General features: G+C 42.3%; 1 protein-coding gene across 2 annotated transcripts; it reads left to right on the top strand.

Annotated features, from left to right (window-relative positions):
• The first annotated feature begins 57684 nt into the window (after positions 1–57684).
• Positions 57685–136033, top strand: fat1a (FAT atypical cadherin 1a). Of its 2 annotated transcripts, XM_080520408.1 has the most exons (29): positions 57685–57800; positions 59262–62551; positions 75642–75956; positions 88404–88465; positions 94660–94989; positions 95816–96032; positions 97219–97358; positions 104639–104914; positions 105204–105414; positions 105920–109993; positions 110573–110769; positions 110876–111029; positions 112390–112623; positions 117977–118363; positions 118879–119093; positions 120398–120535; positions 120735–120878; positions 122993–123190; positions 123828–124421; positions 124824–125046; positions 125125–125256; positions 125377–125534; positions 127026–127494; positions 128078–128231; positions 128421–128531; positions 128839–129482; positions 130563–130700; positions 132811–132846; positions 134395–136033. In XM_080520408.1, the coding sequence occupies exons 2-29, from the start codon at positions 59290–59292 to the stop codon at positions 135054–135056; spliced, it is 13875 nt and encodes a 4624-aa protein (XP_080376534.1). In that variant the 5' UTR covers positions 57685–57800; positions 59262–59289; the 3' UTR covers positions 135057–136033. The 2 variants fall into 2 exon arrangements, with proteins under 2 accessions (XP_080376534.1, XP_080376535.1); XM_080520409.1 differs by lacking the exon at positions 132811–132846.
• Positions 136034–144179: the final 8146 nt, after the last annotated feature.

The following is a 144179-nucleotide window of genomic DNA, read 5'->3' as shown; positions in this document are numbered from 1 at the left end:
TTTCTTGCTGCTCTATACGTAATATTTATTTATTTATTGATGATGATAATAAGAGGGTGTTACACCAGATGTTTAGGTTCCATGTCATTTTAAAGCTAAGTAACAAACAGAATATTATTTAGGTTCACGTGGTTTGATTCAAATCAACTTGCAACTAAAGTATCAAGGAAGCATCTCACACACACACACACACACACACCGAAGTGCAATTTAGTGTCACCAACTGACCTCACATGTTTTGGGACTATGGGAGGAAACCAGTAGGAAACTCCCCCTTATGAAACAATTAAATATTATCCTGACACTGTAGCTTAAAAGACTTAAAACCACCAACTACTGTTGTATGTAAAAATGTGTCTTTTATATCATCAGGATAATAAAATATTTATTTATGACCCAGCCAATGGCTGGATAGAGGACAGTGTATCAATGTGGTCTAATAGACAAAAGCAAAGAATACAGTTTCTTTAAGATTCTTTAAGACTTTATTCTTGATAAAAAGAATAAATAAAAAATTCATCCATCTTTGTAGTTTTCAGTCTGGCTTTCTGTATTTTCCCCGAGGTTCGTGAGGGTGATGTATGCAGAGCTCAACCACACGCTCTGCTTACAAAGAAAAGCCCAGATAGAAGAGCTTGTACAGTGTTTAAAGGCACAAAAGCACAAACCTATCATTTTCAGACAGCTTGTGAATACAACCACTTTGCTTTTTTTCATGAAGACTATTTTCATACTTTGCAAAAGTATATATGGCTTTTAAAAAAAAAAAAAAAAAACAATCCAAGCGGACATTTGTATATTTGTGAAAGTGAACTTGAGCTTGTATGGTGAACCATTATCGCCTGTGTCGTGTGGCCGACACTGACCAGGTCTCAGTGCCTCGGCCCTCCCTTGTGGGTTGTATTTACATTTTTATACCCATGTGTCACATTCAGAGATGGATGTTTCGAGCAGCATATTCATCTCCACTGAATAAATCCTTCAGATGTCAACACACTCAAGGACAGGGATTCCCTGAAGTTATGAGCCATCCTTCTTCAGAAGCAATGTTTGCAGCTCTCTTGAGAATCGCTGTAAGACGTGTGATTTGGACATAAAAAAGCAATCTGTGCATTCTGAGGAGGGAAACTTCATTATAGACGTCTTTGACTTTGAATATTCGCTTCTTTGTTGGCTGTCACTCAAAGAACTCGGGCGTCCATGTTTGAGTGTTAAATTTTCTACAAGATTTTTTTGCCACTGAGTTTAGATTTCCTGTTAACTCACGTAATCTTACATGTAAGATATAAACAGATGCAGACGTTAAGTGCCGTTTACACTATTGTTTTCTTAACGCTTCGATCAAGCTGCTTAGTCTGGACTGGAAACACTTCGAAGGTTCCCTCAGACACATTTGTGCACCGTGCCGCTTGCCTCTGAGCCCTGGTACCTTGTCAGATTTGTGAGTCCCGACGAGCTGCAGTCAGAACATAATCCAGGTCAAATAAAACAAGGAGGAAGACAAAATGAATCACTGCCATACACGCGGAGGTGCAGCGGGGATCTTTGGTGACATTTCTTCTCGCCTTTAACGATGTAACTATCACCCATGAGGGTCTGGGCTGTCAGGATGCTGAGGACATGTGATGGGCTGCCAGCGAGAGGCGTTTTCATCGCTGAAGGCAAAGTTCCTATTAGCTTACATGCTCGTTGTCCTGCAGAGAGGGAATTATTGGTAAATTTGCTACAGCCAAAGGGAAAGTAGGAATGACAATTACATATTGTGATAGATTATCAAGATGCACTTATTTCTTTTTATTTATTCTCAGAGAGATTTTGGTGGCTACACTTATTTAACTGTTAAAATATGCCAAAAAAAAAAAAAAGGGTTTTGTTTTTCAGACAAAACTATTCAGGGTTGTTTGGCCGTTTCTATAGATTCATCACTTGCAGAGAAGATGCTGCTCGCTCCAAGAATCCTTTCAGTATAAAAGCCACGTCTGACCTTGACGTCACTTAGTGTTGATTCTTTTTTTTTTTTTTTTTTTGTTCTTTCAGCACTGCTGCCTCCATAATGTAGGGCGTTTTTACTTTGGCATGGGCTGCTAGTGGTGACATTCACAGGCTTTATGGCACCATAAACAATTTCCACTTATAACACCTCTCCCTAAAGGATGATCAGAGTTTTTAATCACAGAATAAAACACAGCTCCAGAGTCAGTCAAAACCTCAAAATCTTGTTTTCAGGGAACGTAATAGTACAATTCCTGAATAAATAAAAGTCATTTCATGGATTTCTGTTTCTTAAGAACAATCTGATGCTGAAATAAAATATTTTACTATGTGGCATTCTCGCCCTAGGCTTTTGCCATTTTAAAATAGGTTGTCAATCTCCGTTCAATTCAGGGTCCACATGCCTGAGTGGGATTTTTGACTGGGCCAGACAGAGGGCGCTGATAACATAATGACCTATACACATCCAGATGTTTGTGACAGAGTATGGGTACTTCCGGAAAAAGTCTACATTTAATACATTTTGTTTTGTTTTTTTAAAGGTTTGTTTTCCCTAATGGAAAGTTGAATTTTGTCACAGACACTTTCATTTCATTCACAGCTTCATCACACCTGGCTGGCCAAAGTCCCTGGCACAAAAATCCAAAATGCTGAATTCACTCTCAAGTGGCTCTATATTTGAACCATTATGTTGACCATAATACACTTCTTAGATGGATACTCTGACTGGGGAACGGATGGATGGCCAGAGCAGAAGCCAAATGGACATAGAGCCAAATTGTCTGTAGCGCTTTGGCGAGAGAAAGGCGGTATTGTTGTTCACTCTCACCTCCCCCAGTGTGAGGCTCTGGGTCCTTTCCACGGGTAGCTGCTGTGCTTTTCTCCTCATGCTCAGCCATGGTCAAGAGCTTAAATACAAACACCGGGTTTTGTAGGACGGGGTAAAAAAGTTGTTTCAAGCTACATCTTCTGCTGTAAAAAAATAAAAAAATAAATAAGAATTCTGTTGCCATTCAAACTGTTTTACAGACTGTGGATGAGAATCTTTTGTTGTGAACATGAAAAAAACAGCTACCTGCAACAATAACATTACTGTATTTCAGTGGAACCAACTCAGGGACCCCCTGCTGAATGTCACAGGGACTTTGGAGTTCATTCAGGAGCTGAAATCATTGAGACGAACTGGTGAGAAATAAGAAAGTCCCCTCCTCTCAAGGCAAAGCAATTCTAAGGGTTTTAAGGTTGAGGCATAAAAAAAAAAAAAAAACATAGATCCAAAGTATAATCAATTAATAAAACACAACAATAAAAAAAAAATCACATAAGACGGTTTGTAGCAGACTCAAACAACCCTCAGGCAAACAAAACATGTTTGACCGAAGCTCATCCTGCAAACTGACATTCATTTATTCCTGTAGCTGGACTACCAACTTTTCATTCCAGCCTGAACACGCACACCATTGTCTCAGCTTCATTGTTAAAAAAGACACAAATCAAGCCCAGTTGACCTGATTCAATTGCCTGAAGATTTCAATAATTCTACTCCTTTCACAAAGAGAAAAATGTGGTTATTCAATTCCTATTCTGAGTTTTTACCCCCTGATTTGCTAAATCGGTCAACAGTTGTTACCTTCCTTTCATTTAGCTGGATCCAACTTAGCAGCCGATCCTACCTGAGTAATTCAATCATATTCATGCCCATGGGCAATTCAGGCCCGGCTTATGTGACAGTGTTGTCAAGCGAAAATCAGAATACTTATGTTGCGTTTTGAAAATGGCTGCCATTGTGTAACCTTTTGAAAATGCAAATTCAAAATAACCAACAGCGCCAACTTGTGGCCTGGCATGACAACTACATTATTTTCAGTGTACCTTCCATTTCCGTCTAAATGGACATTGCTTTCAAAACATTGTCATATAATCGCTCAAACTTTAATGAAACGACAAATACAAAAACAATACGTCTCCAATCGAAACGTTGCCGTATAAGTGGGGTCTTCGAGTGACCAGTTTACCTAAAATGCATGCTTTTAACAAATCTTAAAAATAGAAGTGATTAGTCACCATCAGTCATGGCTATCATAGTTTAGTATGTAGGCATGGCAGCTTTTGCTGAATGTCACAAGATATAAAGTCCCGTTGAGATTTTGTCATCATTACTCTGGCACCTTTTTCACTTCATAGATGCACGAAACCAATTGAAATGTTGAGACCATAAAATTGTGATGCCAGCCGCATTCCAAATGGTTTTGACAGATTTCACTTTAAATAAACAGTTAACTGCATCTGATGGTGATGCAACAGACAGATTCTGGCAATCGCTAAGATCCAAATCTACATTCTTCAAAGGAGTGTGTAAATTTTATTTTATTTTTTTTAACAGCAGTCCATGTAATAGCTGATAGGATAGCACCAAACTGGGCCAGAAAAATGACTTTAGAGGTTCACTGCTCAGCTACAGTACAAACAGGATCAGTTCTGCGTCAAGAAAAATAATAATCGCAGTTCGATGTCAAAGAAAACGTTGACATCAAACTTTCATCATTTGGCCTCTCTGTCTTTTCAAAACTGACATTGAAGAGGAACCACAATCCTTCTGAGAGGAAATCAAGTGGAGGGGTTTAAGTGGAAAAAAAAGAATTGGTCATCCACTACTTCAAACAGTGATCTACGACAGCAATCTAATGGTCTGCAGGTGGGTCGAGAGGGGCCGGACATTCTGGGTGCTTTATGAGTCAAACATGTCCCACTGATAAACCGTGGTGGGGCTCTGTTGAGAAATCTGCATTTAGCAGAGGTGAGTGATGCAAGAGAAACGGCATCGCTATCATCGTCCATCACAAATTCACCCCCTGTAGATTAAATCACATTTTAATCTTTTCCACAGATGCAGTTCTCTTAATTTTCTTTGATGAATCGTTCACATTTTGGCCAGCACATATGTGTGACTGCAAAATAGAGGTATCAAGAAAAGGGATTTGAAAGTACAGCTCCCTCTCAACCTTGCTTGGATGAAGTGTACATATGAAAGGTTTGTTTTTCATATCTCTCCATTAAATGTGTACTTCTGTGTTTAGCACTTACCTGTAAGTTTATAATTTCCTCACGTACCATGTTATTCTTGGTACTGTTGACCTTTCCATGTGTACTGAGCATAATTACAGGCTTTTGAAGGACAAATTTGTATTGAATGAAAAATGTTTTCTTTCATGAAAGTTGGCACTTGAAGAGATTTTTTTTTCTTCACATTGCAGACATTTAATGTCTTCGAACTCTTTAAACTTAAGTAAAGATGGTATGACACAGAGAAACAACGTGGATTTAATCCAGTGGGATATTTAGGTATAAACGACCCCATTAATCCCAATTATGGAGACATTGTGAGAGTTTATGCAATCTCAATGAAAACAAATGAAATGTTATGCTTATCTATTACAGCACGTTTTAATCAGTAATTATTCTAAGCTCCATGTTGAATGTTAAACCTGAGACAATGGCATACATTTGAAAATATACAACAATTGTTAAGTTGATTTGAATGACTGAAGAAATATAACATAAAAAGAGAAAGTACATATTCCTTGCTCTTATTTTGACAAATAAAACCCCTATCAGAGGTTTGTTCCCATTCTTGATTGATATACGAACATATATATCAGTGCAATCTTCGACAGTTGATTTTATTATTTTAAAATGTATTCAGACAAGTTTGGAACAAGCTCTGGTGTGATTTTTGCTAAATGTTTTTGTAATCTCTTGCTGACACAGGCAAGGTTGTCCTGAAATGAGAGTAGGGTCAGGCAGTTCTGATTTGGCTGCTTGGGGGTAGAAATAGAGAGAGGCTGGCAGGACAGGTGATATCCTGACTGGGTGGGGCTGTGTTCATGACGTGATCTCAATCAGAAGTTTAGCCTCGACAAAATGTATATTTCCCCCATGGGAATGGTCAGGAATAAAAAAAAAAACACAATACAAGACAATATTGGATTCACTTTGATCCGGTCAGACACATGATAGCAAATGATTATTACTCAGGGTTTTTCTGTGTTTTGTTGACAGCTTCTTACACTGAACCCTCTTAAAAATCACGGAATTACATATAGTCACACTTTAATGACAATAAAGACGTGAAGCAGCTTTATTTATTGTTGTTTACTTGAAATCACATTTAAGTTTTCCACTTTCCAATTTTTCAATGTTTCCCTCTCTGCTTGCAGAGTGGGTTATTTTTTTTCATGGCACGCAAACAGAAAATATACAGACACCGTGCATGAAATCCAGATGCTGAGATCCAGATGTATCTGTGTTGATCCCTTGGGTGCTGATTACTGCATGTATATAGTAACTGACAGTAAACTATCCTCCAGTCTGAGAGACGGGACCTAATTAGGACTAAGCAAGAGTCGGTAGCAGAATGAATAGAACTGCTTCAGCAAAACACGTGAAAACCACAGAAATCCAGCAAGAAACCTGCTTTGACGTCAAACCATGTCACTTCGCGGTTCATTCAATTTATCACAACACACACTGGGTTTCTTTTTCCTGTCTGGACACAGAGCGAGTAATCTCAAAGACGCTGCAGGCCAGAAGAATATGATGAATATTGCATGGCTTGTTTGGAGAAGCCTTTCAGGGGGTAATTGTTCGAGCAAGACAACTAATGCGTCTGCGTAAAATCTGAGACATCCAATGCCTATTTAAGGTATTCGGAGCATGCAAAAGCTAATGTATTAATAATTATCTCACTTCACACAGTGCATACTGTCTCAATTTGCTGTGCAACTTACGTGGACTTGCTATCTCTTAAACAAAGCAAACATTCATTTGGATTTCAGTCCACGAAGCAGCAGATATGTGTGCCGCAGCTGATAAGAAAGCGCTAATAAATAATTGTCCTTTTGAGAAGTAATTGTTAAAGTTGAAAGGAACACACATGTTTAAATCCTATTTTTCCAATGGAAATGTGTCACTAACGGATTATTATATCAGGATTATTTGAGCTGACTGTGAGAAAAACACAACCAACTGACATATGACATGTTGGTTCTTCGGTGTATGCACAGCTAATGAGGTCGGAAATATAACAAATATTGAGGACAACACTGAACTTTTACAGTAACATTTCTCCACAGAGGTAACATTAGATTTGTAGATACTGTATTAAGTCTGACAGGTCTGCTGTGCAAAGATGTAACTGGATCTCTGTGAAGGGCTCTCTTGGTATCAAGTATAAAAACAAACCGGAGTGGGAGTGAGTCATCCATGTTAAGTGCAATACAAATTCCTCCAGAAAACGAGCCACACAGGCACAAATCAGCGGGACCAGCCTACCGAACCGAGCTCCCACTCACCGCCGCTCAAACACTGAGGGGGTCACAGCAGAGAGGTCTCAGTGTGGGATTCACAGATCCACTGCAATGAACCACGAGGGTGCTTACATGGAGATACTTGTAATCACCTCCATGATTCAAAATTAAACCCCACACCTGATACCTGCGAACACTTGATCAATTTTACATCCCAATGAAAAAGTCTGGTTTTATGGCAAACAGCAGTATTAGTATGAGAAAATGTAACTAAACATTAGAGAATGTTTTTAAATTAGTGTTTTAAAGTGTTTGTTTTTTTTTATGTGTAAATCTTGTGAAGTTTGGCTTTTTTTTTTTTTTAAACACACACACACACACACACACACACACACACACACACACACACACACACACACACACACACACACACACACACACACACACACACACACACACACACACACACAGAGTCAAAAACCAATGTGAAGAAAACCTCTGTATATACAGAAAATGCATTGCTTCAGTGACAAATGTCCTCTAATATGTCTCCTGGAGCTGGTTTTGAATGAAAATCTGAAAAAAAAAAAAAAGAACTTTTCCATGATCAGCATCTTACTTTTATTGATGAATGAGCTGATAATGAACTCAGGCTCCAAACTGTAATATGAGATTTTTCTTACGTAAATGGAAGTTTAATCTTACCAAGACAAAATGCTACCATTTCAGCACAAAGGAATATATGATCATGATTCTTAGTGCAAAATAAAGTCATATGTCCCAATACCATGTTTTCTAATTGCAGCTTCCCTTGTACTCCACTTATTTCTGTTCTCATGTATCACCACTGGGTTCCACTTCTTTCCACTATTTGTAATAATAATTTGCAATCCTCAAAAGAGTAAATGAAAAATAGGTTGTACTTTTATTTAGATGTTAAACTTAATGTTTCCTTTGTTATAATATAGACTTTGTAAGGGGCCAGATTACATCTTTCCGGCCATATGTTGGACACCCCCTGATCTAAACATCTATTTGCACCATCTATTTGAACATATCCATCAGCTCTTCTTGGCTCTTTTCTTCTTTTCTTTTTTCGAACATTAACAGATTACAGTAATCAGTCTTGACAAAAAATAAAAACTGTGAAATTGACTTCCACCCACTGACATTCAAATGTCAAAGAAAATTCAGACAAAGCTTATAATGATTTTTAAATCATCCTGATTCAGAAAGAGATACCTCACTTTATTTGGTTGCTTGAAGTGAAACCTAGCATGGTGAATATTTGCATGTTTTCTATGTCGCTCTTATTTATATGACTTGATGATGTCGGTCTCTCTCAAACTGATTTCTTGCACGAGTTGACTTGATGTTTATATTTTATTCATAGCTTAGCGCTGGTTTGATTCGGATAGCCCCTCCCGAGCAGAACGCAGCCAAAAAACCGCCCTCTTTGTACCGTCACCTCCAGGTTAATTAACACACGGAGAAGGAGCCATCTCCCCCGACTGCCACTCTCCGTACAGTCGGCTGCCAAAAGCATCTGCAGGTGGGCCAACCAACCAGCACAAACAAATCCTGCCTTTGTAGGCTACATTAATTGCATCCCACTCGAACAGAACATACCAGCGGCAGGTGCTGCGACCAGATGGGCGTGTGAAGGCCACCTTACAACAGTGGCTTTACACCAAAATTCAGAAGTGGCCCTGTTCGTAAGCATTTGTCGCCCTCTTTGAATCGGGGAGAATTGTCGGCGTATGGACTTGCCAAGCGCCCTGCTAAGGTGAGGCTCAAACAAAAGCAATTACAGCGCTCTTCAGTGCAGCAGCGCTTTGCGCTCGGGCAGATTAGACTGAAACAAAAGTGGCGTTGCAGGTGTAACTCGAAATGTGGGGGTTGTTCTGTCCGCGTTACCTCATCCTGCAATCTACTGAACCTCATCTGTGTCATGTGGGCTTGACCTCAGGTCAAGCTCATTTTTAATGGGATGCCCCCCACACACACACACACACACACACACACACACACACACACACACACACACACACACACACACACACACACACACACACACACACACACACACACACACACACACACACACACACTTCCATTATGAACACAGGTGGAGTTGTTCCCACAACAGAGCCGGAGAGTCTACAGCCAGGAAGGGAGGTGTGCGTCAACAGGACTCGCGATGGAAGGTTTCAATCACTACACATTGGGCCCTTATCATGTCTGCCTTTGATGAGAGGAGAGTTGGGGGGGGGGGGGTGTAATGTCTGAAGGTCAGCTTTCAGCACCTTGATAGAGACTGGGATTTTTACAAAGGGAAGGAAACTCTTCACTGCCTGACAAGCAGAGGTCTAACTATGCCTCTCAACACAGCAGCAGACAGTGTGCGATGTGAACATAACAAGTAAGTGAGAGATCTACAATTTGAAGCAACGCCTTTCAGTGCACGTCACAGGCAATATGCAAATTACATACGACAGCATGTTCTCTTTATTCGGTTTGGTCTGAGAACAGCTGCAGATTTTTCCCACATTCTGACCTTTCTGAGCAATCGTTTGTCCAGTCAGCACTCTGCATTTTGTCTAATTTGATTAGTGTGAATATTAAAGATTGAAACATTTTATTTCAAGGCACTTTTCAAGGCAAAATGCAGTCAAAGTAAAAAAGTGACTTCAGATGTGTTTTGGTGTCAGTTTTGATTTGTGAAATTGAATCTATGCTTATGTGGCGTGGAAGCGATGTCCACAGTTTGGGGAGTTTTGGAGGGAATTTTTAGCAGTTCTGCTGATTAAAAGATCAAAAGTGTCTGTATGGCTTTCTTATCTAAATCTAATTTCATGAGATGATCGGAGACTGGCCATGATTCATTTTGAATGTTAATAGTGGACATAGCATATATATATATATGTGTGTGTGTGTGTGTGTGTGTCTACTTTGATTTGACCACTTATACAATTTCTATGAGTATCATGTTCACATATGTGCACATTCTGTCCTCAGAGTCACTTTAGGTCTCCAAAACCTCAATATTAATGTCACTGCTTTTGTCCAACGAGCCCACAATCTACAGCAAATCACTTAATCTCCTTGCCTGTTCGATTTCAGTGTATTCTGACATCCTGCCTTTCACAGCCCACCTCCTCCACATCAACCCGCTGGGTTAATCGTTCAGCCGTCCACCACCGTGCTCCACCAGCATCACATTCAGGGTCCCAATTGTGATGTCAAAATTCTACAGATTCTTGGACGCCTATCCACTAATACATCCATCCTCTTTCCCATTTAGCCTACATACAGCGGTGATGGCAATATGGAGCAGAAAGCAAATGTCCAAACCCCGTCCGAAGCCCACACAACGTGTTGGGCCTCCTTCCAGCAGGACGAGCCTGGTGGACCTCGGATGGGAGACGAGCGGGGCACATGCTAATCAGATGCCTGGACTCTGAGTTGACTCCTCGAAATATGGAGTACTTTGACACCCATCACATTTTTAAGCATGTAGTGGGTGGCTTTACAGCAGGTCGCTTGGGAGTAATCAAGGTGTTTGGGCAATCTTTATGCACCCAGTGATTGCCATTATGTACAAATTTATGCCGGCTTTATATGGATACATGCTGAGTCTTGGATAGATCCCACACACTCAGGGTGCTATTAGTCTCTCTCGCTCTTGCTCTCTCTCTTGCTCTCTCTCTCTCTCTCTCTCTCTCTCTTCTTTCTTACTGAGCAGTCAAACTAAGTTTAGCTGGCCAGCAATCCATTCGCCTTCCTGTGAGTTACAGGCGTGGATCATTTTAGAGGAATGCAGTAGAGATTTGAGCTTCCTCTCACTGACACTGACTGAGAAGCCTCTTAGACAGTTTGCCAGTCAATCACAGGCTCTGACATACAGAAACAGACAACGGTTCACAACCATGTTTTTACCTACAGTGGCTACTGTTGGGTTGATGCCTTGTAGAAAGTTTTAAAATCTGAACTCTTGCACTGATCATGTTTGGTTTGGAGATGCAAATTGGATTGTAGTTCCCAAGCTGGGGTCAGCAACCTTTTCAACAACCACAGCATTGTTTTATAGGGTCTGTTTACACTCCTCACAATTGATACTGTTAGACAGACCCAAGTAAACCTGTTGTATTAGTTCAACAGAGTTTCTGGAATATGGTAGCTCCCATCTACACCCACGAATGATTCGCAAAAGCAAACAGAATCCACCTAAAAAGTAGGTCATGTACAATTCTGAAAGTGTTACTATATAGTTTGATTATAAGCGAAAAGAAGCCTCAATGTAGCACAGATTTGTAAATAGAATTCAGAGTTGTATCATTGCAATCTATCATAATGCATGCACACATTGGAGGAATTCCTCCTAACTGTAAGATTCTTTCAGACGTCTATTAGGATGTTGGGCAATTATCAACTCGTAACTCTACTCCAGTAATCCAACACGCTGCATTTCACTTGGCACACATCGATGCGGAAGATTTGCAACAGACAAGAGAGTGTATCCAGAAACGATTCACTTTCAACACATTTGTGTTATGTTACAGCCTTATTTCTGAATGGATTACATTCTTTTTTTGTCCTTAGAAATGTCTACATGCAGCACGATACCATAAGGACAATGTCAAAATATATTTTTTTAAATGATTGCAGTTTATTAAAATTAAAAAACAAAATCACATGTAAATAATTTCTCTCATAATGTGGATATTTCGATTGTTGCAGCAGTAAGTGGGCAGTAATAAAAGAGTAGCAAAGTAAAAGAACTCTAAGTATTAAACACAATTAAAATAGTAAGGATAATATAAAGACAAGATGATCATGACAATATCTTAGATTCTTGCATAATAATGTTGGTAGTGAATGAATATATGCCAGAGATTATGTTATTATTGCGCAGAATGAATTAATAACATATATTGCACGCAAGAGAACAGTAATTTAAAGTGCAGTGTGTCAAATTGTCCCGACAATTGTGGAAAACTACCTGATTTAATCAAGTATGTTTGTGAGCTAACTTATTTTGGGTTTCCATAACTTCTAAACTGAAATTTTAAAGAATACATTTAAGAATCAATCTCAATAACAGTTTACTTTTTCATTGCATTCAGATAGTTCGGCATGTCTCCATTACATGTTTTGGTTCAATGCAAAGCAAACCAGCTGTTCATCACTGCCTCCTTTTGATACGTAGAATCAGGTTGAAACGTGACTCACCATTTACATTTTGTTGCAAATAAACTGTTCTAATGAAATTGTATTGTTCATTCCCTTTTCATTTCCCAACACAATACACATCCCAAACCAGTCAGTAACCCGCAAAGTGAGAACAAATATGTGGGAACTGCAGCCACTGGAGCCTGCAGACGAGAAGCAGAGAGGAATAGTTCTGCAATTGTTCAGAGGACCACAATCAGAGAGACCGGAGGTCCTCTGATTCATGCAAGTTTTATCAATTGTCCATTTAGAAATACTTTATCGCATTAACGTCTCTGCCATTGTCAATACTTATGACAAGCGATACAGTTACCGGTGCAGTGTATTGTCCAATAATGCGCAATTAAATTGCTCTTCTTATTAAATCATGTCGAGCCTTCACAATGACAAATCCACCGGAACCAACTGGTTGTTAAAAAGAAAATAAGCCACTTATTCAGTACTTAGTGTATCCATATTCAAAGATGCGGGCTGTTCTCCAGTGATAACAGATAGTGGAGGAATAATATTATCTCCCCTTTTTTGCATTTGAATTTTAATTCATTTGAATCACAATGGAAAGTACGAAAAAGCCATTTTGAAAAGATACAACAAACACAAACCCAAGTGTTATGAAATGTTTGTTAGCTTCATCTAATTCATGCACGCATCTCAAAGAACCCAATTTTTTTTTTTTTTTAAATGGGGTAATGCTTCAAACTGCCTGTCACTCACTTTTTCTATTTGCAATAACGCATTTCTATCAGTCATCCTTTTCTTTTCTTTCAACAGGGCCTCAAATGCTTTTAAGCCAAACAATTGTGAATTTAATTAAGCCTGCGTTATCATATTTCTTTTAATGTCGCCTTTGAGGCTTTGCACTATTTTCTATGTAGCAATAGCGCTCCGAAGTGGGAGCCAATGATCAGTGGACAAAGTTTCCTCACAGAAAAGAAAAAGAAAAAAGAATTACCTAGTTGAGACCGGGAGTGGTGGCCGGCGTTGCGAAAGTAAGAGCAACAACAATAACTAACTTTCACAGCTAGTTTCCCTTTAGGTGCTTCCAGAAGTTGATTCTCTGTCCAGAGACGTGTCCTCAGGTGTCGCATCCCGCCCGGAACATATTTAGCACCAAAGCTCCAGCAAGAATCCTTTCTGTCTCCGATCAGGAGGGGACGGTCCAGCAGGACAACAGCCAAATACACACAAACTCAGGAGTAAAGTACAATGTGGAACAAGACTTATTCAGCATTTTGTCACCCTCCACAGTTTTACAGGTCAGACACAAAGTTTGGGTTTGGGGTTTTGATTTTGGTTTACCTATTAAGAAACTGAGGAAGGGAATAAATCACAAGGGGCAGTCAGGATATTATCGTAGATTGCAGGGCATTAAAAAGGGAAGAATATTCTCGATAATGCTTCGGTCACACTTGTCAGGTTTGGTCTAGTGGGGGAAAAAACTGATCCTTTGTGCATTTTGCAGTGTTAGTGCGGTTTGTTGGTAGAAATGTGACCATAGATTTTTTTCTCTTTTGTGTAAGGTCTGCAAAATGTAAATGCTGTAAATACTTGTTTTTTATGAGTGTAATGACGACTTTCCTTCAGACGGGTAATGACAATATTAGAGATGTACATCAACACACACTAAATCCAGTGATTGACAGTAAGTAGAATATGTTGCACAAAAGTAACAAGTGCTTTTGTAAATAAGGCAAAGTTTTACACCTTGAAAAAATACAAATAAACTTTGGTTATTTTCATAGGGAAATGTATTTACTACGCTGGAAAGACATTGCAAGTGTGCTTCAATGAGTGTTTAAGAGGTCTGATCTCTCAAAATGTAATTTATGTTATAAGGAACTGACTTGTCTTTTATGGGAATCACCTGTTCCATCCATTCATTCATGAAGTCAGCAGGACATTATTATAAGGCCATTATTTATCTTTATATGTCCAAAGATCATTCGCGAGTCATTTTTTTTCAATCTAAATCATTGTCCTGCGACTTTCCTGTAATTGTGTAACAAAGGCAAAATCTGTCATGTCATTCTGTGATGAAAACATTGTACGAGGATTGTATAAGTGGTATAACCCAGGATATGAAACTGATCAAGGTGGATGTCAAAGGACGTCACAAGGTCAAGCTTTTACAATAGTGTTAGAACAAAGAAACCAGTACATAAAAGTGTGTCAAAATATATAATTTCCTCAGACAAATAAGGAAAGTTTAGCAAACCTCAGAGTTTACAATTTGACCCGGGAGGACAACTTCGCTGCGCACAACCCAATAAATGTTGATAGAACTGGATGGTGGTATTTCAACTAGTAACTATCCTAACCATAAAGTCTGGATCGTTACAAATCTGTACACGTACAGCCTTTAAAGGTTGTGCTGCATCTGCTTGTGAATAAAATGTTCACAGTGCACATGCTCACAAAAACACGTCTCGCTGCATGTAGTTATAACACATCATATCTGTCAGCTGTTCCTCGGTCACAAAACTTAATGGTGCTTTACTGTTCACACTGCAGTGTGTGTGTGCGTGTGTGTGTGTGTATTGTACAGTAAACCCCAATGAATTGTATTATCCATCTGTAGTCATTTGACAGTACAGTGTATTTAGACAAGCTTTACTGAATCCAGGTAACTGTGAATCAAATCCACATTGAGCTTTGTTACATGTGTTCCAGATGTGGACATACAATCATAAAATGTTTAGAAAACAATATGGCTGTAACATTCAGAGTTTAAGGGAAATATTTACAATCTATTAAACAAAATGCAAGCCAGGAGACAACCAGTTATCTATCTGCTTTATTTCAATGGAGGACAGAATGGAAAAAAACAACAACTCTGGAGCAGGACAGAGGCTTAAAGTACCAATACTTGGACCGACAGAAGGAAACAAATGATGAAAAAAAAATAGAGCAAATAGGGAAGGGACAGTGAACAGAGAAACCCGTAATATCTTATCGCCCTACAGTCAAGGGTACAAGAGAACACATTCTGTCTCTGTGAAAAATCACAATAAGTAGTTTTTAGAGTTTCAGCTCTTATCTGTGAAACTTTATTATTCAATGTATTTCCTCTAATTTACATGGACATTCATAAAACTGACCTTGCAGATTTTTTGCGGCGTGCAGTGTAATGAAATGAGAATTGATTTTATTGATCTGAGGTCCATATGCGTCGGAGTTTCACACTGTTGCTCTTACGACGGACTAAGTAGCAGTGTCTGATATCAGTCAGCAGAACATTTTTCAGGTAATGATTGCAATATAGATCCACTGATGAGCATGAGGACTCTGGTAATTGAAGACATCACCATTTCAAGACAGAAATGTGCAGTTTATGGTCACATTAAAAACTTTGCCTGCAAAAATTTCATTGCACATCAATGCAGAAGGGGATGAAGGCAACGCAGTGGAACATGTAGGTCGTCCATTATTGCTGGCTGAGTGTTACACTGAGTGCAGCTGCTTCACTAGACTGTCTAAGCAGGATTAGGAAGTTTTTACACCATTGCAGGACATTTTACAAAGACAAGATTTTGACATTAACATCTGTGTTCATAAAGGACATGTGAGACATATTGGAAGATAATGAAAGCTAATCAGGTTTTTGCTTTTCTAAAATCAGCCTTTAGTGCATATAACATATAGGTCAATAACCTACTTATTGGTTAATGTAAAGGACGAGTCCAGATTTTTATACCATACATTGAACTCAACCTTCTACATATCCCTCGATTTTCTCTGTGAGGTCTGTGTGGATGGCGAGGTCAGTGAAACATGATACTTTTCTTATCGTTCATTTTATTTTAATGTATTTAATGTAAGAGTTCTGTTTTTTGGTTGTTTTGGAAAGTCATTGTTTTGAAAAAAATACATAAACATGCATAAATTAAACAAACATAACCACTTTATCACGCATCAGTCTTGTTTTGCCAAATGAGTTTAGAGAAGATATGGTCAGAATGGGGATAGTTGCCATAGCAACATACTCTTAATTTGCGACCTTGGCCTTTTGTTAATTACTTATTTATTTATGTATTTATTTATTGTACCTCTCGACACAGCTGTTAGACAGTTTTTATTGTGCTCATGAAGGGAGATTGGCACTTTTCTCTGAACCTGGAAATTTCAAACTGAGAATTCCATCACATCCTATAGAGGAGAAAAAATAAAAGAGTTGTAGTGTTACACTTGATCATAATGTGGCAGAAAACAAGTTAGAAATCTTCTTCTTTTTTCTTTTTTTTTTGTATGTTTACTAGTGTTTTAGTCAATGTCACAGAATCCAAGACCAAGACATTAAGGGGCTAAGACTGAGTCAAGACCAAGATCCTGACAATGTGGCCAAGACTGGTCTGGAGTACTACAACAGTAATGTTTACTAAAATCTGCTTGTGGGCTAACCCACAGGAAACACTATGTATAAGTAGAAATTTTCAAAATGCTACAAAAACAACACCACCGCACTGTTCTAATTATATGTAAGGTGGAACTTACTAGGATGGAAGGCAATACCACAATCTGGTCTCTCTCTCTCTCTCTCTCTCTCTCTCTCTCTATATATATATATATATATATATATATATATATATATATATATATATATATATATATATATATATATATATATATATATATATATTTATATATATATATATATATATATATATATATATATCTTAACTCACAATCATGTTTGTCTGACATCAAGTAGCAGAGTGCAGTTTAGTTAAAATCCTTATTTCTCATATTTGTATTCATTGTGTCTGCATCACATTACATGCACATATCTCATATTTTCACTACAACGTGAAGCTGTATTTATTCATATATTTAGCCAGGAGAACCACATTGAGATTAATCACCTCTTTTACAAGTATAACTTTGTGTTTGTTCTATTTTATTATTTACATTTGTCACACTTTAGTTTTAGTTTTTACACCATAATTAAATCTCAACTCTGCATACTCAGAGTTATCCAAGTTCAAATTTGAAATCTCAATGTCAGCAAGACGCAGCTTTCACAATTTTTTTGGTGATGATTTTAGAGAAAAAAATATTAATATGATGACTTTTCATTCCTAGATTAAAACTACTTCTATTTTAATCAATCATACCCAAGAGAAAATACTTTACAAGTTCTCTCAAGGCTTTTGTGAGGCACTTAAAAAAAAAAATCATTCTGCCTCTGTCAGGGGTCATATTTTCATTTCTAAATTGACTGCTTATTTCTTGCAATCTTTAGCAGTTGTAACCCTTTTATTTCATCTTTTTTTTCTTGTCTCATGTAATTTGATACTAAGAGAGTTCATAATTACACCATGTAAAAGGAAAGTAAAACATGAAATACCTTTGTGAGCAGATTTTGCAGCTGCTGCTACGTGTGTCTTCTCCGCATTAATCATATCAAATTTGATTTTATGACATGCCTCTTACTTTCACTTGCAATATTTAAACAAAATACGATTGACTGATAAATGTGAGTCAGGCAGTTAATCCCTTTCAAAGTCGTTTCATTACAACAGAAGCAGATTTTCACTCTAAATATGTCTCAATACCTAGCCATTAGCCTTTTAATTGTATTTATTTGTTTATTTTTCAGGAGCACAACAGCAGAGAAATACTGAGGTCTTCTTTGGTTGTAAGGTGTTGCTCTTGTGTGGCGAGACATCATTACAAAAACTTTTCAAAGTGAACTGAAAAAGTTCCACATATGTGCATGAATCATGGACTCATGATTGATAGTTGAATGCACAGACAATCTATACATCATTAATGAGTCCTAAATCAATCATCATTAATGAAGATCCCACGTCACTGAACAGTTGTTGTTCATCTGCAGAGCGCAGCCCCACAGTCAAAGACGCTGCGAAGGAAACTCAGAAGAACTAATATTGCAATTTTAGACTTGAATCAAAATACAACTGAATTTTAGAACACCAGTATTAGAATACTTTTTTTTTTTTCTTTTAAACTGACGATCCACTCTTCACACAACCTTCGTACGTCACCACATCGTTGCTTCGGTGTTGAGGAATCCTTCACAAATCAATTCTGTCCGTCTGTTCATCTGCTCGTCTTCCCCTCCCCGTACCATTCGCCTGTCCTCACACCCACGCACTCGCTTTTTTCCATCAGCAATAAGATTCAAAGATCACATATAAGAGGCTCTCTGCGCCCCCTCATCCCTAATACCAGTCTGCTCTGTATCCACTTGATTGGAGTAGTCGGTGGCTGGCAGCGAGGACATTTTCTCCGAGGCCGGGCTGATGCCAGCGACTCTCCGCAGCGCTTCAGATTTTAGTTGTTTCCTTCTTTCTTTTCTTTTTTTTTCTTTTTTCTTTTAACCACCGTAGCGCATTAGGGCTTACATTTATTACGACTGACAGGCCACATGGAGGAGAGGAGAGAAAGAGGACATTATTAACTTTTGGATGTCTTACCTCTTCCAAAGGAGAAAAGAAGAAGAAGAAAAAACAATAGAAGAAAGAGCAAGACACGCAAGCTTTTTCTCCTGTCAAATGCATTCTCCACATTTCCACGCAAGATTGACCGGTGTCTAATTCATATATGATATAATTATAGATTATATATGATAATATAATAAATAAATATAGATAATAATTATAAATAATATATACAAGTAGAAAATCTCATATTAAATGTTGTGTGTGTCTGCCGCCCACTGCCAACCAGTGAAAGTTAAAAAGTATCATTGCTACCCAAATCCCATCTGCTTTGAATGGGAGATCTTTTGCAAATTTTTGTTTACATTGTCTTTGGGAAATGGTTTGCCAAGTCATTATCAAAAGTCATAGCATACTATTCCTGAATTTTCTGCACGTCATAATGTGCTTTTTGAGTATACCTGCACCCCAACTCATGCCAAAAGTCCGGAGATGCGGAAAAAAGAGATTTAAATTAAACCAGTAATCTTTGCCTTGTACCTTGCCTGTAGAAGAGGCAGACACAGAATTATACATACATACATGGATGCATTTATACTGTACATGCATTCAGTATGTGTATGTGTGCATGTAAACACTCAACATTGAACTGTTAACACGCTCCATGCGGTTCGGCCACGGTTCACCTGAAACAGCTCTGCAGAGGACCAGGGTCGGCCATTGCTGAGCCTGCGGTTAGTTGACATTTGTGAGTTAGCAAACAGTGGATTATTTGTACATCCGGCAAACACAAAGGAGCACTGGCTCTCATTTGAGGCTGTTTATGACCATCTGCTGAAAAGCTGCAGAAAACTGCTCCCCGATGTTGAAAATGACAATGATGAGAGAGTGAATGGGGGAGAGTGACTCCAAACAGGAGAGCAGCCATCCTTAAAAGCAAAACATAACCCAGGAAACATGGAAATCACCCAAAAGAGCTGAAAACCACTGCAGAGTTTCCCCGGTTTCTCTGTTTGCAATTCTTTACAACTAATAAAGCCTCATATTGATGTGACCGTGAAGATCTATGAGCTCACATGAGGGCGGATTCACATTTGTCTCTTTTAACTCCACAGTAAAAGTTTAAAGCTGTAGCCTCTCCTAAGTAAACCTTTCACTGTCTACGTGACTGTTGTCGGAGTGCAGCGTGTGGGTAATGAGGGGTGGCTTTAACGAGGCTGGTGCGTAACCTTAAAATTTTCATAGCGCGCCCCGCATGCCAGCAGAAACAAAATTGGTCACATACCAAGCCACATTATGAGCCAAACACAAGGCGGAGGAAATTAAAGCGTCATTGTTTCAAGACGATGTGGGTCTGACACCCGCACATTTTGCCAGCCCTCCTAAAAGCGGGAGTGCACAGGTCGGCGGTGACGAATGAGCAGTCGCAGAGTAACAGCGCCATTCAAATAAATGGGAATTTTACCCCCAAATTGAACCTGCTCCATTTTAAAAGGATTATTTATGAGCGGGCACGTGAGCTCCATAAACAGGCCACTTCATTTCTCCTTCATCACATCACAACCCCTGTTTTCTTTCTGTTTTCTTCCTTTCTTTAATCAAATGACCCTCCTCACACACACACACTTGCAGGGCCATACTCCCAGCAGGCTGGAACATGTTTCTATTAACGGTGAATTGCATGTGGCGACTGCTCAGGCACACCTCTGGGAAGAACACAGCAGGTCGTATTGATCTGTTCTCATAGAACACATGGAAACGAGCCCCTTATAAAAAAAAAAAAAGCTAATTTAGAGATGGAATAAAGATTTATTTTGTTCTTTTGTGTAATTTGATCTTGCAGCCATACAACTTTTTGTGGTACCTTTGACATGTGTCGACAAAGCACAAGACATGGTTTTAATTTGGGGGTTATTTTTTGGGACGAATGCTTGTTTGGATTTGTCTTGCGGTTTGAACTGCACAGTGAGTTCAGGGACATGCTGAGGGAGCGCTTGCCGGTTTGTTATGCCATTTCGGATCCTCAGCAGTCCAGGATGTTATTGGAGGCCGGGTCGGGGACATCAAGCACTCATTAGGTTTTAAATCCCGGGCAGGCAGCGCGCGGGGAAAGATGAGGAAGAGAGTGGGAGAAAGCTGAGGCAGGAGAGTGGAGGGTGAGACTTTATAGTTTGACTGTGATGGGGGAGGGGGGGGGGGGGGGGGGGGGGATGATCCAAGGGAGAGTCGGAACAGAGAAATAGGCAGGCAGGCTTCCGAGGGGCAGAGAGAGGAAGCGGGATGATTATGGTAAATGATAGACAGCTGCAGGGGTTGGGTGAGCTGAAATGATAAACGATACATAATCTGAGGCACATGAAAATCATGAGGCCAATTGATTGACAGATAGGGCAATTGGTAGCAGACGAGTGGGGGAAGGCGAGCTACAAGTCATGACTAAGTCAGAGTCCATCATTACAGTTCCCGATTTATTTGTCAGAGATAAATCTGTGTGCTCGGTGTGATAGACAGAGAGGGTTGTGTGCAGTGCTCAGAATGGCTGGAGATGGAGAGCTCTGGCTCTGTACCGTCCACACACTACCCCGGTCTGGAAGTCGGAGTGGGAAAACGTCTCAGTAAATTATGATATAACACTTTCTACAGTAGCCTGTGGTTAAACTATTAGCAAAGTTTGGCTGGAAGTCATGTTAAATGAATAAAGTCTGCTTTCAATAAATTACAAAGACAGACCTGTTTCAGTGATGGAACACCTTTTTAGGTTATTTAATACAATAAGTGAACGCTATTACGGTGAATGGATAGATGGCACCGTTACGGGGAAGCGCTCCGGAGTTGATGTGCCCGATTATTAACAGAGTCAACTAACCTGAATCATAAAGTATTCGAATAGAGTTTGAAAGGATATCCTTTGAATGTATTCACAGTAACTTCATATCTAATATAGATAAAGGACATAGCAATAGCTTTATTTTATTCATTTTATTTTGTTTTGGAACAAATAGGCACAAAACAATGTTCCTGTTGAACTTAGATAAAAAATATTGCATTCATAGGTAAATTACTCACAGGGTGTCTGTCACATTGCACAAGTTATACAGCACATACAGTATGTGTGCTACCTAAGTTAAATAAGAGAGTGTTTACTTGGGACTGCCAGAGCAAGTCATTGCATCTTTTATTGTACACTCAGCTGGTTCCTACCCAGACTCCCTTCCTGCCAAACCCGGGAGTCAAACCATAAATATATATATACTGTAAGTTACATATAAATAAGTTAGTATTCATTTTTGGTTTGGGGATTCAAATGGAATTTCCCTGAACTAAACTTGTACTATAAGGACGAAATGTTCCATCAGTATCAGATTGTGTCCATTTTCTTTTTCTGTGTAAGTTCTTTTTTAAGTTTTCTTATATGTTTCTGCAGATCACAATGCATTCTAGTGACATTATGTGTAAAATACAACAGTCTTAGTACCACTAGTTAATTTTTGTCCATTTTTGTATTGCATCTGTTTCACACATGCCTTGTTGCCTAATGCCTAGTTTCTCATTAAATGACTTTTGGCTTCTGCAGTTTGTATGTTCAGCGGGTTCTCACTAACCCATTATTATGAGTCAAATGCACATTAATAACAGTCATTTATTCAGCTGAAGGATAACTCAGGTGTGTTAATTGCTCTTTAATTACAACGTCCAGTTATAGCAAAGATGATTTGACCACAGTTTTTTTTTATGGTAATGCTCAATACACTGTGAGTTAGGCAAACGTTTGTTTCTAAATCCATGTACCAGAAGTCATTCATGATGATTTTATTAAAGTTGTCATGCGCTCCTTCATCTCACAAAGTCAGACTTACCGACACAGCTGTCCAGAAACTATAAACCTTCATGTTTTCCATCTCAGGATGAGACTCAAGAGTTTGTGGAACCTGCTGTCTCAAATGGTCCCATTATGCGAGAATTGTGTGCTTTTTACACCTACAATTAACCTCAGCCACTGCCTGCCAGCTCCAAAGCACTTTGGGAAGAATCATTTGTTCAAGAAATATGCTACCTGTGGACTACAGCCAGCCAGCAATGACATTACTGATATGAATGGAAAAAAGCTATTTGGTTGTACAGAGGCACAATTTGTTGGAGAGGGTAGCAATTTTTATCCATATGCAACATTCAAATACCACTTGAATGATAGGCTTTAATGCATTTTTCCACTTTCATCATAATAAGAGTGCTTGAAGTTCACATATATAAAAAGTTGGAAAATTGTAGTTGATTTGCTGTTGTGAGAAATCTTTTTTTTTTTTCATTATTATTCATCATTCATCATTATTGCCATTACATGTGCAAGGTGTAGTGAAAGATTCCTTGGTGGGGTTTTCACTTTTGTTTTTCTATGAGTGGATCCTGGCTTCAATAATCTGCCAGTAGTCTGCCAGTTATGTCTCTTTTACATTTGTTTTTTAAGACTATGTTATTGTTTTTAAAGTATTAAATGGGTTGGCACCGTCTTATTTAACTGATCTTATAAAGACTCCTGTTTTATCACTGAGGTCAGCACATCAGATGGTCCTTGTGGTACCAAGATCCAGACTAAAAACTAAAGGCTACCAAGCCTTTTCCGTGGCTGCAGCCCGTCTGTGGAATCGTTTGCCTCTCCACATTAGAACCACTCGTCTCTGGAGTCCGTCAAGTGTCGACTCAAGACACCAAGTACTCGTTGGCTTTTAACAGTAATTGAGCACTGTGATACTGTGGCATTGTTTTTACCCTGTTTTTAACTCACTGTTTACAGTGATTTTTACTCATTGTTACCCTGCGTTTTCACTCATTCTCAGAAAAGGGGAAAGAATGAGTAAAAATCACTTTAAACAGTGGTAATGGTTCTGATTTAAAACATTGGATTAGCTTACTTCCTGTCATCTTGATGAGAAGAAACATTGTTACTGTGGTGAAAATAATTGAATACATTAAATAAATGTTACATTACTTGTCGCTCTTTACCAAATAAAAAGTGTATTTTGGACTTTAAATAACAATATCCTGGGTTTGCTCTATCTTCTCCTCCCATGTTTCAACCTCAGCTTTCCCCTGACAAGGACTTCAATGCTCTTTATGCCTACTTTTAGTTTACAATTTCCCTTCCAACCTTAAAATACATTACTACATTCCATGATTACTATAGCTACTAAATGTCCCTATAAGAACATGATCACACTAAAAGCCATATAGGATTTTTCTGTTAGTGCACCTTTCGGGAAGTATTATGTGGGAATATAGATCATAACAGCTGTCTAAACATGCTCTTTGTTTAGTGCCAGGGTGACCGTGAAGTGAACCAGGCGCCCCTCCCCTTGTCCTCGTGGAAATCTCATTGCAAACTCCTCTCATTCTGCCGACATTAAGATGTAACTGAAGGGACAAATATTTCCTACTGGTGTATGAACACCACATTAAAACTATAAATGGACCCAAAATGAAATGACAAGATTCCGCTACTGTTAAACTATTAAAAGCCAAAAGAGTTTGTGCGCTAGACGTCAGCCCATCTTTGCTATTTTCGCTTCAGGAAAAATACCCCGTAAAACTTTAACTCTTTCAAAGTTGTGGAAACAGCTGTGATCACCGCTGTACAAACAAAGCATGCAACTCATTCAGAGTCATTAATCAAGTGAACCCTCCAGTAGCAGGATCATAGATCATCACCCCCGTGCATGTTTCCTGTTTAGCCGCTGAGTCGTGTTCATAGACCTTATATGAACATCTTTTGACATGCACATAATTCATGCATGCGGTCGTCCGGACATGAAATAGAAACATGCAACTGCAGTGTCAATTTTACTTTTCACTGAGTAAGATGTCAACCTGCAAAAGAAGTAAAAAAAAGAAAAGCATTGTATAGCTGACGGGAACTGGCTGCCTGAGTGAGAAATAGGCTCACCTTCTGCAAACGCTCCAGCCCGAAAGGTGAGGCCTGATTCTTATCAAAGAAAAGAGGAAACTCTAAAGCGTTTCTTACGGGTGACTTGTTATTTGATTCCTGTAGAAAGAGTAAATGAGCTGTGAAGGTGAGGCAAGAAAATGGAGGGATTGGCACCCTTCTGACCATGGAAATGTGTTTACACTAAACCCACCTTACATAAGTCAGCAGCTGGGCAGTCCACACAGTACACACACACACACACACACACACACACACACACACGCACACACGCACACACGCACACACGCACACACGCACACACATACACCTTCCCAGCAGATGGAGACTTCATTATTCCAGAGGAGAAACCAGCCTTTGTTTAGAGCACGAGCACAGCCAATTCAGACGATCGTGGAGGACTGGCAGTCTATCTCTTAAGACTAAATTAACTCTGTGTGTGCCAAGGCATCGTTCCTTTGTGACAGTCTTTCGTAGCTTATAGATGCGATCAGACAAAAGATGAATTATTATTTCAAAGGTATTTTTCCCCCCTCGAAGAATATGAAACATAAGCAATTCATAGAGATGTTTCTCAACATTGTGTGTGTGTGTGTGTGCGTGTGTGTGTGTGTGTGTGTGTGTGTGTGTGTGTGTGTGTGTGTGTGTGTGTGTGTGTGTGTGTGTGTGTGTGTGTGTGTGTGTGTGTGTGTGTGTGTGTGTGTGTGTGTTTTTCCGGATTTCCTCGTCTATCTTTCAACAGTGACACTTGTTGTGCAGGGCTGACAGTCCCTTGGCAGGTGGAGCATCATGCTGCTCTAGGATTCTGTTCAGATGTTGTTAACAGTGAATCTGTCCCGACAAGCAAGAAACAACAAGGAAATAGACCCCCCCCCCCCCCGACACACACCACCACCACCTCGTCACACACTGCCATAGAGAGCACACAGATTCTTCTTGCAGTGCTTCATTGTGGACAAATATAAACAATGTATTAATGATGTGACTTAGACTGTCAGGTGATTATCTTGTGCATAGTCAAAAACACATTTGGTGCTGAATAATATTGGATTGCATTACACTTTACAATACACACAGGAGTGTAGAAATTGTTGTAAAGATGAAGATGCATAAGCTGTAACTTCTACAAATGAGAATTAGATCGATTCTTGTCAATTGTCAAGGAGACAAAAATAAATAAGGAAAAAAATAAGATATTTTAAACAAATGATACAAGTGTTATCTGATATAAATATTTGTTTGCTCATTCTTGCCCGTGTCTTTTCGTAGCATGTCCTGGACTGAACAGGTAATCAAAGAAAACTGTTAATAATTAACATATTACTATAATGTCATTTTTTCTAGATACATTTCTAACTGTTCATGCAATAAAAGTTGCAACACAAGCCAACTTTGGAGGTCATAACAATAACTATTTCACTACACTCCTGCTTACCATACAGGAAACGCCTTATTACTGCCTCTTTCATGCTCATAGTAATATAAGCACAGGTAAGCAAGCCACTAGAAAGGAGCACCTCTTCAACTGAAAAGTGGCCATGAAAGGCATATTACATGTAAAATTAAACAGACAGAGAGCTTTGAAAGACATACATCAGCGGTTCTAATATGTAAATTGTGGACTTCTGAGTGTCAGCCAGGGGGGAACATATCTAAATTTAAAGGTAGTTTTATTAGCTGGCAAGTCTTTATGTCTTTTCACACTTTGTTACAGCTTTTCAAGGCTGTAAATAAATGCCCTGTGTTTAGCTTGATCCCTTAGAGCGGTTAACTCCGCAGACCTGGGAGGGGGAGAGAGGTGTGTCGTTGGTGCTAACCCACTGAAGGTCTCTGAGTCAGATAGTTGGTGCAAAATCATCAGTATAGTTTTGACATATTCAGTCTCCCTTTTCTTTGTTGGAATCCTGGAAGCAGGGTTCAGAATGAGCTGGAGGTGCCTGGGAGCTTCTTTGGAAAGACTGAAAGAAAGTAAAATCGTTTGTGGGGCTTTGCAGAAAGAGAACAATGGAAGTCTGCTTGTTAAATAAAAAGAGGCCCGAGGACTAATCCTTTGGGTACTTTGCATGTCACGTTGACAACGGCACGAAACAACAGACATACGAACCGTACAAAACCGCAACCATTGTAAAAGTATTTTTCTATCTTGTTGATTTGTTGACTCATTTTGATTTGACGTCGACGGATCAGAAAGGGCCCACGGGCTTTCGTGTAATTACATTCTATTGACCAAAACCTCTCTTAAACAAGCAATAAATCATAGAAGACAGAAATGTGAACGTCTCTGTGAAACTCCATCAAATGGAGATGTGACATTTTATAAACAGCATCTACAGAACAATGACAGTGAAGGACAGACAGCTGCCATTTCACAGTCCTGTTGCTTTGGTCTGGACAAACTCACAGTGGCCACTGGCTTCTTTTCAACAATTGATATCAGAGGTAAATAGCAGGAAACCTTCAGAGCTAGACGTTCCCCTGAAACCTTCACTTTAAGTCCTTAGTAAGATTGTTTTTGCTCTGAAGATAACTGTGATCCCTCTCCTGGTGTGTTATAAGGTCAGATTGCCAAAGTGAGAAAGTTATACTGAGAATAATCCTCTTTTTTTTTTTTTTTTTTTTTTTTTTTAGCCCTGTGATAAAACACCAACCCAGGATTCACTGCCCTTTACCCAGTGCGCACGTTGAGGTCCCTTCACTCTGTAATCCTTACTGGTAGGCAAGGATGATGAAGCTACAGATGAACAAATTGAAGGACAAACACAAAGAGGGGTGTCTGAGTTGACGAATGAATGGATTTATTAACTGACAGATGAAGAAATGAAAGGATAGTTGCAAGTGGATGAATCTGGGAGACTGAATGGATGGCCGTGTGGGCGGTAGGAAAGATGGATGTGCTCTGATTACTTGGCGAGTTGATGGATGGACGACAAGCATGAGATCTAACATATGAACGGATTGATTGGAGGATCAAATAATTGATCAATTAGTCCTTCATTCATTGAGTGATTCATCAGTGGAGAGATGAGAGAATGGGCAGATGGGTAAATAAAAGGGGGAAGAGCAATAAACAGACAGATGGGTGACTGGATGGATGGGTGACTTGAGGAATGAGTAAGTGAATCTAAGGATGGACTAATAGATGGATGAATGCTTTGATGGATAGTTGGATAGACAGATGCATGATTGGTGGCTGGACGGCCAGATGGATGGGTGAACTGATGTAATCCTCTTTGTCTGAGTGAGAGATGGGCATCGACTGAAACTGAGTCATGCTGAAACCACAAGCGTGTACAACTATTGTAGCTTAATGAACATAAACCTCTCTTTTTTTCTTCAGTGGCACGCAAGCGATTATGCAGCTAACTAAGCTTACAGGCAGGATGAGGAAGAATCTCCGAGGATGTGCATCTCAACACAAACACAACACATAAATGCGAGTGGGCTTTGAGTATAATAAAGCAACCGACCACCTCAGACAAGACAAACACACTGTTTTCCCCCAATCTCATTATTTCAATACAAATGCTTGCACACAGAGTATTGAGATGTTTTATCCTAACAACCTAGCCCACTCTAGAAATGTTTACACTGTGCTGATTAACTAAAGCACGCAGTGTGTCGCTAGGCTTTCTCTCCACTTATATAGTGTTTTTCTTAGGGAGAAACAACATGCCTGTGCACGTTTGTCTAACCCTTTCATGCTAACTAGTGAAGACTGGATGCTGGCGTACTAAATGGGTCTGGTTGAAATAGAGATGGGAAGAGGTCAGTGACTTTGCCCTCTCATTGTTCTCACACTCTTGCTGCATACATATGCCATCATGCCACAATAACAGCTCTCTGCTTCTGGATTATTATCATTCTTTTAAGTGTGTGTGCAATGCATATGTTTTTATATTGGCTATTAAAAGTTCATAGTTGTGTACGACATTTTTTTAGTGAAGAATTGTAACACTAATGGCACACGTTGAATTATGGTGTGCACTATTGTTGTGTGTGCACATATGTGTGTGTATGTGTAAGACAGAGAGATTGTGTACTGGGGCAAAACACTACATAAATCTCAGCATCTTAATTGGCTGCTTAACAAAAAGAAGTTGGGAATTGTTGTCAAAAAAAGCTATTCCAACAAACTTACTGCTAATTTGATGCCACGTAGTAAAACCTACTTATGTCACAGTTTTTGTCTGTGTATGTGTGTTTTTGATCAGAGAAAAAGTAATTATCCTCCAGATGTACAGTTATATATACAGTACGAAGCAGGTTGTTATGCTCTAATAACAGCTCATAATTTTGACCGGGCAGTGGCCGCTGCCCAGTCTTTTGCTCGAATTACAGACGGCGAACTACATTCGTGTATCTCCAAACCGTCAGAGTCGGCTCACGGCTGAGGACAGTCCTTTGATGTTGTGCCCTACAGCTGTGATTCTGTGATCTCTGTGACTCAGCCTGAACCGTATATCACTAAATATCTATCACTGGATCACACACATCACTTTGATTCCCTGAAATTTTAGACTTCTCTGTCAAAACTTTGTTTGACTTGTAAGGCACTAAACATATTTTGTACTGTGTGTCCTCTTTTGGGATTCCCTTGAAAAACGTTAGATAATATTGCGGGGGGGGGGGGGGGGGGGATAAAGGATAAAATGTCAGTCCTGTAACCTCTCTCCAGCTTATTAGAGCCAAGTTTTAGCACCCTGCAGCAAGGAATTCCATTAAAAGTGTGAAGCCAACAATGAACTGACGTTATTAACAAAGAAAATCTGTTTAGACGAACTCTGACACCTCATACTTCCTTCTATCTTGAGGCCAATGAAAGAGACAACACCTGAGTATTATAGTTTATCTTCACTTAGAACCACATGCAACATGTTAGCGGTGTCACAGGGTTAGAATAAAACAGGATGCAAAGTTTTACCATTCTTATAAACACATATTTTATTTATAATCAAATAAATAAACACTCATTCATACTACTATGTGGTATCCGCACTTCAACTGACATCCCCAGTTAAGGTGTGTGTAGTTGAACGCAAGCATCATTAAAGATCACATATGTTCGATGAATAATCAGGGTACAGGCAATAAAGGATGTGTGTTGTTACTGTGTGACAGGTGCGGCCATCAAACACCTCAAGGGCCACATGCATGAACTCCATAAGAAACTATGAATCTCTGAAAATTTGAATGTGCAATAATCCAAATACTGTACTTTGCTTTCATTTTGAACACAGTTCTTCATCATTTCAGGGATTCTGCAGAATGTAGCATTTCACATGAACATCTATGGATGTTTTTGCTAAAGTAATGGGTGGAAGTGTTTTTTTTTTTTCAAGTTTGTCAAGAACAAATCACAGTGTTCAAGGGTTATGATATGAATCATCAATATCAGAAAGAGCACACAAGAAACATGAGAACATGGATGATTCACAACAGTTGTTTATCAACAACCACCTGACATAAGTCATTCAGAAAGATAAAGACTTAGAGTTGAATTGAGTTCAACTCATGACTTGGCAGGATTAGCTTTTCATGTGGTTCATTGGGAAACTGATTTTTGCTTTGTTTCGTTTTGTTGTGTTTGTCATTTGCTCTTCGGTCTGTCAATCCTTGTTTTCCTTCGTATCAAATAAAGCACCACAAACCTTCGGAAATTGGGTTTGTATGTGAACAAAAACCAATATGTTGGACGATAGCAAAACAAAAACAAACGAGATGGTAGAGTGATGGGGACTATTACGCCTACCAGTGAGATATCGTATTCATAAAGAGTGAGTCTTCAGTGGCCCGACAGGTAAATTCGGTTGATTCCCACGTGTTGAAGACTGAAGCCACTTCTCCAGGAATAAAAGCGCTTACGGTGTTTTCAAAATTACATCGTTATTGTTAAGAAATGTGTTTTCTGTTAACATCTGATTCCAATGTGGACTTTAAAAAGAAAAGAAAAAAAAATACAGTAAAAGATGTCTTCTCTGGAGAGTTGCTCTGACCAGTTCTGTCATCACAGTAATGAATTCATTCTCAGGATTGTTCAACCTTGGTTTTTGTTCATGGTCACATTGGTTCAAGTATTCATGTGTTCCCCATTAATATAAGCAATAGAAGAAAAAAAAAGATAGAAAGAAAGTTGGTTATGACTACAAAGTACCACAAAATCCCTTCACTAGACAGAGACTGTCTCTGCATACTTAGCATGCTGTAATCAATGGCCCGGCTTTGCTCTGTACTTGGCAGTTCAGATTTACAATCACTGTTTCTCCCCGTTGTGCCCATCATCCTCTGCCACCACCATCAACACCTTTCACTCTGCAATACCGCTTCCCCGCCTTCAGATATAAAACACCCGGGCTAATTTTCTGCCATGCCATGCTACCTTAAGACCAGACCCATCAAGTTCTCTTGTAAAATAATGGCTTGAGGGGATGTCCAGATATGGAATCAGGTCAAAGGTCGTGAAAGCTCAGCTGATAATAGCTGATAACTGTGGGGTGTGAGATTGTAGTAATCACATACACATGTCGGCAACCCTGGGCAGCACAGTTACAGCTGTAATCAAGTGCAGTAGGGTGTAACAACACTGCCCTTCTCATACCGCAGAGTAATACAGTTTTTTATGTGGGCGGTACCGACGGCCAGTGCTTCATTTTCTCACACGTAGCTCGCAGCGTCAGTGTCACAGCGCTGACCGGTCTGACGGTGACTGATCCCAACACGCACGAATACAGACATCACACATAAATACTGAACAGCTGTTTCACTGTTTCACACTCCTTCAGGCTTGTAGATGATCCATGCGAGCAGAAAGCAACCCTTATTCAGAAAGAAAATATTCTCTCCATGTAAAAATCTGCCATATTCACGACCTGAACCACTGTTTTTTTTTTTTTGTTTTTTTTTTTAATCTTATTTGAAATTATGTCAGCTGTACCCTGAAGAGGAGTGACTGTCTAAACATGATCACAGTTTTGCATAGAGCTTGACATAGTGTTTTTAGCAATCCACTATCATCGCTTCCACTACCTTGTAACCTCTCAAGAGAATCTCATCAGTTTTAATAAATATAGATAAAACAGCCAAAGGTAAAAACACCACTCACTCTGACTTCAGAGGACGTTTGAGGGATGTTCTCCTGCTCTTGTCTGTTTCCCGTCTGCTGTTGAATCAATGCTATTTCACCTTCAGACTAGGCAAAATTACATGCCTCTTGACATGTGCCTTTCACACACCGTGCAAAACTTGCCTGATCAAATCCAAACTTGTATTCACCATATATTTAGTCTCATATTGATTCGTCATAGTCGGCTGTGTGCAAGACTTCCTGTATTTTTACAATAAAGGCACTGTTAACACTGGTTTGAATCTGAAGGGGGAAAAAAAAGCATGGTCCAAATTTTCTAAAGGCCTATCATTATATAAATCCTCTAACCACTGGACTTGCCCTTATGGTTTTTTCCTGCGTCTTCATTACATGAAAATATATATTAGTTTCAACCTCCATCTGTTCCTTTTTCACCATTATTTCTTCCCAGAAATGTCATAATCTATGCAGCGGAAATGGCTTCTAATTAGCACAAGTAATTAGTTCATACCGAGAAACTGCACCTTCATAATAACTCCCTATTTCTGCTGGTAACTGAATCAATTTTTTATTTGCATATTTTCAGAATATGGGAATGGGCTTTTACAAAATCATAACTGAAATATTAATACAGTCAGAAATAGTGAAGCTGGACTTCGAAATTAGTTTTCCCAGTCTTGATTTTATTACAGCATATCTATTATTGATTAGTGCATCCGTATGCTTAATGTAATAAACCAGTGGCTGTGTTTTCTCCACAGGACAAGAAGTAGCTGATCACTGGATCCAGAGAGCAGAGACCACATTACAATGAATTGTTAATTAATTAGGTCTATTTGTCATTGCCATGAATGTGCTTTGGGACTGTACTGAACCTCTACTTGTTGATTCGGGCAGTTGCAGCTGTGGGAGTATCAGATTTCCCGAGAGCGTCCGTGTGGCGCAGGCGGGCTGAGAAAAGAGTGAGTGCCTGGTGGCTGAGGTGCAGACAGACATGGCCTGCTGACCTTTAAGCCAGTTGCTGATTCTGCGGGTGGTGGCATAAGGGTAAATAATGGTGACGTGCCTGTCACCTCAGGGTACAACTGCTCGGAAGTAGGGGGAGGGGAATGGTGGGGGGGCTGTCATAAATTCGCCAGGGGCCAGATTGGGTGGTCTGCTGCCACAACTAAAGAGCGCTTACATCTATGGCAGCGGTGGAAGCCTAATGAGCTAAATGCCGTGGAAGGAAACTGGAAATTTCAGCCTATCTGTGATCATTACACAGGGCTGCAGAGGCGCGAGCAAACAAAGTAGCAGCTTAAAGTGCAATGGCCTGGAGTGGCCCTGGCTGGCCACCTCAAAGAGAAAATTACACATTTCCTCCCATTTGTCTGTCCTCGTTTGACTCTCACTAAAATGATTGTATTCTACGTTAACACCGAGTCACATTAATGAAAAGGGTAAGTAGTGAAAAACAAATATCCCACTACTGTGCGGCTCCATGGGAGGTTTGTTTTTGCCTCTTCAAGCTCATTGTGGTGCTTTAACTGTATGACTGGGTCAAAGTGTCCTCATCAAACTCATTTCCAGCTGCATCAGTCAGTTATTTTCAGGAAACAGGCTCTGATAAACTCACTCTCCTACTGAGCCAAACCACAAGGTGGATAGATAAAGGAAAAGCTGAAAGTCAAGGCAGGCAGGCAGGCAGGCCGGCAGGTAGGTAGGTAGGTAGGTAGGTAGGTAGGTAGGTAGGTAGGTAGGTAGGTAGGTAGGTAGGCAGGCACGTAGGTCGGTAGGTAGGTAGGTCGGTCGGTAGGTAGGTAGGTAGATAGGCAGGTAGGTAGGTAGGTAGGTAGGTAGGCAGGCAGGTAGGTAGGTAGGTAGGTAGGTAGGTAGGTAGGTAGGTAGGTAGGTAGGCAGGCAGGTAGGTAGGTAGGTAGGTAGGTAGGTAGGTAGGTAGGTAGGTAGGTAGGTAGGTAGGTAGGCAGGCAGGTAGGTCGGTAGGTAGGTAGGTAGGTAGGTAGGTAGGTAGGCAGGCAGGTAGGTAGGTAGGTAGGTAGGTAGGCAGACAGGCAGGAAGGTAGGTAGGCAGACAGGCAGGAAGGCAGGTAAGTAGACAGGTAGCTAGGTAGATAGGTAGGTAGGTCGGGAAGCAGGCACGTAGGTAGGTAGGTAGGTAGGTAGGTAGGTAGACAGACAGGCAGGTAGGCAGGTAGGTAGGTAGGTAGGACAAAACGAGACGAATGCACTACAAAGAATAAATACAATGAAAAAAAAAAAAGAAACAAGACATTTCCAGAACAGAAAGCTCTTGTGAAGCTCTTCTTCCTCCCTCCCTACAATTGTGTTGTTGTATAATCCAGTGGCTCTTTGTGGGAGGGACCTCCTGAGTCTGTCTGTGACAGCCGAACCAGCTTCTCGGACGACGACTGGTGCTGTTCATGATGTCTTACAGTTTGTGGAGTGTATTTCTTTTCGTCAGCACCGCCACCAAAGACTCCATCCCCACCACAGAGACGGCACGCCTGACCGGTCTCTCCAGCCTCAGGCGGTCCTTCTGCTCGAGAGAGCCTCCCCAGCACACTGCAACATAGGAGAGATCACTGGTGACCGCCGACTGATGGAGCTTTTGGCAGGAGTTTCCTGCAGGGGTTAAAAGTTGCCACCTCAAGAGACCACACTCCATCATAGAGGTGCCTCGTCTCTGCATCTGGTTGGTATTCTTGTTGCAGAAAAAGTTATTTGTTTGCGCCTGGAACTGTTCCAAGAAGAAATGCTATGCAGGGGGTCTTATCCTATGGTAGTTGAGTACCTTCACTCAGTTCTGGAGTGGGTTCTATTGGCACTATTCCAAAATGTCTCAGAGAGACAGTCAACTGCACTCAACACACTATATAGTTGTATGGGTGAGCATGTGGGATGAGCCCAGTAAAAGCTTTCCAACGCTTCTCCTCTACTGCCAGACACTTTATCCAGCCTGACCAGGCACCTGAAGGTCAGTGCTTGACAAGCAATCTATGAATCATCAATTCATCTTGTCTCTTCAGACTTCAGTCATCTACACTTACCCAAAAAAAAAGAGGAAATAATTGTAGAATAAGCTGTTTGGAGAGTTTCTACGGGGCACAGTTGCATACTAATCTGCTGCTCATCCCACAAATGAAACGTACCTTTTAAAAAGAAAATGGATGAGATTTCCATAAGATGGGATTTCTTGCCCAGTATTCTCACAACAAACATGGATGTTTGCTTAATGAGTGACAAGTTTACGAACTGTTTGATCTTGTGAAAATATAGACTATTTCATTCCATACACTGTGACCAAAACAAAGTGTACATTTAAAGGCTATTATAGCAATATTTTACCAGTCTGGTCCACTCAGGATGAAACTGGACTGTATGTGGTTCCTGAAGTAAATAAAATCTTATTTAATAATTATTTTGTATACATCTTATGTACATGTGTATATGTGTATTTATATTATATACATATTTGCATTGGTTCAGGTATGTGCTTTTATGGTTTGGTTCATTCAATATCAACTGGTCCTGCAATTTGTCCTGGTGACCCGTCCCTCCGAAGAGAGGACACCTGCCTTCAGGAGACACTTGCCCTTGGATTTTAGGGTGTCCCTACATCAGAAGTTTTACTGTACTAAAAATGTATTGTATCAAACTCAAGAAAACACGATATGATCAAATTAAGACCACCAAGGCAGACATTGAACTTTGCAGATATTGTATTTATGCTCTCAAAAGATAAACACCTAATTGTAGTTGACAAAATCAATTCAGTTTATGTGTTCCCTTCTGCTGTTAAAAATGGTCCCAGCATGAAAAGGCTACTTAGCAACCTAAGAGATCAATACAAAAATAAAGCCCGGCAAAGATTTATGGTGGAAGCACCATCTTAAGAATAAATGAGTCGGCAGGGGAAAAAAATGAAGCGCTACCTTTTGTTCACAGATGTGGTCAATATAAAGGTGGTGACAATCTAATTGTGTTGTAGCAATTGTCCACTGCGAGGCAACACCATTTTTACCCGTCTCTGGAAATAGAAAGTTGTAATTTCTGATTCTTATCATTGATAGGACAGAATTGGAGACTCTAATTGTTAGATTTTTTTTCCACATCAGTAGATAAAACTCAGACAGTAGATAAAAGGCAATGTAATCTTGACAAGACAATTCCGTTTTCAAGATAAACAGTTTGTGTGAAAGGGACATTACCGGTACAAAGTACATCAAGATTTCACATTACTACTCATTTAGTAGCCGGCAGGCCGCTTCACTGTATTACTGATAGAACAGCCGATGACCTCATCTTTATAGGTTACTATTATTCCTCATAATAGGGGCACGTTGACAGATAAATGGCAAGAAGCCAATGAGACTAATGGTTTTGGGACATATTCACTTTGGCAGCACATAAATACTAACTCACAAGGAGTTTCTGTGATGTAAAGTTCAACAGGGTTAAGATCTCAAATAAATCAAATCCATCAAATACAGTCTGCAATTTTTAACAACACCCTTGTGTAGTCGCCGCCCCGACAATGATTACTGAAGGACAAGAGGCGTTCACACACACACACACACACACACACACAGACACGAATGAACACATAAATATAATCATTCATTGTTGAGGTAATCTGCTTTATTTAAATGCTCAAATTAGATACTTGTAATAACAAATTAATTTGTCTGCATCCCAAAAACTGACCTGCAGGACCTTACCAGTCTGACCTGACAAAGCGTAACATTACACACCATTAATTGCAAATTTTAATTAAATAACAGGGAGTATTGCGGCATTGAGCTACTTTGTTGTTGGCATCAAACCCATATTAAAAGGACCGGCTTGTTCAAAGATACGTACTGAAGTCTGCAGAAGTCTAATGTTCTGATAAGTGACAGGCTTTATTCTGGAGAGAAACACTGGCAGGGTTTCTCATTCAGGGTTGTTGTTTTCTTTGCACTGCAACCCGAGGAAAAACTTTGAAGTTGGTTTTATTTACTGGTCAATGGAGATCAAACCAAGGTGTATGTGGCCCCTGAATTCAAATGAGTTGGACACCCCTGGCTCAAAGGGGCCGTCAAAGAGGTGAAGCACTGACTGTAAACAACAAAAAGGCTGTTTTACTTCCTTTTTGGTTTGACCACCTTCAAAAACTTCAGTGGATAGCAGAAGTATTTCATCTTATTACTTGGGTTTGTGTGACTAGAAACCAGTCGGGCCTCTGTTGTTCTTCTAACAAGGTTTGCTGCCCAAGAAGAGTTTGTGGTGGGATCATAAAGGTTTCCATGTCCTCTGACAGCTGCAGACTCTAACTCAAAACAATAAACTTCTCATTCCCATTCTGCTCTGCCACTTTGTCAAAGACCTTTAGCTTCTCAGATATGTGCCCTGGTCGCCCTGAGAATCACTTATGTTCGGCCGCCAAGACTTCTGCTTACAAAAACACCATGGCTTGAGTTAAAATATGAACTTTCTTATTAATGAAGTGACACATTCTTACACCTTTCTACTGCCGCACCGTGCAGATTTCTATTTTTACACAACTTGACATGACCTCGGCTTTAATCTTCAAGAGAATGTCTTTCACTTTTAACATAATTGAGAGTGAAGCTGTGTGGAAGCATAATTTTGGAAGTGGCGACTGCTTTTGGACAATGTGGATATGGAAACAGGAACTGGACTTAAAATCCTCACTAGCTGTGACCGAGGTTAACCACAGGTGCTGTTTCCAAATCAGTCCAAATCCTAAACACTGATTTCACTGTAAAGTGCACATGGTATTAAGTACAAACCTTCAGTGGCTGCAGAGGGAAATCTGAAGTTGACTGAAGTCATGCCAGTTGAGTCAGTTTGTGCTGCAGTCTGCAAATATAGCAATAAAGCAACATCTGAGGATTCAAAAATACATTCTAGATATACATTATCCAGCAGTTCTTAAACATAAAATAAATAGCATGTTATGGTTTTTTTCTTATTTTTAACAAAAGAAGCATTATACCATATGGCTGAGCATAATGTCCAGATGTCACTGCAGAAGCAATGTCCCCTTATTGACTTACGGGTCACAACATCAGCATCTGTCAAATGAATGCATGTATAAGTATGTGTGCTCATGAGCCTTTAATGACATGCCTTGATGCCTGAGCTGCAGTCATTCACACAATGAAGAAGAGGGGGGGAAAAAAACACTAAAGGCATAAACATGCCAGGGACTTTAAAAGGTCGAAGATTGGACTGCGTGTCTCACTGGCCAAGGGCAATTTTCAAGCTCGAACTAAATGAATGATGATGATAATAACATCCTGGGTCACCCCTGCAGTTGTATAAAATACTTCTGTCCCATCTAATGTATTTTTGATTCCTTCGTATCCACTCAGGCAATATGAAGTCTGGTCACTGGTGCCCAGTCTAATGTATCTGTATTGTCCAGCCGTGATGAAATCTGCTGAAATGAAAGAATAGAATATGCACTTCATTTTTAACTATTTCTGAAAAGCTGCTGCAATTTTCATGATTTCCTTCCTGCTTAGGATAGAAAAGTCATATTATTTCCCATCAATATTTTAACTTCCATGCTGATGATTTCCAATGCTTCATTTCAAAAAGACATTTCGGTGTGGTGCAAAGGCAGAACTTATTGTCCGTACTAAATTATGTGTTCATGTAATTCTAACAATTTTGCTGCATGTGCCTGCAGGAACTCAGTATCTGACATGCATTCAATTAAAATGCATTGTCACATTTTATCAATAAATACAGATGACTTCCCATCTCCCTCCCCGAGGCCCAGATCGCCTGGATTTGTCTTCAGTCCCGGGGGACTTTGATAACTCAGGACTGATCAAAGAATTTGAATGAATCATTCTGTAGTCTGTGGGCCTTTCGCTCCACGGAGAGTCACCGGCTGATTGGATTTTCCACTTTCAGGAGCAATCCTCTGTAATGTCACTGACGCCTCACTAAAGCAACACTGTCATACTGTGTTATCTGGTTCAATATTCTCCTATTGGCATTTTCCTGTCTGTGAGGAGCGCCGGCCCTACCAAGAAAATGAGACAAGCGATGGAATATTCCCCTTGTTATTTTCGTCTAGGGAAAATGAGAGAAAGAAATATCGGCTTCTTTTTTTTTTTTTACCCCGTTTTACCTTGACAGGAATACCGGGCAGCCTCTCTCTGCACGGAGTCGACTATAACGTTATTCTGATGCAAGGGGGAATTATAGAGCTCCATATCAAACTGTTAAATCCACAAGCACAACAGCAAATCATCAATTATGCTCAGAGACTAAGTGTGCAGACTTATTGACTCTCCTGGGAGAGTTCGCTGTGCTCAGCTAGCATGTGTTTGTGTAGCAGCATGTAACCGCATATTGTTTGTGTTGTGTCATTAAATATCTATGAGAAATTTTGACAAACCCCGTGCACCCTTTCAGGGAGAGAGAACATTACACCCATTGCTGTCTTTTTATGCCCCCCCCCCCCAAAAAGTATAAAAAATGTAATGAAGATAGTTTCTTCTCCTCTTAGATGCTGCAAGTTAAAAAGCAGTGGATGAAAGATTACAGGCAACAGTTTGTCAATTGTACTTATGTTGCTCTATCATTTTCCCCCCCTCCTGAGGTCCCCCTGATCATATTATATAAATATCTGATCCCTTATGAAAATATTGAATTTAGTTATCTCGGAAGGCAAAATCTCCTCTGTGCAGCTGCAAGGCAGAATCTTAGACTCCCATCCTCGCTCAGCTTTGTTTTCCTTTCAAGTGCTCTTCTGCCAGTCTGATATGGTTTTAGGGGAAATGGAGCGTGTTTTTACAGATCCCCGCGAGCATCACCTCGGTTTCAATCAGGCCTCTAAATTTTTTTAAAGTGTCGAAAACAAGGGCAGGGTGACTGTGCAAATCCTCTTCCTATAACGAGCTTCACATTGTCCTACAGGGGGTCATAAGGAATGTGCATGTGTAAGGTAATAAAGAGAATTACAGTTCGTAGAATTTTAAAGTGCAAACTTATGTGCAAGACTATTTTCCATTATTTATTTCTGTCTGGGAAAATGGTTACAGGAAAACCACTCAAACCTATAAGGAATTTATATGTTTTATCTCTTCTGTAATAGATGGAAAGCAGGATGGGTTATTTTTTTTTCATGACAGTGATTTTGCCAGATGTCAACATTAAAGATCTGGTTATAAAACTACTGTAATCATGCTGCAGTGCTGAAACCAGCGCTTTAAAATCATAGTTCTTCCACATAGCTAGACAGATAAGATAGATAGATAGATAGATAGATAGATAGATAGATAGATAGATAGATAGATAGATAGATAGATAGATAGATAGATAGATAGATAGATAGATAGATAGATAGATAGATAGATAGATAGATAGATAGATAGATAGATAGATAGATAGATAGATAGATAGATAGATCTCGATGGTCATCTCAACAAAAGCCAATACATTTAAAGTGGATACCTGCAGAAAAATTGTATCCAGGAATTTTGTTTTGTTTTTCAGGATCAAAATCTTTACAAGTGGGACTGAACAAATTAAGGCTGTAGAGGTTGAAATATAAGTAGATGTCCCATAGTAATTATTTAATGAGTGGGCCCATTAACAACATAGCTTTTGAAAAACTATTGAACAATTCAAGTAGGGAATTTAATAATAATAGTTGTATTTAAAGTGTACTTTATATTTATAATCTCAAAGTGCTACAATATGTCACACTGTATGTATGCATGTCATAGAGTAATCTATATCTATCTGCCCTGAATTGCTGACAAGCATAAAGGCATAAAGAAAATCATCAATAAAGTATCCAAATTGATTTATTTACTATGTTTATTAAATACTATTTACACAGCATTGTGCTGTTTGTACACTAACACCAGCAAGCTTAACACTTTTTTAAAAATATGTAATGATCATAAACCAATAGAATTTGTAAATATTGTGAGTTAACATGAACAGACAACCACACTGTGACAGAAAGATAATCAGTCACGTTAAACAGATCTATAGATACTGAAGAGAATTAGGTCAATATAATAATGTGGAGGCTGAATTTATTCATGAGGAAAGGATATTCTTAGTCTATCGAGAAGGTAAATACATCTGTCTGTAAGTTTGGATTGTTTTAATAAAGAAAAGTGTCAATTAAAGATCAAACCAAATCTCTGTGTATTTGTGCTGTAAGATAAACCTTGGGCAAACTTTTAATTACATTGTTGAGAGAATTTACAGGACCACAAGACAGCAATTTACTTTTTAAAAGCAAAAGTAAGAAGATATGCTTTTTATTATAGTTTGTGTTTCAATTGATTTGCTTTGGTTTAATACTAATGTATAGTTTAATTAACACCCCAGTTTTATGAATACATCCCCCCCCCCATTTTTATGATTGTGAACTTTAATTCAAATTCACAACACTCAACACAACTTTACATTCAAAGATCAGTCAGTCACGTTCTTAAAGCAATTTTTTTTCTTTTTTGCATCAAAAAGAGCTTAAAACAAGTGATGGTATTCAAACATTTCTTGTACATGGAGGCACAAAACATCATTTGTCACAGGATATATATACCGTATCCAAAGTAAAGCGTACAAATTTTCCTTTATGTTAGATATGACGGCCGATAAAACATTCTGCAAGCATATCTTGGAATAAGTGCTACATATACAGAATATCATTATTAAAATGCCTCAACATTTTGATGAAAGAGATGAAAGTGCAAAATTTTCCATTTGTTTCCAGAGCTGATCTCTCAAGCACTCAACAATCAAACAGAAATGATTGGAAATGGTGTGGATGCTTGGAGATGTTAGATTGTAATATTTAAGTAAGGCTGAATAAAAACAGATCATGATTGAACCAGAAATGATGTTGGTTTATTTTTTTCCCCCCAGTTACCGTAAGTGATTTGTACTGCCACCTAAATGGCTCATGATTGGAGAATATTTTTATTACAGTTTCCATTTATTTCACTTGTCTCTGATCAAAGAAGACCACAGTTTTCACATTCTCAACCAATAAGCACCCTCTCCATGACACAGACGTGCAATACACAGTATTTCAACCAGCTGAAGATGTCTCACTACAAAGGCCAGGCTGTTCTCTGGCAATTTCATGAAATGGGCACAATATCTCAAAATGTTAACCTTCCTTGAAGAAGAAAAATGACAGAATTACTTGCAGGATTACAGCGCATGGCACCTGGGAAAAAGGCAATAGTTTGCACTGAATTGGAACAGGAGAACATGACGTTGCAGAGGAATACCACACAAAGACACACACACTCTGTCTCTCTCTCTCTCTCTCTCTCTCTCTCTCTCTCTCTCTCTCTCTCTCTCTCTCTCTCTCTCTCTCTCTCGCTCTATATATATATATATATATATATATATATATATATATATATATATATATATATATACTGTATATATATATATATATCACTGAAAATGCTCCGCTAACTTTATGTGTTGTCGTGGTGACTTGTTATAGTTCCATGTTTGAGTTGTTCTGTTGCTGCTACAGTATATATCTCAATATATATAGATCTCAATATGCAGCCGATACATCTTTTCACATTATTGCTGCTCAACTCACTGTAAGTGAAGTTGTCACGTTCATAAAACCTCAGCGAGCTCTCTTCTCAAATGTCGGAATCTCGGTTGAAATATTTCCTCAAACTCATAAAAACTCATAATCCTGCACACAATGTTGTAAGAGAGTAATGTTGTAACACACTGTGAATACATTTCACAGTTTGAGTTCATTTCACAGACTCTTCTGAGGCTGTTTTGTAGCTGTGACAACCACCGCCGCCGCCGCCACCGCTGCCGCCGCCGCTGCTGCTGATGGACTCTGGGAAAGCGCCACTGTGTGGAACAGCCTGTTCCCAGGTGCAGTCATATCAAGGCTTGCACAGGACAGCAATGTTTGAACGCCCTAATCCTCAGCCTTCATTCTTCACAAACTTCAATCGCTGCCGCCGCTGCCACTTCCCCCACAACAACTGCCTGGGTAGTGTTTTGCACACAAACCCAAAGAGGGCCCGGGCTGCCAGAAACATTCGTTAGACCTTCAAAGGGGAGCCAGGCCTGCTTGATGATAAAACACTGTTTTGACCCATCTCTTTGAAGAATGCTACAATACATGAACTGTACCAAAAAAAAAAAAAAAAAAAAAACCTCGACACACACAGTCCATACAAACACATACACTGACACATGGCCGTACATACAGAACGGCACGGAAAGAAGACGGATGGCCGGAGAGAGTACAGTTCATTTTGCAGGAACCTTCAGATCAATCCGAAAAGGAAAGGGCAGGGTTCTCGCCCTATCAGAATAACAGAGTCTGTTGACCTTTTTAAATGACTGAAAGATACGCTAAGGTAAAGTAAACAGTGGTTTGCTTGCAGCGTCATGGCAAGTTGTATTGATCCCTTTTCTCGGAAAAGGTCACGCACTCGAGAGTTGATTGTTATTAGATAAGCAACAAAAATGAAATAAAAATCCACAAAACACGGCGTGAACTTTTCATTTTTGCAATCGCAATGACAGACAATGACATTTAATTGTATCAGCTCGTTATTATTTCAACCCAGGAGGTTGATTTTGCTTTCATGCACAAGTATTGCCGTGCAGCTTCCTTTACTGTACTTCAGCTCGGCTTTTTGGCAGCACATCTGTGCCGAGTCAGCAGTTGTGTTGTGCGTGGCGGGTCATTAGCTAACGAGGGCCAGCATAATGTCTGCTAAATAGCTAATAACTGCAGTCAGAGGGAAGACAGCCAGAACTGGATGGATCTACTTCTCCAAGCAGTCTTCAGTGTGATGTCTTTAAGTCTGTATCGCCGTATAGTCCCACCGGGTGATCCGATCAGACCGTTATTGACATTTGTTTATCGCAGAAACAATGTCTGTTATATATCAATGTCTGCTTCTTCTTTTATTGCACTTTTTTTTTTTCTTTTATGGGAACCACAGCCCAGAAAACATAAATAATGTATCACACATAACGTGTTCAATAGGCAGGTAACGGTATCTTGTGTTATGCAGCCTCGCTCTTCAATAGACAGCCCTCAGGTCCTGTTCCATGTTTGTACCAAAAGCTTTGAGTGATCCTATCTCGACATAAACAAATGCTTTGGAACCTGTCAGCATAATATGAAAAAATACATTTGAATTTAATTCCATTAAGATCCATTAATATAGTTAATCCGAGCAAACGTCGGGCACAAACATTATGACCAGTCCATCGCAATCGTAGTTTAATCTCCAAACATTTCATTTAAATTTCTCTTTCTAAATCACGGTTTCAAAAAAGGAAATACCCCAGGAGAGGTCCTGGGTTGTATTGGCTTTTGATTGACGCACGTCACACCCTGTCACACTGCCACTCGCTGCTTGCTTGTTCTCATTTGCACGTGTGAATTCCCAGACATTCCCTGCCAAGATGCCAACGAGCAAATTAAACTGAACTCAATCTCTGTTAATAAATTACCCGGCGGCACCGCAAACCAGCACTGTGTGGGCATGACAGATGTGAACAGCTGTCCCACTGAGCTGAATCTAAACATAATATTGATACAAAGTCACGAGAGGGCTTCGCAAGCTGTCATCTTAATCCCGCGACTCATAGATGATACTTTAAGACGACTGCGATAGCACAAGTGAGGACAGGGTGTTCAAATGAAAGGCATTTCATAGGGTGCAAAACTTGTTGAAGAATACATCCTTTTCTCTATTTCTCCATTGGTTGTTTAATAATAAAATATTAGGATTATCTCATCAAATTGCTTATTTTTATCTTCTTGCAAAGCAATGTTAAATATTTTGCACTGGGGGATGTTTTTTCATCCTGCATCTAATAAAACCTCAAAAGCTGCGTCACCTGTGTCTCTTCTGTACCGGCAGCAGTGCCAGCTTAGCCAACTTTAAATACCTACAATCACCTAATGTCAGTCAAATCTGGAAATATAAGTCATAGAATACACCACAGACATTGTCTAAGTCCATAAAAAAAATGGAAATAGAACTGCAGTCAGTAGAGCACAGGCCTTCGCCAATGGCGTATTTGTTTGTGGAACTGCGTTAGCATCACTAGCATGATTGCCATTAACCCATATCGATGCTAACTAGGTAGGTTAGGTTGCTACATCACTGTGTGAAACAGTGAGCAGGGAGCATCTCCATGGCAACAGACGCTGATCTCCTTTGATGTCCTCCATGGGTCTCTCCTATCTGCTTTGTATGGGAATTTTTTTTTCTCCGTTTTCTCGGGTTTATTTGGAAATGGTTCGCTCTTAACATTCCAAAATCTAATCAATTGGTCTTTGGGTGATGACAAATCATCCCTGAAAATTTCATGCGATTTAGGTCGTTCTTGCGAAAAGTTGGTCACATACATACATACATACATACATACATACATACATACATACATACATACATACATACATACATACATACATACATACATACATACATACATACATACATACATACACACACTGAGGTGAAAGTAAGACCTCCTCCACCAACTTCGTTGACAAAGGTAAATATGAATTGGCTCGCTGATAAGAAAGCGTCCAAACTTCTGCCTGAATGGGATTACAATTGCATTACAACTTTGAGCACTGCGAGCAGCCACAATTCCCCCTGTTGCAGTTCATTGACTGACAGACAGAGAAGAAAGGGCTTTCACTCACTGAGCAGCTGACAAGCCTCCGCCGTGATGGGAAGAGTGGATGAAAAATCTCGTGATTTATTTGTTGGGGTGTGATTTCATTATCTTAAATGTTTACTACGTATGGAATATTGATTTAGACAAAATTCACAACATGATAATAACCGTCCGTGCTGCGCCTCGGCTGTGTGAGTTTGCCTCCTGCTAATCTTTCCGCGCTGTTGTGAGTTTGCCAGACTGCTGCTAAGATAGATAGAAGCCCATCAAACATTGATGAATGCCACTCTCGGCCTGCTGCTCCACTGATTTGCATCTCTGTCCTGGCACTGATTTCCAGCTCTGGGTCCTGCAGGAAGGGACTTTAACATGCTGAAGCATGTCAATTAAACTCGGTATCTCTGAGCCAGGTCATCTATATAAAAGTGTGACTCTTTTGAAAGGGGGCAAGAATTCCACACATGCACGGAGACACATTTGCCTCATTGCAGTAGCCGCGATGCTCAGACTCCCCCTGTGTATATCCTGAGGGCAGATTATTTGCCACCGTTTCCCTCCTGCACATCTAATGTCCATCTCACACTGTCAGTTTTACACACATCATAACCCATGAGAATACATTTTTCATCTCTCCTCTGTACAGGAAGAAGCAAGCATGAGAGTCTAGAAATCAGCATGCTAATGTAAAAATAACCAAATCACAGTAGCGCTGATAGTTTCCTAAACTCTGCCCCACTTCTGCGGCGGGATCAGAAAGTTGGAAAAACCATTCCTGTCATGCACAAGCAGGTTGCGGCGCAGTCACGCTGTCAGTATCGGGACACGGATTACACGCCTTTTTTGCAAACACATGGACATGCACATTTGCAATTTTATGCACATATTCGGTGTTAGAGTCTGCAAGACTCTTCATAACAAGACCCCACCTTAATGTCAAAGGACATCGCCCGACAGCGGCGCTCACTGAGGGAGGACACACTGCATCCATATCAATGAGGGTGAGGTGGATCAGGAGTGAACACACATTACTTCCACTGTCCTCGAGGTTATAAGCTCTTAATTTACCTCGTAAATTCATCTTGTTGTATTTGATCTTTGACGCGTTTGCAAAGCTACAGAGGAATTTGTATTTTTAGATCTTTTAAAATAAATGCCTGAGCTGTTGAGTAGAAACAGCAAGAATAGATTCTAACAACCCTGAACAAAATCAATATATCAGTGGATGTTTTTTTGTGGTTGTTTAATTATGAACCATTTGGTACATAAAGCTAAAAGCTGTAGTATTTAAGCAGTGTCATTGGGGACAAACTTGGCTCTTTTGTTCATTATGGCTGCAAACTCTTCTTCCAGGGTCAGACTGATAATGTTTCAGCTGTACTGCAATGTTCTGGATGTGTTCGGGGAAGAACAATGAGCCTGTATAACCTGAACTCTGTTTTAATGGAGCAACCAAACACCTGACTAATAGGTCAGGATTAATGTATTGAACAAGATTTGCAATCACACCAGCCGAGTGCGTCAGAGTCAGGGGCTTTCCTGTGGGGATTGTATGTTCTTCCTCTGCCTGTGCTGCTGTTAAATGAGTTTTGGTGGAACAATACGGTTGGATCCTTTGATTTTTTTTGTGGAAATAATGACAATTGCCACAAGACAATGAATTTTTCCAACTTTCCCATGTGAACTGTACACATAAATGTCGAGACCTCGGTGTGCTACTTAAATGTATTGGTGAAGTTTGCAGGCATCAACTCAATTTAGAAAACAATTTTGGAAAACGTATATCTTCTTCCACAATCCAAGTAAGTGATTGTTAGGTTTATTGTGGACTGGAAATTGGCTGAAGGCTTGATTGCATTCTTGAGTGATTGTATCTCTGGGATGGACTGGCAACTTTACCTTGTCCACAATGAGCTGGGATCAGCTCAATCTTCTGACAACCACAACTTGAAGAACACAAATGGATGTATTGCTTTTGTTTTGTTATAGAAGTTAACACCACACAGTGGTGTCGCAGCTTGGAATTTAGAGGGGGGGGTTTCAGATTCAGGTCCAGTTTGAGCTTGAGGGTCTTTCAGCACCCAGAGTTTGCAGACTCTCCCGTTGTGAGCATGGGCTTTTCCAGAGACTCCAGCTCCTTCATACAGTCCACAAACAAACATTTGAGGCTTTTTGTTGACTCCAAATAGCAGTTAAGACACAATGCGTGTGTCTTTGTGTTGGCCCTCTATTGGACTGATGAACTATCCAGGGTGTACCATGCGTTTGCTTGTTATTAGCTGGGAAAGGCTCCAGTGGTTTGAAGTAGATAAAGTTAGATGGAAGAAAGGATGTCTCAGTTTCTGTTTGGTAGTCTTGGTACAGTTTTCAGATTTTAACACAATGCAAATACATCCCTTTCATGAGATTTTTTTCTCCCAACAATGGCTGGCTAATTTCTGGATACACACTGCATAAATACCAAGTAACACAGAGGTGATGTTTGAAAATTATGCCTCATTGTTTGTATTTTCAAACAGCACACTTCACTTTTAATGTTGCAATAGCACCCATAATTGACAAACACCAACACCGTCGCAGGTAGCAATCTAAATGACAAAGAACCGGCGATTCGCAAACTTTAGCAACAACACACCTATAATTACACATTTAATTTGTACCTGCTGTGAAAAAGGATATGGCCCGAACATGGTGGGTTGCTTGTTTGCCACAGATGTGATTATTCAAAATATTGTCTGCAGGCAAAGACCAAGCACACATCCTCTGCTGTGACTGTGCCAAGGACGAGTACATATTATTCTAGCACTTAGTCACACAAATGTCCTCTGTTTTGTATACAAGATGGGAGAAAACAAGAATGAGAGTAACTTTGTTCCTTGAAGGGCCTTTTATCCATTCCCAGGAGTGATCTGACATCCCCCAAATCTTGGGATTAGGAAGCAGCTTGAGGCCCCCGGGGTATTCTCTAAGCTGTCTAAATCTGAAATGCGATATGGTTCTTATTAGATAAGCAAATGTGCATGTAAATACATAATACATGACTGTGAGAGGACCATGATTGGCTTGTGTTTGTGTAAAGAAGGGGATAGAAAAGTGAGGTCTTGAGGAACACGAGCAAATATCGTAAATAGTTAATGATTTTCTTGTATTTGCAAATTTCGGTTTTGTAAGCAGCAGTTTGTTCAAGAGAAAATGTGAGCAGGGTGACAGTGAAAGGCAACATCATCCTTGGGGGTTCAAAGCACTCCCAATCCTCTGTATCACTGTCTGAAAGCCCTGAGCTGTAACTGAACATACAGCATGTGGCGTCTGTTGTTTTGAGTGGCTTGTTGACGTGTGAAAATGTTCTTGTGAAGCAGAGTTCTTTCTTTTTTTTGAATTGGGCATCTGTTTCTTGCTGATACATACAAATTCCCAACTTTTTTAGAAGTGCGAAATTATCTGGCTTCCCGGGGAGGGCGATGAGTAATGTGTGCTAATACGAAGCCGAGCACGGCATCGTTTTAATGCGGAACAACAAGAAGATGGAGGTTTCTCTGCAAACACGAGCCTCCATTACAAGGCCTTGCTAATCCATCCATGCAAATCCATGTCCAAAATGCGCCTTTTGTGTATAATCCCGACACAATTTCTGTGGGATTAGGATTTAGCTAGGGGGGGAAAATGACTGGAGGAATGCAGTACATCGGAAATATCAGTGTGTGATGTGTTCAATTTGTTGTTTATCCCCCCGCATGCTATTTTTTTTTTACAGTACAGTCCATCTAAGAGATGGCATATGAAAGAAGGCCTGCTTCACAAGTACTTCAGCCGGACTCTGCCGTGTTGATGTGCCGCATGAGTGTGACAATAACATATGGAAGGTTCAACCTGAGAGTTAGTCTGTATGAGAAAGCAGATTAAAGGACTTTTACCTCGTGCCATGACAGTTTATTCTGCCTCCATCAGGTCAGGCACTCGCGCCTATATACAATGCCACCCCGAACACAGTAAGTCGCCATGATTTGTTTCACAGTCTTCAAAGCTATCATCCCTTCAAATAATGTTCTATACTATGCAGTCATATCATACTGCAGTGTGCAGGCTTTGTGGAAGAACAGATGTGAGGCACTTAACGTTTAAAAAAAAAGAAAAAGCTTTAATGCATCACAGCTTTGTGATTAAACAAGCCAAATGGCACAGGTTCCATAAATAAGGTTAATACAACACTGTGATATATTCAATATATCTCTCACTGAAAGTTACATGAAAGGATCATCATTTATCTGGACACAAATGGGGAAATAAAAATGGGGAACAGCAAATCTGGCTTGATAAACATAAACAAATGGAAGAGCACATCGGTTAAGGTTGCTAATGTAAGCAAACTTTTATTTGCGACTAAAAGTGAAAATCATGCAATGATTAGTGTGTTTTGCTCACTTTGGATGAAACATTTAAAATGTGATATTCTCAGGTCAGCAAACTGCAATACTGAACTAAGTGTCTTTGTAGATTTATATATAAATCACTGAATCAACAGAATCTCTGTGTTTTCGGGAAGCATATTGATCAGCTCTGAAATAAAATCATGTATTACTATGTACCAACAGCAAGCGTAATCTTCAATATTAACAGCTGTCCTGGGTGTAACCTGCCTTCACAGCAGCACCCCATGACCCTGAGTTTGATAAAGCCGTATAAAACATAAATAGATGGTATCAACATTTGTGCATTAATAGTCAAAACACTATTTCACAATATTTTGTCCCTTTGTTGTGTTTGCCAAAAGATTCAAAGAACTTCTGAAACTTATCGCTCAGAAATAAAAATGGTAATAACTTGAAACCTCTCTGACACCCTTTGAAAAACATTTGCATTGCTGTTTGTTTGGCATTTATAGCACAGCTGTTATGTTGGATCAAAATATATAGTTCAGTGATGCTGATGAGTGTGTCTGCATGTCTAGTGCTAACCTATTACTGTGACACCAAGGCTACTTCATGGTTTAGTCGTTAGCAATCTTATCTCCCAGCAAGAACATATTGAGCTCAATGGTGGGCTTCACGACCTTCCACTGTGGAGTTTTCACATTCTCCCTTGAATGGATTTGATCTCTGATTTCCACCTACAGTTCAAAATCATGCATTTAAGTTCATTTGGTGTAATTAAATTGCTCTGAGGGGTGAATGTGTGTGTGTTTGTTGTGACCATGTGGTGGACCAGTGGCCTGTGAGGTTGCATTTACCCACAATCAGCTGTGATTGGCCCAATGAAACCAAATTGAAGGTGGATGAAAATGATGTGTGATATCTGTTATTGTGGACTTTGACACAGAGTCACCACATTTCTTCTGTATTGTCTCGGTGTCATAACTCAGTTTCCACCGAGAACAATCTGAGGATGAATTGTATCTAATTGACATAAAGTGATTTTATATATATTGCTATTTTTAATGTAATGAAAGCAGTAACTGCCAAGTGAATTATTGAAAACATAAAGGGTTTTCTTCCCTGGACCATCTAAACTCTTTGCACCAGTACTTTAATTAAAATCAGACTTGTCGTCTTTCATTGATCTCATGAAATGAAAAAAAAAAAATAGACAGACAGGCAGACCGATGAGTTGCTCTGAAAACATACCCTCCCACGTGCGGGCCATAAAATCACCCTCAGTGTCTTTTCTGTTCTTAGGTGACTGGATGGACTTTGTTCTCTGGGCTAATGAGGCAAGTCGTCTGTTTACAATACCTTTTGAATGTGCTCCTGTGATCCACCTGGGGATGTCTCCTGGGACTGACGTCTAATTTGGATTATCAACCAGCGAATAACAAAGAGCTTGAAAATGCAACACTGAGTCAAATGTAGAGTTTATGAGCAGAGAAAAGGGGGGCTTATTGATTTCCCCGAGGGCGTGGTATGGCTCTTTTCAACAGACAAGGAAAGAAGAGCATTAATCTATTTCACACATTTCATTCTTTTTTTTTTTCCTACTTTCATGCTCTCTTAAAGCAACAACGTCAATAAATAATGCAGAAATGTTAACTCTCCAAACCGGTTGTTCCAGACATAGCAAAGTGTATTCTTGTGTCTTTTTTTTTTTTTTTTTTAAAGGTAATTACAGAAGCTTCTACAACCATGGGGCATTGCAAAGATAATCTCCTGGTTTGCTGCTGGCAGCAGAAGTCTATTTTCAGAGCACAGCAGTCTGTCTCCAGCTTCAGGCTAAATGTCAATTGTTTATTAATATTATCCCTTCTAAATGTGTTGTGGTATTTTAAACTCCTCATATGTAACTAGCGGCAGGTACACTGTGTAACCGAATGAAACTCAACATGTAAATCTGTTCTCGAGCTGCGTTCGTTTTGTGATAATGTTGGCTCTTGTTGCACAAAGGGTCATACTGAGAAGACTCGCAGTGGCTCTTGTAGGGTCAGTGTCTTTACTTAAGGACACTTGAGCAGGATGGATATTGAATTATTCTAATCTCTCTTACAGTTAAGCTGTGCCTCAGGATTCAGATTGGACACCGATTGGGTGGTGGTAGAAACAGATACCTGGCTGCTCTATTGCTGCAGGCGCGTTACAAATCATCTGTATCTCTTCTTGATCTCGATCCAGTTTCAGGTTGCATGGAAGCTACAGCTTAAGACATTAGTCATAGGGAGAGGGAGAAGTAACTCACTCGGCAAGCCAGTCAGTGCCCCGTTCCCTTTACTTCTGCAAACAACGTGTGGGCAAGCTGTCCCACTTTTGGTATCATTTCAAAAGGAAATTGAGGGAAAATATCTAACATTCTCTAAACTCATAATGAGCCATTAAAGTTGAAGGCTGAATTATTGTGTTTTCCACACCGGAAGGGGACAGGATGCAGAGACATGAGTCAGTCAGGATGCTGTCCCACTGCATCCAGTGTCTCAGCAGTATTGATGGAGTTGGATTCAGTGTAATGATAGACAGCGCTTTTTTTGATGTGTTATATTCTTGGAGTCTTTCTTGCCATGCAATAATCCTTCTACTACTACATATCTTTCAAGATCAGGTAAAAATGAGATGCTAAGCCTTGCAATCTGTGCTTCAATGACTTCATCATCCATCCGTCCGTCCATCCTCTATGCTGATCAGACTGATCTGAGCTGGCTGTGGGTGGAAGCAGGGCACACTCTGCTCAACACACACACACACACACACACACACACACACACACACACACACACACACACACACACACACACACACACACACACACACACACACACACACACACACACACACACACACACACACACACACACACACACACACACACACACACACACACACACACACACCTAGGGCCAGTTTAAGGAGGCTCTCACAGGAGAACTGTGTGGCCCACTTCAAAAGGAGCAGAGTTCATTCCGTTAGATTGTCCACTTCAGTTGTACATGTGGGAAAGCTTGTGACCAAACAAGCACACTCTTGCTCTGCTTGAAAACTTGGGTCTTGCAAGTGAACTCTTTTACAGGGTATATTGCCTGCTGACTGTCCGGCAGAGCAAATATAGGAAGTGAATCAAAGAGCGTGTGGTGCATTTTAAATAGAAAAACACAAGTCGGTACAGCTAGTCAGAGGAAGCCCAAGAAAACGTTCCAGCAACTTATCAAAAGATAGTCAGATCACTATACAAAATTGTTCTTGATGTTTTGTTGTGTGTGAGTGTTTCTTCTTGGGGGGGGGGGGACATATGAATGAGGGTTGAGTAGGATTTCCATGTTTGGTCCTGACCATTCAGTAGGTTGGATTCTCTTTTTCCTTGTGCCTTTTTCAGTGTCAGTGTTTATTTTGGGGGAGAGCAGCCCAAAAGAGCAGCTGTTGGAACTGCATTGACTAGTAGAAGCAATTTGGTCCGCCTTCAAACAAAGACTTCCGAATAGTTTCCCAGTTGATACAACTGAATCAGAGAGAAATGCAGAGATCAGGCAGAACTTGCAAACTCTCCACAGAAAGGCTCCAAATCCAGATGTAACCCTTGTCACCATGAGATAGCACTGCTGACTTCAAATATAAAATCTTATTTCCAATGAGCACAAATATATATCTTTGTTATTTAGATTAACTTCACTCAAAGTTTGATGGGTTCACCCCTTCACTATACATTTTTACACCAATGTATCAACTGAATCCTATTTCCAATTCGCAAAACTGAGGTGCATTTACAGTGCTGCCTCACAAACAGCTCACATGACTGAAATTATACACTCAATCCTTGAGCATGTCAAGCAGAATGAATACATGTTGTGGTACAATTAGCCTTACAAATAACCAAAGACTTTATTCCACTGAATCAAATTAAATGGTCAATAATGTCTGTATTTTATGCTGATTACAATACACATGTACTAAATATGACCACAAATCAGTTTTTGAAGCAGTATGCATTTGCGTTGTAAAAAAAAAACATGAGTAATGAGTTGGAAATTGACAAAGGATTGAACTCAATGAAAGTGACCTTGATAAGTTGCCCAAAGCTAATCGATTTGAAACTTTAACCCTTCACATGCCTTCAATGTCTGAATGATGAGTATTTTATATATTTTTTTCTTCTTTTTGAACTTGTCCGCCAAGACCCCAATGATCTAATGAGTGTGTTTGACACACAGGTCAAGAGGGATATGCCTGCCGTCTCTGCTGGCAGCCATCTGCAACAACCGGAACACCATTTCCTGCTTGGATTTACAAAGAGATTAGGTAGATCTTCGTCTGGAATAACCCTCCCACCCCACACCACCCCCCCCCCCCCCCCCCGCCCCCCAGTGCCCACTGATTTCCTATTCATCTGTTCATCTTTCAATGCAGCTTAATAAGCTGTTATTTGAAGGGAAAAGAGGAATTCCCAGCGGCTAATGCTATACATCCATACAGTCTATAAGGAACCTTGACCTGACCCGAAGCAGCCAGGACTGCAAACACTTGGTGAGATCAAAGCGGTGGAACCGGCCCTGGGCATCACCTGACCTGAATTCAATTAAAGCTTTACAGGCAGATCAGAAGGGAGGCTAAGCGGGAGAGAGAGTAAAGCAGATACCTAACATGGTCTCGGACAAAACTGTGTGTGTGTGTGTGTGTGTGTGTGTGTGTGTGTGTGTGTGTGTGTGAGGGGGAGAGAGAGAGAGAGAGAGAGAGAGAGAGAGAGAGAGAGAGAGAGAGAGAGAGAGAGAGAGAGAGAGAGAGAGAGAGAGATATGGGGGGCAGTGTGGGGGGGTAAAGCATTGCACCCTTGCTCTTTGACACAGAAGCTCAGTCTCACTCTCAGACCCCCCTCCTCCCTCTGACACACTCCCACATACGCACACCAAGCCCATAGGTCTCATTCGTTTACTCAGCCTTTGGGCATATGTGACTTTAATGAGCCAGTGCTGAATGGACATTAGGCAGGGATTCTCACACTGGTGCACCAGCTCCTGCAGCCCCTCTCTGCACTGACATTTTAAAAAAAAATTTTTTTTGGCATCCACTTCACAGCACAGTGTTGGGTTTAGTTGTTAACCACATGTTAAAGGAGCTGCATGAAGACATTTGCTTGCTCTGGCGTGCATTTGGTGGTTTCACTGAGACGGTGGCTTAATGAAGGTCAAATGAAGTGAATTAATAAGCAGAATGAGTAAAAAAAACAAAAAACGAGGATGGACAAACATGAAGCTTTGAGGTGTTTGTGGGCAGGATAAACATGGCTCAGTGCTATGCATGCAGGGAATGAGCAATGAATCTGTGACATCAGGGAGGTTCTCACCCTGTTGGTGTCATGGTCAGATTCTAGATGCCTTCAAGGAGACATGGTGTCTTTATTTTAAGGCTTTTTCGAGCATTTGATTCATGAAAAATTAGCCATTTGTCAAAAAAAAGTCTGTTGTTTGTCCAAGAAATGCATTTTCAGCCTGCTCTGCGGGCAGTTTTAATTAAGTTATTAAGCTTAAGTGGGATTGATCTGTGTGAAAACTCGCAGGTCAGAATGCATCACTTTCACCATAAGTTGTTGATGGGATTTCTTCTCACTGCGCCGCCCCCTTTAGTAGTCCCATTACTTTTCCGAGCAGGAGAGGAGTAGGCAAGAAAATCACGACGTTGACATTTCTCCCTACTATTCTTATCCTCGCGTTCAGGATTGCGGTATTTCCGATATCACCTGAAGGCAACAACAGTTATGCCACCCCACCTGAACCGCTGTGGAGGAGAGGAGCGAGGCAAAGCGTCGCCTACAGCCCTACTGTACCGAGCCACCATGTGAGAAGCCTGAGCGGATCACAACTGAAGGATCTGACACTGGAGAGAGACTGAAGAGGAATAAAGTGACTGACTAAACCACCAGAAGGATGCTCGAAAAAATTATTGAACACAAACTGCTGGAATTTATGTGATTGGAAGTTTCGGAGCGACAGCCAGCGATCACCCAGCTGATCCGGTGAGTAGTCTTGAATAGTAATACTAATAATAATATCTCTTATTGCTTCGTTTTGGGTTTTTTTTCCCCTTTTGCACGACTGCTAAAACTTTGAGCTCAACTCAGCGCATCATTGAAGACGAAGTGAGCGTTTCTTCGGACTTGTGCCAAACAACCAAACGCGCAAATACGCACGCTTTGCGCTTTCGAACACACACGCGCGCGCGCGCACACACGCACACATATACGCGGGCGCACAACAAGCCGGAGCGCTGCGTGGTGACAAGTTGTCAAGCTGCATGCAGCACAGGCTTTCTGCAGGCGCACCAGCTGGATCACTGCAGTCCGGGAAAGAACAGTGAGACAGCGCCATCAATCGTAGAACAGCCACACTCCCGTGTACGAGAGAGAGAGAGCAAGAGAGCGAGAGAGAGAGAGAGAGAGACAGAGAGAGAGAGAGAAGTGCGGCTTTTAGTCTGAGAAGCAGTCAGGAGAGCTGAGAGATGAGGGGGGTTGGTGGGATCAGAGCCTTCGTGGGGAATGTGCCATTACAACCAGTCACCCCGTTCTAATGCCAAAACATATGCACACCGGGCCAATCTATTTTCAGCTTGATCCGGAACAAATCATAATGATGATAATAATAACAATGATAATATTAATCCGTAAAAGGCACGAGAAGACAATATCAAGAGTTGACGTTGAAGCACATAAAGTGCAACGAGAGATGTTGCATTTGTAAGCATCTTCAGCCTATTCGTCATCATCAGGGTGGCACTGAAATAAAACTGGTTTATACCTATTTTTTTTATAGTGACAATAAAATGATGATGCAAATTCAGGGCTCATGTGCCCGCACCCCCCCCCTCAACAAAGCGACCATAAATTATAGTTCAATTTAAAATTTTATAGTTTGCCTATTGTCAGCCAGGGGAAGAGGTCATGCAAAAAATAACCTGTCAAAGTAGCCTAAATAATATGTGGCAGCGCTGCAGCAGGAAAGGTGAACGTTGGCTTTGTCAAAGCTTTCGTCCTTCGTATCAAGGGTATCACCCTATTGGAGGACGTGGCTGCATTTCTCATAAAACTGGGCTCATTGCAATATTATATGAAATTTGGATTAAATGTGCATGAATAAAATATTTCAACGTGCATTTTGAAGTGGAAACAAAATGTCCAAGTTATTCTTCATGTAGACCTTAATCATAATCAGCATGACCTCAAAAGTGAATCCCTTGTGGTTGGTAACTTTTACTGAGTCTTTTCAGTGTGGAGACGCGCTTAATAAACAGCTGCTGCCCTGAGGCAAAACTAGCTGGTGGATTAAAATAAAGTGATTCAGTAAAGGACAGATCTTACTTTATTTTTTTTATTTTTATTTTTTTAAGAGGGGGAAGTATTTTTTTGTATGCGAAAAATCAGATCGCTCACTGGTCTTGGTGGGTTCACAGCGGAAAGGTTCGATCTTGTCCGTTGCCAGAAGTAGATCCGGACGTGCGCAGCGCGGAGAGATACCGGCCAGCTCCAGTGTGGGAGAGGAAGAGGGAAGCGGCGAGGGCTGGAAAGAGAGAGAGGGGGGGAGAGAGAGAGAGAGACAGAGAGAGAGAGAGAGAGCGAGAGAGCGAGAGAGCGAGCAGGCTGCCTGCGGGTGGCAGATGGAGTAGCGGAGCAGAGAGAAGTCCACGTATTACCATGCCGAGATTTGGACTACTCAAACTACATGCAAAACCTCCCAATCTACAGGATTACTAATACTAGAGGTAGGTGGATTTCTCGGATTCGTGCGCTTTGTGCGCCGCATCGCTGTTCAAAAAGTTCAGCTCTTCTATTGTGGAAGAAACGCGCCGCTTGCTGCTTTGGAGAACTTTAGCTGCAATAAAAATATTTTTTTTCGGTCGAATGTCATTTTTCAAAGTTATATATGTGTTTTTTTGTTGTTGTTTTTTTCCCCCAGTAGGAGTTTGGAATGTGTGTGGGTTTGTTTTTTCCCTCCTCGGAGCGAGTCTTTGCTGCGCTCGGCTGCCATCGTTTAAATAAGTGAATGGCTTTAGTTGGGGGATGGGGTTTGAAATGAAAGAGTCTCGCGGTGCCCAACTTCTTTTCTGTTAACGTTGAAGTTCTTTCAAAGCTAAAGTTTTTGCTGAGAAACGCGATCCGGGACGCGCAGTGAACGTCTGCTCTCAGTACCAGAATGAAACACAAGTTTACGCGTTAGTTTGTAGATATTTTTTTCCCCTTCAGCCAGTCGACAGTCAGCAGATGGTTCTTTTGTACCTGCAGGCGATAGTTTTGGATTTAACCTGATTCCACTCGGTTACTTTTTAACCCTCAATAAAGCATAAATAACTAAACCTTTGCACTGCTCATTTGGACACACCAAAAGTAAATAGCGTAGGTTTTTTTTTTTCTTTCTTTTTTTTTTTTTTTATTGCCAACCGCTCTTGCGCAGACATGGCAACGTCTTGGTTTTTATTTGCCTTTGTACAGACTCCCACACCGAGAAGCTGTAAAGCGGCTGTAAACGAATGAATGTGCAATTTTAAAGCAGTTCTATAGTCATCTACGTGCTGGATTTATCCCTGATTGTATTCAGATGACATTGTAAAGAGCACTTTTTTATTTTGATTTACCACACCGCCGTCATTTTTTTTTTTTGTAATTGTGCAAGTGCTATTATAATTGTATGAATCTTTTATAGCACTAGCAGCAGTGTCAGTCATGGGTTATTCAATTTAATATGGTTTTCAGTGATGCATGCATTCATATAAAGTGTAATAATTTTTTGAATTCTAATCACAAATTATGAATTTTCTGCATTTTTAATTCAAGATGAAACAGTGTTTTTATGTTGGAATAATTTGTAAACGTATTAATGAACTCATCCTGATGATATTAGTGATGTGCATCAAGCTGGCATCTGGTGTTGTGCAGACCTGGGAGCAGCACAGGCTTAGATCTCACCACCTGACTGACTCCTCTGCTTCATCCTATTTCCACACGGAGCCCATTTAGCCATTTATCAGCCGAGCTATCACTTGTCATGACATTTCAAGGAGTCTAGGATTAATTAAGCAGGATTTCACATCATTGTGGCTGGATTTTTGTTCATACGGGGGAGTGATTGTTTTTTGAAATATACCATTATCAGTGTATCGATTACAATTAAAAGTTATAACTGTCATTTATCTGTGATGCTAAATATTCTTTTTATTCTTCGCCAGGTGGTTCTGTGAAGATCACGGTACGATAATGGGGAAGCATTTGTTTCCGCTGCTGGTGCTGCTCCTGCAGCTTTCCTGTATCTGCGCAGAGAACCAAAGGCTGGTGAGGGCTGCCTCCATGCAATTCACGCACTCTGTTTACAATGCCACCATATACGAGAACTCTGCTGCTAAGACTTACTTGGAGAGTCACACCAAGATGGGAATCTATATCATGGACCCTACATGGGAGATACGGTACAAAATCATCTCTGGGGACAATGAGAACTTGTTCAAAGCGGAGGACTACCTGCTGGGAGATTTCAGTTTTTTGCGAATAAGGACCAAAGGAGGCAGCACTGCCATTCTGAACAGGGAGGTTAAAGACCACTACATTCTGACTGTCAAAGCGTCAGAGAGGAGCACCAACTTTGAGTGTCGCACCAGAGTGAAGGTGCAGGTACTGGATACGAATGATCTGAGGCCTCTCTTTTCACCAACGTCCTACAGCATCTCTCTGCCAGAGAACACGGCCATTCGCGCCAGTGTGGCCAAGGTTACGGCAACTGATGCAGACATCGGTACGAATGGCGAGTACTACTATAGTTTCCGAGAGTGGACGGACATGTTTGCGGTTCATCCAACAAGCGGTGTGGTGACACTGACCGGCAAACTGGACTTCTCCGAGACCAAGCTGTACGAGTTGGAGATTCTGGCTGTGGACAGAGGGATGAAGCTGTATGGCAGTAGTGGTTTCAGTAGCATGGCCAAACTCATGGTGAGGGTGGAGCAGGCCAATGAGCATGCGCCTGTGATTACTGCAGTGACCCTGGCCCCCTCTGATGTCGACCACGATCCCACCTATGCCATCATCACAGTCGAGGATCACGACCAGGGACCAAATGGAGAAATAGCATCATTGAGTATTGTGGCCGGTGATCCTCTTCAGCAGTTCAAGGCTCTAAGAATCAGCCCCGGGAGCAAGGAGTATAAAGTTAAAGCAGTCAAAGATGTAGACTGGGATAGCCAGCCATATGGATACAATCTCACTCTGCAGGCAAAGGACAAAGGCAGCCCCCCTCAATTTTCATCTGCCAAATTGGTACATGTCACTTCGGCTCAGTTCAAAGTGGGCCCGCCTATATTTGAGAAAGCCGTTTACAGAGTCAACCTGAGTGAATTTGCTCCTCTGCACACACCTGTCACTATGGTAACAGCTATGCCAAAGTATCCCCAGATAAAGTATGCTTTTAAACACAAATCTGACAAGAACAGGTTCGCCATAAATCCAGATACTGGCTTAATCAGCACCGCAGGACCAATCAATGCTGATATTTCCTCACAATTTGAGCTCGATGTGATCACCAGTGACAAAAAGGCGGCCACAAAAGTGATCATTGGTGTGATTGATGTGAACAACAATGCCCCAGAGTTCCAGCAGACATCGTACAAGGCCAGCGTTGATGAGAATGCACCCATAGGGACCAGTGTGTTAACAGTGAAAGCCACTGATCTAGACAGAGGGGAGAACGGCTATGTGACCTACAGTATTACCAATCTGAACCCCCAGCCGTTTGTTATTGATTACTTTTCTGGTGTGATCAGTACCTCAGAGGTCCTAGATTATGAGCTCATGCCCAGGATTTACAATCTTAAAGTCAGGGCGTCCGACTGGGGATCCCCTTTCCGCAGAGAGGTAGAGGCATCAGTCACAATAACATTAAATAACCTGAATGACAATAAGCCTTTGTTTGAAAATGTGGACTGTGAAGTGACTGTGCCAAGAGATCATGGTGTGGGAGAGCAGATAACAACGGCATCTGCCATAGATGCTGATGAACTGCAGCTTGTACGGTACAATATTAAAGCTGGAAATGATCTGGATTTGTTTGAACTGAACCCAAACTCTGGCATGCTGTCACTGAAGCACACGCTGAGCGAGGGAGAGGCAGCTAAAGTGTCCTTTCATAGTTTACAAATCGTGGCAACTGACGGCGAACATGAGACCCGGCCCATGTTCATGAACATAACTGTCATCACGGCCCGCAAGCCTGTCCAGTTAAAATGTGTGGAAACTGGCGTCGCTACCATGTTGGCTGAAAAGCTTCTTCAGGGCAGCAAAATCCACACGCAAGTTGAACACGACGACAACTTTATGGACATTCACTCAGTCAACCGGTACCCTCCTCAGTTTGCAGAGTCTTTCCCGAGCGTCATTGATGTTAAAGAGGACCTCACTGTTGGGGCTCGCATTGTTCATTTAAGTGCCACTGACTCAGACAGTGGCTTTAATGGAAAACTAGTGTATGTTATTTCAGGTGGAGATACGGAAAGCCGTTTTGTAGTTGATATGGAGACGGGTTGGCTTTTGGTTTATTCCCCTCTCGACAGAGAAACGACCGACCACTACACTCTCAATGTGACAGTTTATGATCTCGGGATACCACAGAAGTCGTCATCGCGTCTCTTGGATGTTAAAATATTAGATGCCAATGACAACAGCCCCCAGTTTTTACAAGCGTCGTACGCAGTTGAAATAAGCGAAAGCACACCTGTCGGGACTGAAATTATCCAGGTGGATTCAACAGACAAGGATCAAGGTGACAATGGAGTCGTTAAGTATTCAATCTTAGGAGGCACAAACCATTTTGCGATCAATGAGATAAGTGGAGTGGTGACTGTGACGAAGCCCTTGGATCGTGAGCTTCATCCATTTTATGCCTTGAAGATTGCTGCACGCGACCAGGCAACAAATGACCCTCAATTAGTGTCCGTGGTGCCACTTAAAATCACCCTTGAAGATGTGAATGATAATCCACCAAAGTTTGTTCCCCCCAATTACCGCGTGAAGGTGAGGGAGGACCTTCCCATCGGTACTGTGATTATGTGGCTGGAGGCTCACGACCCCGATCTTGGACCTTCTAGTCAGGTACGATACAGCCTCATTGATAATGGCGACGGGAAGTTCGAAGTCGACAAACTCAGCGGTGCTCTGCGCATTGTGCAGAATCTTGATTTCGAGATGAAACAGTTATACAACTTGACAGCAAAAGCTAAAGACAAAGGGAAGCCCATCTCTCTGTCGTCGACCTGTTTCATTGAAGTGGACGTGGTGGATGTTAATGAGAACCTCTACCGGCCGCTGTTCCGATCGTTTGTGGGAAAGGGATATATAAAAGAAGATGTGCTTGTTGGGACATCAGTGATGACTGTGACTGCTGAGGATGAAGATCAAGGACGAGATGGAGAGATTCGATACTCCATCCGAGACGGGTCCGGCCTGGGAATATTCTCCATTGATGAGGAAACAGGTGAGTCTCTATTCAGTTGACTAATGTGAAGCTTACACACACGAGAATAAGCATGACAGTTTCTCTGTGAGGCAGGTGGTGTAACCACGACTCGGCTGTGACGCCCAAACGCTTGTGTGGATTTCTGCAATTGGCATACAAACACTTGTGTGAGGAAAGTTTTATGGCGCTAAAGTTTACTCAGACATGTTCCACTCACTGGAACAATGAGGTAATATTGTCTTCTAAGAGATGAGCAAAGTTCCTGATTCCACTCATTTTTCTTCTGGGGAGAATTGACGACAGGAACAGACGGTCCAGCTGTCTCTCGGACCGTTTGTGGACATTCCCGAGTAGTCGCTGTGACACTAAGAAGATTCGGTGTGATTTCCACCACCACTCCCGCCAGCCAAGCTCTCGCCATGTTTATGGACAATCTTTTATAAAACAGATTCAATTTGGAAAATGGTCAAATCTGATTGACCCAAGGTTAAAATATTCTAAAGGAATTTGATAATAGGTTCATATTTTGCAGTGTGGTGCTGAGGGTAAGGATTTGCCGCAGAAAATATGTTAATACACTCTCAGCTGCCCAGAGTCATTTCAGCAGCTGACTCAAATTAGCTGAAATTAAGCAGTCTGGAATTCTAGCACTTCCTGTCCAAAAACCTAACAATCACCTGAGCTGGATGCTTTGGGATCTGGCTCTGTGCCCTCCCTTTTAAACCTGTTACTCACATTGTTGGAGGGCTTAACGTGACTTTCCGCTCATTTGATATGAAAAATTCTCTCTTCTCACCATACATTTTTAATGTCTAAATGAACCAGTGAAGCGTGATGCATAATGCATTAAGTTCTCTTGGCACAACATGTAACCTCAGAGGTGTATATCTACATAACAAAGATAGAATTGTGATTTATAATTCTGTGGCATTTGTTTCTGTTGTGAAAGCAATTTTTTTTGTATAGGTTATTGTTGATTGAGAATCAGATATATGTGAATTATTAAATCAGTTGACAGGAAGTCTCAACAGTGAACCTGTTGGGAAATATTTTTCTCTTGCTTATCCTGGTAAATTTAGCATGAGGAGATGAGTCTTTATGGAGGCTGCATCCTCCAAGGCTGTTTGTCGCTTTTGGTGTGTTTGTGATTGTTTCCGTGGCAGTAGCTGGATTGCTGGTTTGTAATGAGATTTTGCTTTATGAAGAGAGATACTGTGATTGTCTGCTCAAACCAGTGACTGCATTCATATGCAGAGAATCCGTTTTAATTCAGGTTCAGCCTCATTTCACAATAAACTGACTTGAATAAAATCTGAATTTATTATAGCGCAATTGTGAAATAAGTAAGAGGAGCTGGAGTTGTGCTGTAAGCTTGGCTGGCAAGCTGTTCTTTCCTCAACCTTAACATGATTAACAGACCTTTACCAGGATTTGTTGTGTTTCACTGACAGTAGATGGGAAAAAAAAGAATACAAAGGAGAAGTCATTGTCACTCGTGTGAGCCATGGCTGTATGATATTGTCAGATATGCTGTGCTGTCTAATACCAGTGATCTGAGCTTTTCTAGTTGGGATTAAGCACTTGCATATTGTGTTTTTGTATTTCGATTTTCGATTTTCTTTTTAAAGCAAAGTGACCAGCACAAATAGTTCTTGATGTGATGTGACAATGCTCAGTTAAAAAAAAAGTCCTGTTGGTATTTGTGGAAGCAAAAAAAGCTAAATGAAGTCTTTGACCTCCAACTGTAACCTTCCTTGTGGCATCTGAGCATCCTTATAAGTCTCGTGGCCCTAATCATTTAGGTTTAATTTTTTTTTGCCAATGAGACAAGCTTATTTACTTTGCGCGGTTGTCGCCGGGAGCGCTGCGAGGCCGACTGTTCCCCACTGAGCAGAATATTTCTTTAGATGCTGCAGTTGAATTACACTTGAGGAGGTATTTATGGGCCACCCTGGGCAATAAAGGTCTGGCGTGTTACTGCTTCCACCACAACCTTCTGTCAGTAAATAGTGGACACAACTCTGCCTGTGTGAACCGGCTGACATCAGTTCTTAACCCAGAGTAAATAGGAGTCCCAATTCTTTTTGGCTGCTGTCGTAATACAGGATATGTAGCACAATACATGATCCAGAGGGAGGGAGTCTGTTTCAGTTTAATATAGCAAGGAGTGTATTGTCGACTGATCCTGCCTGGATTTTCAAAAATGCAGTGATACCAGCCAATCCTTTACTGCTGTATTAGTCTTGATGGAGTCACATGCAGGCCTGCAACTGGCATCCATGGTTTGACTCCAAATCCTGTGTAGAGCACTCATTCTGAGAGCTTGGTTTGATCTTCTACTTAATCCCAGAGGCCTATATTAAGTGATTATCAGGAGGTGCAATGATAGGATTGTCCTGGGCTGGGTCCTGTTATTATGGATTTCATCTGAGGTCAGTAGACAACTAAATACAGCCAAGGTGGTAATGCCCCTCCTATGATTTCACTAGATGAAGGGTGTGGCGTGTTAGGCGACCATATGCATTTAGAATATCAAGCCTCCAAAAGGAAAACATAAGCACACCCCACCATATGTACGCAGCACTGCAGCTGCATGTTGTGAATCTTAACCAGAGTGTTTTAAAATGGTTCAAAATTAGAAAACAAATGAGAAAGTGGCGTGAGGAAAACTGCCAGGAGCCGCACACCTTCAGATTCGAAATGACTCTTTCAGTGTGGGACAGAGTGAGAAGGGACGACAGAAGTCTTTTTATGTTTTACTCAATGCCTGTAATCCCAAACCCACATTCATTCAGTTTAATCTCTTCACGTTGAATGAAGGATGTATTTTAAATCATGTAAAGTGCTCATGTTTGTTGCCCATTTGACTAATGCGGATGCAAGGAATAAACACATTTTTGGCCAAAGATGCAGTCGGAACTTCTCAAATGTTTTTGAGACATCCGCTGTTCTTATTTACCTCCACCTTAGGTTAAAGAGGGGCTCTTATTCAAGCCACGTCCTCTTCCTTACTTTTGGACCCTCTCTGTCTGACTACTCGGGGAGTCCATGGCAACTGTTTGTGCAGACATTCTCAGTGTTATTAAAAGCTCTGTGGTCACTGGATCGGTGCCATCTCAATTTAAACATACCTCTTATTATCAGGACTCTTTTCCGGGGCCTTTCCCATGCTGGATACTAAAAATGTCCAATCATTGCTGTAATGGGAAAGCCCGCTAATAGCAAAGTTGGACTGATAGGGACCAAAAGAAGCCGGAAAGCTTGAGAACAACAGAACTGAACTTCAGATAAAGCTGCTTAGCGTTACACATTGGGCAACTGAAGAGTTTCAGCTGAAATACAGGATAGAGATATACTTGCCTCCTAATCCAAGGCCAGTATTAGCTTTTTATCCAGGTTTGTGCTACTGAACTTTGAGTAAAATATCCACTATATCAATTTCTAACATTTACCAGCGTACTCTGTTTTTCAGCTATGTTGCTCATAAAGAAACCGACACCTTTCTTGTCGAAGCTTTTAAGTTATTTGTGGCTTTGCATGCTGGAGCACAAGAGGTCAGCTGATACGAGTTTTGAAGCGCTGGTGCCAATTAAAATAAGTAAAACAAAAACAAGTGCCGCAAATGCCTGATAAAGTTGTATATTTTCAAAACACGATTGCTGGCTCTCCTGGGCTGGACATACACACCCTCTAACGTGTTACTCAGCCTGAAGAGTCATTTACTGAAGCTCTACATATTGTATGTAGGTCAGAACTGGAACAAGTTGTATTATTACTCCTCAAATTTCACACTCTCGCAACATACCAATGGAATGATCTTTATGTAACCAAATATTGAGACTCGTTTGTTGTAAACTGCATTTCACTTAGTAAAAAAACAAACAGAAAACAATACAAAAAGACCCAATAAAATTCCACACTACCACTATTAATACTTCATTCATTTCAGAACTTCAAATGAATGCTACAAAGTAGTCGTCAGCCTGACGCACCTTATTTCAGGTAACAGGCCATAAATGTCAAGGTGACTTTTTTTTTTATTGTCAGTGAGTAATCGTCTATTTATTTCCCTCTGTCTGCGATAACTGAAGACGATTGTGCAAATCAGGACGCTGTATCCTTATTGACATGGAAGAGACTTATATGGAAGTGGAAGCAAAGCAGCTTTTCACATAATGTAAAGCACATTTTATTGATCTAGCATTTTTTTTTTTATTAAATAGTTTGGACATTGAGGACTGTGGACAAAGAGTTATTTAAGTCTTTTTTTATTTTTTTGCATTTTTCTTTCAGAAATGTTTCATGTATGCTTTTCTATATTTTGAAAACTCAAAATTACTCAACAAACATTTTCCATTTTCACTTGAAAAACTTATGTAAATGAGGCCTCAGAAGTCACAAAGTATCAACCAGCAAAGTTTCTATTCCTGGCAAACAAGAATGTGTCTCTATAAATCATATGTAGCCATTTATTGCTTAATTCCGGGTGATGTGACCAATCAATAGGAGGTAGAAGTACTTAACTCCTGTTCTCTTCAGTATTAGCTGCAGTGACCGAAAGGCTATTGAACTAAATGACCTGAGGAAGAGCAACAAAAATAGTTGTGGTTATCCAGACGTGTCATTGCAACTGGTGCTTAGATAATGAATTTCTACAATAAAACAAAATGGAGTCAGTTTTGAGCAAAGACTCGCTCCATAAATTTGGCTGTGCAGCTCTTGAACATGATCGTGTCAACATCTAAACAGTCATAGTGGCCCAGAATATGTGTTCTCGACTTTAATAAAAATTTTTAGTGATACATTTTTGTAAAAAACATTTTTTGGGTTTGTTATGTAACGATTCCTATTCAGACCCTGGTTTCAGTTGAAAGGTTTGGTTTTGACCCCGACACTAAACCGACGCCTCTCTGCCAACGAAGCAAAGAGAGACGGAACTCAATTCAAAGGTGTTTCCAAAGCAAATTGTGTTTCGACTTCGCGGTGAAATGATCCCATGTACAAGGTGACCACAGCAGAGAGTGAAGCGTCTACATGAGACGCAGATGCAGATTCTATAATGTATGCATTGCCCTTTCTTGTTGGATAAAATATGCATTGCCCTTTCACTTGAAGCTGTTTGCAGCCCGTGCTGTGAAAGGCTCCATTGTGAAACCAAATGAAACAGTTTGATGCATCATGACAAAGTCTTGTTCCATTTCCAGTAGGGAGGGGGAAAAAAAACATAAAAACCAGCCGGCTATTCACTTCCCTTCTCCACGTCAAAGCAAACAGACTCTTAGCGATATTGAGAAGTCGCATGCTCGTACTTGTTTGTGGTCAGTGTCTTGGCGTGGTCTATATTTTTGAAAGTGGGAGCTGCTGCCCTCTTGTCGTGAATTTTCTGTGCGTCTGGGATAAAAGTTGGACTGCTAAGTGGCGCATGACTCCAAATAGTCTTTGCTTGAGCGCCGTTACTGTGGCGATGGGACCAGGAATGTGTGGAGCGACCCAGTTGATTGTAGGTTGCTAAATGAAAAACACACTTTCCCTCGTTATAGTATGTTGTTCTCTCAGTCCATTGCGTCTTTTTAAAGAAGCCCCGAGTTGTCTTATGCACAGGATGTGCTCCATTGTTTGTTTATTCATGCCATGCGAACCCTCACTCACGGGTTAGATCTGTTGCCTCTTTTCTTTTTGATGCACTACAGTTTTGACGTTTCTAAAGCTTTGTCTTCCAGCGTTTGACTACAAAGAACCTTTGAAAAGCCTGACTGGTGCAAGCCGGCCATTCACTTATTTCAGAAGAAAAACAACAAAATGAGTTCGTAGAAATATTTATTCATTATACAACTTTCATTACTTTGAGTCACTGATACTTCCAATCAGTACAATAGTAAGGCAGAAAGTGTTCGCGTTCTGCTCAATGACACGTCCCACCATCTCTACCGGCGACTCTCTCACTCTCTTTAATTATTGACATGCTTTTATCCTTTTATTCAACTTCCAGCAACTATTTCAAGCATTTACAGGCAATTTCATGCTGTCTGAGAAGTGACAGCCGTGACTGCAAATGCACTCTAGTGCAGTGCTGTGAAAATACGTTTGCCTGTCCGTCAGCCTAAAATTGGGTGATCTTATCGGCCGGTATTAAAATTTCCCCTCTGGAAGTTTAAATCATGGGATTTATTTGAAGGATCCCGTGAACTTGTCCCTTCTCTTTCTTTCGATTAAGTTTTTTCTTTTTTTGCTTGAAGTCTGTTTTCCATCATTCTTTTGTTTTATTTATACTTTGAGGACATTCTCTCATTTAGGAGTGTCTAAATATTCACAAGGAAAATATCAAAAATAGATGAAAATTGAATAAACTTGGAACGTAGAGTCTTTTGACTTATGGCTGTTATTGTTTGATCTCTTAATTTAGCCATTACAGTCAAATACCTAAGTTAGTTGAATCATGTTTTTCCAAATTCACATCTGTTTCCCTTTATAAATGCAAAATGACAAGTCCTGTGGTGAAAGCATGTTGACCAACATGCTGCTCTTAATCTAAAAGATAGCGAAATACCACAGCATGTAGCTGAAGGACATGACCAATGCTATTCAATTCGCGCTGTGCTTTGTGCTTGCTGATCACCTATGGGCTTGTGGCGTGTGACTGTATTTAGAATCGGAGTACATTCTCTATATATAATACCATAAACTGAAAAATGAGACAGTACCACTATATCACCTGCATGTTAATTGCAACGTTCTTACACGATCCAACAGGTGTGAACAAAAGACTCTCAGCAGCACTCATTAACACGTTCTCCTGTTTTTTTCAACTGTTGTTGTGGATTCATAGAAAACCTAAAGTATTAAAAATACCAAGATGTATTCCCAGAGATAGTTATGTGGACTGCTTTCGGCTGCATTCAGGCTCGTCTTGTTGTCGCTACGAGGTTGCCAGCAGAAACTCAGGAGAGGTAATGTTAATTAGCGAGCTGCCGAGCTTCATATTTACTGTACAGTCATGACAGTGGTATTGATCCTCCTGTCTGACTGTCAACAAGAGGAGCATTTGGCATTTTTTTCCTATAATGTTGCTGTAAATAGTAACTATGAAGTGTAAATTTTTTTCTTGTAAGGGTGCACTGGTACCAGTTTGTCTAGATGCTTCGAATGCCGATATGGGAATTTGCAGTTCCTATCTTTCTGGTGGAAACGTGATGAAAGTATAGAATAGCCAGGTGTAAATGAGATAATTCGACATCATTTTCATTGCCAAAAAAGTAAAAGTTGTTCACTGTTTCCTTGGCTAATATTCAGTCCAGTCACCAATCGGCACCGGTGAGCATCTCAGCACGTCTGTTTAAGATTCTGAAATAAAAAACGAAACAAATATTCCCATGGCTGATATTGCTTCTTCGTCACTGATTAGCCAGAATTGATGCAACCCTATTATCTTGTTCTGCGATTGGCCATTGTTCAATATATCCTGCAACCATAAGGGAGTATTGATCCGTTATCATATGACTATGTCTTCATGTATGTGGAACGAGATAACTTTTCTTAGTTATCCACGGCTCCGGAATAGAAAGTACGGCTGTCCACGCATATTCGTCTTTCTCTTCTTCGGTCATTGTTTGCTTTCAGCACAAGGTATACACAGCTTTTATAGATGAAGATATATTGAACACTATCTATACATAGATCAATGCAGATGTAAATGAAGAGGTTTAGACACCCAGAGTGTTACAGAACTAAATGGAGTTGGACTCATTGTTATCGGAGGAGCAGGGTAAGGGCCTTTTAGGGTTGGGATGTCGTATCTGTTCAAATAACACTGTGATATTGAATCAAGGAATATGGCTCCGAGGACTTTTTGAAAAGGCCTTTGAAACAACACTGTTCCCAGCAACAATGGCAGCTTTGTGCCATCAGCTAAATCCCAAAAGCTATCTCGACTGGAATTAATGTGAATTTTTCTCTTTTTAAATAGAGGAAGAAATATCCATTCAGTCATGCATGAAAGATATGGAACAACTGGAATGAAGGATATGTATTTCGAGTCTAAAGATTTTCATGTTTTCTTTGGACGGATGTTTTCTTCTCGTCGCACCGATTGTGCTGCTGTTGCATACACAACAGTGAGATGTTTGTAAAGAAACTTTCTGTAACGCCAGCTGCTGAAAGTGGTTTTTCTGCCTGTGTAATGGGTTCAGTGGTGCAACAAGTGGTTGGAAATGGTTCACAGGCTCAACAGGCTGTAAAAGTGTGTCCAGTGTGTTGAGGGAGATAAGATAAACCTGCTTTTTTTCTGTGGTGCTTTATCATCATTACAATAAGACTTATTCCTCTATTGTGTGAAACAGTGTGAGTCACAGACTGTTAAGTTATGGATGTTTGGACGTACAAGTATTACATGGAAGGAATAGAAAGAGAAGCTGAGTATAGATTTACAATGAAGACCCTTCCCAACTCAAAGCAGGAGGAAAAAAAATGAATCTATGACTAAATAATAGTAAATGTTTACATTAATAGTACTTCAGGGTTTCTCTAGCAACTGTTTTGAATGATTTGACACATTGCAAACGTTTTTAGAGAAGACAATTTGAGTTTGGGGGATATTTTCTACTGATTTATCGTCCCGAGTTAGAATTAAAATCTTTTTACAAGTTTTATATCCCAGAAGCACAGATTGTGCCTTCAGATTATTTACAAACTTGAAAACAACGTTTTTGACCCACATGCATCAAACTGGACAATTTGTAAAATGCAATCTACATGAATATACTTAAAAACCATGTAGTCATCAAATATGTCTGACGTTGGAATTGTACAGGCACATACGTTCCCATCCAGGAGGAGTCTTTGCTGAGGTCGTCCATGGTCGTATCAGCAAGAAGGCCCCCAGGCTCCTTTCTGCACGTGCGCCAGCAGTGTGGCTTCTAACACAAAGAATGTGTGTGCATGGCTGCCCTGCCTGCAGATCTGTGTCCTATTGAAAATGTATCATGAGTAGGGAAGTCAGACAATGGCTCCCTCCAGTCTGCTGAGCAGCTGAGGCCCTGCATCAACTCAGAATGGGCTTAAAAAAGAAAAAAAGAAAAAGAAAAAAGAACATCCAAGTGCAAAACTGTAAAAATCTGAATCATGAAGTTGAAAAAACTGCACTTAAAAGAAAGATGATGCAACACAGACATAAACCCGCTTTCGTCCCAACTTGTTCTCAATGTTCGGTGTTGCAATCAAGTTCAAAATTAGTATGAAAATGCAAATGGAAATAGGGTTAGTCAGTGGAACACACTGGCAGTCTTTTATCTGCACTCTGTAAATTAAGGGTTCAAGAATGGAAGTGGAAGATTCTTGTTTTAATGTCTTTTTTATTTATTTTTTTACAAAGCATCCCAAGTTTTCCGGTATGGCGGTTGGTATATCACACTCGGCTCAACAACTAGGTAGAGGAATTTCAAGCATTTTGCCAGGGCTATGGAAAAGGGGGGGGGGGGGGGGGGGGGGGGGTGCACTGAGAAAGTTTATGCAAGCATGTGAGCTGGAGGCCTGAGACGGCTGAGGAATGTGGGGAAGGGGTGAGCGAAATTAACCGGGATCGTTCAAAGCAAACACGATCCACAAGGAAGTGCTGCCTTATGTTGAGTTAGCTGCGCATAATCACCACTTCTGAGGCTGGCGGCTCGGACGCCTCGGCAAAAACTACCAGATTCGGTGTCAGAACAGGAGACAAACTCCAGTTTAGGTGTTTCCATCCCTATTGACAACACAAAGCTATATTTAGAACTTGACTTAACTTATGGCATGTGGTTAAGAGTTTCACGCGGCTTTTTTCCAGAGATAATTTCAAAGGAATCTTCCTCGTGTTGAGGTTTTTCTAGAATTAAAAGGTATTGTGGTGTCTGCACAGGATGTGGATTTAATGTGCGTTTCTACATAAAACACCTGCTGGTCGTGATAGTTTAAAATCTGTTGGCTGTCTGAAGACTCAACCTCACTGCCACTGTGTGCCTTGAGTAGCTTTGAAGAACAAAGCCAGAGGAAAAAGAAAAAGAGCAAGGAAAGGGAGAAAAAAAAAGAAAAGCGGAAAGAAAATCTGGCTGAGGTCTTTTTTTGCGAGGTCTGTTTTCTTTTTCTTTTTCTTTTTTTTTCCTTGTAGCCCAAGGGCAGGTTTTGCTTCAGCATTACTGGGAAGACGAGGTATATGGTATGGGTGTGGCAACCAAATTCCTCAGATTCACCTTTCAAGTGCTTTGTTAGCAACTATCCCCTCCAAAGCTGTGGCAGGTATCTTATCGTATGTGCTGTTTTACACTTTTAAGGTCAAGCTGTTGTGCAGAAATCTCTAAAGCGTGTTAGAAATGATAAAAAGGAAAGAAAAAAAAAAGTGTGAGCACTAAGACGTTGTTTGCCGAGTGTTTTGACCTCAAAAGATGAAGTTGTCTCGCGCGTTGCGGTGGTTACTTGACGAAACAACCGAGAGCAAAAAAGCGTGACCCTGGTAAAAGTGGGATTGTTCTGCAACACTGATCTCTGCCAGTCCAACCCATGAGCCCTCAAGCAAGGGCATCTTCTTGGCAGACACATGGATGTCTCATACTTTCTGTATCGTCAGCTGTTTTCTCTTATTAGTGCATTTGCATGTGCGTACATGACGGCGCTGCACCTCCTCGCTTCACCTGCTCACAAAGTCTCACTGTTCTCTGTTTTCTGCTCCTATTACCACAGCGCTCTTTCACAGATTTCCGAAACATTTATCCCTCTTTTCATTCCGTGTCTCTGCTCGGGATGCCTTGCATTTGCATTGCTTATTTATGTCCGACGAGTGCAATTTCCTGCAGACAATTCTTTCTCGTAGTGGCCTTTAATATCCACTACAAGCTGTCAGCCTCTGTAAAATCATGAATTAGTCATCATTTTGCTGTTTTATTAAACCGGATTCCGATCTGTTCATCTGATTTTGTGACTCCTAAATGCGTCCTCGTGTGTTTTTCCGTGATTTCAGCATGTAAACGATTACCTTCACTAGACATTGATGTTTAATTTGCATTCTCGATATACTGGCCAGTGTTATGTCAGCAGTGGGACTCCTGGCTTTAGGAAACATTGTGGACCTACCTATTTTTCCCCCCCTCACCTCCTTATTACATGCCTGAAGCTAAGGTGAGAGAGCTGTAATGATGACTAATGACAAGAGAAGATCTCTGGACAAAATTGCAGGGATGGCGAGAGAACAAACAAACTCCGGTCCCATGGCAAATGTGGGAATTCTGGGTAAAATCATTGATTACCCAACGTTTGCTCTCAGTAGCACTCATTCATGGTTGTTTATCAAGTTACGCTGAGCGCACACAAAGGCGGCGGCAACACAAAGGCGGCCTGTGTAAACTTTTCGAAACCTTTGAAACGTGTCGCAACGGTTTTGTGATGGATTCTTATCGGGGCCACCAGCAACTGCGAGTGTCACAGCAGTAAATGGATACTCGGTAATGATAGTGGCAATGAAACACCGTTGGTATGCTCAGGTAATAATAGCATGAAATATAACGATACGTTTCCACTGAGTCATTACTGTTATAAAAGTATTGCAAAATACAGACTTGGTAAATGGCGCCGTGTTTCTTTTTTCTGAGGGACATATTTTCCCTGTTGCTCGCAACACAGGTTTTGTACATGTGGGGATAATTGGACCCCCGAGTGCACGTTTTCTTGACACTGTTGTTTCATCAGTAGCAACTCCTCTTTTTCTTTTTCTTTTTTTTTTTCTTTTTAGCTCCACCGGAAATCCTTGATTTGAGTTTTTGTTCTCATTCTTCTACAAAGCGTTGAACTCTGCTAAAGCGACACACAAAGGAGTGATTGTACCGTGGCAGTTTAGCTTGAATCAGTAGTTTTATCCTCACAGTGAAGCCCAATTTGAATGAAACCACAATCAAAGTATCGGCTCCAGTAGCGGCCCTCTAAGTAAATTGCTTTCTTTGCTGTATGTTTGAGTTTGATTATCGCAAAGGAAGTCATGCAGAAGATGAGTCAGCAGACAAACCCAACAACCCACCTGCAAGCTCCGGGAAGATTTGTTGTCTTAAGCAGGACAGTCACCTCTAAGCTGTTGGCAGACTCACTGTTTGTAGAAACATTGCTCTTTTTTTTTGTAAAGTCACTTTCATGTTGTGTAGAATAAAACACAGCACGTAATTAGCTCCAAGTATCACACGTTACAGTTGACTGACAGGTTTGTAGATTTGGCTCTCTCGAACTACAGCTAATCCATTCAAATTGCATATGAGGGGAGCCGTAAATTAAGGTATCACATGGGCATTAGCGCAAGCGCTCTCTCCCAAACTTAAAAACCCACCTTTGCTAAAAGTTTCTCACACTTATCCCTTCCTTCAGCACAATGGGCCTGCCAAACACCTGGCGAGCGGCTGCAAGTGGGGTCAGACAAAAGGACCTAAAGTAAACGTACTCCTGTGAACTTTGCTGTTAGTTTTTCTTCTAAATGATTATTGAGAAGTCGCCCAGGTATTATTACTGATTTACTGCAGCAGCTTGTTCACCTTACGCCTGTGCAATGGATATAAGTAGAACAATGGAGGCAAGCGGTAGGCAGGAGGTTAAAGACGAGGTCCCTCGATCCTTGACTGCACCTCAGGTGTTGCTCCTCGTATGCGTAGTTGAGGTTAACGACGACTGCGATGTAGCAAACCAGTGGCATATTCTCCCCAAGACAATCAATAGCTCACAACTCAAACTCGCTGAAATGCGTCTCTGTGCACCTCCGCTGTGGAAGACACTGCCGTTGTAAACTTATACAACCCGCATTTGTTTCTGAAAACTTGTTTTGTTTGCTCAGCTGAAGGTTACAGCCCCCAGACGGCAGTGAAATGTAAACAGAGAAGCACTAGCTAGTTGTTGTTGATATACCACCTTGACGTGTTTCAGGCTAAAAGGGCCCTTGAACCTGCCGATAGTGCTCAGGGCCGGCTCAAACCTGCGTTCTCTTCATTGCCAGAAATCGATTCAGAGAGAGATCGCTGATAAAGCAGCCGGTGGCGAATAACTCTGGACATGTATCGCAGTTAAAAATGTTAGTAAGAATTTTTTTTTTTTGTGCCTTTTTCCAATCTCGCAGGTGTTATACGGACGCAGGAGCTGCTGGATCACGAGACGAAGCCTCACTACTGGCTCACCGTCTACGCGATGGATCGCGGCGTGGTGCCCCTCTCCGCCTTCATCGAGGTCTACATCGAAGTGCAGGACGTCAACGACAACGCGCCGCAGACTTCCGAACCTGTCTACTACCCCTCCGTGATGGAGAACTCCCCCAAAGACGTGTCCATCATCCAGATAAACGCGGTCGATCCGGACGCCCGGGCCAGTGATAAACTCACCTACAGGATCACCAGCGGCAATCCCCAGGGCTTCTTCGCCGTTAACGCCAAGACAGGTAGGGCCGCTGTTGCCGTGATTGGGAAATTCATGTTGCTATAAATTGCATCCTTGGACCAGGAAGTCCCTGCTGTCGAGCCATGAGCTTGTATTGGATTACAGGAGAACCTTGACATCTGAAAGAAGCTTTTAGACGACAGCGAAGGAATCCGCTCGTACTGCATAGACAGAAGGCCTTTCTTCTTAATGTCTGTCTACATCTCAATGATTAAATATTAACAACAATATGGTCTTACATCGCTCAGGTTACAGGTAATGCTTTGTATATCATTTGAAATATCCTGGCTGACTGTTGTGTATAAATATATAAATGGTGACAATACAGATCAAATTCTTTGTCAGATATCGTGACGTTTACATCTGATAAAGGTAGCAAGCTTTTGTAGGGCTTCCATTTTTTTTCTCTCTCTCTCTCTCCACCCAGAACAGTAGTGGGTTGAGCCCACTGGGGTTTTTTCCACTCTAACACTCTAAAGTGTCTTCTCATATGCTACTCTGGAAATGGTGTGATGATTAATATTTCATTGGGTTCTTTTAAAGTTGCTGGAGCAGGCTATGTTTAGTTGAATAGCGGGGGGGGGGTTGTAGGTGCAAAGTGAATGTTGGTGTATGGAGAGAGCTTCTCTGTGAATTTACAGGTTGTGCAAAATTCTGAATGTATGTAACAAAGCTGTCCAGAATGAATTTTGCAAGGAAGGTACAGTTGATGAGACGGAAATGTAAACTGGGAGTCTCCTTTCGCTCGCAGTGCAAGTGATCATTGAACTAAAACGAGGAGTGGGCAGCGCAGCAGTTGCCCCAGTTTGTCGTCACTGACGTGTGTGGTCTTGTTTCCCAAGGTAGTCGCATCAACAAACTGGAGTTATTTTGGTTGGAAGTGGCAATGTGAAGTTTTTGACCAAATAAGGCCTCATCATGTAGCATGCCTCCCAAACAAGCCCCGCAGCAGCGCCGGGGCACTCCCCAACAGACAGGACCAGAAAGACAAAATAAATGATGCAGAGGGAGAAATTTCTTTTAAAAAGAAGATAACTTTGGGGAGCCACATGCTGATGTTTTGTCTGCCGACAAGATCGGCCTGCGCGCAGTGATAAGAAAGTCTTTGGATGCTGGAAAGGGAAAGTGGTATGAAATTGAATATTTATCTCACGCCAAAGTCATCATAAATAACACGGCTTTTACACCGTGGGCGGATCTTGAGCAGCGGAGGAAATCTCTCACAATCACTTATGTCTGAGATATATTCTCGCTTTTTGTTCTTTTAACAGATGAGTAACCTGCGATAAATATCCTCCCATAGCTGGGAACGAATATTTACACCGAAGCAGCCGATCTTGAACCAAGTGACATCGCTTTTTTTGGTGTTTCCATCGGCTGGAAGGCAGCATATTTATTCATTTTCAATAAATTATCAGTTCTTTTCCCACTGAAGACGACCTTCAACTGATGAATACCTCTTAAATAATGCCTCGATCTCAGGGTAAACGCTGTTGTTTTGGAATTTTTGCAAAGTTGTGGTGGTAAACTTGTAGTTCATCGCTTAGACAGCAGTTATATAAAGTTCCCTGAGTCCCCGAGTATATTTTAAGTAAACATTTCCTATTCCAGGGATTACAGAGTATTTATGAAGCTTATGGTCAAGTCCAGTGTGGGAAGCTCTTTACAGTAAAAAAAAAAATTGGCTGTATCTCCTTGTGGCTTTTTTTTTTTCTTTATGTGTCTCAGTGAGAAGAGCTCAGCGCTCTGGACAAAACACTGTGGCATAAGGATAAGACCCATTCATGCATATGACAGCATGTTAAAACTTTTATCACTGGGACACCAGAGCCCTCTGCATCAGGTTCAACAAAGAGTGCTTTGGACAAAGAAAACTTCATTGAATCGTAGCTCTATGCTTTGATTTTTTTTTTCTCCCCCCCCCCCCCCCTCATCCTTCTGTTTTTCTTTCTGTGGCTCTGAGTGGAGGCAGGGAGGTTGGTAGGAAGAGAGAACAGAGATCCAGGTGGAGCCGACTACCAGAGAGATGACAAAGAGTTGTACTGTGTACTAAAAAACAAGATTTAAAAGAAAAAGAAAAAAAGGACCTATAACCAAGGCGATTTAAATGCCATTTATTTAGGCCTGTGGCATCAAACAAAGATTGAAATAACCTGATATCGCGCCACAATATCAACTCAATATGACATTTTCACCGCATATTACAGGTTTTTGAAAATGTTTAAATTTACAGCATGCCAGTCTCTGTAATTACACGTTCTAAAATTGCATTGGAAGCATAGGCTCTGTTTTGGCATGACAACAAAGCTCCACAAAGGGGTGGGATACCGGAAAAGACGTTCAGGCCCGCGTTTCTTTTTTTTTCTTGTGTGTGGGTTATGGAACTTCACTGGCTTATGTTCCGAGCTAACTTCTTGCAAGCTGTTCCCCTGCTTGCAAGCTGCCTTTTCAGCATCCAGCATATATGAAGACTTCACGTGACGCCTTGGGTGGCGTTGTTTGCCCCATTTCTTCCAAGCGCAGAACTACAGTGGCTCGGGAAAACCCAGGATGAAAGGCTTAGGTCTTCTTTATTTCTGCCAAGTAAACACGTCCCGCTGTTTAGGATGTTCCCCCGACTTTAGTTTGTCATTAAAGTGCAAGGCCAGCTCCGCTCTCCAGCGGACACTTTTGCAATCCTCACAGCTGAAAGCTCAGAAACGAATGGCTTGATATATACCCTCGCCTTTTTTTTTTTTGGAAGCGGATTGGAAGAAAGAATGTAAGGACCAGGCAGAGCAGCGTGGGGAGGAAATTGTTCCAGTCAGCTAGATATGAATTATGTGTTCTAAATCAGTAGGAGATCAGTGAATTTAAATAACGTCGCTTGGGTCTAACAAAATTTCAAATGTGAACCAAGTGCTCGGTTGTCTGGTGGTACAGATCTCATCCCACCCACAGACACAATCACAGTTTTTTCCAGTGTCCTCGGGCTTCATTTGGCAGCAAAAGAGAATTGAATTTCCTGGATAAGGACTTTCAGGCTTTTTGTCAGCAGATTGCAATACAATGTGCTGCAGATACATGCGCTTATGTGTGTCATTGGCAAAGAAAAAGTCTCATAATTGCTTATTATCTATTGGAAATGATACATTTTAATAGTTTGTCCATACATGTTGCCATATTCAGGTAGTGTACAAACTGTTCCCCTTATAAATGAGTCGTCGGTGCCCTGAGGTAGTTCAGCTAAGGTTGTGGATTTGCGTTGCCCACCTTTTTCAGTGGGGGAGTGAGCAGCGGTGAATCACTCCTCTCTCCTCCCTGAAAGTGTATTTGCCCTGCGATGACTGCCTTAGTGGACTTTAAACACGGGTTTTATGCGGGAACATGCGTGTGTTAGTACTGCGCAACCAAGCAGAACATGTAGTCAGAGCACACACACACACACACACACACGCACACACTTACACCACACACAGGCAGGAAGTTTTCCATTTCTCAGTCAAGGAGAGAGTGTGGGGGCAAAGATCTTTACGATAGCTCTCTTATCTGGCTGAATGCTCATTACTGTACTTCCTGTTGCGTGTATACAATCCTCCTACGTGTAGTATTAGTACTTTCCAAGACGTCCCTAATTGCTCCTGTGTTGTCCATTGGCGTTTTAGAGTGGGGTGTCATTAGTCTATGTAAACCCGACACATGAGATTTCTGTTTCTGGTGTCTAACCTTGTTGAGAACTCCACCCTGTAATAATGGCACCTATCTGTACGTGTCACCGGACAATGATGTGGTTCCAGCTGAAAAGAGCAGGCCTAATAGGATATGGCTGTTTATACATGGTTGTTTTTGCCTTTTAATAAAGTATTCCATTTCGGTGGTTAAATCCAAACCAAGAAAGATTCTTCCAGGCGTAGTATTTTAGTGATTTTCTGTTTTAGCCCATCCCTTTTTCTTCACCTGAAGCCAGTGTTTCATTGTCATCAGTTGAAAGAGAATTTTGTAGGTAATACTTTTTGGCAAGCTTGGATACCTTTGACAGGTTTTATGTTCATTTGTCATCCCGGGGGTTGAGTGAGAAGGTAACGGGAAACAGCCGGTGGGATCTGCAGCCACAAATCATCTACTTCTTTGTGTTGCTCCTATCAACAGGAGCGCCTTCTCTTTTAGGGGGGAAAAAAAAAACCCTCACATGCACGCTCAGTCCTTTAGCATTAATTGATGGGCCAACATAATAATATAATACATTCTCCAGCCCTGCACCCTAAGCTTAAGTGGTTAATCCTAACTTTAAGCTAATTAAACCTTTAACCTGAGGTCAGAATTAATGCACTTACCCTCAAAAGTATGCTAAACATTGTCTCAGCCACTATTTTAATCCTACCATTGTTGTTTGAAGACCACAAATGCATGCATTTCCTCCAGACTTGCTCTAAACTCGGCCATAACTACTACTGGCGTTAGTGATTACCCGTAACATAACCTTAATTTGACCTTGAAATACGTCTTCACTCAAAAACATCAAAAAAGACACCTTCTGTACCTTGACGTGCATTACGTATATCTCTCAACACACACATTATATGGTACAGCATTACCTCTCATCTCCATAAGTCCCATTGCTCCCAGGTCTCTCAAAGACGGTAAATTGAAGGGAATCACATGCCTGCACATGGACAAAACACATGTGTATTCAAGCTATGGCCCGCAGGCCAACTGCAGCCCAATGTTAATGTAGTTCTAAAAATACATATAATATAGCCCACACATAAAGCTTGAACAACAAAAGCTTCAAAAGGTCAGCTCAGAGGTCATTTTTGCAGTTTTAGTTTGAAGCTAACCAGTAATGTGAAATTCTGCTTGACTACAAACCTTCGGAATAATTAGAGCTTCATATAATAATTTTATTTTGCTAACGACTAATTTTAGAGCATGTCTTTGAAAACCTTGAATTAGGTTGATAGTGAGGCCCCGTTTATACAACCACTTTTTGGAGCGCTAAACAGAAAACTTTTGTTGCGTAGTGGGTGTCTGTTTACACGACAACGGCAATCGGAGCACAACTTTTCTGAGACGTTGCTAGTACACGGCTCCAGTAAATAGCTCTTTTGCACATGCAGGAGTTGCTTAAAATGATGGACTTTCGCATGAAACATTGTGTAAACGGAGCCTTAAACAAAAAGAAAGCGGTTGCTGCGTAGATGATTTTAGGGATGTTCATCACCTCTATTAAGTGACCTTGCTGTTTGTATGATTTTCTATTTGTGGCCCACAGTAAAAAAAAAAAAAAAAAAACACATCTGCCCCACAGGGACCTTGCATTGACCATTTCCTATTACCGCTTTCCTGTACTTATTCTCTAAATACCTCAATTATAACTATTCCTCACCTCACCTATAACCTAACCTAACCTTCGTCTCACCTAAAAATAATTGTTTCTCCTTATAGGGACTTTGTTTGGAGACAGAGAGAGTCCCCAAGTCCCAATAATCTAAGTGTGTAAATGGAGCAAACACACACTCACAATGGTGCTATCAGTGGTCTGCCAACGCCACTAGCCCTATCAGGGGAAGTGAGATAGGAAATGGATTCCCCCAACAGCTTCCTGATGTTTCCGGTGATTTGAAGTCAAACAATTGTCACAGCTCTCAAAAGAGATTAGGAGAAATAAAAGTGGAAATGAAGAACTTTCACATTTTCCTCTTTAAACTTCCAATAGCATGTCACGGTGGCTTGGTGTGCCGAGATTCAGTCTAAACACAGTATCTTTGAAACCAATCCCAGCAGGAACCACAGTGGCGATATATATCCTTTGTGGAAATGTGGGACGGCTTCTTATGTTTGAAGAGTAATGAAAGGCACAAGCTCAGTATCATCGGCGGCAGAAAAACTTCTTTGAAACTTTTTAATTTACCCGGACATACCTTTGAAATCAAGATTAAACATCTCTTAAAATTGTGGAGATTTCTTGGGTAAAAAAAAAAAAAAAGACAAAAAAACATCACAGGCGCGGCGTGGTTTATTCCATTCAGGGTGAGACTTCACAAACAGATGACCTGTTCCTGTGACCTCAACGTAGGAACAAAGGAAGACTTGACACAGCAGGCTCCTTTGTGCTCTGTAAATTGAAGCACAGTAACTATGTCAACCATCAAGTGGCGCCTTTTAATTAACCTTGTGATTGATTTGCTGGTCATATTTTGACAGCCAGTGTTTTACAAACGCTATTGTCCTGACAGTGTGTTTGGGAGTCTGTCACAACAGATTGCATTATCATTACTGCCACTATTACAAGGAGGTTGTGGAAAGTAAACAAAAGCTTACCGGCACTGCATAAGAGAGCAGATTGAACAACGTTCCCAGTGTTATTCATGAAAGGATCTCAGATGGGGAAGATGTAATGAAAAATGACGTGTATTGAAAAATAAGCCCAAAACAAAACAAAGCTACAATGAGGAAACAATTGGAAGCAAACTTGTCATTTCTTCATTATTATATGTAAAAGGCCTTTTGTGCCATAAACTCTGTTTATCGTTGCTAAATTATCACCTGAAGAAAGTTGCCATTTCCATTGCAAGCAAAACTCTTTTGAGATTTATAATAAGCAGTTAACACTGATTCTGCGAAACAAATTAAGTTTTGTGAAAGCATGTAAACTTAAAAAGAAAGTGGATTGTGTCTGCAAAACAATCACAATTGCTTCAATTATAATGATACTCATCATGTAGTCCTTTTCAACACAATTCAGCTTGAAATATACTTTCTTTGGTTATATTGCTTATAGTACAATAGTCAGTTTTTACTTGTAGGCCATTGGTTTTATCCAGTATATCATTTAAATACAGGCATGGATTTGATACCAAGCGACCGTCCTTGCAGAGGAATCGACAACATAACATGGCCTCTGACTGTGTGAAAGTATCCGCGAGCTCTCTCGTCACCTCTCGTGATATTCCTGTCTTTATTTGGGGAGGGATTAACAAGTGTCCTAAGTCCTTCCTGCAGGTCTGCGCCACTTCCACAACTCTAAATCATTGACTGCCATTAACTTTCACAAGCACTCGGGAACGTGAGTCCTCCGCAGACCCGAGTCTTCCACGACGGGCTCCACTTTATGCACCACAACAGAGCCCTGCAGCTGTGAGGTGTTGAGATATCTCGATATAAACGGTTTCCTGCTGCGATGCTTTTTTACTCCTGTTGAGTATGAATGTGTTTGTGCGAGCCGATACGCCCTCTGTTGGTTGTTAAATTGTGTCCAAGTCGGACTACACAGACTTTTTAAATGACATCTTGCGCGTCGCTTTAAGTCTGAATAAAAGAGAATTGTCAGTGTCTCTTGTTCTCAGTTTCCACTTTGAAGTCGCAGTCCCTCATTAGAGCTCCCGCCTTTTTTGGGTCGGCTTTGGATTTCAGTGTTATATTATACTCGAGTTAGCGTTTGTGAGCTCTGATGGCATCGTGAGGGGCAAAAGCAGCGGTGTTGTTTTAGGCTCGAGTGGCAGACTCCTCAAAATCATAATGAAGCTGCGAATATTGATATAACTGTCTGGGGGTTGAGCGTCGCGTCTCGAGCAGAGAAACGTTTCTAGTGTTTGTTATTTTCCTCCCCAAGAGAAAACTAGCCGGCGCCAAAATAATGAATCATCAGCGATGCAAAATATCTGGAGGACTTTGAAATATCCTGCCGCTGCAGACGGCGGCACATTCCGGATCGTCTGGAGTCACAGCTAAATGTGTGTCACAAAAATATGCGTGTGACTCTGGAGACTGCTAATCACAGCGGCAGCGCCTGGATCTCAACCACCCCTGGACTCTGTAACTCCCCTCAGGCCTCCATTTTGGAGCGGCGGCTGTAGCACTCAAGGTCATGCTTGAGAGTGCCACTGCTGCTTTGCTGTTGTTTTTCCTCCCCCTCTCAAAACAGCTCGACTGTAATTACTGTCGGCCCGGTCCAGCCCACGCCTCGGGAGGCCGTTTGGGCCCGCGCGTCTGTAGTGTTTGGTCAAAAAAAGCTTTGGTTAGAATGGCAGACTTCCATCAGATCTGACTGGCTACCCAATTATTTCACAGTCCTTTCCAATCGAGATAGGGAATTCGGGCTTCGCACCTTTACGAACAGGAGAGATTCTACGTCAAATAGCCATTCCTTTTACGGCCTTGCCGGCCGGGCTGAAGTACGTTACATTTTTAGGGGGGGAAAACATTGTTATGAGCTATTTTCTGAATGTGATATCAGTGCTTGGATATTAGAGTGGACGGGCGAGTCTTGTGGTCCGAGACCCGGCAGCAAACTGGCAGCGTGTCAACACACAAAATGGAACAAAAGCAAACAAAAGCACTTGAAGCAACAACGAAACGCAGGGTTATAACAAAGAGAGAACTTCATTCACTCATCCACAGCAGAATGATCATTTCTCTTTTGCGTTTCTAGTCTGAAGCTCTTTTTAGACCTCAACATGGATTCTAGTTTCACACTCCACAACAATGATAAAAGTAAAAAAAAAAAAAAAAAAAAAAAAAGAAGAAGAAAATAAGATGTTTGAAAAACTTGAAATGAAATTTGTGGTTTGAACTGTTTTGGAAACGTTGCCCTGAAACGACCTGCCTGACCACTGTAGAGCTAAATTATTGATCCGGTTGCCAGCAGAAACAAATGCGCGATGAGTACTGTGGTATGTCGCTAATTGAGAGAAAATATAGAAAAGTAAGAGCTTCTCTGGTCCAAACATTTGTTTCTTTGTCTTCGCGTACTTTAATCAAATGTCCTTGGATTCTGGACTTGAGGCTAAACTGAGTTATCCTTTTTAAGACTTTAAAAACATCTTTGTCATTTTATAGATTATTCATGGAATTCAAATGCAATATTAACTGGTCATTAGTTATAACCCGAGGCTACTCAGCGCTGCTGAAGGAAAGAGAAATCTGTTGCAAATTTAATGATTTCTAATGATTATGTTGAAAATCGCAGTTATTTAGTGGGCAGCAGCGAGACCACACACGTTCACGTCAGGGTCATTGCATATCTGCGTGGAGTTTGCATGTTCTCCAATTCAGTGACATGCTTCTTATGCTGATGCTTGTGTCTCCACATTAACCCCGTGAGAGTCAGGCCACTTTTTCACAGTTTTACCCACTTCCTGCAAGTCTGACCTTCAGCGCCCTTCCCACTCCTGAGGGGGAAAAAACCCTGAAACTGCAGTACATTTCTCCACTCTATGAATGCATATGAGACTTTCACCACATGACTTGATTAAGTTTCCATAGATGAAAATCGGCCTAATCCTTCTCTATGAAAGAGAGTGGAAGGACTCATCACATTATGATGATTGGGCAAAAGTTTGTCAGGGAATGCGTCCTCTGAGAAAGGAAATGTACCGTATTTTCCGCCCTATAAGGCGCACCTAAATACCTCAAATTTTCTCAAAAGCTGCCAGTGCGCCTTATAGCCCGGTGCGCCTTATATATGGACGATTGTTCTACTCAAGACTGCTATTTGACAGCTGAACAACCAGAAGCTTTTATTTTGACAACTCTAACTTCGCAACCGGATCTTCAGAGCGGACGACACTCCGCACAACACCTTAATCACTCATGGTTGCACACCAACATTCTAACAAACCAAAATAAACTAGATGAAATAATTACTCCCTAAACTGGGGAACAAAAACACAGCATAAACACAATCAACACAACACCAAGCCCAACAACGAGCCACAATAACCTCCAACAACACAAAACATGAATTTGTCGCTGCAAGGCATGATGGGACATCATGCCTTGCAGCGACAAATTCAACCTGAGCTCCTCAGTGCAGCCGATAGAAACTCCCATAATGCATTGCAGCTGTTTGTGGTGTTTTAAATGCAATTATTGGGGGTTATATTTGGTTTGTGGTGTCGGTAATAATTGTGTTGTGTTGTGTTTTTGTTGCTTAGTTCATGTAGTTTAGTTTATTATTATTATTATTATTACCGGTAGTTGTAAGTTGTCAACCAGTAGTGAAGAAGGTTTTGTGTGTAGTGTCGTCCTGGCATAGGCTGCAGGTAGACTATTAAAATAAAGCGTGTGCACCTCTCTGGGTGTTAGAATCAGTGGAAAATGTAACCTAATGGCTTTGAGCTATAGATGTTGCTGACCACTGGTCTATTCCATGCGCCTTATAGGGCGGTGCGCCTTATATATGAATGAAGTTGTAAATTATGTCAATCATTGTAGGTGCGCCTTATAACCCGGTGCGCCTTATAGGGCAGAAAATACGGTAGTCAAACAGACTCACTTTGAACTGATCTACAGGATCTCATCTTCACTCGCGGCTTGGTAACACGCACATAAAATCCCGAGTTGACATGTTGAGTGGACGTAGAAAAGTTTTCGAATCTGTGTTTGCTCATTACTGGGGGCTAGTTGTTATTTTACTCCAGACAGAAAGCATATTAAATAACCACCAACAAGAGACGCGTCCCAGTGTTTTTCTTGCCCGCTAATTAAATTGTCCAAACCTTCCAAGTCAGTTTTTCAAACAATTTCCCATCTTTTGTTTTTAAAGTGGACGTGGCAGTGGTGTCTGTTGTAGAAACGTTGGTACTAGAATAGGCAAATAGCGACAGTTGCTTTTGAATGTGCTCTGACAATCAAAATAAAGGAAACCACTAATATCCTGTGCCATTAACTCATCTTCCAGGGCGCCCGCTGCTGCAGCATTGAGGTGTAAATTGTGTTTGTGAAATAGGAGTTCCCTGCAGTCACTGCAAGACGGAACTCAAAAACCACATTTCTATTTTTCCACAGTGGTCTCGGGGGGGGCAGTCATTTAGCCAATGTCATCGGTTTTCCTAATGTTGTGTTTGTGGCTGTATAAAAAGTGCAGCATGGGGAGTACATGGTGTACATTACAAATGGTGTATGTGTTGTGCTCTCTCACGCCGTTGTGATTAGGCAGATGATTTGTACAGAAGTCCTAAATGGAGACACCGACACCGGGTTCGGCTAATGTTGTTATCTGTATTCTGCTGTACGATGCATGTTTGCGGGAAGAGTTGCCGAAACGCGGCACACGGGGGAGCTTAGAAACATTATCATCCATCATCTCCGGCCTCACCAAGGCACATGAATAATTAGTCAGCGTGGTCTGTTCTGATGTGGCGCTGTGCAACTATTAGATTTGACATCATCTGAAATCAGTTGATAGAAGCTGCTTGTTTCTTTCTGTTCTTTAGTCGCCGGTTGTTTGTGTGAAATTCAAATTGGGTCTCCCATCAGGGTGGAGCCAGGAGAGAAAAACAAAGGAGTTGTGTCTTCAGCAAAGGTGTTGTTGCTCCTCACTAAATATCAGCGGAGCCGCGTCTTTGCAGCTTTGCTGCGAAGATTAAATAAAGCCCCTAGAAGGTGAGGAGAACAAGCAAGGAGCAAAAACAGAAAAGAAAAGCGTCTTGCTCGTATGCCTCCATGGCAGTGTGCTTGGGAGAGAATGGCTATTTCAGGCTGTGTAAGTTGTGGCCCGCTATTCTTGTTGCAGGCATATGTGCCATTGATGGGTTTGGGTTTCGGAAATCCTTTTGCTTTATGCTAATCAGGCGCAGTGTGGCAAGCAGACAGCTCTGGTGCGGTTGAAGTTGGCAATGCCTCCCCTACACTCAGTGTCTCTGCAACGTTGCAATTACACTGGGAGTGAGAACAGAATGCAGCCTATAATGTCACAATGTAGCAGTACCCTTCCTGTCCCCCCCCCCCCATTTTCATTTCTTTTCTTCGCTTGTTTATGAATTTGATTCTGAGTGGATCGGCTCACAACCACCAGGCTCAAGCTCAAGTTATTTTTTACTCTTTGTCAAGAGTAAGGCTTATGAAGTTTCCCGTGCGTAATCAATCAGTCCACTCAAACTGGACAGTAGAGCTCAATAAGACCTTTGAAACACTTGATTGAGCGCCGGGAACTCTTTTTTTTTTTCCACCGGAAAGTTTCTTTTTCCTTCCGTTGTACAAAGTGCTCAGACCTGGAGGTGATGTCTGACCGTCCGTCTATTTATTCAGCTTGTGGAGAACCTAAAAGTAGGGTGTGAAGGCTGTGCTGCTGTTTGGGCACTCTTTGCAGGCCTTTGTGATATTTTGCGGAGCGTAATAGGCTGTGTGGTAACAGGGTCAAGCAGAAAGCAGGGAGACCACAGGGAGAGTGTTCCTGCAGACACACACTCTTCACTCATGGGTGACTGATGACAGAACCAGCAGGGTTCAGAATACGACACCAAACCGTTAGTTTCTGGATTGTTTGCGGCCGTTTCTTGTTAGTAGAAGATGGGTGTTCCTTTCAACAGACAGACAGAGTTTAGAGAAAAACAAGGATGCAGTCCGTCCATCCATCTCAAATAGTTTGATCGCGTTCTCTCAAAATGGAAAAAATACAATTCATGTGAAATTGACTGTTTCTTTAAATGTAATTCTAATGTTGTTATTCTTCTTTGTGTTCCAACAGGTCTGGTTACAACCACCTCAAGGAGACTCGACCGAGAGCAGCAGGATGAGCACATTCTTGAGGTAAGGCCTTGACTTAGACAGCCGTCTTTTATTCGTGTGAACATTCATTTGTAAAAGTGGTGACCAAAAGCTTACGAGGTTCGCATATTCTGCTCTCAGGCTTTAAGAAAGAGAGAGCGAGAGAGAGAGAGACAGAGGAAGAAAAAAGTTAATAGATTTCAAAGCAGGGGTTGTCTGTCTCTTGAGTTTCAGCACTTCCAACCGTCTTTGGCGACGTGCCGACAGAAAGGAGCCTTCTTGTATGTGCAAGAAAGATCCTCTCGGAATCATTTCTCCCTGTGCCTCATTTCCGGACGGGGTGGGAGTGGGGGGGGGGGGGGGGGGGGCATGTAGGAGATCCCGGTGACTGTTCCTTTGTTCTTTCCCACTGTTCCATCTCATGGACTGAACAAGCCGGGACAGGAAACTGCTGTCAAACCAACGGGCCAACGTCTAAACTTGCGGAGTTTTAATTGAGCTCTCTTCTGATGCCCTCCTCCCTGCTTGTGTTCCTCCCTTCTCCCCTTTTCCACAGAGCCTAAGATTGATAATAGCTGTTTTAATTGTGTTTCCGGTGCTGACGGGGAGCAGATTGGACGCCTTTTAATTATTGTTAGAAGTTACACAATTCACTGATCTCTGGCCGACAGTTAATGCCGGTGCATCTGGTGCCAGTGCAGTGTTGTATTTCATATTCTGATTGTACATTTAGCGGCACTAATTGCATTACAGGACTGAGAGTAAATGATCGGGATAAAAGTGGGAGTTGTAATCCTTTAGGGGAATACATGATTGATGATGGAAATTGGACAACAAACAACTGAATATTTTGCACAATATTTGTTGAATTTACACAAACTTACAGGGTAAGAAAAATTATATATTTTTTTTTCCACAAAGGGATGTGCTGGGGAAGATAGAGCAGCTTCTTTCCACATGTGGGGTGAAAGCTGTTGAAATACAAACATTTAATAACCACATTAAACACTGAAGTTGAACTATTGAATGCGTTCGTGCTCAGCCAGATTAAACATCCAAATCCTTCCAATATTAGTATTTCTTCTTTTCTTTTGTAAAGTTCATTACTACACTTTAATCAGTCTTGAGAAAATGACAACTACACAAAAGTATAAAAGCAGAGGGACGGTATAGAGCGAGTAACTTGTGAGGCTAACCATGGCAACTTAAGAGGCCTGTGAGCGCCGGTCGCAGGTTATTGGGGATTCAGCAGTTCTTTATTGGCCTGCATGTTCGCGGAGCGGCACAGGCCCTTAAAGCCTGTAATTTGCTGGCCGAGTGTGAGCAGGACAAATCAGACTGAAGTCCAAAGCGCCGCTCAAGTATTTTTTTCTGCTGGCTCGTTGTAGGAGAAGAAGAAGCAAAACATGTGGGGCCATGTGGAACATGTGGAGCAATTAGGGTGGGGGCTGTGTCAGCATTGTTTGTGCCAAATGCCAAGAAGAAGTGCATTGGGGGGGGGGCTTTAGCTTTTATGACGAGATGGATGGGGGTTGGTTGCTGTCGTGTGCCTGTGAGAGAAATGGAGAGAGAATGGGAGCTCAAAGCAGAAAAGGCAGTGGGGGGGGTTGAGAGAAGGCAAAGCTGCTCTTGATGGTCTGAGCGTGAGCTCTAGCGGCAGGATCAGAGGCCTTCGTCGGCGGAAGGAGGAGGAGGAGGAAGAGGAGGAGGGGGTGGGTAAATAGCAAAAGTGGGACATGCCAGAACATGCTCAGGATCCAGGCCTGGGCCTTCAGGAAAGGCATTATGAAGGCAGAGGTGAATGGGCTATTTGTGTCTATTCCCTGAACCCTATCCCAGCATGCACTCTGGCCTTTGTACCGTATTAGGTGAAGCTCAGTTCACTTTTTCGGATTAATCTGTCAGACGTGGAGAAATAGCCATACGTTTTGAGAGCCAATCAGGAATAATGGTACACACATGTAGACATTTTCTTCTTCACAGCTGCGCAATCACAGCATGAGGGAGATGGAATCTAGCTCATGATTTGGACCATTAGAGGGGGTCCGGGCGCTATTGACTCGAGGAGGTTGATTCGTTATCAGGACTGGTCGCAAATTCACCAACCGACGCAACAATTACCGTTGATTTTTCTCAAGAGCATGTGGCAGAAAGCCATCCACTTGTTCTTTGTATTTGCTGGCACATTCATGCGTGTTGCCATGCAGACTCCACCCCGAGAGCCTGCTCTGCTGAGTCGGGCCGCTTCTGTACCAGGGACTTCTCGCCCCGCTCACTGCTGGTGTTCTTTTCACGTGTGGCGCTAGGTACTCCTCTGGACTTGTGTATTCTTCTGCAGATAGTATCCACTCTGTTTAGCTGGTTGTCATGGCGATGCCTCGGGGAAAAACTACCATGACATTGCTTTCAATTCGGCGCTCACAGGAACAGTGAAGCACAAAACACCTCCTCAGTCCACCACAACATGGTTTTTTTCAGGTTGGCGTTTTTTTTTTGGCCTCTTTTTTGCTGTTTGCTGGGACACAGTGATCACTTAAAGCACTTTCAGGTGAATATTTCTGTATTTTCATTTCAGAAAAGTTTAGTATTTACACAGCAACGTTTTGCAAAGAACATCTCGTTAAATGGAAACTGCAGAAACACTGAAAACAATGTAGTTACGGTGCTGTTATTTGTTTTTGTAATGAAACCACACGCGAATGCAGAGAACAATACGCCACAAATGTTAGCAATGGTGAGTGCACAGACATTCGCATTGACATACGATAAGGTTGGGTTGTTATTACGTGTCCCCAAAGTTGTCACAATTTACATCGGAAACTCCAAGGTCGGAGGACGGCTGGAAAACGACATCACACTTAACGGCTCACATCTGTTGGGTTCGTCTCTGTAGAAAGCAGGTAGAAATGACTGTGTTGTATTTGGTGCTATATAAATAAAGTTGAGTTGAATTGAGCTCAAAAGTCTTAGTTCTCAATAGCCCGAGCATTATGAGACATCTCAGTGTCTCTGCAGCTGAACTGATGCAGTGAGAGTCCTGTCACTGCAACATCCTTAGTGTGCCTTTTCTAATTATCCAACAAAGGCTTTTGATGAAATTTCCAAAGAGGCGCACAGAATAATGAGCAACCAGGCGTCTCGAGTGTTCATACATCCAGTTACACACTAATATGACGTACAATTTGAATGCTTCATTTCAGTACATGAAATGACTCCTACAGTCTTTTTTTTTTTCTTCTCGTTGATATCAGGTACTTAGCTGCCGCCAATTACCTCACGTGATGATAATGGAAATCTCAATTACACGGCACAGTGTAGGCATCAACAAATCATTGTTTGGAGAGGCCTTCACCTTCAGGTTTGTTGTCATCTCATTTGATTAATTCTGCTCACATGATCAACTCGAGCAGCTGCAGACACGACGAGGAAAACAACAACACATTACTTTGGTAATTGAAACTTCGGTACCAAATGGCGTGCGCCTGGCCTCGGACTCCTGACTGTTTTCAGTGAAGTGCTTAGCAGATGGTTTTAAATTACTCTGACATTTGCTCTACAATATTTTGCTGTTTAGATTTTTTTTTAGAAATGCTCTCATTTCTGCCAACGCTCAGACTTATAACCCCCTGGTTTTTTTCCCAAGGCCTCCATAATAAAAAATAAATAAATTGTTTGTTTAGGTCAAGCTGTGGTTCTCTGCTTTCAATTTCGCCTCTGCAATCTAATGTCCAAAGTCACATTTATGTGCTAAATTTGTGGCAGGAAATAAAAGCCTTTGTTGGCCACCAGTAACACTTGAAGCTGTGACTTAAATTAAAGCACCGTTAATGATGCCGTTGCTCAACACCGTCTTTTACACCGAGGACTTCTGGGGCTTTAAGAAAAGCTGCCGGCCTTCAGCTCACAGCATTACGACTTGATGTTTATTGGCAGTTCAAAATCTTTTTGCGTAAGCTGGACACATGGCAGCGGAGTCAGTGCGGTTGCTGCGAACAGACCGAATAGGTGCTGCTAATTAAAGATAATTAACTGCTGTGTTATTCATATCTCGGCCATACAAGCTACTGTTATTGTAATCACAGGGAAACATACTGACATTTGTGATATTTTTTTTCCTCCTCCTGCTTCAGATCAAGAACATTTTGAGATTTAACAAATTGTGCTCTCACATTTGCTAACTATGGAAGGGCAGTGAATTCATAGGTACAGAGACAGAGCTGCTATTCTCTTATTGCAGGGCTGTTGAGGCGCTGTTTGCTCTTAATGGAGGCTGGATCAGTAAAAAAAAAAAAAAAAAGCAGCAGCACGATATCTTTTTTTTTTCTTTTATGGAATTTAAGATGAACAACTCACATTTTTGAATACACCATACATGACTCGAACATTAATGTTATTTTACGAGCAAGGTTTCACTTGTTCATGACTGTGGGCATTGCAGCCATCTGCTACCGGTTGTCAGTGTTTCGCTTGTTGAAATAAGAATATCAACTACAGCAATTGGCCACTTCTATTTTTTTTTAATATCATTTTCATCCCATGCAAAGCTTATTGACAGGCCCGAATGAACACGACGACGTTTCAAGTGAAAATGATTTTTTTTCCCAGAAAAGCAGCAACCTTTTGAAAACGATGTATGCAAACACGGACATGGCAGAAATGCTTACAACTATGTAGTTAGCATGCCGGGCCATTAGCAGGGGCTGCTTGTTGTTTTTGTAATGAAACCACACACACATGTGCACAGAGCACAATGCACTACGAACACTAATAATGGCGAGTACACGGGCATTCGTATGAATAGATGACAAAGTTGGATTTCTATTACGGTGAGTCTCAACTAAAAAAAACTACCAAGTTCTAGAGTCCTGACATCGACTCGCGCATGTGCAGAAGAACTATTCACTACGACCGTGGTGGACACGTTTTCCCCCCCGTTTACATGGAGAGAGTGCCGGGGCGGGCAGGATCAATCTTGGGAGGTTTTTTCCCCCCTAAAAGTTCAATGGTTCCAAGCACCAGAATGAGATAATCCAGGTTCCAGTGCGGTTCAGCCCTTCTGTTCGGAGTGTGCAAGTCCTTCTTGTGTGTACATGGATTTTTTTCCCCCAGGTACCCCCAGTTTTACCCCCCAAAATTCCCAAAACCTCTATTTGACGTTAATTGCTAGCAGAAAATTGTTGGCTGTGAGTGACTGGTGACCTCTCCAGGATGCACCTCGCCTTCACCCATTGCTAGACGCCTCTGTCCCAAATGGTAACAGTCAAGAAGGATGTAAGATTTTTTTTTTTTCCAGTTCGAATATAATTGAAGTACTTTCATCCTCCTATCTCTGCCTGCAAGTTACTCATTTCTACATGATCTACATTTGTGCTTCCCAACCTGGGATCTGAGACCTCTTTTCGGAGGGCGCCAGAGATCACTGGGCGGCTCCAGCGTTTCCTGCTCTAATCTAAAAACTCACCGGAAAAACTTGTCTTCACTTCTTTTTTTTGAAAGCTCAAATTTTTTTTGGCATTAATTTCGAGGATGTATATCCTTGTGTTTTGCTTCGCTTAAGTGTTTTGCAAAATCAAGAGATGGTTTGGGGAAAAAGGAGCCTGCAGCTTTTATTAGAGGGAATTTGCACTGAGACAGGTTGGGAATTTACATTATAAAAACAATATATTTTGCTTTTGTTCTTCAGGCTGATTTTCTTTTCACTCCTCCCACTAAATGTCTACGTTGTGGAATAGGCAGCCTCTTCAGTTTACTTTATGAATGCTCGAATTGGTTATCAGACATCTGCCTCTGTTGCACATTTGCTTTTTTTTTGGTTTAAGTGAAAAATGTGTTCTTGAAAAGACCCTTGACAGCCAATCAAAGAGGGAACTGCCTTTGTTTTTTTTCCTCCTTTGCTTCTAGTTAGCTAAATGAAAAAGGAGACATAAAGGAACGACGATGGAATAAAACATGCTTCCCTTTTTTCATTGTTTCTTTTTCTTTTTTTCTTTTGGCTTGATGGATTTTTAAGTGGCTTGATGTTTACAAATCCCTGCAATGGTTGTACTTAATATTCAGTTACTCTGCTGATACTCACGGCCTCCGGTTCCCAAACTTTCAACGTGAAAGAAAACAAATGGAAATTGATAATAGTTATTTAAAGTTTGTGGTTGGTGTTTGCTCCCCGGTTCTAAACCGTGGGTTTTCTCACGTTGATGCACGTCGATGGACTGAATGTCTTTCTTCTTTGTCGTCAGATCACCATCACCGACCAAGGCGTTCCCGCTAAATCCACCACGGTCCGCGTCATCGTCCAGGTCTTGGACGAGAATGACAACAGGCCGCTGTTCTTGGAGAAGATCTATAAGATCCAGCTCCCGGAGCGCGAGAGGCCAGAGAGGGAGCGGGCCACCAAGAGAGATCCCGTGTATCGCGTGATCGCGTCAGACCGCGACGAGGGACCCAACGCCGAGATCTCTTACAGCATCGAGGAGGGAGACGAGCACGGAAAGTTCTTCATCGAGCCCAAGACGGGTCTGGTGTCGTCCAAGAAGTTCTCCTCGGCGGGAGAATACGACATCCTGACTGTAAGTATCTCACTCAGACTCTTTATAATAGATCCTTGCGTTTAATTTTTATGCCGCTTATTGTCCCAGTCGCTTCAAATGTAAAAAAAAAAAAATACATTGAAACTGTCTCAACACTAATTGGTTCAAAAGTATTATTTGGCTTTGGTTGCATGATTCAAACACTCGCCAAAAATGTCCAATTAGAACAAAGCGAGTTTAAATGATGTATATTTCCCTCATTAGTGGGGAAAAAAGCGCCACGTCTGTCATTGATGTGAGGTCATTGTCCCTGTCGTGTTGACGTTGTTTTCATCTTTAAAATCTCAGGATTCCTGGGAACTTGATGTGCGAAGTCTGTGAGAATAAATATCGTCTGTCAATCATCCACCTGTGAGGCAAGAGAGAGGAATTGCAAATGTCTGCACAGTTGACAAGGGAAAAAAAAAAAAAAAAAAGCACTGCGAGCCATTACTTGGTGATGCCTAAACATTCATTTTGTTGAGTTTTAGTGAAGTGCAGAGTTTTCCAAAGCGGTGTTTCCGGCCGCAAGAAGCCTCTGCACACCACAGTTTATAGTACAGTACACTGAAGTCCTCACAAAGAGGATGAGTCACAAAGAGACCCACACAAAAGGTGTTTTGTTATCCCCAATCCCTGCGAGTGCCTGCGGCTCCAGAGCACGGAAATGCCGTTACAATTTACTTTTGAAGAGTTTCAGGCAGAGAATTTCATGGCGGGCCGCACGTGAAAACTCATATGTGGCAAAAAAAAAAAAAGAAAGAAAGAAAAGAAACGCTGCCTAACACCGACTCTGCTTCCCCCCCCCCCCCTTGCCTCTCTTCAGATAAAAGCCGTTGACAACGGACGGCCTCAGAAATCCTCCACTTGCCGCCTTCACATCGAGTGGATCAACAAACCGACCGTTTCGCCCGACGCGGCTCCGCTGCTCTTCGAGGAGTCGCCCTTCACCTTCTCGGTGATGGAGAGCGACCCGGTGGCACACATGGTGGGCGTCGTCGCCACCGAATCCTCAGACGTCCCTGTGTGGTTTGAAATCACAGGTACCGCCCCCTTTTTTTATGTGCACGTTTGTTGGCGCGCGCACGGCCGCCAGTTAAACGCTCAGTGTTTCTTTATGAGCAGAAAAACGTACGCACTAATGTAGGGCGTATGGGTGTGCAGTCATGACTTATGGAAGAACACCCATAAAAAATAAATTGGAAGGAAAAACAGCATTTTCTTGTGCTTCGAATCACACGTGCGTGTGTTGTTAGACAACTGTTGACTCCAAATGAGTTTTAAAAATGCAGTTTCTGCTTTATTGGCCGAATTGTACTTGAATTTTTTCCAGAAAAAAATGAATAATTGTCTGTGGAATGTATAGCTACCGTCTCATTTTCTTGCAGTTTTAGAATTACCATTCGTGTTTTAGTGAGTTGAAGCGTCATTTCTTAGAATGACAGTCGGCATTGTGTGCACGAGAAGATTAAAAATAACACTTTCAGTATTGCTTTGCCTCTTCTCCCTTTTTTCCTCCCAGCCTGCCTTCCCTCTAATCAATGTCTGACTGACACTTCTCTTTTCTTCTCTTCCTTGTCTGCTCTCTCGCCGCTTTCCTCTTTTCCTCTGGAATGTTCTGTTTGGTTGGATTTTTGCAAGACGGCATAGAGGATACTGAGATGTTTTACATCCTTCAGATGGCTTGTGACCACAACTGTACAGCAGAAGGTAGCTGCTGGGATCTCTTAATAGGCTGTGCTGTATTAAGAGATCATCCCCCCATTGTCTGTTGATGCCGCCTGTTGGCTGTGGTTGACTTGTGTTTGTGCCACGGGATTGATGTCGTGCCACATTCTTTCTCCCCGTAAACCTGTGACCTGATTAGACGCCTCACGAGGGTCGGAAAAATCCTTCTCTCTTCACTTTGTGGAAATCGCAACTTGAAGTCCGACCCACCTTCACGAGGCTTATCCTTGTGATTCTCGATTTATTCTGTCCCGTAATTGTGCTGTCTATTACTTTGTTTTTATTAAATGCATGAAACAGATGAAAAATGCTGAGATAAACCAAAAAAAAAAAAAAAAAATGGTTATTGTGACATTATTATCTTCAAAATTCATGTTCACGCGTTCATCCCATTTAGTGTTTGCGTAACCTTTCTGCACACACACACAGCTGAGACACGATATGCATCTAATTTCTCTTGTCTCCCCTTGTTTGTTTGTCTCCAAACAAACATTTCCACAGGTGGTAATTATGACAGCCGTTTTGACGTGGGCAAGGCCAGTGGAACCTTGATCGTGGCGCGGCCCCTGAACGCCGAGCAGAAATCAAATTACAACCTGACGGTGGAAGCTACAGACGGGACGCGGACTGTCAGCACCCAGGTAATTGAAACACTAATGACACGGTTGGAGGCTGATGAGGCGAGCGGGCGCAGCGGTTCTGGAGAGACAGAGAGAGAGAGAGAGAGAGAGAGAGAGAGAGAGAGAGAGAGAGAGAGAGAGAGAGAGAGAGAGAGAGAGAACCGGGGAGGGTGACGAGTGAAGCAGTGGTCAAACTGCTCCGCTTGTTTCGAGCGTCGTGAAGCCGCCACCGTTCAAAGTGACGGCGGAAAACAACACTTGATGGGTTTGAGTCTAATTTACGGAGCCGCATGACCTGACTTCTAACTGCGCAATGATGCTTTGCAAACGAATGCATGGCACGATAATATGAGAAGGAATATGTATAGGGTTGACTTGTGTTTGAATATTCACGTATCAACACAAACAGGGGAAGATGTTTAGCATTTTGGGATTTTTTTTTTTTAATGACATGTGATTCTACCTGGGATGTGTGTGGGATCACTTATCAGCTAAACTGCAGTGATTCTTTTTTTTTTTAAGAAGTCTTAGTTGCTGTTGAGCTTCAGGATCGTCTTGACTGTTGCGGAGCTCACACGACTTCTTCCTCTCTGAAAGACCAGATGTTAGCAAAGCACACTGACTGAGACGGATATGCCACAGATGCAGTTGCCACCCTTCGTGTTTCTAATCCGTGGCAATAGAAAGAGTCCTCTGTCGAAAATAATGAAAATGTTTGCGGTAATTCAGGCGTCATCGCACTCCCTCAACACTATCATTCACAATAATCAGCACCATATGTGGCACATGTGGCAAACTGCACATTACAGCTAAGCCGGCGGGCGAGCCGCGTCTCCACGTTAAGCTGCTCGCTAGTCAGTCGAGTGGATTGCCGAGACTTTATTAGAGGGTCAAACGACAGAATGATTTGGCAAAATGCCTCAAAATTGAAGGTCTGTGCAACTTGTTGAAGCTCACGTCGGCAAGGTGTGTTAAACCACCGTGTTTGATTTTCACGTAAGTTGATATCTGAGGGAGTACAGCGATAAAATAGCGCACAAACTTCACATAGTTTGCATTCAGTTGATTTGCACGGGGATGGGTGAATAATATAAAAAGCGCCATCATACGGATGCCGAGGAAACTCAAGAGAGAAAAGCACCTGATTAGCTTTAATCACATACAGAAGTCTACAGAACTTTATTACAATAACACATATTGTTAATGGTTATTATAAACCTCAGAGAGGAAATAATATGTTGGAAGTCTCATAAGAAGTTTTTACTGTGAAAAGTGAAATATGTATTCAATACATTTATATGAATGTCAGCTTTTGATACTCCTGTAACTTTTTTTTATTCGGATTTGACGCTTGCTGGAAAACAGCCATTGCACATCTTTCGACTGTGCTTCAGCTCGGTACACTCAGTATTTCTGCAAAGTCAAAATGTCGGATGATTCCTCTCACTTATTGTGGGTGCAGTTTAAATGGATAGATTCTGGAAGAGCATTCATGCTGCGTTCAGCATTAGTTATATAAATATTTTATTTATATCAGCCTGTGTGCATTCATTAACCTTTACTCTTACTAGTATCTACAACCGACTATCTTGTCTCGTATTTATATCCTTTATGATACAATATTATATTATATTTGTTGTTTCACATATAAAATGAAAGAGTGCAGTCAACCTTCTGATATACCTGATGTTAGTAAGCAAATACATGCATCCCCACAAGGAGCGAAGGGAGACCGCATCCTTTATTGCTGTAAGAAAGAATAACATTTGCTTAAACTGTGCGCTCAAGCCATCATGCGGGCAAGCAGCTGTCTTCCTCCTCAGTAGAGCTCTGGGAATCTTCCATTGTCTCATTTCTTGATGCCAAGCTGTTGTGATGATGGTGCTGTCTGGCCAAGGTTTTTTTTTTTTTCTCTTCTTTAAAGTATGCATTCTGCCCTCCTCCCCTGTGCTGCCCCGTCTCTCTCTGAACATGTGAAGCCTCTCTCACTTTTCCCAGAGAGAAACACACACACACCGGCTTGGCCTTTTCCTGAATGAGCTGAATAACTCAATATTGAATAGATAATGTTGCACGCAGGCAGATGCCATAGCTGAACTGCTCTGGTCGAGGCTTCTTTTTTTTTTTAATTTAAGATGGTCATGCCTTGTCGATGAGATTTTGGAAGTTTTTACATGGTCGTTTGGATCATACGGGATGGCCCACATTCAAAATGTTTTGTCCTTTGTCCTCAAAGAGGAGCTTCAGAGAACTGTAGCTGGAAAAGAATCTATTTGTTGTCACTCAGTATGAATAAAGCCTTTCATCATCTGGCTGCTGTGCTCCACTGAGCCTTGGATGAAGTGCCGCCTTCGCTGGCATTTCGCTGCTCATCTGCGGAAGCAGCACGTCCTTTAGTTTAGCTCAGAGCCTCGGAAAAAAACCCCCCAAAAAACAGCCAGAGTTCCTATTTTCTCACTCATGAAGTTTTTTTTTTTTTTAATGCTCCCTCCCTCCCTTTAAAGCACTTTCTTAAACGCCTCGGCAACAGACACTTATTTAAAAGCCTCTCTGCAATACGGCATGCAGTGACATTTTAAGTCAAATTAATCACATTCAAAGGTTAACCCATTCAAAAGGTCTGATTCCACGGAGCTGCTTGATTTTCAGTGGGACCCGTTGTATTAGCACAGCGCGGCAGATAACGCCCCTCGCAATACCCCCATTTTTTTGGTGTAATTGTTCCATATAATTGTGTTATTCCAAAAGAAAGCGAACAACTTGGAAGTGGCATGCGACAGTTTGCTTTGTAAGATTGTGTGGTTGAAAAAAGAAGAATGTTAGTAAAGTAGTTATGTCCTAAACTGACGAGAGACTCATCTCATGTCTTTAGATTTGACTGCAGCAGCATTGTCTTTCTGGACTCCCGCAGCTATTTACTGTGCATGGTTTTGTACGTACCATTTAAGCTGTGACTGATCTGCCCTTTTGGCAGACGAGTGCCCGTGAATATGATACTGTACGCTCAGCTGACCACTGCAGGTCAGTTGTATTCTGCAGCGTGACTGGATTTACTGAATCCGTATGCTCCACGAAGTGAGCGTCGCAATGTAGGCCAGCTGCTTGGGATGTGCTGACAGCCAAATGGTGACCGGCGGATAGAAGCAGAATTGATTGGCTACTTGAACGGAAAGAGAGCCGGTGTATTCTCGATGGAAAAGCAGAATAAAATCCCCAGAAGGAGCGTGTGTTATTTGCAGGTTTGACACATCATATAGCATTCATCGGCTGGACTTGGGTTTTATTTTCGAATCGAGCCTTAAATGTCCCGAGAATTCAGAGCGCGGTGTGTCTCAACACATTTCAGCGTGTGCTGTTTTGGCTACAAGCTTGTTTATTCGATAATATAGCGTTGAGTGTATTTACTCTGCTGGCAGGAGGTTTAACAGAGACTGTCAACTTACCTCCTGCTGGGAGACGTAGGTTTTTATAGCTGTTTTGTAACTGTGTCTAATGGTTTTAAAATGATGTATGATATGACACTGAGTATATATTGGTATACGTTTCATGAAGGGAGGGGGGGGGGGGGGCATTTGTCAGTTTGTCTGTTTGTTGTGTTTCTCTGTGCGGGTGAAGATCTTAAAAACAACCAGGTAATCCACTTGAGTAATCAGATATTTCAAAGCACGGCATTAAAGCCTGTAAATGTGAAAGTCAAGAAGATTACGCTGACTAATCAGTTTCTGAATCGCAGCCACATCTAATGAATCCAAAAACTTCAATACATGGTACATGGTAATGAGCTGCTCACTCCTTCCTATTGTGAATGATTCCTTTTTGATGTTTGGAGACAGTGTGTCGTTTTGTTTTTTGTTTTTTTTCTGTGAGACAATTCGTACAGATCTTTACTGCAAATTCAAATTTACATACACACACACACACACACACACACACACACACACACACACATACATGCACGGACACGCACACCCTCTTGGTGCACCTCGTGAAAACTCGGAGTCGGGCTTATCTATTCCTCAAATCAAAGTCATGTGGAAGCCGTGCTGCCAGACGGGCTGGCCTATTTTCTCTCTCCCAGGAATGCTTTTTTTCCTCCTCCTTCTTTTGTTCTCTCTTTCTCTTTATCCCCCTTTTGTCTTTCTTTCTGAGATTCTTCCTCTCACTTTTTAGTTTTTTTTTTTTTTTTTTTTGAAAAGGCGGAACCAGGGCCCGGCTTGCCCGGGAAGATGATTGTTCTGTTTTGGGTAGAATTAAGTGCAAACAAGAGTGCTGGACCTCTGTGGCGAGTGGCCAGTGCTAATCCTGTTTTGGGAACATGTTGGAAGCGCTGGATGCCAGTGCCCTTCTTTTGCCCAAAACCTGCCACCTGGCAGGGGGGCTTCCTCGCCTGCACATGGCACAGGGGGACAACGAGCACAACCAAAGTCCCCTCATTCCCTGCTCTGGAAACCACATGAAAGGTCTTTCATTATTCAGGAGGAACCCGTTCAAAACATGCCCCTTTTTTTCTTCTTCTAACGTTGAAGTTAAAATGAAAAATTTTTGAGCTCAGAGTCAAAGCTGACTTCTGATTCAACCCACCAGGGGCCGCAGTGGCCAGTGTCAGTGCGAAGGATTTAGTTCTGTGGGAGGTCCGTGGAAAACAAGTCAGCCACTCTGTCGCCTACTTTCCATCTGACCGTTGTAGTTCTCTGAAGGATCAGCTGATGTAGATGAGGGGTGCCGCATTCCAGCCCGGGCACCTCATAGCCCGGAGCCGTGCCAAGAAGGCAGCCTCAGCTCACAGACCCCCCCCCCCCCCCCCCCCCCCCCCTCCCTCCCAAGCTATATGACATCCTCCTTTGGCTGTGCAGAAGTACCTCAAGCTGTTCTGCTCACAATCTGTTCTTGTGGTCTCCTGTTTCTCATGTTATCTCAGTCTGCAACACAAAGGCTGTCTTTATGCCTCCTTCACAGGTTCGGTTTATTCACTCAAACTTGCAGGTTTTGCTTTAGTATCAAAGCGGACTATTGTACACCCCCCCCCCCCCCCCCAAAATCTCGTCTCTTTGCAAGTGTACTGTTCTCAGTCACACCTTTGGTTTGTGTTTCTTTTGATTTTCCGAAACAAGTCATGTTTTCTAAATTTGACCACATCCCTTTTTCTTCTTTTTACTGTCATTTGCCTCAGTCTCTCTCATCTCACCCTCACAGCATGTTTTTTTTTAATATATTTTTGGTTTTTTCCCTTTAGCATCTCCATCTGTCACGTCTGTGTCTCAGTCCAAGTCTCGTTTCTGCTCAGCATTCCCAGAGGAAACTATATACCAGAGAATACAGATTTTTTTCATCCACACCAGCGTTTCTGCTGCAGTCGGCCTGTATCGTGCAGCTTTGTGGTGTTTGGGGCAAAGCTCCTTTGAAGTGGAGCGCCTGCTTGCAAGGCGGAACGGCAAGTTTGCATATGCGAGGTATATGGTGGCGATAGGAAAGGCCTTTGTGTCGCCTTTTAAAGCCAATGAGATGCTACATTGTGGCTGGATGTAGATGTTAGTGACCAGGCTGCATTCCTCTTTGCTTCTTGACAGCGGTATCAGCTCTCGCCACCTTACTCACTATTCACAAGATGTGTTATCTGACGCTGGCCAGATTGAGATGCATTGGGCAGCCTGTGTGTGTGTGTGTGTGTGTGTGTGTGTGTGGATGGATGGGTGCATGCGCGTGCATCTGGGTGTGTAAAGAGGTGAATTGTGAGGCATCACAGATCTGCTGCTGTATGATGTCTGGCATGACTTGAGACGATTCTGCTTGGAATGAGATAGATTGTCACGTCGCCGAGGGTGCGCCGTGCACCAGAGGCCGCGGTGTTACAGACTCTTCCAGGTTTGTCACATTAGACATTATTTTATTTTACATTAAGCCACGATTAGCCACGTGACATGCGTCACTCGTGACACACCGCCCGTGGCGAACTGCCAGATCGCGGCGCGGACAGACATCACGCGGCCCGATGCTCCCCCCAGCAAGATGACATCTGTGAGCCTCAGCAGCTTTGCCAAAATCGCAGCACACAGCAGATTGTAAATGTTATCAGTCCTGTCAGGTTGAGTCTATATTTGTCTCTGATATAGGCTCATCATGCTCAACAAACAGCATTACGGCAAAAACAACAGCGGGCCGTTGTTTTGACCAGAGATGTGACAAAAACCTGGTCAGCTACTGAGCCATCACCTCGTCACAGCTTTTGTGACCAGAGCCCTTCAGCCCTCAAGCACCCAGCAAGCTCGGTTTCCACAGTTTCCTTACGGGACATCACCCCCTGGTGTCTGGTATGCAGGTGTCTAATCTGGACTGATCCCTTTGTTCCCCATGTTTGGCAACGGTAGAAGCCCCTCGCTGCTCTGGGAAGCAGAGATGGCATTCCAGCAGCTCTCCATAATCCTCTGTCGGAAGTCCAGTAGACGAGTGGCTGGTGTTGATAAAACAAGCTCCCAATGGCATTTTACAGTTTGGGGATGTTCAACTGTTTGTTCTGTATGTGAATGACAAAAAAAAAAAGAAAAAAAAAGCCTCACATTTTTTGCTGTCCAAAGCAAAAAGCGTGTTGGTGTGGAAAAAGTGGTTGCATGGATTTCATCTGGGCTTTTGTTTGTGAATACACCAGAAAACAACAACACTACAACATGTGTAGTCAACTTGCTTTAATACATCAGTGAACCTCTCTGACTTTGACAACTGACAACTTCTGTCTTCTAAGTTTTGCGATTGCTTTGTGGTTATACAGCATTGATTTCATGTTTTCACGTTTAGCCGTGTCGTGGGGCCATTCAGTTAAGTCATATGTATCGATCTAGACTGGGTTAAGGCAGCGCGGCTTGTTGTGGAGCTCAGGAAATAGTTTTGCGTGTGTGTGTGTGTGTGTGTCTGTGTCTGTGTGTGTTCGTGCGTGTTGCATATTGTGGTAATCTTGTCATTATCGCGTTTAAAACCCAACAATTGGATTTATGTTCACAATCCTTGAGTTCTGTATTGATGAGGCTTTTGTCCTTCTCAGTGATTTCACACTTACTGTGACCGTTTATTTGCTGGTTGGGGGTCTTGAATAAAAAGTTGCAGCCATTTTTAGAACTGAATTTTTTGCAAACATCACAAATTTATGAAATAACGTCAACTGCAGAGCTTCAAAGTCCAAACTATGCATAAATGTTCCGCAATTATTTCAAGTTCAATACATCTATCTCCTACTGCAAAAGTGAACAAATCTGCTTCTTATTGCCGATGGCATTGAGCAGTGACGTCCTATATTTCACTTCCTCATTTAGGTGCTGATCAGAGTCATCGACACCAACAACCACCGGCCGCAGTTCTCTCAGCAAGTGTACACGGTGAACGTCCCCGAGGATAAACCAGCCGGCTCCGAGGTCCTGCAGATCAACGCAGTGGACAGGGACGAGAAGAACAAGCTGACCTTCACACTCCTGAGCAGCACAGATCCCTTCAGCCTGAGGAAGTTTCGCCTGGACCCTGGAACTGGAATCCTCTACACCATGGAGAGACTGGACCATGAGACGATGCATCGTCACGTCCTCACCGTCATGGTACTGAACACGTGAACACCAACCAACGAGCAATTCTTCCATAGATTACGAGAAGCTCCTAAATAATACTCATTAGGAAACTTAATTTTTTTTTTTTGCTGCTTTCAAAAGAGAAATTCCCAGGGAATTAAGATACGCCTGTTTGTTTATGTGCTTTCTAAAACGTGAATAGTTTTCTGTTCAATTACGCCACTGTTGAAGAATGAATTATCCCTCGAGGGGCCCCTCACACTGCTTCTTCAGTTTTTTGTTCTCTTTTCTTCCTTTCTTCATATTTCCTCATTTTCAGGTTCGAGATCAGGACATTCCAGTGAAGAGGAACCTTGTGCGCGTTATTGTGGATGTGGATGACACCAATGACAACGCGCCCTGGTTTATAGGCACACCGTACTCCGGCCGTGTGTTCGAATCTGCCGCTATCGGCTCTGCGGTTCTTCAAGTGACGGCCCTCGACAAGGACAAGGGCTCCAATGCAGAGGTCATCTACAGCATTGAATCGGGTAAATGACTGCTTTCTTAGTGTGGCTCACAGATTACGGCACTATTTCCACTAATCATGGAAGCAGAAAGCTTTTCTTTGTAACATAAAGCTCATAGAAAAATGTATGAGTCATTGGCGCTGCTGCCCACTGGATCTTCATGAATGAAATGCTTTACGAAGGCGTCGGAGAATATTGAAGACTTTGTTTTGAAGGATCTGAAAAAAAAATGTTACAGATGCGCAGCATGCCGTCAGATTTTCCCACGATTGTTTTTCTCGCACAATAAGCTGTTGTCTGAATAGAAGAAAAGAAACATGCGGCAGTTACATTTTCGTTTGGACGTACCCAAATTTGGAATGGCAGAGATGATCTAATGCAACTGAATTGTAGCCTGCTTTGTTTTTGGACAACCTTGGATTTAGAATATATGGGGAAACTTGCAGTTTGAACACCCTTCAGACAATTTACTTGGTCTAGCAACGATCAAATAATATTAAACTTTTTTTTGTTTTCTCTCTTACAGGAAACGTGGCAAACTCATTTGGTATTAACCCCGTCCTTGGAATCATAACAGTCGCCAAAGAGCTCGATCGCAGCAGCAAGGCCATGTTTGAACTCATCGTAAAGGCTTCAGATAAAGGAATACCTCCCCTGTCAGCTACAACCACAGTACACATTGCAGTAACGGTTTCTGACAACGCAGCTCCCAGATTCACTGAAAAGGAGTTTTCTGCAGAAGTCAGCGAATCGGTGCTCACAGGAAGCTTCGTCAGCTTGGTCACCGCTGTTAGCCAGTCCTCCGTTTCCTACCAGATTAAAAGTGGCAACATCAACAACGTATTTGACATAAACCCAAACTCAGGAGTGGTCGTGACGCAGCAAGCTTTAGATTACGAGAGCACCTCTCAATACAAGCTGATCATACAGGGAACTAACATGGCTGGACTTGCCAGTAACACAACGCTTTTGATTCACCTCAAGGACGAAAATGACAACGCTCCCGTCTTCATCCAGAGGGAATTCAAAGGCGTTATCAGTGAGTCAGCCCCTATCAACACCATCGTTCTGACCCACGCCAACACTCCTTTTGTCATTCATGCATCTGATGCCGATTGTGACCAGAACGCCATGCTCATTTATGAAATTGTTGAACCCTTTGCACATAACTATTTTGCTATTGACTCGACCACGGGAGCCATCAGAGTCACAACGGCGTTGGATTATGAACAAAGAAGAGTTTTCCACTTCACGGTGCAGGTCCACGATCTTGGAATGCCACGACTGTTTGCAGAGACGGCGGCCAACGTGACCATAGAAGTAATTGATGTCAATGACTGCTCACCTGCTTTCAGCCAAGAACTTTATGAGAAAACTATCATTGTTCCCACATACAAAGGCGTAGAGGTCATTCAAGTCAATGCCACTGACGCGGACTCCGGCCCCAACGCCAAACTGCTTTTCTCCATCGCCGAGGGAAATATCGGTGATAAATTTAAAATGGATCCAATCACAGGCATGATCTCGATTCAGAATATCACCCAGCTCAGGAGCAGGTATGAATTAAAGGCGAGGGTTTCGGACGGCAGATTTGCCAGTGTAGCTACAGTGAAGATCAACGTGAAGGAAAACAAAGAGAGCAAGCTTAAGTTCACTCAGGAATCCTACAAAGCCTACATTCAAGAAAACTCCTCCGAGAAGAAAACGCTGGCAGTTATTGCCGTTGTCGGGAACCAGGTGAACGAACCTCTGTTCTATAAGATCTTGAACCCTGACAGCAGATTTGAAATCAGCCGCACATCTGGAGTCGTCTCGACCACTGGAATTCCATTCGATCGTGAAGCACGGGACAAATACGACATTGTTGTGGAGGTCACCAGAGAGGACAAATCTGATGACGGAGCTCATGTTGTAGTAACCGTTCAGGTGGAGGACATGAATGACAATAAGCCGATGTTTGTGAACCTGCCTTATCATGCTCTTGTTCAAATGGATGCAGAGGAAGGGCAGGTGATCCGGCAAGTCACAGCAGTGGACAAAGACATCGGAGCAAATGCAGACATTCATTATCACCTGAAGGAGCATCAGGAGCACTTCCAAATAAGCTCGGCTGGGGAAATCTCATTGAGAAGGAAGTTTGAGATGGATTCGCTTAACTCTGACTTTGTCATTGTTGTTATGGCAAGGGATAATGGAGAGCCAGCGCTCTCAGCTGAAGTCGAAGTGCCAGTGAGAGTGGTGAACAAAGCCATGCCTGTGTTTGAGAAACCTTTTTACAGCATTGAAATCCCTGAAAACATCCAATTACACTCCCCCGTGCTTCATGTGCAGGCCAATGACTCTGAAGGCCCTCGCATTGTGTACACCATTTCCGAGGGGGATCCTTTCAAGCAGTTCTCGATTGATTTCAACACAGGTGTGATTCATGTGATTCAACCTCTGGACTTTGAGACACACCCCGCCTATAAATTAAATGTAAGAGCCACAGACTCTCTCACCGGCGCACACTCTGAGGTGTTTGTTGATATCATATTGGAAGATGTGAATGACAATGCTCCCGTGTTCCTGTCAAAGGCCTACCGCGCCAATATTTCGGAAGCTTCCGTTATCGGTGAATCTGTTTTGCAAGTCGCTGCCAAAGATGCCGATACCGGTAATAACCAAGAGGTCTTCTTTCAGTTGGTTGAGGAAAGAGGGAAGAGTTCAGACTATTTCAGCATCGATCGGGACACGGGAATCATTTCTACAGCTCAGCTGCTTGACCACGAAGAGATCCAGCAACACAAGCTGCGAGTCCGTGTCGTGGATGGAGGTGTGCCAGCGCTCTCCAGTGACATCACAGTCACAGTCGACGTTACTGATCTGAACGACAACGCTCCGCTCTTCACAGAGCACACTTACAAAAGCACCATCAGCGAGCTGGCTCCACGCGAGCACTTCATCACCCAAATCCAGGCGTCTGACGCCGACAGTTCAGACGTGAACAAGTTGGAGTTCTCAATTATCTCTGGAAATGAAGATCAGAACTTCGCCATCAACAGGCAAACCGGTGCAGTTGTCATCTCCAACCACCGCCAGCCACATATGCAGCCTCTTTACAATCTCAACATTTCAGTCACAGACGGCGTGTTCAGAAGCTCAGCCCTCGTCAGTGTAACAGTTATTGGCGCCAATTTCCACAACCCTACCTTTCCTCAGGAGGACTATTTATTAGAGCTGGTGGAAAACTCACCTGCCGGTACTTTGGTAGGAGAAGCAAAGGCTGCAGATGACGATGAAGGCATCTACGGCCAAATTACATACCAAATCATCAATGACTTTGCAAAAGACAAGTTCTCCGTCAATGAAAATGGTGAGATTTTCACCCTGGAAAGTCTTGATCGTGAGAATCCAGCTGAGAGAGTGATTCCCATTTCTCTCGTAGCTAAAGATGGTGGTGGAAAAGTTGGCTTTTGTATCGTCAACGTCATTGTCACCGATGCCAACGACAATGCCCCACAGTTCAAAGCAGTCGAATACAAAGCCTCCATTGCGTCGGATGTCCCCAGAGGAACATCTGTGGTTAAAGTTGGAGCTTCAGATATGGATGAAGGCAGCAACGCTGACATTGAGTATTCACTTGAAGCAGATGTTGAAAATGTTGAGGAGAACTTTGAAATCCACCCAACATCTGGAGTCATTGTGACCAAAGAAAGCCTCATTGGACTGGAAAATGAGCTCTACGCATTCTTCGTAAGGGCAAAAGACACTGGCAATCCCCCCAAACAGTCAGTTGTACAGGTTTACATACGAATTGTTGCCCCAGAGATCCCCATTCCCAAATTTGCAGAGCCCCATTATCGGTACACGATTGCTGAAGACCTTCCCATCGGCACAGAGATCGACGTCATTCAGGCCGAGAGTGAACAGCCCGTTGGTTACAGCATTGTGAGGGGCAACACTCCAGAAAGCAACGAAGATGAAGTGTTTGTTGTAGATAAAGAAAGTGGCACGTTGAAACTCCAGAAGAGCCTCAACCATGAGGTGACCAAATGGTACCAACTCACCTTGTTGGCCCAATCCAAACAAGAAAATTACGAGGTCGCCGCATCTGTCAATATAAACATCCAGGTGAAAGATGTTAACGATAACAAGCCCGTCTTTGAGTCAGATCCTTACGAAGCCGTCATTGTGGAAAACCTTCCCAGTGGGACTCAAGTTATTCAAGTCAAAGCCAACGACCACGACTTTGGAACCAACGGCCATGTCGTTTACAGCCTGGACCCCAAGCAGGAATCGCCGGAGATCCCCGAGCTGTTCGCAGTTAACAGTGAAACCGGTTGGGTGACCACCTTAAAAGAGCTGGACCGTGAGAAGACGGACACATTCTCAATCAAAGTTCTCGCCACGGACCAAGGCGACAAGGTCCAGCACGCCACTGCCACCAGGGTGGAGGTAACGGTGGCCGACGTGAACGACAACCCGCCGCGCTTCACGGCGGAGATCTACAAAGGCACGGTCAGTGAAGACGACCCTCCGCCCAGCGGGGTGATCGCCATCCTCAGCACCACCGACGACGACTCGGAGGACATCAACAAACAAGTGAACTACTTCATAACAGGTGGGCGTTTATCATTTTTTTGCGTAGCCGATAAACTGAATGCCTGGAGTTTGCTCTCGTACTCCTTTGTGTAACAGTGTTTTATAAACAGTTGTTAGGGGAGATTATCCATTTATGCCACTTAATATGATGATAATATCTCATCTTTGAAACATTACACAGCCCTGTTATCTTTTAGGAGTCTGAGTTCTCGCCGAATTTGCACAAGCTCTAGGCAAATATTTAGGTCATTATACTACAGAAATGTATAATTATCTCAATGCTTTGAAATAGATTGGAGAAAAATATTTCCTCTGGTGCTAATTAGCAAATGTGAATATCTATGCCAAGTCTAGAAACATCAAGTGGGATCAGAATCCGGCAGTATCATTAGTTCATTCACACGGTCTGTTTTGTCTTGTGGACCAATAATAATTGGTTTACAAATCTAACATTGCCTTTTTGGAACATCAAAAGTGTTGAATTTTAGTAATTAATAATTGATGAGCTTTAAATTGAATTTAAGTTCATGTTTAGTCTGGCTTGTGAGGGGAACAGTAAAGCTAAAATGTATGGTTTTAATGTTCAACCCCTAAACAGGCGGTGACCCACTCGGCCAATTCGCCATCGAGCACATTCAAAATGAATGGAAGGTCTCAGTCAGGAAGTCCTTGGACCGAGAGGAGAAGGACAATTACCTCCTGAACATCACAGCCAGTGACGGCATCTTCACAGCCAAAGCCGTGGTGGAGGTCAAAGTGCTCGACGCCAACGACAACAGTCCAGTGTGCGAAAAGGTAAGACTGCCTCTTTCTGGAGATATGTCGGTCCCACTTCTCTTTTGCTGTTCGTATTCACTTTAATGTCTTCTTCTCCTCCCTTTTCCCTACGTCTGTCCTCCAGTCTGTGTACAGTGAAAGTGTCCCCGAGGACTCTCCTGCTGGGAGGCTCATCCTGCAGGTTTCCGCCTCCGATGCTGACATCCGCTCAAACGCCCAAATCTCCTATGAGCTCCAGGGAGTTGGATCCGAACTGTTCATTATTGACTCAGACACAGGTATGTAGGTGTGCGATAATAGCCATCCACACAAATATCACTTTGCATAGAGAACAGTGTCTTGTTTTCTGGCCAGTTGTAGTCTCAATCTCTTGTATTGAATATTGCTCATATTCCGTCCTTTATTGCTGTAAAAGCCAAGCGTGTCCGCAGACAGTGAGCAGATTTTCACTCACGCTGAGATGGAGGTTATTCTGATTATTAGGGAGTGGTATGTAGGGCACTGGCATTGAAGTCTGGCATGAAAAGACCATTGGTCCTCCGCTTGGAGCCACAGAATCAAAGAGGCTGCTCAGCATGACAGCAGTTTTACATTCTACATGAGCGTTTTGATCCCTCTGCAAATCGTTATTGCTTTTTGTGTGCGCAAATCATTGTCAACCATGGAGGAAACAAGATAGTCTTCTTGTGCCCAGTTATTTACTTATTCTTTTATTTATTTCGTCTTTTTTTTTTTTTAACAGAGCCAGGAACAGCCTGCAGGGCAAACGAAAAACGAAAGACTCACTGTGGCTCTAATGTACAGAGTTGCACACTTAGTTAGAATTTATAGAGCTATTTTTTTCTTCCCCGCAAATAATTTCCGCTGCGATATCCTCTAAATCAGACCTTCCATCTGGCTACTTTGGGTGGGAAGTAAGACGATAAAACACAATGTCAGCAACTCAAAGCCAACCTGAAACAAACACAAAATAATGGCATGAAAGGGCAAAACAAACCGAGCCAGGCAATGATGACCAGTAGATGGGAGCCATTCGGCTCGTCTGCTGTTGCGTAGAAACCCAAAGTATCCAGACTTAATATGCCGAAGCCGACACTGAGACAGACAATGAAGCTACAATGCCATCCTGCCGTCTTTTGGCAACCCTCGGCACTGAACAGCAGTGCAACTGTTATGTAGAGGGAATATTATTCTCTCTTTTTTTTTCTCAGTGCAGACAAGTAGGATTACTGCTGATGAGAATTGCCAAGAGGTCCCAGAGTTTTCCAGAGAGGTTGTTCTAATGCTGGCTGCTTCACATCCCAGAACACTTCCAGGCTGCTTTAACTGCCAACTCTGATGTGTTCTCCCCCCCTCCCTTCCTTTCCCTTCCCTTCCAGTCCATCCATTTGCCATTCACTGGTGCTTCAATGACTTATTCATCCCTCCCTCTTCTCAGTTAAAAGCCATTAGTTGTTTGAATGCATCTTACTTGGTTAGTAAATGGTCGACAGCCTAGTTACAGCGTTTTTATAGCGCTGGCGGTTCTCTTACTCACAACCACAATGTTTTACATTAACCGCATACGAGTTGTTTTAAATCCATGAGCGAATTCTGCATACTTTATGACATGATCTCACTGTCATGTCTGACTTTTAGGAGAGCTGAAGACCCTGCAGCCGTTGGACCGCGAGGAGCAGGAGGAGCACCTGTTCAAAGTGAGGGCAGTGGATGGAGGCGGACGCTACTGTGAATCCGACGTCCACGTCACGGTGGAGGACGTCAACGACAACCCGCCGCAGTTCTCGTCTGACCCCTACGCCATCACCGTCTTCGAGAACACCGAGATTGGCACCTTCGTGGCAAAACTGCAGGCAAACGATGTCGATACCGGTAAGGAAATTGATTTTCAATTGTTTCTACATCAACATGCACTTCAGCTCAATCAGTGAGCTAAACCTGTCCGGCACTTAGAATATAATGTGAGGAAAGTAGAGTGCAATCTGCTCTGATGGATGAACCTGCATCGGTTTGGGAAATCTCTCTCAGATTAGACGGACTAGATCATCCTTTATTTGTCGCACAATGGGGAAATTTAGATTGTAAACCAGTGAACGAATGTCTTCCTTTGACTTTCATGGAGCTTTCAGTGAATCTGTTCAAATGAGGAGTTCTATTGCAGCGGTGAGGGGTATTTCAGCTGTGCTTTCTTTCATTTCAATGGATAGAGTAGTTCAGATCCATCACCACCAACCGCGTGACAGTTTTGGTATTATAATGCTCATTTGCCTCCTGAACGACACTTTCAACCTGTTGGTCCTTAATATTAAGTGTTCGAAGGAGCAGATTTTTCATTTCTTGCCACCTATCGTCCCTTATATTGACATGGGGGAGGATTTACAAAGACGCGCACGTATTGGTCGAAAGCTTTTGTCTCCTGCGAAGTTTTTCAGCGTTCACAGCCGACTTGTTTTTACACAAGAACCCAGTGAAAAAATGGTCTTTAATGCGAAAGAAAATACACCGCCGGCAAAAAGTCGGTGTCTTCATCTTCAGTGATCTGTGGAAAAGACATGGATCATCAGCTTTTATGACTTAGGTTTTGAAAGGATTTTTTGCAAAGACACCACCCATCAAACTCTTGAAATGCTGAGTATGAGTATTTCTGCAGCACAGTGTCAGCATGGGGTGAAGTCTGAAGCATGACCAGGCAGTGGTAGTTTGAGAAAGCATTTCAGTGATCTGGTTATTAAACTTTTGACACCATGCAGTTCAATGTATGTGTTTCTAAAGGTTGTTAAAATTAATGTCATTTAGCATATATGTCGTATTTATATGATTCTTCAAACATGCATTCTTTCTGTTGGTGTTACATGACAGGCAGCTTGTAAAGACATGTTTTTTTTATTTACATGAAGAGTTTCCTAATATAAACATACGTTCCGATCGTCTCCTTTTCTCTTGATTTTGAAAAAAAAAAAAAAAAAAAAAGTTAACGGATGTTGAAGATTGTTTAAAAAAACTGTTTTCCAGGTTAGATTTAGTCTCTTGAGGCCCTAATAAATGACAAGACAAGCTCACATAGAGTCAGTATATATTGCGCAGTTGACTGCAGCTCGGTTGTTAACTGATCCATCTTTTTTCCACTTTCTAGTCACACTAGATCAGGGCTGGGCAACTGCGTTTAAGGGCTTCATAAAAGAATTTGCATTACTATTTCAGGCCAAGAAACAAGTTGACAATGTGTTTTGCTCAATAGCAATTATCTCTCAATAAAAAAGCACCTTTTTATTTGAAGATTTATTAAAAAGAAATTATAAAATTCAAGGTTCAGAAAATAAGTAAATAAAAATACATATTTTTTTCATTTAACATGCCTTTTTCTTCAGTGAAATACTAACTTTGTGAGGTAGAAACTGCAAGCTCTGCTAGTCCAGGTGCTCGACACAACCAAGCATGTAATAATGGTCAATAACTTTGACCATAAATTTGGCCATTTTAGATGTAATAAACTTAATAATAACAATAGTTTTCATTTAATCCAGGATTTCCCCGTGTCGCCCTGCAGGCCGGTCAAGCAGAGGTAAAGGGTCACATATGGAACCTGGAGGCTATACATGCTAACACAGGGCAGAAGACAGCATTAAAAACCTGTATGTGTTACTACATCGAGAGAAAACCATACATATTCACAGTCAAGGACACCGTAGAGCTATCATTGCAACGAAGCTGAAGCAGAGACGTGGGGAGAACATACGAACACTTTCACAGGTTTCCTCATTGTGGCTGTGATGTGGCCATTGTCACAAATGCCTTAATACTCAACCATGCAGCCCAGCATGACAATAAAATCAGTGATTTCAAGGTCTGAATGTAGAGAAGAGCCACAAGACGGACTATTCTGAATCAACGCTCATGGCGAGTTATAAAATTAGATTTTTATCTGAGTGGATGTGGCATTGCAGGAAGTGCGATGCTGAGACTTCACAATCACTTCCTCGGATTCACAATCTAAGCAAAGCCCCCCATCTCTTTTACCGCCTGCTGATCAAACCCGTCTGTTTATTGGAAGGCTTCCTTCCTTCCAATGCTGCCGCATTCTGTTTCACATGGCGTCACAGAGTTGTTCAGCCTCTTTGTAGATTATTGTTCCAGCAACGGTTCTCACACTCTGGTGCCATCGCAGGCCACCGATTGAGGAATTGAATAAAGACTACTCTGTGGCACAATTTGTTTAAAGTGCACTGGAAAGCGAGTCCATGTTCAGGGACAGTGAGTTGAGCACATGCTTGAGGAATAAGGGCATCAAGATGCAGATGCATTTTGGCTTCTGTGCTGACTCGCCCCGCTCAGGTTATCATCGTTCCATTGTGGAGCTGCTTTCCACTAAATGGCAAGAGGGAAGGATAACAAATGTGAAATTTCATGAATGATCAACCCCTCAAATTAAAAGCTCCATTACACTCTAATGAAATTCTTCTCTCTTCAAGCCGAATTCTCCAAAGGGATGATTGCAATTTTCTGTTTGCCTGGTGCAAAGCCGCAAGGCCACATATTTATCTCCAGCGTCTGCTCCTTTCAGCAGACGTTGCCAATCTCCTAGAGGCGCACACGTGAAGAAGGCCGTAAGCTTAAACCACACACTTTTAACAGTCACTTAAAACACTTGAGAGTTTTTTTTTGTTTTGTTTTTTTTTCTTCAGTGGACTTCTCACACAGGCTTGAAGAACCATTTCAGCCTGTAAGCTGGCACAGAATCGACACCGTCTCCTCCCATTTCCCACATCTTGTTTTTTTCCTCCCTTCTTTTTTGTGGGGTGGGGGGGGGGGGGGGGGGGGCTGACAGCTTGACAGAATGAAAACGATGCTCGAACTGGAAACCCTCTGAGATGGGGGGTGTAAAAAACACGCTAAATAGCATAAGGAAAGAGCTGGCATTAAGACATTTCTTCCCGGCGGCTTTACTGGCACAACGTTTGCTTCAGTTTTGAATATCGGGCATGAGGGTAGTTGAAGGGAGGGAGGAGAGAAAAAAAAAGGTGCACCCTGCAGTTCAGCCAGGGGCAGTAATTATTTAGAGTTACACTGAGTGAGAGCAGAAAGAGGATTTGATCAGTACACACTCACACACGTGTGTTGCACACTGCAGGAGCTTTTTTTCCCTTTTTTTTTTTTTTTATGTCCGTCTAGTATTTTTTGATTTAAGTCCCGTACAGACCTGCAGCGTCTCGGCGTAGATTTGACCCAGTTCACTCAGGCTTCAGTCAGCCGTACTGCATTTGCAACCCATCATGAAAATGCACAGAATAATGTATAACCCGCCTCCGAAGAGAAACGGAATGACTTTATCCTCCACATTTGCCCATGCTGATGTCTGAGTGGACTCATTCTCAGCTCTGCCGGTTCTCTGTGATCCTTCTAAGATGTTTGATACTTACCCACATTGCAGCTCCCTGGTCCCAGCCGCCACGGCAATCTCTGAGAGGCAGCACTTATCAGAGTGGAGTGATTATGAACCAGACAGAGGAACAGACCCAGACTGGTCCCCTTGATCTATGATAAACCTCCAAATTCCTCCTCTGATTTTGCTTTGTCCTTTATCGCTCTACCTGGATCTGAGTGGCTCTCTCTGCCCTCCTCGTGGCCTTACTCCTCTTATTCCCCACATTCACTTTCCTCCATCACTGAGACATTTTTTTATCGCTTTTTATGCCTCCACATTTTAACGGCTACGGGCCGCAGACATTCTGTTTTTGGCCGTCCGTCCGTGCGTTCATTTCATTTTTATTAAGCAGTTAATCTCTAGAGAATGGCTTTGAGGGTTTAATAAAATTTCATTCTCAAACAGGAATTGAGGAGATTTTTGTTTGCCAAAGTGAAAGGTCAAGATCTTCTATATATACCACCTTTAGTCAAACTGAAGTCATCGAGCGCTTGAGTAAAATGTGAGGTACACCTTGGAGAGATCTCCTGTCCATCACAGGACGAACACTGATCCCTCTCTTACTCTTAACAACTATTTTACATCATAAAGTAAACTAATAAGAATGTATTCGACTTGCTGGAAGAACGCAGTCGAGAAAACCTCCACAAGCACATGGGAAACATGCAAATACCATGCAGAAAGTGTTCATGGAAGTGTGGCAAAATCCTGTGAAAATGAGTCGTACTGAACACAGATTCTGTCCAAATCCGTTTTGGAGATTTAGAGGGGTCACATTCTCCAGCTTTTCAACATTTTCTCATGAGTCTCGTTGGTCCAAAAACCTTGTATTCAAAGTTTATTGCCCCAAATCCAGCTTTTCCTCGATTTACATCCATTTGAATGTTGGATCATAGGAGCTACATTCAGAATCTGCTGTGTCTGTGTGAGCTGAACTGGCTCCGCCCACACATACCCATCTTGAGAAGAGGAGGAAGTAGTGGTGCCATGTGCCAGAGCAGAGCTGCCTGGTTCAAGGTGCTATGATGTGACATACAATGTCAACTATGGATTTTCTCCAAATATACTAACTGATCAACTGACTGAATGTCCCAGCTTATTTCAGACCTAGCCACCGGATTGAAAAGAGCATACACTCATAAACATATGTGCAAGGAGTAATATAAACAATCACATTTCAATAGAACTGAATTAGCCATCGTTAACAATTGTCTCAAGGATGATGAGACCAGATGAAAGTGATGAGAAACCATATAAGCAGAGTTCCCCTTGCTTAGTCTCTGGAGGATGATAATGAGATCCATGGAGGATGGGGGCACTTACCTGATAAATGGGAATATAATAGCATATTCCAAATGGGGGCCACCTGCGGAAAAGCATTATGATTATTATTGTGATCCGTCTCTGTCTTGTTTCTGGGACCGTCTTGCTTGTGGGAGGACATGAGTTATGGGGATGGCGTGGATTACACGTTTACAGCTCCTGTTTATCAGGGCCTGCGTGAAAGATGGATGTTTTGGAATGAGGAAGGAAGGTGAAGGTTTTAATCATTCATGAATCAATACATCAAAATAAGGAAACAATATGCTTGTTTATGCCTTCTACTTAAAGGGGTATTTCAGTTTATGCGGCCATCGTTCTCATTGTGGATAGTAACATTTTACTCGCCAGCGTAATGGCTGAGATGTAGGAAGAAATAAACAAGGTGGGTCAGACACACACACGGGAGCCGTCGTCCAAACGCAATTGTAAACGTTCACATCGCTAATAAAACCGACGCGTCGTCTTTTGATGTCACTCCAGGTCTCAACGGCAACATCGTCTACTCGCTGGTCATCTCCGCAGACGGCTTCTTCTCAATTGACGAGCACACCGGAGTCATAAGCCTGGAGCGGCCTCTGGACCGCGAGGTGCAGTCGGTGTACGAGCTGAGGGCCCGCGCCAGCGACCAGGGCTCGCCTCGCCTGTCCTCACTCTGTCAGGTGCTGGTCTCAGTCCTGGACATCAACGACAACCCACCAGTGTTCGAGCACCGCGAATACACGGCCACCATGTCCGAGGACGTGGCCGTGGGAACCCAAGTGGTCAGGGTGCAGGCGGCCAGCCGGGACGCCGACGCCAACGGAGAGATTTCCTACAGCATCGTCAGCGGGAACGAGCACGGCATGTTCAGCGTGGACCCGCGTACCGGTAATACTCCTTCACCTCATCTTTGACGCACCTAGAACACTCATTGATGTTTACATTTTAAAATGTAAGTTTAAAACCTTATGTAGATAATTAAATATGAAATTAAAATCACAGGAACGACTTTGTCAATGAATTTGGATTGAATTTCATAATTGGTAGCACGTTTTCGATCTGGCAACGTTGGGACAGGTGAGCTGTCGTTTTCTCATGCAACACCAGAGAAGAGAAAGGGAGATTTAGTTGTTTTGTTTTTCTTTCAGTATTATAAGACGGTGTGCCTCAGGCAGGCCTGATCTTTGGCTGTCAAATGAGCGTCAGTGACGGATGACGGATGGATCGCGGTTCAAGGGGCATTTGAGCTTTAAATGTTTGAATGTAGAAGTACAAAATATATGACAGTGACCCCTCTGCGAAATATATTTGTGTTGAGGAAAATGTGGTTGAGTAAAAGAAGAAATTTCACCGCTGACTGCAAAGTACGCCTGCATCTATTCTTGCTGTGTCTTCGTCCTCAGGTGACATCTTCGTGATTGAGCCGTTGGACTACGAAGCCTCCCATGAATACTACATCACCGTCGAGGCCACAGATGGCGGCTCGCCGCCGCTCAGCGACATGGCGACTGTGAACGTCAACCTGACTGATGTCAACGACAACAGGCCCGTCTTCAGCCAGGACGTGTACACAGCCGTCGTCAGCGAGGACGCGGAGCTGGGGAAGACCGTGTTGGCGGTGAGAATGCAAAACAGCCTGCTAACGGGAGATATTTGTGTACAGCGGGTGCTTGTTGTGGGGAAATAAGCCATAATTACGATAAGACTGCATGCGGGGCGAGACATATTTTATCCCCCGCGCTTCGCTTCCCTCCAGCTAAATCTGTCACTCGCTTCACCTTCTCACTCAGCCGTTGGTTCACTCCCTCATAGCTTCTCCTCCTTCGCTGCCCATTACTCACTGAATACACCATCGCATATCTGCACCTGTGGCAAATCACCATCTGGTGGAGCAGCTAAATTAGGACCGATGCTCTTCATGCTCACTGCACGCCTGTTCCCGTGCACTATCTGACACACATGCTCAAACTTTAATTAAAAGACACTTGACTCATTAAGCTCCCATCCTTGATAAGGCATTCTCTACCTTTTGTGAATCAATTTTCACCCGCATCCATTTCTCTCTGCCTTGGCAGCCCAACCCCCTTTCCCTCGCCTCATAAAAAAAAAAACCTCCCACTGCTTACGGCCATTTTATCTGTGTGTCTAATGTACCTCGAGAAAAATTATCCATCAGAAAATTAGATTTTAATATCTGCCATTCCCTCATCCTTATAAATCTTTACTGTCTGCTGATTTCCCCAGGGATCCCTCTCAATATGTGACAGTTGGTGGTTTTAAGACTTTCTGTGTGTCCTGTGTGTAGCTTTATGTGTGCACATGTGCTTGAGGTCTAATGGAAGACACATTAGGTTGCTGACATCTGTGTGATGCTGAGCATGTTAGGCTATTTTCACCATCGTACTTCATAGTCTTCATATCTAACCGAGACCGAGAATCCAAAAGATGATGCTCAGGTAAAACAAAAAGATAGCTCTGTTTGTCAGCGGTGCCGCATGATAGTTTCAGGAGAAAGAGCCTAGACGTAGACGCATGGGTAATAAAATAAAATATATTGCTTGAACAAAAAAGAAAGTCCAAATGGAAAGAACACGGGTGGCATATCCATCACAGGTAGAAGGATAAAAGTACTCGCTGGGAAAATGGGTACTAAGACAGGAAGTGACTCATGGCAGCGGCACACTGTGTCATCTCACATAAAACACAAGCAATCACGATGTCTCTTCTTGTGACATAGAAAGATCTCTGTTTACATTTACCACATATGTGACTTCTTCATTTAGAAAGTAATTGATCTTTGGAAAAAACTGAGTGACCGAATAGGTTTTCAGAGCCTGTGATATCAGATTTATGTCATATGACTTTGTTTTGAAGAATGTGTTATTGATTGATTGATGGTTGTAATGTTTGATTGGCTCAAAGGTGGTGGCTGAGGATTTAGACGGGCCTTCTTATGACCATGTGCGATACTCCATTGTGGACGGAAACCACGGCAGCCCCTTCACCATCGATCCGGTCAGAGGAGAGCTTAAAGTCGCCCGCCAGCTGGACCGAGAGAGGGTAAGAGAGAAGAGCAGGACACAATGCTGACTGTTCACATACAGTTTAATCCAAGGAACTAATTGCAGTCTATGCAGAATCCAATCAGAGTCATGTCAGGCCTAATAGGGAGGCTTGTTTACCGATCTCCATTGCGTTATTGCTTACAAAAGCACCAGCGCCTATGTATGGTAATTCTCCTCTTTCTCTTCCCTGTCAGACCTCTGGGTACACGTTGACGGTGGTGGCCTCCGACAACGGGGTGCCCTCGCTTTCCAGCACCACGGCGATCAACATTGACATTTCGGACGTCAATGATAACCCGCCTCTTTTCTCCCAGGCCAACTACAGCCTCATCATTCAGGTGAGAGGGATATAAGGGGTCAGTGCTACTGACTGATAAGAGGCGGAGCGAGAATAAAGTAGATGAAGAGGACGAAAGGAGAGGAGGGAGGTGCGGGGCAGGGTTGCTGTGGACACCGAGAGAGGGATTAACAGGAGGAAATAATAGGAGAGCGTGCGACTGGAATGTCAAGGAGCAAGTAGGAGGATGGAGCTGGAACAGAGGTAAGGAGAGGGGAAGAAGAGGGGGAAGGCAACAGAATTGAAAGGCAGTCGCTGCATCTTAAGTATGAAAATGCAGATTAGGGGCAGAAGCAAAGGACTGTAAAGCAGGAGAGAGGGAGAGTGGGACCGTGTAAGATACTAAGCTGATAAAACCTGAAGTGGAGGAAAGCGCTGTAGGGAAGAGAATGCGGAATGATAAACAGATTCACCTGCATTTCATTTTTGGAGACCAAAAAAAACAATTTCTAAAGGTAGGGTGGGAGACGATTAGTTTTCAAGATTCATCTCTTTTTTATAAAATTGTAAAAAAAAAAAAGAGAGAGAGAGAGAATTTGAAGAGATGCCGTGTTGAGGCATGGCACACACTGCAAACAGCGTCAACACTTCACAATGAAACATCATTCTGCCTCGTGATTCGTCTTGTTTTACCTACCGTGGAGTACTGATCAAAGTACAGTACAACATCCAACCAAAATGGGAAAATGGGACAAAACACACACAGAGCATCCACATACTGTACAAATCCACAAGGAAGATCAGTAGTTTGTTTTTTGTTTTTTTTGTTGTTGTTTTTTTTGAACACGAAAGAATGAAAGGGAGTTTTGAGTGGGGATTTCAAAGAGTCAACAGAAAGGCGAGATCTGAAGCCCATTCAGGGACAGACAAAGCACTGACAATAATAGTGATAGTCTCTTTCCACTGTTGCTCATCAGGAGCTTCAGTGTGGACAAGCTGCTGGTCAAGGGCAGCTCACAAACACCACAAACCACAATGAGGTTTCTCCTGCTCACACACAACGTGCTGATGACAACTTAATTATCGTCTGTTGAGCTTGTTCGCACCATTCTGACCGTGACGTACAGGTACATGGGAGTTGGTCATCCCCCCCCCCCCCCGCTAATTTAATCCAAACTGTGTTAAACACAAACTTTTGATCCTTTATAATCTTAGTTTGTCAATCATGATTGTCAAAATACAAAGTGTCTTAAACCGAAGAGCATAACCATCCATGCAGTTAACACCCTGGACAGGTCAGCAGAACATCAGAAAACACACACACACACACACACACACACACACACACACACACACACACGCACACACACACACACACACACACACACACACCTATTTTGACTGTGCTAATCCAAATATATCAGCATCACGTTTCCATGGTTACTGACTCTGATGACATGGGGGGGGCATAGCATGCCATTTGCATGGTTGCCAACCAGGGAAAGGAACCTCTGAAGAAGAATTGGTCAAAGTTTACAAAAGGAGACAGAAGTATGTGTTTGTTTGTTTTTTGAGCTACTTTCTTCACTGTTGGTGCTTCATTTCTCTCAAAGCAAAAGGTGGGGTTTCACAATGAAGTCTCACATTTTACAGGCGTTTCAGTGCAAGGCAGTTGTTACACATCCCGGTGTGAGTGTTTTGCTGCACACCAGTGTGCGATTGTCACTGTCACACTTACTCTGCAGCACTGCGTTCGATTCCAAAAATTACACAGGGTCCCCCCCCCAAAAAAAATGGAAGGGTTTTTTTTAGGCACTGTGACATTTTTCAAAGGGTTGTGCAAAATTTCGACCTGGCGCTGCCATAAGAGGGGAACTCAAGCAACAACGGAAGTCGCTGGGATTTTGATGTGCAAATCTCATACTTTCGCTGTAAAATCTTGTTTACTGGTGGAGATACTCTGTGCTCCATTACTTTTGTGTCTTATTTATAAATAGATTGAAGGTTTTCTGTTTGCGGTTAAAAGGTATCAGCGTCAGCCAATCGTTGTTCTGGCTCCGCAGTGTTGCGCGAGTACAAATCCCCTTAAACACATTAGTGATTGAACAGCTCAGTGAAGAAACTGCCTCGTCTTGTCGCAAATATTAAAGAACACACCTCTGTCGTGTCGTGCAGGAGAATCGACCACAGGGCGCCAGCATCCTTCACCTCACTGTAACTGACCGCGACGCCTCTCACAACGGGCCGCCCTTCACGTTTGCCATCGTGGATGGGAACGAGGGCGATGCCTTCCACATCAATCAGCAGGGAGCTCTGTTGGCAGCGGGAGCATTGAGAAGGAAAAGTAAAGAACAGTACCTACTTCAAGCACAGGTGAGTCACGGAGCCAATGAGAAACCTGCATTGAGGGGTGTATTGATTTAGCCGTCAAGCCAGAGTGACCTGAGCTATTTGCCCTCCTCCGTTCGCCTGCCTGCACCTTTTCTGCCATGCTTACTCGTTTCCCAATCTAGTCAGCCCTCCTCTCAGCATTTCTACTCTCTGAATCTCCCAAATGTTTAGTAGCTTGAAGCCTTGCAAAGCATTTCCACATGAGAAGTTGAATTAAAATACGGGGAAGCTGCTGCATACCAGTGCTTCTCGCAGGAGCAGCTTAAATAAGACATTTGCTTTGATTTGGTTTGATCACGTGTCACCTCAGGAGGAAAGAAGAGAGAGAGAAAAAATGTGTGGGCAGATGGGAAATGAAATGTAAGTGCGATGTCTTGTTACACACAAGATGCACACTTGCTCTTGAGTCATCGTGTATTTTCTTGCAGAAGCGATGACCAGCTCTCTGAAAGTGTGACTGAAATATCTTATAAACATTTGGCTGGCTTTAATATCTAATGTACATACAGCATGCCGGCACTGTCAGAGTGGGATATGAATAGTGCAAGAGCTTGATTGCCCTCTGCTGTTGGAAAAAAGGTAATAAGATTAAAGTTGTGTTTCCTTCCCTCACATTCAGGTGTCGGACAGCGGGAAACCTCAGCTCTTCTCCACTGCCTTCATTAGTGTGCGAATAATCGAGGAGAGCGTTTACCCTCCGGCTGTTCTTCCGCTTGACATCTTTGTGTCCACGGCTGGTGACGAATACCCCGGGGGCGTCCTGGGAAAGATCCACGCCACCGACCAAGATGTCTACGACACCCTCACCTATAGCCTCGCCCCGTCCTCCTCATCCACAGGCGACGGCGCCGCTTTGTTTTCGGTCTCAGCCTCTGACGGCAAAGTGATCGCCCTGCGGCCGCTGGACGTTGGTCACTACCCTCTGAATGTGACCGTGACCGACGGGCGCTTCACCACGCCCGCCGATGTCACCGTGCACGTCCGGCAAGTGGCCCGTCAGGCCCTGGACAACTCCATTGCTGTGCGCTTCGCTAACATCGCCCCTGAGGAATTCGTTGGGGACTACTGGCGCAATTTCCAGCGAGCCCTCAGAAACATAGCCGGGGTGAGGAGGAGTGAGGTGCAGCTTGTAAGCCTGCAGCCTTCAGAGCATGGAGACCTGGATGTCCTGCTGACCCTGGAGAGATCGGGCAGCCCCTATCAATCCCAGGAGGTAAGGCCTCATGAATTAAAGATAAAGACTTACTGACGACTTACAGCTTGTGCAAAGTAGAGTCATTCAGAAGTGTCAAATATTGCTCAAATTGACTAAAATCCAACACTATTAATCCCTTGTGAAATCATGATCCAGCACACATTTTATTTCCAGACTTGTAGAGCAGAAACTTTGTAATAACACAAAGCTGCATGAAAAGAGTATCAAAATGGTCTCCTCTTAATTCGGCTAATTGATTAGTTACCTCTTTTCTTCCAGCTCTACCCTTTAAACATCTTTAAGCATTCATCACTTATCAAAACAGTTGATTAATTTTCTGTGGATTAGCGGAGTCCTCATTTTCAGTGCTAATCCCATTAAAATGGAGTTGCTTGGTATTCATGTTTCAATTTCCCCCAGGTCGTCTTCCGTAAGCTGAACTCCTCCGCCGCCGTGATTGAGGAGATGACGGGCGTCCGCATCGTGCGCGTGGTGCAGAAGCTCTGCGCGGGCCTAGACTGCCCACTGCACTTCTGCGACGAAGTGGTCTCGCTGGTCAAAAACAGCATGTCCACCTACAGCACGGCCCGCCTCAGCTTCGTGACGCCGCGGCACCAGAGGACAGCCACCTGCCAGTGTGAAGGTACCGGCACACCTCACACACTTCACACTTCATGTTCTGTGGGGAGGTTGCTCAAGTGGAATTATTTTTGCTATTTAGGAGGCAGATGTCCTGTGCTGAACAACCTGTGTGAGAGCAGTCCCTGTCCGGAGGGCATGGACTGCGTGGCGGATCCTCGAGATACCGTGTACAGTTGTGTGTGTCCTGAAGGCAAAAAGGGAAAATGTTCCGGTAAGACTCGATATCTGCGACCTTGAATTGTTTGATTTACCGTTACTTGCTCAGAAGCCAGTGGTCAGTGTGTGGTTGTGTATATTTACACTGCTTTCTGTCCGTGCCACTCCTCTTCAGACGGCCAATCACTGACGTTCAGCGGAAGCGGCTATGTGAAGTACCATCTGATGGAGAACGAGAACAAAGAGTTGATGAAACTTTCTCTGAGGCTCAGGACCTTTTCCAGCCATGCCACTGTCATGTACGCTAAAGGGACGGACTACAGCATCCTGGAGGTTGGTGTGCGCGTGTGTGTGTGTGTGTGTGTGTGTGTGTGTGTGTGTGTGTGTGTGTGTGTGTGTGTGTGTGTGTGTGTGTGTGTGCGTGTGCGTGTGCGTGTGAAAACAATTCAATCAGAATTTTCATTTCTCAGCTCTGCATTAATGCCCAGCTTTTCTAAATCAGAAGAGCTTAACATAGATCTGACCCGCAGTCCCTGGAGACCAGCTGGTAGTTTCTACCAAGCAACTGTGCTGCAGGGTTCAGAAGAGTCCCTTTAAAACTCCTTTCACATGAGGGCCGATGGGAATGTGGTGGTGGGTCAAAAAAGAAAAGAAAAAAAACAAACACACAAACTGGAGCTATTTTAGTAGTGGGAGGGTAACATACAGCAGTTTTCCACACATTCCTTTTCTCGTCTCGTCTGGTGTAGCAGCCTGAAAAGCCAGACTGGAATTGAAAAGCCCAGCTGGGTACGAGACAGATTTTGTTTATCAGGCTGCCTTGTACAGCTTTCAATGTCTCCAGTTTGTGTTTGTATCAACAGTTTATACCACTAATCTTTAGCGATGGATGGATGGATGGTGCTCAAGCCATTACCACCCGACAATGGACAAAATGCGAGATCCTGGGCACGTCATCAGTCCTGAATTCACGTTCACGCCTACTTGAAATTTAGTCTTCATTTGTGGGAGGAAACCCAAAGATAAACCCACTCATGCAAAGGCAACATGCAAACTCTGCCCATAAAGGCTCCGAGTCCTGAATGAAACTGAGATTTTTTAATCCATCCCTTGATCAGATCATGCACCAGTTGTGGTGGGGTGGGGATGTGTGTACAGGAGCCTCTGGCATGATGAACATTATTACAGTCGGCCCCTGAAGAGTAGCAATCACAAAGTAAACCTACTGCACGAATTCATTAAAAAAAATAACAAATATGACTTGCTAATTTTTAGGGGCGGATATGCTGCCAACTCTGGCATTATGTCACTGAAAAGTCATAGAGAAAAAGGTATAAAACTACAGTTTTTAAGGATTGTGTATGAGATCTCTGGTGTTCATAAGAATGCTCATTGAACCTCAGGATTTTTTACAGCCCCATTTACATGATGATAGAATGGAAACGCATTATATTTGCATTTTCCAAAAGATTTGATAACGTCCTCAGTAATGTGAGTTTCACCCATTTACACAGAGATGGAGAGTGTTTTCATTCTGCGTAATAATTCATTGACTCCCAGCTATTGTCAGTTACACAAACAGACAAAACAATGCAAGTTTGCCCTTTTCATTTGGAAACCTCCTTGTGCAAAGAGAACCACCGCCCATCTCTCTGTTTATCGCAAAGCGGAAGAAAAAGATGGCTATTAATTCTCTAATCTCTGATCAGCATTAACCTACGAGCAGCTACCCAGAACATCTAGTGAAAAATGAAACATCTGAACGGTTAACAAAAAAAAACTGATTTCATCCAAGTTTTCTTCCCCCGTGTGTCTTCAAATCAGATCGTGAACGGCCGCCTTCAGTACAAGTTTGACTGCGGCAGCGGCCCCGGCCTGGTGTCAGTCCACAGCGCTCAGGTCAACGATGGCGAGTGGCACTCTGTTTTGCTGGAGGTGGACGGAAACTACGCCAAACTGGTGCTGGACCGGGTGCACGCCGCCTCGGGCACGGCGCCGGGAACGCTGCGCACCCTCAACCTGGACAACAGCATTTACTTCGGCGGCCACGTCCGCCAGCACGCCTCCGCTCGCCACGGCCGCAGCCTGCCCATCACCAATGGGCTCCGCGGCTGCATGGAAGCCATTGCGCTGAACGGCCAGGAGCTGCCCCTCAACACCAGGGCGCAGCGGGCTCACGCCGTGCTGGAGGACATCGTGGACGTCTCTCCGGGCTGCGCCCTCGCACCTGCCGAGAGCTGCTCCAGCAACCCCTGTACCAACGGAGGGAGCTGCACGTCGCTGCCTAATGGAGGTATGAGATATCTGACTTGGATTACAGTTACATTTCCTCTCTGCTTGGACTATTTCCTGGGCGTCTTCTTGCGTTACACAGTTCATATCAAACCTTCTGGCAGTATGTTGCTCCCGAGCTGCTGTTGCTTGTTAGTAGGAGTGGGATGCATTTTCCATCTGAAGAGGAGAACCAGGCTTTTCGCTGTCAAAGTCAGGCCTATCGTTTTCATTTACTCAGCGGTTTAAGTATGTTTTATCATAATTCACCCTGACTTTTTTTCCCTCGTGTGTTCTCACCGTATGTTCATTTGCAGTTATTGCTGTTTGCTGTTGGTGCAAGCTCAACACTCCTACATCTGTTTCATATTAGAAACCTGCGAGTGGTTCGAAAGGGGAGGTGTTATTTATTTTTACCATTAGCAGAAGGCTTTTTGTAAAACATGGATGATGTTTTTAGCTTCTAAAAAAAAACAGCAGCTTACTTGGGGGTGGGGGGGTGGGGGGGGGTGTTCATCTGTCAATTCATTGCTGTGGAATTGAGACTCACAAAAAAATAACGCACACCTGCTCTGTGTCACTCTGCTTCTCTCTGAATCCCGCAGGCTACTTCTGCAAGTGTCCCGCCTCCTTCATGGGCACACACTGCGAGATCGCAATAAGCCCCTGTGCATCCAACCCCTGCCTGTACGGCGGCACCTGCGTGCCTCGCGCAGATGACTTCTACTGCCAGTGCAGAGGGCAGTACTCAGGACAGAGGTACACCAGTGCTTCGTGAACGACCGCATGCAGCGCTGATGCAATTGCTAAAGAAATGAGTCCGCATGAATTGTGATGAGAGATGGCATTTGCAAAGTAGTTTTTTTTTGGGAGGGGGGGGGTAGAAAATAGGTCCAGAAATGAGGTATTCGCGCATTTCCTGAGCTTTTACAATGATTTGGTTTGCAGGTGCCAGCTGGGGCCTTACTGCAGGGACAACCCGTGTAAAAACAGCGGCAAGTGCATCGACAGCCTGGACGGTCCGGTGTGTGAGTGTGAACCAGGCTTCCAGGGGGACCGGTATGTCACTTTTAGTGGATTCAGTGAATAAAATGTTACTTTTAATACGTTTCCAGAAAGTGAAGGCTCTCATTCGTTGTCAATGTAAAGCTTTTCTCTTCGTCTTAGTTTTTTTACAAATTGGATGTTTGTGTAGAAAGGAATAGTTTGTCACTCGTGACAAACTTTGACTATTGCTGAATTTAAATTTGCTCCACTCACACACCTGATGAATATACAGTTAAACCTTGCAAGAAAAAATGCATCCTGTAAGTTTTGATATTTTCATCTCGCGTCCTTCCTCACTGGATTCCCTCACTGTGTTTAGGTGTCTGAGTGACATCGACGAGTGCACCAAGAACCCGTGTGCCAACGGCGGCCAGTGCCAGAACACGTACGGCTCTTACAAGTGCAACTGCTCACTGGGCTTCAATGGTCAGGTGTGCGAGCTCCGGGCCGAAGTCCGCAACGAGTTCGTCTCCACTTCCTGGAACATCGGCCTGGAGGAGGTGATCGGAATCGTGGTCTTCGTGTCCAGCATCTTCATACTGGTCCTCCTCTTCATCATCATCCGCAAGAGGGCCTGCCATGGCCGGTCCAAGAGCGACGACGACGACAAGCGCCCCGGCAGCTCCAACGTGCCCCACTCCTTCCTCCAGAGGCCTTACTTCGATGCCAAGCTCAACAAGAACATCTACTCGGACATCCCGCCCCAGGTGCCAGTGCGCCCCATCTCCTACACTCCCAGCATTCCCAGCGACTCGAGGAACAACCTGGACAGGAACTCCTTCGAGGGCTCGGCCATCCCGGAGCACCCCGAGTTCAGCACCTTCAACCCGGATTCTGTGCACGGACACCGCAAGACGCTGGCCGTGTGCAGCGTGGCGCCCAACCTCCCTCCCCCTCCCCCCTCCAACTCCGTCTCAGACAGCGACTCCATCCAGAAGCCCAACTGGGACTACGATTATGACAGTGAGTTTTGCACCCAGAAACAGCTTTTTCTCACTGCTTCACAGTGGGTAATGACTACATTTAACAAGCAGATGTGTGTTTACTGTGGGAACATGGCTCACTGGGTGCCTTCAACATTAGAACGCTGCACATGCGTACACGCACAAGGCTCAGTGTCGGAGTGATTTTACTTCAGGGGCCTCATAAAGCATTCTTTCATCCCAGTTGGGGCAACCAATAAAAACTTTGTGTAACCTTTCAATAAAAGCAATTTCAAAATTAGTGCAAAGAAGTGAAAGCACATTCTTAAGCAACGAGAGAGAATGTGGGGTTTAAGAAATGGGAGTGAAACAATTAAACCTTCTTATTAAACATGTAAATGTATCGTAAGGCCTGTTCAAGGTTCAGCGGTGTATCCAAAGATCAGAATAATGATTATTGACTGATCACAGTTTCTTGTCACAGAAACTCCAACATTTTTTATTTAAAATGCAGTCACATAGGTGCTTTACATACGTCGCTGTGTCAGCTGGATGTTTTCAGGATGTCTGTTTAATGATCTCAGTAATGACTGATTTGGTTAACTTTCACTCCAGATGAAACCATCAGTCTGGTAATCAAGGTCGTAAAATACCTTTTTATTACTGCACTATATATATATATATATTATACAGGCCTGGTTCGGCTTGGATATGAACCAAAAGTTTTCGACCACGAGGTGGCAACGGCCGCTTTCTCTGTAATTTGTACAAAATGACGTTAGTCTTTCCAGGAAAGGCAAGTGTTACTAAACTCTGCTCTTAAAAGTTTTTTTTTTTTTTTTTTTTTTTTACTTAATCTCTGTGAAACTGTTGCACGGTTTGATGTGTGACGGCATTTACCTCTTCCAGCAGCGGAACGACCTTTAGTTAAACACCAATTTGACTATTTTAAATGCAATCTGGACACTTTATTGGCATGTATCTGATTCACGCCTCACAAGCAATTGACCTGGGAACTCAAGGTCTTTAAAAGTAGATTTGGTTCAGTGAGACTTGCGTCATTCAGCCAATTGATTGTTGGACTGCTTGCACTAAGATCCGGCTGCGCTTCTTCTTCTAGCCAAAGTGGTGGATTTGGACTCGTGCCTGACCAAGAAGCCGGTGGAGGAGAGCGCCTGTCATCCCTACAACACCCGAGGCAGCATGTCAGAGGTCCAGTCGCTCAGCTCCTTCCAGTCCGAGTCCTGCGACGATAACGGTACGCTCAAGGGTCAAATCTGCTGGGGGGGGGGTTTTGGCATTTGAAAAAGAAAAACAAGGGGTTTTCAAAGTGAGGGTCATGGTCAGGCCTTTGTCTCGTATTATTTATTCGATTCCATTTTAGTTTTTTTTTTCGGAAGAAGTCTCGATAATGAATGCACAATAAAACATATTTAGTAAAGTATTTGTTCTGCTTTTAATTGCCTTTATGTCCTCACAGTTGTTGACTATTTGCAGCATAATAGTTGAGAGATGGGGGATGGGGTGGGTTGGGGGGGGTGTCAATCCTCCCCTACTTTGAAAACCCATGAATTTAGCTAACAAGACAGCATTGCATTTTCTAACATGTAAATCAATGGTAATCGATGTAATTTTGGGATGTTTGTGAACAGCTATCTTGAATTGTTTCACGCGATCAGCCTGCAGGTCTTTGGAAGTGTCACGTCTGCCTTGTTGATTTTAAATGCTAACATTTCTTCTCTGCATGCTCGGAGCGGGCGGCCCACCAGTGGCTCAAGGGTCATGTCTTCTTCTCTCTTTCTTTTTGCTGCGGGGCCTCAGCTCCCATATGGATCAAATCAGTCCACAGATCCAGAACACGGTTTTAAATAAGGGGGGGGGGTCCGGCCTGTAAGTCCTCGATCACTACCGGTACAGACGGAAGCAATCGCAGTGCTGCACACTGTGGGATTCTCCAGAGATTATTTTGTCAAAGGCAAAACATCCCGACCCCGTTTTGTTTCGGTCGCTCCCAGTTTTACCTGAGTTCACCTTCAAAAGGGAGTTTGAGGACTTTCTCAAACAGCCGCTGTCATTGCTATGTTCATTTTGACGTTCTTTTTACTTTTTGTTTATTTACCAGCATGCCTTTTCTTCTCCTTTTTCTTTTTTTGTTTGTCTCTGTTTTTTCCCCCACCCAAAAGAAAACGTAGATACGAAAGGATGTTTAAAGCAAACATCAAGGAGAATATCACAGGGGTATACATGCATTTTATTTTATGTTTTTCCTCATTTCGCCTCCATATTACACTTGATTACCCTCTGTTGTCATTGGGACTGTTCTGCTCATAAGTCATCAAACCTTCGACTTTTCCCTCTGAAAATGAGGCTCGAGCTCAATTTGAATTACAATTGGAATTTGCTCGGAACAAGTGAAATCTTGTCCCTCCCGCCGCCGTCCTCCTCAGTTTATTTTCAAAACTCACAGCGCTCGCCCCTCCCTGGGAAATGCGCTCATATCGCTGGGGAATATCACTGATTCTTCCATCTGTACCGTCAACGGCACCCGCTAGCATCCCAGTATGTTGTTGTGTGTGTTATCTGGCACAAACGAATCCAGTCGCCCCCCTCCCCCCACCTCCCGTCATTGTCTTGTGCCCAGCCATTAAACCCCCTCAGACGTTATAATGCAGAAGCGACAAAAACAAATGTGTCTTTACAACCAAGGACGACGATGTCCGCGGTCGTGCTGCTTGCGTTGGCATCACTCCCACCATCTTGTGTTTCATGTTTGTTTTTTTTTTTAATTTCTCTTTCTTTCCAAATATTAAAGGCATTTTCTCTAATGCTCAGTCTCTTCCGCCCACTCTCCCTCCTCCCCTGCCGTTCACAAGCCTCCATAGTGACAGTAATCCACCTTGTCAACTCTGTTGTTGACACGGTGGAAGGAGAAGGTACCTCTTCCAGCTTCCATCTGCCAGTGCTTGTCCTCGCTGTCGTGATGTGTAGGTTTTTTTTTGTTTTGTTTTTTAGAACCAGCTGCCATTATCTTACACTGACAAGCCTCATCCAACCCTGACGTCTCCCCCTCCTCACATCCAGCCTGCTAATTAAAAAGATATGCAAATGCTGACTTAACCAGGCTCCTTAAATGTTGCCTTCCAGCCTTGTTATTGATCCCTCCCAACTTTTGATTACACATGTCAACAAGTCTGTTTAAGAAAATGGCAAACCTGTTGTGAGTTAATTTACCTGCCGCCGTTGCCCTCATTACTTGCCCTTCACCACACCGCTGTCCTCATTTTCACTCATGTTCTGGACCGATTGTTCCTTCCTGTCAGGTTTTAATGACTTTCTCTTTCTCTCCCTTTCCTTCTTCGCCTTATAAGAGTCTTTTTTGGCTCATGATCTCAAGAACCCAAGAGGTGACGTTTCCTTATTCATCTTTGTGTGCCTGGTGTTCGCTGGTGTTCCCGCCCTCAGTGGGTCTCAGCCCCGGCACTGGAGACTCGTCCCCTGCCTCTCGTGTGGCTCGGGCGTTCCAGCACACCTGACACCAGCGACGGGCAGCTTCCAGGCTTCTCTGGAGCTTGAAGGCGATCTGTGGTTGTAATCAGGTGTGCTGGAGCAGGGGGACGACGCATCAAGCGCCAGGGCTGAGAAACACGGCTGTAACCACTAACTCAAACGTCCCAGAGGCCAAACCTCCACAGCTGGTGTGTCACTGCACCCAGCAGAGGCCGTATCGTCATAGATTAAACTAAACAGGAAAGGTAAGGAAATGTGTGTTTGGTAGATTATTTGATATTACTATGCTTCTTAGTAATAAATCTTACACAGTATGTTTTATTAAAGGGCTCCACATTTGTAAAGATTTTGCATTTGTGGGATGAATACTGTTTGACATCGACAGAGAAAACACTTTTTTTTTTTATAGGTGCAACCCAAGTACTCATTCCACAAATGCATAGTCCTCACAAAAGGAAAAATAGGTGTGAAATTTGCTGCCAGGAAGCATTGTTACACTTACTCTACCAAACACAGATTTCCTTAGTTTTTGTGTGTGGTTTATGTTAAGATCCCAAAAATATCCTGATTGCATGGCTTTGGCGCTGTGACCACATTGTGTAATATGAAAAAAAGTCGTTGCTCCGTGACTAACCGTATTCCTGGTCTATCATGTTTTTGTGCGTGAGTGCGTGCGTGTATGTGTGTCCGTGTGTGTCCATGCCAGTTTTCCATACATCATGACAGAATAAGAAGAAATTATAAACGTGAAAATTGTTCTGGTCATCATCTTAAGTGTTCAGTCTTAAGGTTCATTTACTGTTTTCTGCACAGATGTTCAAATATAGTGTTGAGCTTCCTCCCCATCTTCTAAGTGCTCAAAACCAAACGTATAGGATTCCTTTCATGCCCTTAAAATGGTAGATGGAGATCTTTTGCTGAGAGTTTTCCCAAAATGTTATCAGTCAGTCGTTAATTCAGATTTGTGTCAATGAATACACATTGTAATCATTCATCGCATGGAAAATAATCATTCTCATAGATAAAAAGTGCTTAAATTGGATAACTTTCAACAAAACGGGAAACTTTGGAATATAAGAACAAATTAGTTTGTCACAGAATGATCAGTTAATATCACATCTAGTTTTGTGTCGACCAAATTGCTGTCCCTGAAAATACAACTACAGAAAGAGCGTCTGCCGGTGCCGAATGGAATATGTGTGGTTTTTCTTCATTTATTAATTTTTTTTTCAAGTTTGTTTGACGAGTGTCTTCAGTATGTTAAGAATCTGTTGACAAACCATTGTGAAGTTGAGTGTGCAGCCTTGTGTTTGCGTAACCCTGACCTGTGTTCCCCTTGCATGGTGTGGGTTTTTAACATTAACATGGCAATATTTGGTGAATGCGAATGAATGAGCTTCGCCACACAGTCCTGACTGTGTGTTTGTGTCGTCGTCTTCCCACAGGATATCACTGGGACACATCTGATTGGATGCCAAGTGTTCAACTTCCTGGAATCCAGGAGTTCCCTCAGTATGAGGTTGTGGAGTCACCCGCTCCTCTGTACAGCGACCCGAGTGCCATCGACACCGATTACTATCCCGGCGGCTTTGATATCGAGAGTGATTTCCCTCCGCCGCCAGAGGACTTCCCCGCCAACGACGACCTGCCGCCGCCACCTCTGCCGGAGTACGGCGACACGCTGCGGCCCCTCGGCAGAGACTTGGACCTGCCGGCGGCCGGTCCAGGCGGCGTCCGGCAGCGCCCGGCCCTGCCCCAGCTCTACAGCCTTAACCAGTATCTGCCTCACCACTCCTACCCGAGTGACGGCGGCGATACGGACGGGCCGGGCGCCAGTTCCACCTCCGCCACCATCACCCCGGCTTCCACCATGGGCGCGGGCGGCTACAGAGGGGCCTTCCCTTTGGGGTGCAGCCGGGACTTTGATTCGTCAGCCCTGGACAACATGTCCATGTCTCTGTACACGTCCACAGCCTCGTGCTCGGACATGTCGGCGTGCTGCGAGGAGTCCGAGGTCATGATCAGCGACTACGAGAGCAGCGACGAAGGCCACTTCGAGCGGCTGGTCATCCCGACGCTGGACTCCCAACAGCACACTGAAGTCTGACACTGGATCCAAACAAAAGTGCCTGAACCCACAGCTACACCTTTCCCCATCATACAATACACGCACACACGCACACCCGCACACACACACACACACACACACACACACACGTACACACACGCACACACTAAAAGATGTGTAAACACACAGGGGTTGTTGAGACTGGTTGTGACGGCCATTCGGCTGAGACGGCCCAAAGAAGCCGCAGGAGTGACTCCGCGGCCTCTTCGCGTCTCCTCGGTCCAACTCCTGCCCCGATGAGTTGGCGGTGCCATTGCTTTAAGTGACTGTCATCACACACAGTAAGTGGATTGTGTGAAGGATCAACATTTCAGTGTACAACAGGAGAAAAAAAAAAAAAATGAAAGCATCATGAGAAAATAACAATAAAAGATTATATCGTAACAATATCCTTTTTGTTTTTAAGAAACCAAGCAAAACGTTTTTATACAAGTCCTCATGTTCAGTGTAAATTTCAATGTACAGTTTTGATTTCAAAGTTTACTAGGTTTTGTAGATATTCTATGCTTTTATTTTCGACAAAAAAAGAGTTAAATGGTGTGACATTATCAGCCTTACTGTGCTTACATTCACTGAAAAAAAGAAACGTAAAAAAAAAAAAGTCATAAAGAGAAAAGAGCGTGGCTTTTCCGAACACAGTGTACTCGTAAAGTTTATCGTCTCTTGCTCATTTCAAAAAGGGTCTTCAATGAACGACTGCATATTATTGTGTTTTTTTTTCTTTCTTTTTTTTTTTCTTTCTTCGTTTGTTTGTACATTTTGACTTTGGAACCTCTTTATTTTTCCACCAAGAAAATGGGACCCAATATATTTATAGTGCAGAGTTATCCATGGACACGTGACTTTTTCAGGTGTCTGTGTGTGTCTGAGCAATGCTATGGTCTTGTTAAGGTTTTTATTGAATACTGCCACAAGCTCACGCTTTCCTACTGGCAATAAATTATTCCTAAAAAATACTCAAATTCTGTTTGTGTTTATTTCCTCTGATATTCACACATTGATTAAGGACTTAGTCCAACCACCTCCGTTGTGTCTTTGTTCAGTTCAAAGTCGTGAGTCAGTGAAGTTGATAACTGTTCATATTGGGTGAAGGCAGGGTTTACACTGGTCAGGTAACCAAACAAAGAAACACATGCTCATGTTCACAGCAACAGATTAACTTCACATGCATTTTTTTTTTCTTCACTGTGAACCCACAAAACCATGAATACCTTGTGAGAACATGCAAACCAATCACAGGAAGCCAGAAATGGAATTGGAGATTCACAAAATTTTTCAACTGAAAATGCATGCGTTCTGAGTTTCAGAAAAGTTTTGCAATGCTTTGAAAACAATATCCATTTCGGTAAACACTTCCCATTATTCAATAACTATCATCTGTCGTCTATCAAAAAGACCAAATTATAATTTGACAGGGACAAAAACAAGGTTTTTTTGTGGGGATAGGAAGCGTTATCACACTCATTGTCTTTGCAGTAGACCTGCCACAGTCTGTCACCACCACCTGGGCCGTTTTTGGATATTAGTGGAGAAAATCAACCCTGACAAGCAGAGCTGCCTGCTTCTTATTCGCTTGAAGCGCTGGTCTGGTTTTTGACTCCAGTTGGATCGGCATACAAATTTTACGTCAGCATTCGTGTTGTCATGAGACCTGCAGCTTTGGTGACCCCATGACCCCCCCCATGAGTCCTGTCGCCTCCCCACCAGCAGACTCGGCAAGAATCTGCTCCTCTTCAAGAGGCGTTTGAAGGACTTCTGTGACAGCTGTGAGAGATGGAAGTTCACATTTAATTCTCAGAAGTGACGCAGCTCCAAGAGTGAATGCAGCACAGGTCTGGAGCGCATTGCGATGCTGAACTTTCAGAGGGTATCAACAGACTTGTGCATTGGTACAGTCATACTTGATGAGCAGATATCTCACAACCTTATGACACATGAAGTTAATGATATTGTTTCGTTATCTTTATGGGTGGCGTAAATTTTGAGTTTGGTCAGGGTTCAAATTGTGATTAGGATGACGAACACCTTCTTAACTGCAAGTCATGTTGGATGTTCCTGCTCTGCATAGATCGGAAGAAAACAAAATGATGATTGGTACCAGGAACAGAGCCAACCAAGTCACATTTAAACAAGTTGTCCCATTCAGGTCGCTCCAATACTAAAAGTCAATTTACACAGCAGAGTGTGCTGCTCACATGATGATGGTGCGGCACACCTTGAAAACCCAGTGAGGCTCACGCCTCGAAGGGCATGAGCCAACTATATTTACATATTCTTTATAAAATATGCAGTTTATTAAACCTGATACAATATTGCTTCATCCCCACGTGTCTTTAAAGATTACAAATTCAAGAATCGGGGTTCCTGCACTTCAGACAGTAAAGCAATAGCCTATTAGTTTGTTACAAGACTGAGACAAAAAGAAGGTCTGGAAGAAGCTGGCAAAATACCAATAAATTAATGCAAAATAAATATCGCAGGTCTCCAAATCCTTTTTACAACAACCAGCAAGCATGTGTTTGAATTGTGGAAGGAAGCCACACAGGAATAACGTATAAACTCCTTGTGGTATTGTGCTATTATAAATAATAATAACCACATCAAATGCGAGTATGTGATGGATTACTAGTATTTAAAATTCAAACAATAGCACTTCTGTGCATTAGGTGGCAGCAGTGACTCATTGTAGAGGAAAGACCAACTCTAAAGATCTCTGTTTATTTTTGTTTTTTTTTGTTTTTTTCAGTAAGTAAATGCAAAGAGCTTCAGGGTCTGTTGTGTTTATCTGTCAGCCTGTGAGATTTCTTATTGGAATGAGGACAGACTGGATACTAGATTCACAAGACTGGAATAATTAAGAATGCACTGTCGTTGGCAAAAAAAAAAAAGTCAAATGCCGAATGATCCATTACTTCCCATCACAAGCTGAAATGGAGCCGCACAGCTTGCTTAAGCCGACCTCACAGTTCGTCTGCTTCACACCTCCTCTCTCCTCCGTCACCAATCGTGGCGGCCTCACACGAGGACGGTGAACTAACATGACCCTACTACCTCCAGGCCCCGCTCCGCCGCCGCAGCACTCTGTGATTTCCCTCAGTTTGTCTCTCCACGCCATACTGACCGGGTCATGGCGCCGCGCATGATGGACGGTTTTTCTTCTTTTTCATTCCTCGTGGGGACTCGGCGGCAGAGAGGCGACCTTTTTGACTTTGGGCTGAGTCGCTCCACGCAGGCTGTGACACGCTGGCGACTGTCAGACACAGTTCTCCTCAGCCTCCCTCTAATGAATCAGATCATGTCAGCAGCACGAGAGAAACCGCTCACTGGGAAATGACAGGGAAGCAGTTTGCCACTGCTGGACTTAACAGAGTGCTTAGTTTTATTTTTTTTTTTCAGTTTTATTTTTTTTTGTTGCAGTGCCATATTGAGCACAACTTGACTGAAGCAGCAACAACACTTCCTTTAGGATCTTCTATCCTTTGGCATGATTACTGTGTTCAAATGAATCATTCTAAAAGCGAAAGTGTGATTTGTAATGAAAGCAGAATAAGGGTCTTTTTTTCACCAATGGGGAAATCAAGTAAGGAAATATGTAGAGGGTAGAAATAATATTTTATGAATGTATTAAAGTAGATTCCATGTGTGTAATGAATGTAATTACAAACAAAATGAATTGGAACGACATAATAAATGTTGCAGGTTCACTGGCTGCCGATACTTTTATATTTGAGTTTCAAACAAGACGTTTCGTTTACTATCATCTATGGATGACCTGGAATTCCTTTATTGTGGCAATACGGGAAGTTTGGCATTCAATCTAACTACATTTCTAAAGTGGAGGGACCTTGTTAGTGTGTGAGGATGCAGTGGTTAAAAGCTCTTGTCTCACAGAGAGAAAGTTTGGGTTCAGATACTGGCCAAGCCTTTCCTCGTGGAGTTTAACTGTTATTTCTTTGTGCGTGGGTTTTCCTCCAGGTACTGTGGTTTCCTCCCAAAGTAAAGCATGTCACATTAATGATGGGCGATCGTAAATTGCCCATATGTGTGGATGTGAGTGTGTGGTTGTCTTTAATTTAGGTTTTAGAACTTCTATTTCTATATCGATCAATGTAGCTTTAGAGGAGGAAACATTTTTCCTTTGCACACATAACAAATAGGTCAACAGAAGACAACATGTGTAACTCTCCCACATCTACCTCAGCAAACTGCAGGTTGAATATAAAGTTACTGCACCCCAAACAAAATCACTCTAGAAGACTTGCTGTGCTCTTCAATACAAGAATGTTTTGTGACATATTATTCTTTTAATGCAAATGGGAGCATTTCTCCACACTGATCGACAATCCTCAGCAACATGGTGTCATTTCAAATGACTTTACAACGCAGGAAACATGTGAAAGTATCTGTAACTGCCGTGTCATTGTTTTGTGGGACGACACATTGCAGAGAGCACGGTGAGAATTTCAGTTTATTCTGACAGAAAACTTCACAGTAGAGTTTCAGACATCCATTCATCTTTTATACCTATTTCATCTGGTTTCTGCTTGCAGAGACTGGGCAAGGGGCAGGGTATGGTCCAGGTTTATCACTGTCACCATTCGACAGCAACCTCATTGGATTGTGGTGAAAAGCTGAAAGGGAGAGGGAAGAGATATAAACCCATGTTTTGGGATTTTAGCCAATAACAAAGTGAGGAATTAACTTAGAGTCATGTGTTGCATGATGTCTACAGATCTACAGCTATAGGCAGTTAATTTAATTCATCTCATGACTGAACGTTTACCTATACAGGAGAAGGATACATGCAACAGCTGGATCTCGACTTCTTTCCATTGTTTTTCCTGACAGTTTGTGTCTCACATATCTCTGAGTGTCTCTGGTGGGAATGAGCCGTTCAAGTCAAATTCCAAAAGATCATTCAAATCAGATGGCCTATGATCGTGTTTTTTCATCTGCATCTGTAACTGAGAGTAGAAGAAAAACATCATGAAAACAAAATAAACTAAATGGACAAAGATCAAACCTGCGTGCTATGAATGAACGGATGTTTAGCTCCTGGTTGCAGTTGTGGTCAACATGAGATCCAAATCTTGTTGCTATTTTTGGTCCCAGCAGTAATTTGATTTCCAATAAAAACATACATCAGAAAAGCTGACATCCTTCCACATTTCTATGTTGAATAATAACAGCAAAATAAATAGCAAAACAAGATGCCATCAAAAGTTATGTTTTTTTTTTTTTGTAGTTAAAAAAAAAATGTGAGTCTACATCTATAATATATATATATATAACTATTCGTTAACTTATTTATGTCCACATAAAACTATTAATGTCTTGAGGGTCTTGAGGCTAGAAATCAATTCCTCCAATTCACTTGAAGAGTCTTAATTGTTGAACGGTGGGTTATTGATGTAAATAAAATCAGAATATGGAGGCAGCCGACACGAAGAAATACCCTTGCCGCTTTAGGATCACACTACACCAGCAGCCTGTAATCCTCCAGCTCAACGCGCGTGTTTTTAATAAACCACAATATAACGGTCGGATTCAGGAAAGTTCTCAAGTATACATTCTAACCTGCTATATCCAACAGTGCAGGAAGTCCTGGAACAACTGCACAACTCCAGTCAACAAGCATTTCCTATTATATGGTAAAGAAAAATGTGTGCCAAGGTGAATTAGGAAATGAAAATTGATGGGGTTAAAACCATGAGATGATATCATTATGAAAGAAAAGCTGGGACAATCCATTTTCAAAAGAAAACGTGTAACCAATGAGAACGTTATAAAATATTTTAACCTTGTTTTGCTTAAAATGAAAAAAAAAAACTGAAAAATCAAGGTAAACCAAAGGTCAAACTTCATCATGCCGGTTACATCCACTACTTTTATTCATCCGTCACTCCAACAGTAGATAAATGGGAATTCTTCCTTGATTTTATCAGTAAAATGGCATTTCTGCTTTTTGACAGATTCATACGTCTTCTTATCTCAATTTTCTTTATTATCATATTACATTTTTCTTTCCTTTCTTAACCTTTCTTTTCTCACTTTGTCCCGCTCTTGTCCCTGCCTTCCCTTCCTAAGTCCTTATACTGTCTCATATTCTACGACACAGCTAAACACTGTTCTTCTCATACCATCACTGTCAGGAATAACAAGTTCTTCACCAAGAGGAACATTTTGGCTTCAGATTTTGAAAGCACTTCATGTTTGTTGGTCTGCGTGTGGATGAACCCCTGTCCACTCACTCCTTTAGCGGCCTGCTCACTCCAAACATGACGTCTAGCAGTTCATTAAAGCTGCTTCCTCCTCCCTCCTACACCTCCTGGACTCAGAATCGTCTAATTTCCTTCACAACTTCTCCTCAATCTTTCCAGACGGGTCCCACGTGTGAGACGTTTTCAGCTGTTTAAATTCCAGTAATCCCGAGTTTTTGTGTTAATCTGATAAGACATTCCGATCTACGCTGTGATTATGTCTGCGTGCCTAATACTCATTAAACGTTTTCATCAAGAGACAATAAGTAACCTGCATCTGGCTCCAGTTTAGCCTTCGGTCAGAGCATGATGAAGGTCACGTTTCTCAACATATCGCTTCATTGAGAACCGTTTCCTTTTCTCTCATCAAATTCTTAACAAAACAAAAAGAGATAGGGTTTTCTTTTACAGTTCAAAGGTTTCACATTAAAAAAAACACAATTCTCATTTAAAATTAATTCCTACTTTTTGAGCTATAGTAACTTATTTCCCACCTCTCGAGGGGTCAGCTCAGAACACCCCCCCACCTTCCCTCTCACTGTACAAAATATCGGAGCTGCTCGGACACATGGATCAGCATTTGACATGCAAAGTGATGCAGCTCTTCGGTTTATAATGAGACAAACACACATCTCCACCTCGAGCACCTCTGCAGCCACTCATGTGCTCCTTCATCTTATGCTTGATGGATCCAATTAACTCTCGGGAACGGCACCAGGTGTTTTGCCTCCATTAAATAAATCAAGACTCGCGGTGCCATTAATGCATTATTCATATGAGTGAGTGAGGGGAGCAGCTCTGTGGGGCTGCACTCATTAGCTCTCACTGGGGGAAACGCTGGCAGCTTGTAGTGTGGATCAACGACCACAAGATGGCAGCATGCTTCAAATCCTGGAAGGTGCAGGATGTGAACAGGGTGGTTCAGGGGACCAAAACAAACAAACAAAAAAATTGTCACCCAGTAGTTCCTTCTGGCAGATCAGAAGGAACTCAAATCAGGATGAAATCTCGCACAGTGCTGACATGATTTGTCCTTTCAGATTTGTACAGCAAAGATAACGTCATCTTCTGTCCTTCAAAAAAAAAAAAAAATCGATAGAACTATTTCTCGCCTGAGTCATGTAGAAATGTCAGCACTCCCATTCAAAGTACACCATACATAAGCATTTAATCTCGTAGCTGTGCTTCCTGTTCCCTCTGACACGAGCAGAAAGCCACTCCTGACATTTCTAAGATTAGACATTCTTCCTCTCCATCTGTTATGTCGATGTCAGTCACAAAATGGAAATGTCATTACAAAAACAGCTGTCTGGGAAGGTTTCAGACAGTGAGGGCAGTAATCCAAAGTCTCTGACAGCACAATTAGTTTTTCATCCATCACAAACTCCAAACCGTAATTTGCTGTTCGGGCTGGATGTGTGCACAAGCTGAGGCTCCTCGTACAACATGCTCATATCCTCCACCTCCAACATCAAACGACGATGGAATACAAGAGGCTTACGTTGTCTTTAAAGATGTCGACAAGTGCAGAATAAACCGTGCGAGGTTAAAAGCTAAAATGGCCCGCTCAGACTGCATCTGCGTAAAGAAAGTCTGAGCTGTTATTAACACCGACCCTCCAGTCGTACTTCTGAGTCCGAGTTGCCACTATTTATAAGTGTTGAGCGGCAGCACATTAGTCGACAAGTCATCAGCGCCACGGAAACGTGAATGAGCTGCAAATGTGTCCAGCGGTGATCCTTTGACCGGAGACTAATCCCCACTGTGAGCTTGGGAAAGTCCTTCCAGTTGTGTTCTGAATGAAATAACCTCACTATTTAACTCCATTCCCCTCGCAGATTTACAGGCGTCAGTGCAGCTTGATCAATCTCCCCTTGGCCCAGCAGAGAGATAACACCAGGAGCTGCAGTAGCAGGAACTTCTTTGAGTCTTCCTCATACCTTTTTAAGTTGGTATGTGCAAATTTCACGACTATTAAAATAGTGAAGCAGAAGGGAGATGCCTTGCAAACCTCTACATTACAGTGAAGCTACACATCCACAACAACAGTACTTCATCAGGTTTAACTGCACTTGTCTCCACATTTCTTTATTGATAGATGTTCAGCATGAGCAAATCAAGTTGAGACAATCCATGAGGAGAAAACTTGGAAGTGTCTCCATTTTCCTTCACTTTTAGATTTAAGATCTTGCAAAACAATCAAGTAATGAATATAACAAGGGATCAATATAATGGAAAAAAATCTTACCAGATCCACAACAACAAAAATACATCTTTGATAGGAGGAGGGAAAATAAACAATACGACGATCTTGAAGATTTGTAAACATTAAAATGTTGTTTATTTTTGGTGATTGGTGCGTGGATTCTGCACTGAGCTGTACCTGAGCAGAGAGAAGAAATTAATTAAGAGAAATCTTTTTGACATACTAAAATAAATCCTGGTCACTGAGGCTTTGAAGGAGGTTTTTGTTCTTGACATGTTCCAAGTCTGTTTCGCTCCAAGAGGGTTGATCTGAAATAATTAGGTTAATAATAATGGTCACGCTGACACAACTGCAGAAATATGAATTTATGGGACGCAGAACTACTTGTGCCATTGCAGTGATGAATTAATATTCCAACACAAAAAACACTCACGCAAGAGAAACTCGGCCTCAAAACAACTGGATGTAAACTATAAAATGAAAGAAGAGCAGTGGGGAAGTTGAGCTTGACTTTCTGCTGTAATAAAGTGAAACTGAATGATCATTTGTCGTGATCAACTAATATGGTTTAATCTCATGAAGTCACACATCAACAAGTCAGGAATGTTCTGGCTTTGGACGCGGCAGCAGTGTTGC

The sequence above is a fragment of the Blennius ocellaris genome (assembly GCF_963422515.1).
Source record: "Blennius ocellaris genome assembly, chromosome: 3".
Taxonomy (NCBI): Eukaryota; Metazoa; Chordata; class Actinopteri; order Blenniiformes; family Blenniidae; genus Blennius; species Blennius ocellaris.
The sequence above is the reverse complement of the archived record's forward strand: the minus strand, read 5'-3'. Positions and strand labels throughout refer to the sequence as shown.

Coding starts and splice junctions, on each gene's coding strand:
- fat1a (XM_080520408.1), top strand. CDS start 59,290: ATGGGGAAGCATTTGTTTCCGCTGCTGGTGCTGCTCCTGCAGCTTTCC. Junction 112,624..117,976: donor GGCAAACGATGTCGATACCG/GTAAGGAAATTG, acceptor ATGTCACTCCAG/GTCTCAACGGCAACATCGTC. Junction 132,847..134,394: donor TGATCTCAAGAACCCAAGAG/GTGACGTTTCCT, acceptor GTCTTCCCACAG/GATATCACTGGGACACATCT.